The following is a 144,179-nucleotide window of genomic DNA, read 5'->3' as shown; positions in this document are numbered from 1 at the left end:
GTTATGATCGATTTGGTTTTGCGCGTGCGGGGCGGTGGGGGGGGGGGAGTGTGGTGGCGGTGTTGTTTTGGATGGCTGTTAGCGACGGGGTGTTTATGGTGGTTGGTTGGAAAGGATGCTGTAACGGTGGCTTTGGGGGGGTGGTTGGTGTTGTGGCGATGGTTTGGAAGGGCCGTTATTCACGGCTGCTTGCGAGGAAGGGCGTTTGGGACGGGTTTCAGCCGTCGGCGTTGGCTGTTTTTTTGGGCGGGGAGTTGTCCCGGTGTTTTGGGACTGTGATCGATGCAAGGGTCATCGGTTTTCTGCGGGGTTGAGTGGGACGGGTGGTAATCAGGTTCCGTCTACCCGCCCCGCCCCCCCCTCTCATTCAAAAGCATGACAAATAGGAACCGATATGTGTTCGCCCGTGTTTTCGGAATCATTTCCTGCAGTCATTGCCCACAGAAGCTGCGGATTAGTTGGATGGAGCGAGTTGACGGGGCCACTCCTTAAACGATGTAGGGATCACTTTGCGTGTTTGTGGGTTGTTTTTCTTATGCTACAGGTCACCCAGACTTATCTTTCGAGGTTTATTCCACCGCATTCCAAATGCTTCCACAGCTGCTTCAAAGCCGCCCAGTGAAATGCACTTTGAGCTCACGAATATATTTTGTGCGTGTTTTGTATTATTATTATTATCGGGATCATCGTCATCATGTCGTTAGCGATCGCAGCCGCGGCCCCCAACTCAGCCGAGCGTCGATCGCAAATCGAAATCGTGTGTGGCCGCGACTGCCAATGCCATTTGGCGCGACCATAAGGAGGGGGAGTCGAGGGCGATGTCCACCTGGGTGGGGGGGGGAGAGAAGCCCCAGTGTCTGCCAGCCGGTGTTGGGGGAGGCGAGGAGGCAGAGGTCGCAACCGGGTACCCGATTACCGGTACCCTACCCGATACCCGGCTACCCGTACCCGACTGGGTACGGGAACCCGTTTGCGACCCTGGTGCGGCCGGGTACGGGTAGACCGTGAGTCACTGGTGAGTAACTGTTTGCCACTCATTTCCCAACGTCTTGTCTCTTCTCACAATTCAAGTTCCTAGAATCAACCCACCCGCGCCTGCAACATGGCTTCATCCCAGAGGTCGCGTACGGGTACCCGTTTGCGACCCTGGTGCGGCCGGTTACGGGTACAGGTAAGGAATCAAAACCCGTTTGCGACCTTTGCTAGAAGGGCCTTGTGGTGGACGTTGCCGCCTCCCGCACGGCTGGCCATGGTGGTGTTGAAATACCGCCGCGTGGACGAATTTTCCTGCCCAACCTAAAGCCAAGTTTTTTTTGTAGTGGAAAATTGGTGCGGCGTGATAATTTACGGGAGAGATGGGGTGGGGGAGTGGAACCGCTTTCGTTCCACCGGGGGGGGGGGGGGAGCCGAATAGGCAGGCAACCACACACACACACAGACGCGTGTCGGCGTTATCCAACAACGATAGCGCAAAGAATCGTGTGCCTGTCGACCGATGTATAATGAGGCCCTCGCAGTGACGGGAGCGGCATGAGCGCCGCACTAAAACCCATGAGCGGCGTGCGCGCGTCCGGTCGGAAATATTCCCACGCTTGATTGCGATATAGTGCCCACGAAAATGCGTGCGGTGATGGATGACCGTCGTTTGTGTGGCCGCGTTGGTGAAGGGTGGGTGGGGGGACGGCCCATGGGCGCTCTCTCGGATACCCACCGTGCGATGCATCGGAAACGAGGCAGGTGACTGCAGAAGAATAATTGACCAGGAGTTGGGGTTACGAATACGTTTAGGGCTACCAATTTGGCTTGGGTGCCGTTTGTCATCCGTTGTTGTTGTTGTTGTTCTTGAGCGGCATCGTTTCCCGTCGCATCGTTCAAACCCGAAACCGTGCAAGCTCCAGCAGCAGCAGCAGCAGCTTTGCCACCGCACGTTGCTCTCCGCCCCGCGAGACTCGTACGGAGGCCAACGAGAGAGAGAGGGAGCGTGACGGGGTAGAGGCCGCGTTTGTGCCCCCCCCGCCCCGTTGTGTTTATAGAGAATCTCTGATGAAGCTGCTCCCATGGAGCACAGTGCTGGGAGGAGGAAAGATTTAAATTTGAAAATAAAATCTCGATGGCGTTTAACAGGGAACTAAGGGGGTGGGGGGGGGGGGTTGCATGCTGATGGGGGATGGGGGTGAGGGGGGGTAATCGTTGTAATTTTCACCCGTATTTATTTCAGCCGTCTGTGTGTTTTTGTGCGATTTAAAAAAGTGTTACGTTGAAGCATTTAGTATTTAATGTTTTGGTTGCGTAGGCGTCTGTATGGGACCATCATGATGTCAGCTGTAGCGTTACTATTGAAGCAATACTGATCAATGCAACCACCCTACAGCGCTACAAGCAGTGTTACTAATGAACTACATTTAAACTGCCGTTTTGCCGAGTCATGTTACGTTTGTTGTGTTTTTTTTTTTAAAGCATTTCCGTCTTTTGATGTTTCGTCTCCTGACCGTATTTTTTTTTTCATTCTCGACGACGACGCTGTTTGGGCGATTTGATTTTTGTATTTTTTATTTTTGAGAAGGGCAACGGAGCGGCGGTGGCATTCTTGCCGGGGCGACTGCGGTTCACGATGACGGCGACTGTAGTCACGGAGGTCTTCAGTTTTTGTTTTTTTTATCCGGTGGAGGAGGGGTCTGTCGGGCTCTCGCGTGCATTGTGGCGGTGGTTGTAGGGGTGGAAATGAAAACCGTGCATGTTACTGCGCCTGTTTTCCGAAACGCTTAAGTTTTCTTCAAGGGCTCCGTCTCACCGGATTGAAACGCCCGTCCGCTCCACCGTCCCTGGTTGGCGATTTTGGACACGGAGGAGTCCAAGCGTGTAGGATGCGAACTCGGATCGCCGTGGCAATTTTTGTTGTCGTCACCTAAGACGACAGATGGGTGCCGCATTTCATAAAAGACGCCGGGTGTTGCTCCAGCGATCTTGTTGTCGGCTGCTTGCCATCACGCAGCCGGCCACGGCCAAGTCGCTATAACGTCCGGCTTTTTCTCCGAGGGGAAGACGCAGCCCAAAAATAGTGAACGGCTCTTCTCTTGTAGGTGTGGTTTTTTGTAGGCTGATGAGAGGAAAACAAAATGCTGTTTTTGAAGATAAAGCCAAGCGAGTTGGTTTCACGCTGGTGATGTCACTGACACATCACACCCATACGGTTCATGGCACTGATGATGTGACTGACACATCACACCCATTCGGCTTATGGCACTGATGATGTCACTGACACATCACACCCATTCGGCTTATGGCACTGATGTCACTGACACATCACACCCATTCGGTTCATGGCACTGGTGATGTCACTGACACATCACACCCATATGGTTCATGGCACTGATGATGTCACTGACACATCACACCCATACGGTTCATGGCACTGGTGATGTCATTGACACATCACACCCATACGGCTTATGGCACTCTGATGATGTCACTGACACATCACACCCATATACGGCTTGATATTGTATCCATGTGTGGAGGTTACAAGAGCTTTGCCATAGCGGCTAACTGATATTTAGTTACATTTTTGCAACTTTAAGAAGAAGCCTAAAGCTCATGTTGGATAGCCCCGGGTCACGACCCAAGCGGGTTTATCGGGATGACAATTTGCTGCTCTTAATGCGGTTCAGAATCGATATTTTTTTGCATCATTTTCCCGCACCGTGTTGCATGTAGCGCCGCCTTGTGGCTGCGGGGTTTTTTTTCTTCTTCCTAGGCCAATAACACAAACGGTATGATCATGGATTCGTACGTAGGATTAAATTGCACGTATATCGAGTTTTTAGTCGTCGCTGTTGGCACACACGGTCACGCGGCGAGTAACGTGGCAGATGAACGTCAGTTTGGTGGGTTGCGTTTTGCTTTCGAGGCGGAATAACTTTGCTAAAAGAACGCCCATTCCATGATGCGGAATGTGGTCGTTTGAAGCCAAAACGTTTACCTTGCAGCGTGCAGCAATGGGAAGCACCCTTCGTGCCACAAATGCAACGTAATGTTCCCCGGTAAAAAAAAACACCCGAGCTCCGTTTGTAGCACCGGTGTTGTGATGCATTGTGGGGGGTGTGGGGGGGGGGCCGAAGACTACGGATGGTGGTGGCTATTGCGTGCTGCGTTTCCACATGTGACTACTTCCCAATAACATAATTTTTCTGGAGTTTTTTTTTTTAAACAAAGGTTCGACATTCACGCAATTTCAGATCGAGGTTCGTTTGCAGCAGGGGGCGGATCTCTGCACGCACCAAGTCCTCGTGACGCTGCGTTGGCGTCGGTCACCCTGTGGCACTTGACATCGGCACGGTGGCACGCACCAAACGCCTCTTCTGTCTTGGTGCGTTGGAATTCGCCAATCACTTTACCGCCACGGCGTCGTTTATGCCCGTCGGTTGTGATGGAAAGGGTGCCGGTGACACTCCAAGCTCGGATCGGTGCAGACGTAACATTTTGTGAAAATTAAGCTGACCCACGGGCATTGTTTTTTTGCCAGTTCCAAAAATATCGAGTGCTCATGTATGTATGTTGAACTTCTCTCGCGCCGTACGTAGCCAACGGTGGTAAAAGGCGGTGCGTGGGAAGTTCAACAAACTAAACACAAAGCGGTTCTAACGAAATGAGTTTTCAACGTAAATGTACAAGCGCACGGCTCTCCTCCCAGTGGCTTCCTGCTATCGGAAGGAAGAGCGTTCCAGACGGCAGCGGGTCTGAATCGCGCGATGCCGGTGACCACCGTTTTGTTCGATGAAGAGCCGAACGCCGCTGCTGCGAGGGATGACCACAGTCGCCAGAAGCGGTTGTAAAGGAAAAATAAGTTATTTAGAACGTCCGTACTCATCGATTTTAGTGCATCCGTTTCAAGTGGTCGCTCCCCCCCTATATGGTCATGGGCAGTAATGCAATTACATCACAAGCCCCGTGGGTCACCCCCCCCCCCCCCCCCCCCCGATCCGAAAGATTCTTGAACGTTTTGCGGTCTGGTCGCGTCTTCCTTTATAACGCGACTCTAAATAATAAATCGATTTTAAACCCCCCCCACGGCTTACCAAGGCGACCTGGTTGCTCTCCGCGCCACGCCCGGCGGTCCGGCCCAAGTCACGACGTGTGACCCCCGGTGACCCGGTTCGTGTTGTGGGTCACGCTTGGGCGGTGTTGAAGAGGTCATCCGCCCGTGACGATGGGGGGGGGGTGGGGGTGTACTGGGACCAGGCTCACTTCCAAGACACGCTTTGCACTCGCCGCTTCGGTCCGTGGAGGTAATGAAATGAGACGACACGTCCACAGTTTTGTTCGGCCTCTCTTTGTTTTGTTTTCTCCCTCACCCCCCGCGCGTGCGCCGACTTCCTGCTGTTCCCGATTTGTGTCTGTGTCTTCTTTAGGTTTGGCTCGAGAGGAGAGAGGGAGGGAGGGAGAGTGTGCACGCTTTCTTTCTCTGTTGCGAAAATCTGCTAAGCGGATCGAGTCTGTTCGTGTGTGTCCCGGTTGTTTTGTGTTTTTAACGTTAAGCTCGGGGGGAGGGGCGGGGGTCACGTTTTTTGACGGCAAAGTTATCGTTTTCTCACGTTGCTGTTACATTCGGGATATCGCTGTTACGTTTTTGCGTTTTTGACGTTTACCCGTACCGATCAAGTACTGTATTATTTGTCATCTTGTTTGTCCTTTTTGTTTTGAGAACAATTGACGATGAAAGAGGGGGGGGTCATATTCCTCGTGTCTCCATGAGTTCTTGCCTGTGCGAGTTTTTGACTTTGTAAAAAAAAAAATCACTTTTCCCGACGCGGGCACACGCACACACAAAGATAAAGATCCCCATGTAGCCTGTAACAGATTAGGGGCAAGTGCTGTTGGCGAGCAGCTCATGAAGGCCGGCACAGCACACGAGGGGGTGGGTAGCCAACACATGCGCGGTCCATCCGTCGGTCCCTCTCCTCCTCGGAGTCGACAGAGTTCCGAGGGTCGTCAATTGGTCCGGCTCCTACGGAGCTCAGACCGTGCAGGGGTTTTCATTTTTTTAAATCCTTTATATTAAGTTTGCTTGCTTGCTTGCGTGCTTGCTTGCGCGCTTACGACCGTGCAAATCTTTCGGTCGTTTTTTAACCCACTTCCCGTGATCCAATCGAGCTGACATTTTGCACACAGACTCGTTGGGCGAGACAATTAATGTTCGTGATTTTTTTTTCCAAAATTTTACACTGTTTAGGGAAAAAATAATAATAATTAATTACCAATTGCTTAATACTGCAATAATCTGACCCATAGGTGGCAGCCATCTCAAGCCAGTGGACGAGATGACTCTAGCCGCCACGCATATAAAGGATTTGGAGTGAAAAACTTTGTTTTTACGGGTTATACTTATTCACGGCTGTGCTGCTTCGCGTTGGGTTTACTGCTATTCGAATGGCGAGGAGTGAGGCGAGGGCGGGCAGGGCTTTGTTGACATGGAATAAACTTGGCAATTGAAAAGGGGCCAAGGAAAATTGTTCACGAACGCGGCGTTTGGTGCCACTTTAGCGCTGGCAGTGAAGTCTTAATCGGTGTGATTGAGGGGGAGGGGGGGACCACACTTTTTTCGATTTAAAGCTTTTGTGACTGCAGGGATTTATCTTCTTGGTTCTTTCGGCAAAGTCACGTAGAAGGGAAGTAATAAAATAATAAATAAATAACATAATAAAATGATTCTCACGACGTTTCGGCCACAACGCAAGCAGCCGTCCTCAGGTAAAGACCAGATCTGTCGGGGAGACAGCGTCTGAATGAAACACCACCAGGCTTGGAGCGTATATTTAATCTGGGTTGGAAGGGGGGAAGGGCGCCTTGACAAAATAATTTGCATATCAAGAGGAATTTTGCATATTTATGGGAAATGCAGGTATGTGATTAGTACTAGTGAAATGCGTAAGAGGTGGGTGGGGGGTTTCAAAGTCATTATGCAGGATTAGCAGCATCAAAGGGAGGGGATGTTAATAGTATGTAGCTTTTTTATTATTTTATTACTTCCCTTCTACGTGACTTTACCGAAAGAACCAAGAAGAGTGACCACATTTCTCACGATTTCTTTTCTGGAACGCAGCGAGGGGGATGCTTTCGAGTAGGGATTATGGACAATAAGGCACTGCCACTACAATACAGGGACTCCTCCGCTTGCGGACATTCTACTCGCAAACTTTCAGAGATACGAACACACCAGGTCCGTACGTCCAGTTGCCTGTTCAGACCGAGAGTCTTAAGTTCAACCGCCGTGCAATCGATGGGGGTGGTGGCATCTACATCTGCAGAACGTGAAGAACCAGTGGCATCTACATCTGCAAAACCAGTGGCATCTACATCTGCAGAACGTGAAGAACCAGTGGCATCTACATCTGCAGAACGTGAAGAACCAGTGGCATCTACATCTGCAGAACGTGAAGAACCAGTGGCATCTACATCTACAGGATATACAACTTTCGATTTAAAGCTTTCGTGGCTGCAGGGATTCATCTTCTTGGTTCTTTCGGTAAAGTCACGTAGAAGGGAAGTAACAAAATAATAAAAATTAAACAATATAATAATTCTCACGACGTTTCAGCCACAACGCAAGCAGCCGTCCTCAGGTGAAGAACAGGTCTGTCAGACACTGTCTTCTCGACAGACCTGTTCTTCACCTGAGGACGGCTGCTTGCGTTGTGGCCGAAACGTGAGAATTATTTTATTATGTTTTTATTATTTTATTACTTCCCTTCGACGTGACTTTACCGAAAGAACCAAGAATATATACAACTTTTCAAGCCATTCCCCGTGTTTAGGGGTTGGGGGGTGTAAACGTGCCAATGACTACTTGAGCTCACTGGAGTGTTCGAGAGTAAAGCCACAAGATTTACAATTTGAGTAGTACGACGTTTCGCTGCTAATTACATCAACCAGCATCATTGGAAAATTTGCCAAAATAGTGACGCAATCCACCTGCTTCCGGTCTTTAATAGCGCAGCAGCAGGATGACGTCATCACTGAACCCATCAGGTGCAGAGATCAGAGGGAGGCGGGGTTATTGTAATTCTATGATCGATTAGTAATCAGTTAATTAGCAAGTTTCCTCTATAAGGAATATTAGTGTTAAGGCGTATTACTGAATACGCTTCCAGGCCGCACTAAGCCTGTAGCTGTCAGAGCGGTTAAAATGACTTGCTTTCAATGGATTCTCGAATTAGTCTCGGCCAGTAATTTATTCTAGATTTGAAGCTTTCGTGACTGCAAGGATTCATACTCTGGTTTTTTCGGTGAAGTCACGTAGGTAAATCAAATAAATGAAAACTAAATTAAATCACGACATTTGGGGCGCTTGTGTTGCGCCCGAAACGTTATTTAATTTAGTTTTCATTTATTTTATGTTTTACCTACGTGACTTTACCGATAAAAACAAAGCAGTGGTAATTCGTTTTACACCACTTCAACGCTATCAAGAGCAATTGAGTATCCTTGTTGGCAAGCATGTTCTGCAACTGTCATCCAGCGGCACACAATGTGAACGGATAGATGTTGACATTCTTTTACAACAATTTTCGTGTGATATTCGTCCAGTCATCGCATCTCTATAATCGGAAATCGATCACTTAGAAAGCCTAGTTTCACCCCCCTCTCCATAACGCCCGATTTCCAGGGTCTTCGTCAAACGTAGGACCGAGGTTTTCCAAGATGTGCCTTGTGGGGCTGGCGTGGCCTGGCCAGGAGATCCTGTTCCTAAGATCTGCAGGTGATGCAGGTGAAGATTGTCAATGGTGGGCCCTTCTCAATCAGGTGGTCACAAGTCGTCGCAAGAGGCGATTGTGAGTGCAACATCACCTCCCGGGCAAGTTCAAGCGGACGGCATGAAGATAATCCCTCTGATGTGGCTTTTAAAAAAAAATTAATCGCTTGAGCACGTGGATTAAAACGTCGGACATAACGCCCAAAAAAAAACTTTCGGATTTCCACCCAAACAGTTTACAACATTCTTCCTTGAACCGTGGCTCCCATCTCCCCCTGATCCACCAACTCGCCCGGCCGACCTCCACACGAACGGATCGGAGCACCACGCTGCGTCACCGGGAGATGTGAACTTTGAAATGACAAAGTCACGCGATTGACGATAATTATGGTTACGCGACAAAAGCGTGCAAACTGCTTTAGACGGGGAGTTGAGCCGTTGGCTGCAGATGAATGAATAAGGCCACTCGCCGTTTCCATGCGTCTGGCACTTGTCAACATTATTTCCGACTATAATCACTCTCAAATGTCTGTCCGTCCCGCGCGTGACGTCACTCCACATGAGGCCCACCCCCCTAATTAATATTAATGAGTGGGTGGAGTTTTACACGAACGCAAAGGAAGGTCGAGCTGAATTAATTGAGTTATTACGCAAAGTCGCTTCAAATATGACGTCCCTTTACAGAAAGTGACGGTAAAAAATAAGTCTACGCAGCACATTGCTACATCCGTGCGTGACGTCACTGCAAAAGAGCCCCCCCCCCCCTCATTAATATTCATGCACGCGTGGAAATTTCCACTAACGCACCCCTCCCCAATAACCATGAGGGGGTGACGTCACTCCACCTGCCGCACCCCTCCCCAATAACCATGAGGGGGTGACGTCACTTCACATGCCGCACCCCTCCCCAATAACCATGAGGGGGTGACGTCACTCCACATGCCGCACCCCTCCACAATAACCATGAGGGGGTGACGTCACTCCACATGCTGCACCCCTCCCCAATAACCATGAGCGGGTGACGTCACTCCGCATGCCGCACCCCTCCACAATAACCATGAGGAGGTGACGTCACTCCGCATGCTGCACCCCTCCCCAATAACCATTAGCGGGTGACGTCACTCCGCATGCCGCACCCCTCTCCAATAACCATGAGGGGGTGACGTCACTCCTCCTGCCGCACCCCTCCCCAATAACCATTAGCGGGTGACGTCACTCCGCATGCCGCACCCCTCCACAATAACCATGAGGGGGATGACGTCACTTCACATGCCGCACCCCTCCACAATAACCATGAGCGGGTGACGTCACTCCACACGCCGCACCCCTCCCCAATAACCATTAACGGGTGACGTCACTCCACATGCTGCACCCCTCCCCAATAACCATTAACGGGTGACGTCACTCCACATGCCGCACCCCTCCCCAATAACCATTAACGGGTGACGTCACTCCGCATGCCGCACCCCTCCACAATAACCATTAGCGGGTGACGTCACTCCACAGAGGGCAACCTCCTCCATCTCATTAATAATCATGAGCTGACCAATTTTTCTGTTTAACATTTCAGATTTACTGCAATATACACCCGCGTCCTTGGGCGGGCAAAAAAAGCAAATTTTAATATTTTACAATTTCCAATCGTCTCCGCAGACTTCTGGCAGCGCCCGATGTCATAAGGCAGCGGTCGGGAACCTATGGCTCGCGAGCCATATATGGCTCTTCCGGTGACGGCATATGGCTCCCAGACAATTTTGAGTTGAAAAAAATAATAATAAAAAAATAATAATAAAATCAGTTTGGAACTGATTTTAAAATACTTGTGATATTGCTTAATAATACCGTGTCATTTTAAAGTAAACAGAAATTAGTTTTAAAGATAACATTTCTCGGGTCACGGGTCCCGTGACCAGGAGTCGCATTAAAAGTAAGACATTTAATTTATTATACGTTAAAAATACTATATGGCTCTCATTGAAATATATTTAGAAATATTTGGCTTTTATGGCTCTCCCAGTAAAAAAGGTTCCCGACCCCTGTGATAAGGATTTTGTTCAGCACGAGCCAACGCCAGAGCGGGTGAACACGTGGGCAGGCTTTCGCGACCAATACTATTCGTTATCAAGGTTTGCTGGGTTCGATCGCGTTATTTATAAATGTGTCCGTAACCCTCCCACCACCCGACACTGCCAATTAGTGAGGGATTTGGTGGAGGGGGGGGCTGGTGGAGGGGGATGGTGAGGGGGGGATGGTGGTGGTGGAGGGGGGGGGCTGGTGGAGGGGGGGGGCTGGTGGAGGGGGATGGTGAGGGGGGGATGGTGGTGGTGGAGGGGGGGGGCTGGTGGAGGGGGGGGCTGGTGGAGGGGGGGGGCTGGTGGAGGGGGATGGTGAGGGGGGGATGGTGCTGGTGGAGGGGGGGGGCTGGTGGAGGGGGGGGGCTGGTGGAGGGGGGGGGGGCTGGTGGAGGGGGGGGCTGGTGGAGGGGGATGGTGAGGGGGGGATGGTGGTGGTGGAGGGGGGGGCTGGTGGAGGGGGGGGGCTGGTGGAGGGGGGGGGGGCTGGTGGAGGGGGGATGGTGAGGGGGGGATGGGCTGTGGAGGGGGGCTGGTGGAGGGGGGGTGGTGGAGGGGGAGGGGGAAGGTGGAGGGAGGGGGGCTGTGGTGGGAGGGGCTGGTGGAGGGGGGGGGTGGTGGAGGGGGGGGGGCTGGGTGGGGGGGGGGGGGCTGGTGGAGGGGATGGGGGCTGGTGGGGGGGGGGGGGGCTGTGGAGGGGATGGGGGCTGGTGGAGGGGGGGGCTGGTGGAGGGGGGGGGCTGTGGAGGGGATGGGGGCTGGTGGAGGGGGGGGCTGGTGGAGGGGGGAGGGGAAGGTGGAGGGAGGGGGGCTGGTGGTGGGCGGGGCTGGTGGAGGGGGGGGCTGGTGGCGGGGATGGTGGCTGGTGGAGGGGGGGGGGGGGGCCTGGTGGAGGGGGGGGGGGCTGGGGAGGGGATGGGGGCTGGTGGAGGGGGGGGCTGGTGGAGGGGGGGGCTGGTGGGATGGGGGCTGGTGGAGGGGGGGCTGGTGGAGGGGGGGGTGGCTGGTGGAGGGGATGGGGGCTGGTGGAGGGGGGGGGGCTGGTGGAGGGGGGGGGGCTGGTGGAGGGGGAGGGGGAAGGTGGGAGGGAGGGGGGCTGGTGGAGGGGGGGGGCTGGTGGAGGGGATGGGGGCTGGTGGAGGGGGGGGGCTGGTGGAGGGGGGGGGCTGGTGGAGGGGATGGGGGCTGGGGAGGGGGGGGCTGGTGGAGGGGGAGGGGGAAGGTGGAGGGAGGGGGGCTGGTGGTGGGAGGGGCTGGTGGAGGGGGGGGGCTGGTGGAGGGATGGGGGCTGGTGGAGGGGGGGGGGGCTGGTGGAGGGGGGGGGGCTGGTGGAGGGGATGGGGGCTGGTGGAGGGGGGGGGGCTGGTGGAGGGGGGGGGGCTGGTGGAGGGGATGGGGGCTGGTGGAGGGGGGGGCTGGTGGAGGGGGGGGGGCTGGTGGAGGGGATGGGGCTGGTGGAGGGGGGGGGGCTGGTGGAGGGGGAGGGGGAAGGTGGAGGGGGGGCTGGTGGTGGGAGGGGCTGGTGGAGGGGGGGGGCTGGTGGAGGGGGGGGGGCTGGTGGAGGGGGAGGGGCTGGTGGAGGGGGGGGGGCTGGTGGAGGGGGGGGGCTGGTGGAGGGGGGGGGGCTGGTGGAGGGGGAGGGGCTGGTGGAGGGGGGGGGGCTGGTGGAGGGGGGGGGCTGGTGGAGGGGGGGGGGCTGGTGGAGGGGATGGGGGCTGGTGGAGGGGGGGGGGCTGGTGGAGGGGGAGGGGGAAGGTGGAGGGAGGGGGGGCTGGTGGAGGGGGGGGGGGGCTGGTGGAGGGGATGGGGGCTGGTGGAGGGGGGGGGGCTGGTGGAGGGGGGGGGCTGGTGGAGGGGATGGGGGCTGGTGGAGGGGGGGGGCTGGTGGAGGGGGGGGCTGGTGGAGGGGGAGGGGCTGGTGGAGGGGGGGGGGCTGGTGGAGGGGGCTGGTGGAGGGGGGGTGGGCTGGTGGAGGGGGAGGGGGAAGGTGGAGGGAGGGGGGCTGGTGGAGGGGATGGGGGCTGGTGGAGGGGGGGGGGGCTGGTGGAGGGGGGGGGGCTGGTGGAGGGGATGGGGGCTGGTGGAGGGGGGGGGGTTGGTGGAGGGGGGGGGCTGGTGGAGGGGGAGGGGGAAGGTGGAGGGAGGGGGCTGGTGGAGGGGATGGGGGCTGGTGGAGGGGGGGGGGGGCTGGTGGAGGGGGGGGGGGGCTGGTGGAGGGGATGGGGGCTGGTGGAGGGGGGGGGCTGGTGGAGGGGGGGGGCTGGTGGAGGGGATGGGGGCTGGTGGAGGGGGGGGGCTGGTGGAGGGGGGGGGGCTGGTGGAGGGGGGGGGCTGGTGGAGGGGGGGGGGCTGGTGGAGGGAGGGGGGCTGGTGGAGGGAGGGGGGCTGGTGGAGGGGGGGGGCTGGTGGAGGGGATGGGGGGCTGGTGGAGGGGGGGGGCTGGTGGAGGGAGGGGGGCTGGTGGAGGGGGGGGGCTGGTAGAGAGAGAGGCTGGTGGAGGGGAGGGGAAAGGTGGAGGGGGGGGCTGGTGGAGGGGGGGGCTGGTGGAGGGGAGGGGAAAGGTGGAGGGGGGGGGCTGGTGGAGGGGGGGGTGGTGGAGGGGGGGGCTGGTGGAGGGGGGGGGCTGGTGGAGGGGGGGGCTGGTGGAGGGGGGGGCTGGTGGAGGGGGGGGCTGGTGGAGGGGGGGGCTGGTGGAGGGGGAGGGGCTGGTGGAGGGGGGGGGGGCTGGTGGAGGGGGGGGAGGGGCTCTATCCGTCAACGTCTCGTGGCTTCAACACGTCGCGCGCGTGGTGATGACGTCACGGCGTTCCCAAGAAAAGCCGCGGGGGCAGCCTTCCTCACCCAAGATGGCGGCTCCCGCGCCTCCCCGTAGATCTCGCGAGAGTAGCCCCCCCCCCCTCCCCCCTCCCCCACCACTGCGTGCAGTCAAACGTCGCCTGCGCCCTTGCCCCGGCACTGCGCGAAGTCCACCCGGGGGATCTTTGTCTTTGTGCAGCCGAGGTTCGTAGGGCGGCTTGCTGCACTTCTTGGTCGCGCGCGCGCACGTGGTCCGGGCCGGGCCAGTCGACTCGTTATCGATTATGTACCGACTCGTTATCGATTATTGATCTTTGTCGGGGATGCTTTTGGCTATGAGCAGGTTGATCGCTGCACTTTTGTGTCTTGCGCGCGCGCGTGTGTGTGTGTTGTGTGTGTTGTGCGTGTGTGTTGTGTGTGTGTTGTGTGTGTGTGTGTGTGTGTGTGTTGTGTGCTGTGTGTGTGTTGTGTGTGTGTGGTGTGTGTGTGTGTGTTGTGTGTGTTGTGTGTGTGTTGTGTGTGTGTTGTGTGTGTTGTGTGTGTGTTGTGTGTGTGTTGTGTGCTGTGTGTGTGTTGTGTGCTGTGTGTGTGTTGTGTGCTGTGTGTGTGTGTTGTGTGTGTGTGTTGTGTGTGCTGTGAAGAAGGGCTCTGAGCCAAAACGTCGCCCACTAGTTACATCTCTCGCATTGAAGCGCGCCCGTTGTTGTTGACGAGTGCGTTGAGGTGTTTGTTGTTGTTGTTGTTCTCGTGTTGTGAACGCGAGTTTGTGCCCACAGACTCAACACTGCCCACAGACTCAACACTACCCATAGACTCAACACTACCCACAGACTCAACACTGCCCATAGACTCAACACTGCCCATAGACTCAACACTACCCATAGACTCAACACTGCACCATAGACTCAATACTACACCATAGACTCAATACTACACCATAGACTCAACACTGCTCATGGACTCAACACTGTCCATAGACTCAACACTGCCCATAGACTCAACACTGTCCATAGACTCAACACTGCTCATAGACTCAACACTGCCCATAGACTCAACACTCCCCATGGACTAACATTCCCCATAGACTCAACACTGCCCATAGACTCAACACTGCCCATAGACTCAACACTACCCATAGACTCATGCAGGGAAGGTGGATCTCCTCAGCCTTGGAAGGCCGTCTACCTAGGAGAAGGAAACTCTGATGTAAAACCTACGGCCCGAGGACCTCGCTGTCACCGTCCCAGCTTGCTAGGCCATGGTAGACGAACCCCGGGTTTAGAGGGTGGGGTCAGTTCTGCGCACACTGCACTCCACTTGAAAGCTCCTTTGCGCAGGCAAGAAGGAAATCTTCACGTCTACCCCCCCCCCCCCGGTCTCACTAAGTCCTGTAGCGATGGGAAAGGGGCGAACCCGGCAGGTGTAAGATGACACTGGCAGCCGCAGTCTCAATCCTGCATGCAGGCGGCTCAGACGCAAGTGGTCGTCTGATGATGACCTGGAAACGACATCATCACCCGGCAGCACCCTGAGCGACCAAGCAGCCTTTTCTAGGGACAGCACTGCTTGCTCCACACGGAGAGGGGCCTAGAAAAGGTGGCCTAAACAAAGCTTGTCTCCCCCTCCCTCAGTTGGCTTACCGCGGTCAACGGGCATCTTCATATGCGGTCGAATTACATCAAAGAATCGACGGCGCATCCCACTCGCCTTAAAAGGTGGGAAAGGACTCAAACTGGCATGCTGGAACATCAGAACCATGCTAGACTCAGCTGACAGCACTCGACCTGAGCGACGATCTGCTTTAATTGCACACGAACTCGCTCTGCTGGATGTTGACATCGCCGCCCTCAGCGAAATCCGCTTTTCAGAGGAAGGCAGTCTGAGGGAGCATGGCGCAGGCTACACTCTCTACTGGTCAGGTAAACCAGCGACAGAGAGACGCCGTTCAGGTGTCGGCTTCATGATCAGGGACTCTATCGCTATCAAGCTTGCAAGCCTGCCAACTGGTCACTCTGACCGCATCATCTCAATGCGTCTACCACTTCGTGACCAGCAACACGCAACGCTGCTCAGTGTGTACGCTCCAACTCTCCAGGCAGATCCCGCTGATAAAGACAAGTTTTACTCCGACCTACGCAGCCTTCTGCAGGATATCCCAGCTGACGACAAGATTGTCATCCTTGGCGACTTCAACGCCAGAGTGGGCAGAGACTCGGAAACCTGGAAAGGCGTACTTGGAAGGCACGGCGTGGGCAGCTGCAACGACAATGGACGCTTGTTACTTGAACTCTGTGCGGAACAGCAGCTTTCCATTACCAACACCATCTTCCAGCAGAAAGACAGTCTGAAAACAACCTGGATGCACCCTCGGTCAAAACATTGGCATCTCATAGACTACATCCTTGTGCGCCAGCGTGACCTAAAAGATGTCTTTCACACCAGGGTAATGCCCAGCGCCGAGTCCCACACAGACCACCGTCTTGTCCGCTGCAAACTCAGCTTTCACTTTAAACCCAGACCAAGAAACGGTGGCGCCCCGAGGAAGAAGCTCAAAGTCTGCAGCCTTCAGTCTGCCGCGGTCAAAGCAGCTTTCCAGAAAAGCCTACGATCTAGGCTAGAGGAACCGAGCTGCCTAGGAGACTGGCCTCCGATTCCTGAAGTGCTGTGGGACTGCATCAAAACTGTTGTTCTGCGAACATCTGAAGATACCCTCGGATTCTCCACGAAGAAAAACAGAGATTGGTTCGATGAGAACAACTTAGAAGTCCAGGAGCTGCTGTCAAAGAAGAGATCAGCACACCAGGCCCACCTGGCCCGACCATCCTGCCCGCACAAAAAAGCAGCCTTCCGCCTGGAATGCAGCACCATCCAGCGCAAGCTTCGAGAGATTCAGAACGAGTGGTGGACCAACCTCGCAGTAAAAACTCAGGTTTGCGCTGATACTGGCGACTACAGGGGATTCTACGAAGCCCTAAAAGCGGTATATGGCCCCTCGTACCAAATCCTGAGCCCCCTGTGGAGTGCAGACGGGAAAAAAACTGCTCACTGAAAAGGACTCAATCCTGAACCGCTGGTCTGAGCACTTCTACACGCTCTTCAATGCTAGCCGCTCAGTCCAAGAACCAGCGATTGACCGCATCCCACAACAACCAGTGAAAACCGAACTGGATGTGGCACCAACATTACAAGAGACTGAGGAAGCCATTAAACAGCTGAAGAGTGGTAAAGCTGCAGGAGTCGATGGCATCCCTCCTGAAGTATGGAAGAACGGAGGCCCAGCACTGCACACCAAACTCCATGAATTCTTCGTCTGCTGCTGGGAGCAGGGTAAACTCCCTCAAGATCTCAAAGATGCAGTCATCATCACCCTGTACAAGAACAAAGGGGAGAAATCAGACTGTTCCAATTATCGTGGCATAACACTTCTGTCCGTCGCCGGCAAAATCCTCGCAAGAGTACTGCTGAATAGATTGGTACCCGCAATAGCTGAAGATCACCTCCCAGAGACCCAGTGTGGCTTTAGAGCCAACCGGGGAACCACAGACATGGTGTTTGTCCTGAGGCAGATTCAGGAAAAGTGCCGGGAGCAAAACAAAGCACTGTACGTCACCTTTGTGGACCTGACAAAAGCGTTTGACACCGTGAGCAGGCAGGGACTTTGGAAAATCCTGGACGAGCTAGGCTGCCCACCGAAGTTCCTCACCATGATCGGCCAGCTTCATGAAGACCAGCTTGGACAAGTCAGACATAGCAACAATCTCTCGCAGCCCTTCCCTATTGCAAACGGCGTGAAACAGGGCTGTGTTCTTGCTCCCACGCTGTTCACCATTTTGTTCAGCATGATGCTCCAGCAGGTCACAGAGGACCTCGACGACGCTGATGGCGTATACATCCGTTTTCGTCTCGACGGGAGCGTGTTCAACCTGAGGCGTTTGCAGGCCCACACAAAGACCATGGAGCAACTGATCAGGGAGCTGCTTTTTGCTGACGATGCCACCCTCCTTGCTCATACAGAGGCAGCTGTGCGGCGAATTACGTCCTGTTTCGCGAAAACAGCTCAGATCTTCGGCCTTGAAGTCAGCCTGAGGAAGACTGAAGTTCTTCATCAGTCCGCACCCCATGAGGAGCACTTTCCACCAAGCATCTTCATTGAACAAACAGAACTGAAAGCTGTCCACCAGTTCAGCTACTTGGGGTGCGTCATCTCGTCTGACGCCAAGATCGACAACGAAGTCGACAACAGGCTGGCCAAGGCAAACAGTGCATTTGGCAGACTATACAAACGTGTCTGGAACAATAGAAACCTTTAAAGAGCCACAAAGGTCAACGTCTACAAAGCTGTTGTGCTGACCACTCTCCTGTATGGCGCTGAGTCCTGGGTCACGTACCGTCGTCACCTGAGTCTCCTCGAGCGTTTCCATCAGCGCTGCCTCCGCACAATCTTCAATATTCACTGGAGTGACTTCGTCGCCAACACTGAAGTCCTCAAGTCAGCGAAGGTCATCAGCATCGAGGCCATGGTCCTCAAGACACAGCTTCGTTGGGCAGGGCACATCGCCAGGATGGAGAACCACCGCTTGCCTAAGATCGTGCTGTATGGGGAACTGTCCTCTGGCCATCGCGACATAGGGGCACCACGAAAGCGATACAAAGACTCCCTGAAGAAGTCCCTCACTGCTTGCTGCATCGATCACCGTCAGTGGGCAACACAAGCAGCTGATCGCAACTCCTGGCGGCACACAGTCCACCAGGCCACCTCCTTCTTCGAAGATACCCGCAGGGCCCGTATGGAGGACAAAAGGAAAAGGAGGAAGAACCATGATCCCTCAGCACCCATCCCAGATGAGACCTATACTTGCAGCAGCTGTTGTGGCAGGACCTGTTTGTCCCGCATAGGCCTCTTCAGCCACCAGCGTGCCTGCAGAAGACATGGATGTCCTTCCTAGATCTTCGTTCGCGAAGCCAAGCCATGATGGTGATGACCCATAGACTCAACACTACCCATAGACTCAACACTACCCATAGACTCAACACTGCACCATAGACTCAACACTACCCATACACTCAACACTGCCCATAAACTCAACACTGTCCATAGACTCAACACTGCCCATACACTCAACACTACCCATAGACTCAACACTACCCATAGACTACCATTACCAATAGACTCTACACTACCCATAGACTCAACACTACCCATAGACTCAACACTACCCATAGACTCAACACTACCCATAGACTCAACACTGCACCATAGACTCAACACTACCCATAGACTCAACACTGCACCATAGACTCAATACTACACCATAGACTCAACACTGCTCATAGACACTATAATGTGCACTGTCCAGGACAGTGCACATTATCAGAGTTATGTTCTTTTGTTTGTATTATGACTGCAGGTATTGCGGTCTATGCAAACATGACTCCTTGTAAAAAGGTGTCAGTTTTGTTGCCAGATAGAAGGGTAAAGAACCAATTATCACTACCCATAGACTCAACACTGCCCATACACTCAACACTACCCATAGACTCAACACGACCCATAGACTTAACACTGCCCATACACTCAACACTGCCCATAGACTCAACACTGTCCATAGACTCAACACTGCCCAAAGACTCAATACTACCCATAGACTCAACACTGCCCATAGACTCAACACTGCCCATACACTCAACACTACCCATATACTCAACACTGCCCATACACTCAACACTGCCCATAGACTCAACACTACCCATAGACTCAACACTGCCCATACATTTCGATTTAAAGCTTTCGTGACTGCAGGGATTCATCTTCTTGGTTCTTTCGGTAAAGTCACGTAGAAGGGAAGTAATAAAATAATAAAACATAATAAAACAATTCTCACGACGTTTCGGCCACAACGCAAGCAGCCGTCCTCAGGTGAAAACCAGGTCCGTCGAGGCGACAGAGTCTGAATGAAACAGCACACGAGCTTGGAGCATATATATATGCACACGAGCTTGGAGCATATATATATGCTCCAAGCTCGTGTGCTGTTTCATTCAGACTCTGTCGCCTCGACGGACCTGGTTTTCACCTGAGGACGGCTGCTTGCGTTGTGGCCGAAACGTCGTGAGAATTGTTTTATTATGTTTTATTATTTTATTACTTCCCTTCTACGTGACTTTACCGAAAGAACCAAGAAGATGAACTGCCCATACACTCAACACTGCCCATAGATTCAACACTGTCCATAGACTCAACACTGCCCAAAGACTCAATACTACCCATAGACTCAACACTGCCCATAGACTAACACTACCCATAGACTCAGCACTGCCCATAGACTCAACACTACCCATAGACTCAACACTGCCCATAGACTCAATACTACCCATAGACTCAACACAATTCATAGACTCAACGCCACCCATAGATTGAACACTGCCCATAAACTCAACATTATACATACATACGTGGTGGCCAGCAGAGGGCAGTGTTGTACGGCCTGCTTCATGCATGGGTTGTGTATCGTTTGCGAGGTGTATGGGATCTGTGCGAGTGTCAGTGAGGTATTCCCTCGCTATTCGCGAACTTGATATCCGCGATGTTTGGCCTATCCGCCAGCCACATCTGTAACTCTGCACGACTGCTGCGTCGAGACATTGAAGTGATGAGGTCAAGTGACGAGATAATGTTACGAGAAATCACATTGATGAGAGACATAGACTCACAGAGAGACCCACAGACTCACATAGAGACCCACAGACTCCCATAGAGACCTAGACTCACATAGACTCATAGACTCACATAGAGACATAGACTCTACGTACGTAGATACCTACAGACTCCCATAGAGACCCACAGACTCCCATAGAGACATAGACTCACATAGAGACAGACTCACATAGACCCATAGACTCACATAGAGAAATAGACTCGCGTAGAGACCCACAGATTCCCATAGAGACTCACAGACTCCCATAGAGACCCACAGACTCCCATAGAGACCCATAGACTCACATAGAGACCCATAGACTCACACAGATACCCACAGACTCACATAGAGACCCACAGACTCACAGAGAGACCCACAGACTCCCATAGAGACCCACAGACTCCCATAGAGACATAGACTCACATAGAGACATAGACTCTACGTACGTAGAGACCCACAGACTCACATAGAGACTCATAGACTCACATAGAGACAGACTCACATAGACCCATAGACTCGCGTAGAGACCCACAGATTCCCATAGAGACCTATACTCCCATAGAGAAGTAGACTTACATAGGGGCCCATAGAGACCTAGACTCCCATAGAGACCCACAGACTCACGTAGATACCCACAGACTCCCATAGAGATCTTTGGCTGAACATTTAGACGCCAAATGAATGTAACCCGTTGCTGCTGTTGTTGTTGTTTTTGTTGTTTGTGGTAGTCACGAAGGAGCTTCTGCCGCTCAAAGTTGCGGCGTGGCAGGGCGCGTGTTTCCCCGCGCGACGTTGCCATGGCGAGGCCGTGTCCCTTCTCGGAGGACAACTTCACGCGGCTCGCCTCGCAGAGCAACGTCTACGGGCTGGCCGCCTTCCGCACGCCGGCCGCGGGCCCAGAGGCCCTCGTGGCGGCCCTCAAGGGCAAGCTGCTGTCCCTGCGGTACGAGAGGGTCGGCACGCCGGGCCGCCTGCGTGCCGTGGCCAGGGAGGTGCACTTCACCTACATACCCGGTACGAGCCCGGGGGGAGGCACGGGATCTGCCTGGGGGGATGAGAGGGGTCTCTAAGGGGTCTCGGGGTCAGGGTCAGAGGGTCAGGGTGGTGGGTTGTGAGGGAGGTGCACTTCACCTACATACCCGGTACGAGCCCGGGGGCAGGCGGGGGTCTGCCTGGGGGGATGAGAGGGGTCTCTAAGGGGTCTCGGGGTCAGGGTCAGAGGGTCAGGGTGGTGGGTTGTGAGGGAGGTGCACTTCACCTACATACCCGGTACGAGCCCGGGGGGAGGCGGGGGTCTGCCTGGGGGGATGAGAGGGGTCCCTGAGGGGTCTCGGGGTCAGGGTCAGAGGGTCAGGGTGGTGGGTTGTGAGGGAGGTGCACTTCACCTACATACCCGGTACGAGCCCGGGGGAGGCGGGGGTCTGCCTGGGGGGATGAGAGGGGTCTCTGAGGGGTCTCTAAGGAGTCTCGGGGTCAGGGTCAGAGGGTCAGGGTGGAGGGGTCTGAGGGAGGTGCCCTGCACCTCCATACCCGGTACGAGCTAAGTGGAGGCCGGATTGAGACTATTTTTAAACAATAGATTTTTTTCTTGTACCACGCTGATCACATTTGCAGTTTTCCCTCCAGAGACCGGCCCTCGGAACGGACTGACCCCCACCGGGCATTTGCCCCCTAGACGGCACCTTTGGCCAGTCCAGGGCCTGCTAGCTACTGACGATGTTGACGGTTCAACTGGACGACGACGGTCACGGGTAGCGTCAACCTGCCTTGTTCCCCCAGTGGACGCTGAGATCGTGTCGATCGACGCGTTCTGCAAACCCGCGCCCAGGAGTGGCCTCGTCATCGGAATCACCTTCATCAAGGTGTCTGCTCCCCCCGCACGCTCCCTCCAGGGTTAACCTAAAGCGGGAGGGTGGGGGGGCGGGGGGCGGAGGGGAACCTACGGAGACCCGTGGGACGAGATGGGCCCGCGAGATTATTTCGTACCGTGACGAAAGCGTCCTCAAATTTGGACGTCAAGTTACGATATTTATCTACGTTTGTTGCCAGGAATAGCCTCCATGGGGTTCCAAGACTCGTTTTCGAGGGACCCTCAAAGGGGTATTGATGGGTGTATTGTTGACCCATGGAATCAACGAGGGGTTCATGGGTTCCTTTGAATGCAAGGGGAAAACACAGCCCAAGCAGGGCAGATGAGGGAACCCCCTTCCCAACAAAACCCGGGTTTTTAAATCCGTGCCTTACACGACCATTGCGCCACATGAGGCCTACCGCTTGGGCGCCACGGTGGCTAGGAGATGTTAACTACCTCGCCTGGTTTACAGGAGGTCGTGGGTTTTATCCCGATCCTGACGCCGGCTGCTGCTGTATATTTGGATTTGTGTTGGTATACAGGGTGTTTAAAAAAACTGTTAATACTTCTTAGAATTTGCAACGATGCCACAAGACATATGGCTCCAGGCTCTGGAGACCACCTGGAGAAGATTCCAGGCACGCGTTGACAATGATGGCGAACAAGTGGAGACTTTTTGAAGCTATTGACATTACATTTGTAATCATGTTACACTGTATGTTACATTAAAAACGATAGTCCCATGTAAGTGTTAACATTTTTTTTAAACTGCCCTGTATATTTCCATTATGATATGCCACTTCATTGAGCTATCAATTGTGTACTCTTAGTTTTTTCGGTAAAGTCACGTAGGTAAAAAAATGAAATTAAAATTAACAAAATAAAATAATAAAAATCACGACGTTTCGGAGGCAACACAAGTCTCCGTCATCAGGTGGGACCGTCACAGCCAGATTTGCTGTATCACTTGATTTGCTGTATCACTTGATACAGCAAATCTGGCTGTGACGGTCCCACCTGATGACGGAGACTTGTGTTGCCTCCGAAACGTCGTGATTTTTTATTATTTTATTTTATTAATTTAAATTTCATTTTTTTACCTACGTAACTTTACCGAAAAAACTAAGAGTATGAATCCTTGCAGTCACGAAAGCTTCAAATCTAGAACTATCAATTGTGGCCAGGTCGCTTCTAAATTAAGCGCTACATAGCTCAGAGGGCCTTACATACATACCTAATACTGGTAGAAACCTCCTGGTTACACCAGCCCACAGGGGATTATTGTGTCCGTCCGTCGTGCATCCAAAAATGGGAGGGTGGGGTTGGGTGGGGTGGGGAGGGGCTGGGTGGAGAGGGGAGGGTGAGGAGGGGCTGGGTGGGGAGGGTAGGAAGGGGCTGGGTGGGGAGGGTGGGGAGGGGCTGGGTGAGGCTGGGTGGGGTGGGGCTGGGTGGGGAGGGGCTGGTCACCCCGTGGTGCCCTTATAAAACTCAATGTTTAACCTACTCACGCCGGCTTGTGCCCGCCCTCACAGTCGGCCATATTTGCGGAATACACCACGCCGCCATTGACCCTGCAGGCCATTGACCGAGCAACCCAACGTTCCTACCAGCTCCCTCCGCAGGGCAACGTGTTGATTCAGAGTCTAATTGTCTTCTTGCTCAAAGTAAGCAATGGGAAACTGCCCGCAGACGATATTCGTCCGTCACTTCAAGCGCCTTGGCCGCACTAATCGTGTTGGACCCGTGTCTCTGTCCCCTCCCGCAGGACTCGGGAGACAAGGCGAGTCCCTTCCTCAACATCTACTGTGACTACGAGCCGGGCTCCGAGTACAATCTCGACTCCATTGCCCGTGAGTCCAGCACTGACCGGCACGGGGAAGGCGGTGACCCCCACCCCCCCGTCCAACAGAGACACCTAGCGCGTCGTCGTGTGTAGTGGCATAGCGCTGGCTGCTGGCGACAAAGGGGATCTGCGACGTACGGCAGCCCTGACGTCATCAGGCCAGGATAGGCACGAGAGGGGAAAGGTCACAGAAGGGGCCCAGCAGGAACCCGCTGGTAGGTTCCAGAAAGGGGGCCTGACCGGGGGCGGAGCCAGACCACGCTGGGAGTATAAGAGGGGCCCATGTGGGGGACCTCTGGGCTGTCGTTGGAGTGGCATCCCAGTCCACTCTCCGCCTGTCCCCCGTGTCTCCCCGTGAACCCGCAGAGAGCTGCCTCAACCTGGAGCTGCAGTTCATCCCTTTCCAGCTGTGCCACACCGAGTGAGTGACACCACCACGCGTACACACACACAGACACACGCACACACACACACAGACACGCACACACACGCACACACACACACTCTCACACACACTCACACACACACTCACCTTGTCGCATCCCACTCTCACCACCAGCCAACCAACTCGCCCTCACCCGTCACCCCTCACACTTTCTCCGCCACACCAAACTATCTCACCAACTCCACGTCACCCCACCAACTTCACTCACTCACTCACCTCTTGTTCATGTGTGTTTGCGTGTTTGCTTTCATATATATATATAAATACGTGTGTGTTCTTCTGTGGGTAGCGGTTTGCGACGAGCACACTCACCTGGAAACGCGAGTTGGAATCCCGCTCACGGCCAACACCGTTTCTGGGCCTCCCCTCGGTCGATTCAGCCTCAAATGAGTACCTGGTGCGGTGTGTAAACCTTAGCATTGGGGAGACAAAGGCAGCCGGGCGTGGTGTTGGCCACCCACCCCCTCGTGTGCCGTGCCGGCCTTCATAGGTGCTCGCTAACAGCACTTGCCCCAACAGTCTGTTAAGGCTGTACGGGGGATATTTCTCTTTGTTTGTTTGTTGTGCGTGTTTGTGTTCACACAGGGTTCAGGATGGGCCCACGAGCGAGACCGTGTTCCTGCTGAGTGGACACGACATGTGCGTCCACGTCTACAAAGAGGTACGGGGATGTCACCTGGATCAACCCCAACAAATGTTGGGCAGACAGGCCGAATGATCGGCACGAGGCTAAAAGAACACCACAGGAATATAAAATACTCCCAAATACAACTGGCGGCAGTGGCAGAACACGCGTGCCAACAAGGACACTCAATTGATTTTGATAATGTTGAAGTGCTGTGCAAAACTAGTTACTACTTGTCCAAGACTACAGTAAAACCTTGGATTGCAAGACGAGCAAAATTTTTTTATAAATTTTTAATTTGATAAACAATCGAGGTCTTGCAATACGAGTAGCACGTGCATACGCTTTGCCTGCAGAGCGTCACGTGATCACAACTGATTTCCAAGTGCTTTGGAATACAAACACGTTTCCGGAAAGAATTATGTCTCGCAATCCGAGGTTTTACTGTAATTATAAATTGAGAGAAATAAATGTTTTTGTTACCTTTTGGATAGCTACAGCCTTAGTGCTTCTTGGAAGCCAATCATCAAAAAATACATTCATCTTCTTGGTTCTTTCGGTAAAGTCACGTAGAAGGGAATAATAAATAAAAAATACAACATAATAAAATACAATTCTCACGACGTTTCGGCCACAACGCAAGCAGCCGTCCTCAAACAAGACATTGTTTAAATGCATGCCTATACAGGCCACCATACTTCAATAGGGATTGCCGTTTTCACGGCTATTTTGGTGCACACAATCGACAGGAAATTCAAGAACAATGGGCTCGTGTAATGCGCGTGCCTAATTAATCCCCCTACAACTACGCCTCTATTTAAGGAACGAAACACGTGGACTTCTCCACAAATCTGGTTGTCGCCTGATATAATTACTGTCGAAACGTCGTACTCAGATTGTGAATGTCGTGGCTTGGCTCTTAAACACGCCGGTGAGTGCTGTGCTGGTAACGGATTGGCCACGTTCTGTTTACGAGATAGACCTTAAAGCTTTCGTGACTGCAGGGATTCATATTGTTGGTTCTTTTGGTAAAGTCACGTAGAAGAGAAATAATAAAATAATAAAAATAAAACCTAATAAAATTTCGATTTAAAGCTTTCGTGACTGCAGGGATTCATATTGTTGGTTCTTTTGGTAAAGTCACGTAGAAGGGAAATAATAAAATAATAAAAATGAAACGTAATAAAATTTTCACGACGTTTCGGCCACAACGCAAGCAGCCGTCCTCAGGTGAAGTAACAGAGCTGTCGGAAAGACGGCGTCATTCGGACGCATCTTTATCGCATCATTCGGACGCTGTCTTTCCGACAGCCCAGTTCTTCACCTGAGGACGGCTGCTTGCGTTGTGGCCGAAACGTCGTGAGAATTGTATTTTATTCAGTTTAATTTTTATTATTTTATTATTTCCCTTCTACGTGACTTTACCGAAAGAACCAAGAAGATGAGAAAAACCTTACTGATTGGCCGTGTCCGCGGGTTTAACGACACATTTATACATTTGCTGCGATCCAACCCAAAAAAATCCGATTTCAAGTGAAACTACGGACACGCACGGGTGTCCACGGTGGCGGCTGACGCACGCGTAAAAAAAAAAAAAATAAACCCTTGGTGACATACGGGCACGGGTCTCAAATCTACGACCGTGCGGTTTTAAGAAGGAAACCGAATGTGCCCCGGTCTTTTGCCAACGCGGCGAGGAGACGTTCTGCTGGTCTTTTCGGTTGCGTCCGTGGCTGCGGCGGCGTCTTGGCAAACGCTGCTCACCCCCCGATTTGCTTCCTGTGACGTCAGAGCGGTACCCAGCATCAGTTTGAGGAGGTTGCCGTGGAGACGTTCTTCCCGGAGCTCACTCAGCTCAGCGGCAAGTGAGTGACGGCGAGGGGGGGGGGGCTGGGGGGGGGGGACACAGGAGGCCAGGGCAGAGGTCGCAACCGGGTACCCGATACCCGTACCCTACCCGATACCCGTACCCTACCCGACACCCGTATCCTACCCGATACCCGTGCCCTACCCGATACCCGTGCCCTACCCGATACCCGTGCCCTACCCGATACCCGTGCCCTACCCGATACCCGTGCCCTACCCGATACCCGTACCCTACCCGATACCCGTGCCCTACCCGATACCCGTGCCCTACCCGATACCCGTGCCCTACCCGATACCCGTGCCCTACCCGATACCCGTGCCCTACCCGATACCCGTGCCCTACCCGATACCCGTGCCCTACCCGATACCCGTGCCCTACCCGATACCCGTGCCCTACCCGATACCCGTACCCTACCCGGTACCCTACCCGATACCCGTACCCTACCCGATACCCGCACCCTACCCGATACCCGTACCCTACCCGATACCCGTACCCTACCCGATACCCGTACCCTACCCGATACCCGTACCCTACCCCATACCCGTACCCTACCCGATACCCGTACCCTACCCGATACCCGTACCCTACCCGATACCCGTACCCTACCCGATACCCGTACCCTACCCGATACCCGTACCCTACCCGATACCCGTACCCTACCCGATACCTGTACCCTACCCGATACCCGTACCCTACCCGATACCCGGCTACCCGTACCCGGCCGGGTACGGGTACCCGTTTGCGACCCTGGTGCGGCCGGGTACGGGTAGGCCGTGAGTCACTGGTGAGTAGCCGTTTGTCACTTATTTCCCAACGTCTTGTCTCTTCTCACAATTCAAGTTCCTAGAATCAACCCACCCGCGCCTGCAACATGGCCGGGTTCGGGTAGCCGGATATCGGGTAGGGTACGGGTACCCGTATGCGACCCTGGTGCGGCCGGGTACGGGTAAGGAATCAAAACCCGTTTGCGACCTCTGGGCCAGGGACTCGGGGTTTTTCTAATGGCAGTGTCAGAGACACTGAGTAAGTACAACTGATGTCCTGGGTTTGAACCACGCTGGGAGCATCACAGGCGCCAGCTTGAACAATCTGGTGCGTGTGCCTGTGTGTGTGCGATGGTGTCGCGGTTAGCGCTACGCTGCGCTACGAACCCGGCGACCCGAGTTGGATTCCCGCTCACGGCCAACACCGGTGGCGATTATCTGAACCGGTCCTGGGCCTCCCCTAGGTCGGGTCGGCCTCAAATGAGTACCTGGTGCGGTGTGTAGTAAACATCGCCACTGGGGAGACAAAGGCGGTCGGGCGTGGTGCTGGCCACCCACCCCCTCGTGTACCATCCTGCTCATTAACGGCACCTGCCCCAATCGTCTGTTGAAGGCTAAACTAAACTAATCTATTTTTATTTTACCAGGTACGGCCTACTGAGCTACAGAGCTTTTTTCAGAAGCGACCTGGCCACAAGTGATATCCCAACGAAGTGGCTCGTCGGGTTGAAATGTATAGCAGCCAAATACACTAAGAAGCACGTTGATTCTAAATGTGGAGGGGAAAAAACGGACGGCCCGGATAAAAATCCCCGCGCGACCACGGGAAGAACATGCGAACTCCAAATATGCAACCGACGACCTCCTTGCACACCAGGCGAGGCAGTTAACATCTCGCCACGGCGGCGCCCCTGGGCTTGACATGGGGGGTGGGTCCTTGTCTCCGCAGCGTGCAGTGGCTGCAGGTGCTGGCGCTGCCGTGTGGGAAGCGGAGGCTCACGGCCGTCGGGAGTCAGAACGGAGCCGTGTCCCTCGCTCTCGTGCAGCTGAGCTCTCGGAGTGCGTCCCGGGGAGACACGTGGGATGCCATTCGGGAGACGGCGGGGGAGGGGGGGTGTAGACACACGGGCAAGAGATGGAATATTGACAGGGAGGCAGGGCGAGACGGAGAAAGACACGGGGAGACGCGCAGGGACACACGGGGGGAGGTGTAGACACACGGACACACAGGATGGACACGGACATACGGGCAGACACACACGGAGACACACACACGGAGAGACACACACGGACACACACGGAGAGACACACGGAGAGACACACACGGAGAGACACACGGAGACACACGGAGACACACACGGAGAGACACACACGGAGAGACACACACGGAGAGACACACGGAGACACACACGGAGAGACACACACGGAGAGACACACGGAGACACACACGGAGACACACACGGAGAGACACACACGGAGAGACACACGGAGAGACACACGGAGACACACGGAGAGTCACATGGGGAGACACACACGGAGAGACACACACGGAGAGACACACGGAGAGACACACACGGAGAGTCACACGGAGAGACACACACGGAGAGACACACGGAGACACACACGGAGACACACACGGAGAGTCACACACGGAGAGACACACACGGAGAGACACACGGAGACACACACACAGAGACACACGGAGAGACACACGGAGAGACACACGGAGACACACACGGAGAGTCACACACGGAGAGACACACGGAGACACACACGGAGACACACGCGGAGACACACGCGGAGACACACGCGGAGACACACGCGGAGACACACGCGGAGACACACGCGGAGACACACGCGGAGAGACACGCGGAGACACACGCGGAGACACACGCGGAGACACACGCGGAGACACACACGGAGAGACACACGGAGAGACACACGGAGACACACACGGAGACACACACGGAGACACACGCGGAGACACGCGCGGAGACACGCGGAGAGTCACACACGGAGAGTCACACACGGAGAGTCACACGGGGAGACACACGGGGAGACACGCACGGAGACACGCGCAGAGACACATGCGCGCCACCACCACCAGCAACCTCTTGTGTGTGCGTGCCGTGTGCAGCCGTGCTGCAGCGGTGGAGCGTGCAGCAGGACGGGCCCGTGACCCACGTGCAGATCTTTCCCACAGGTAAACGAGCGCACGCAACCGCACGCAACCGCACGCAACCGCACGCAACTGCTTGCAACCGCACGCAACTGCTTGCAACCGCACGCAACTACACGCAACTGCACGCAATCGCACGCAATCGTATGCAATCGCACGCAACCGCACGCAACCGCACGCAACTGCTTGCAACCGCACGCAACTGCACGCAACTGCTTGCAACCGCACGCAACTGCACGCAACTGCTTGCAACCGCACGCAACCGCACGCAACCGCTTGCAACCACACGCAACCGCTTGCAACCGCACGCAACTGCTTGCAACCGCACGCAACTGCACGCAATCGCACGCAACCGCACGCAACCGCACGCAATCGCACGCAACCGCATGCAACTGCACGCAATCGCATGCAACTTCTTGCAACCGCACGCAAACGCACGCAACCACAGCCCACCGTACGCACGGCTCACCCTGAACAAGTATTCGCGTGTATTCGTAATGGATGATGATGAACGATCTCTTACACTTCGTGCCGTGCGTATAGTGCGGGGCCGAACGCAGACACGTGACGTCTCGCAGACGGGTGTGCGGTGGTGCCGGTGGGGAGCCGATGATGCGACGTGTAAATCCCCGTTGAGCAAGTTTGGTCAATTTTGTACCGTGACGCAGGCACTCGATGGCCTCCTCGTGTCGGATGACCGCCGCGGGATCTTTAACGTCCTCCGTGAAGCCGGACACCGCCGCGTCTCGTTGTTGGCACGCCCGCAGTGTTAACCGGGGCGGCCTGTTGACCTCGAACCTCCCCCCACGCCGCACCTCCGATTAGCGCGGTTGGCTACGTACGGTGCGAAATACGTTCTACATACGTACAAAAGTGCGAACGCGCTCCCGCTGGGCCATGCTGACGCACTGGTCTCTGCGTGTGTGTGTGTGTCCGTGTGTCCCCGCGTGTGTGTGTCCGCGTATGTGTCCCCGCGTGTATGTGTCCCCGCGTGTATGTGTCCGCGTGTGTGTGTGTCCGCGTGCGTGTGTGTCCGTGTGTCCCCGCGTGTGTGTGTCCGCGTGTGTGTGTCCGCGTGTGTGTCCCCGCGTGTGTGTCCCCGCGTGTATGTGTGTCCGCGTGTGTGTGTGTCTGCGTGCGTGTGTCCGCGTGTGTGTGTGTCCGCGTGCGTGTGTGTCCGTGTGTCCCCGCGTGTGTGTGTCCGCGTGTGTGTGTCCGCGTGTGTGTCCCCGCGTGTATGTGTCCCCGCGTGTATGTGTCTGCGTGTGTGTATCCGCGTGTGTCCCCGCGTGTGTGTCTGCGTGTGTGTCCGTGTGTGTGTCTGCGTGTTTGTGTGTCCGTGTGTCTCTGTGTGTGTGTATCCGTGTGTGTGTGTGCGTGTGTCCGTGTGTGTGTGTGTCTCTGTGTGTGTGTGTGTCTGCGTGTGTCCGTGTGTGCGTAGATCCGCACGGCCAGGCCGCCGATGAGCTTCCTTCATTCCACCTGCTGGTCGCGAGCGCCATCGAGACGAGCGTCGTGTACAGGTGTGTGTACAGTGTGTACAGGTGTGTACAGGTGTGTGTACGGGTGTGTACAGGTGTGTGTACAGTGTGTACAGGTGTGTGTACAGTGTGTACAGGTGTGTGTACAGTGTGTACAGGTGTGTACAGTGTGTACAGGTGTGTGTACAGGTGTGTGTACAGGTGTGCACAGGTGTGCGTCCGCCACCACCACCCCCCCCCCACCTCCTCGTGTCTCTCTACCGCCCGCCTCGCGTGTACACTCCGTCGTCTAGCTTCTCGTCACATCTCGCTTGTACAGCTCTGCGCCCTCTCTGTTTTTCTTGTTACCGTCTGTACTCATTGGCCCTTTCGGTAAAGTGACGCGTGTAGAAGTAAAATGAAAAATTGAATTGGAACAAATCACGACGTTTCGAACGCAACCCAAGCGCTCGTCCTCAGGTGAAAATGGCGTAAAGCCCCCAGCGGGGGAACACGCAGAGAGACATCGCACGCAGAGGGACATCGCACGCAGAGCACACGGCAAACTGCACGGAGATGTTACCGTCTGGTTCGTTTGATTTGTCTCGTCTCCATCGGTTTGTCTCCCTGTCATTCGTTACGTCTGGCTATCATTGCCGTCTGCCACGTGTGTACTGTCTCAACTGTACTGTCTGCCACGTGTGTACTGTCTTGGCTGTAATGTCTGCCACGTGTGTACTATCTCGGCTGTACTGTCTGCCACGTGTGTACTATCTCGGCTGTACTGTCTGCCACGTGTGTACTGTCTCAACTGTACTGTCCGCCACGTGTGTACTGTCTCGGCTGTACTGTCTGCCACGTGTGTACTGTCTTGGCTGTACTGTCTGCCACGTGTGTACTGTCTTGGCTGTACTGTCTGCCACGTGTGTATTGTCTCAACTGTACTGTCTGCCACGTGTGTACTGTCTTGGCTGTAATGTCTGCCACGTGTGTATTGTCTCAACTGTACTGTCTGCCACGTGTGTACTGTCTTGGCTGTACTGTCTGCCACGTGTGTACTATCTCGGCTGTACTGTCTGCCACGTGTGTACTGTCTTGGCTGTAATGTCTGCCTCGTGTGTATTGTCTCAATTGTACTGTCTGCCACGTGTGTACTGTCTTGGCTGTACTGTCTGCCACGTGTGTACTGTCTTGGCTGTACTGTCTGCCACGTGTGTACTGCCTTGGCTGTACTGTCTGCCACGTGTGTACTGTCCAGCTGTTGCCATCTCTACTCAGTCTCGTCTGTGCTGTTTCATTTGCATCGTCCATCTCATCCATATTTCCCCGTTGGGCTCCGCCGTCAAAAATCTTGTGGCTGGGGCGGTGTGCTGTCGCTGCTGCTGTGGTTGTGCTACTGCTGCTGCTGCTGTGGTGATGTGGTGCTGCTGTGGTATGGTGGTGGTGGTGTGCTGCTGCTGCTGTGGTGATGTGGTGCTGCTGTGGTATGGTGGTGGTGGTGTGCTGCTGCTGCGGTGTGCTGCTGCTGCTACTGCTGCTGCTGCTGTGGTTGTGCTGCTGCTGCTGCGGTGTGCTGCTGCTGCTGCTGTGGTTGTGCTGCTGCTGCGGTGGTGCTGCTGCTGTTGCTGCGGTGTGCTGCTGCTGCTGCTGCTGTGGTTGTGCTGCTGCTGCTGCGGTGGTGCTGCTGCTGTTGCTGCGGTGTGCTGCTGCTGCTGTGGTTGTGCTGCTGCTGCTGCGGTGTGCTGCTGCTGCTGTGGTTGTGCTGCTGCTGCGGTGGTGCTGCTGCTGTTGCTGCGGTGTGCTGCTGCTACTGCTGCTGCTGCTGTGGTTGTGCTGCTGCTGCTGCGGTGTGCTGCTGCTGCTGCTGTGGTTGTGCTGCTGCTGCGGTGTGCTGCTGCTGTCGCTGCGGTGGCGCTGCCAGGGACGTGCTGGTGCGGGGACTGAGCGACCAGGTGGTGCTGCCGGGCAGCGACCGCTACGACAGCGTGCTGTGCGCACTCGTGTGCGACGTGGACTGTGACGGCCACGACGAGATCCTGCTGGGCACCTACGGGCAGGTGGGGGGTGGGGGGGGTGGGGGGTGGGGTGTGTGGGGGGGGGTGGTGGGGTGTGTGGGGGGTGTGTGTGGGGGGGTGCGTGGGTAGGTGTGTGTGGGGGGGTGGGGGGGGTGTGTGTGGGGTGTGTGGTGGGTGTGTGTGTGGGGGGTGTGTTTGGGCGGTGTGTTTGGGGGGTGTGTGTGGGGGTGTGTGTGGGGGGTGTGTGTGGGGGGTGTGTGTGGGGGGTGTGTGTGGGGGGGTGTGTGTGTGGGGGGTGTGTGTGTGGGGGGTGTGTGTGGGGGCGGTGTGTGGGGGGTGTGTGTGGGGGGTGTGTGTGGGGGGTGTGTGTGGGGGGTGTGTGTGGGGGGTGTGTGTGGGGGGTGTGTGTGGGGGGTGTGTGTGGGGGGGGTGTGTGGGGGTGTGTGTGGAGGGGTGCGTGGGTAGGTGTGTGTGGGGGTGTGTGTGTGTGGGGGGTGCGTGGGGGGGGGTGCGTGGGGGGTGTGCGTGGGGAGGGGTGCGTGGGTAGGTGTGTGTGGGGGGGTGTGTGTGGGGGGGGTGCGTGGGTAGGTGTGTGTGTGTGGGGGGGTGTGTGGGGGGGGTCGCGTGGGTGGGCACGTGTGTGGGTAGGTGCGTGTGCGAACGTGCGCGTGTGTGTGTGTGTGTGGGGAGCGGTAGTGTAGCGGTCAGCGCTACGAACCTGGCGACCCGGTTTCGATTCCCGCTCACGGCCAATACCGGTGACGATTATCTGAACCGGTCCTCTCCGTCTCGCCGTCCACAGGAGCTCCTCTGCTTCAAGGAGAGCGGCGGCAAGGCCGGCGTCAGCGGGGCGGGCGGGCGCGAGTGGAGCCTGGCCTGGCGCCGATGGTTCCCGGGGCCTCTGCTGGCGCTGGCCCTGGTGGACGTGACGCGCGACGGACTGCGTGACCTCCTCGCAGTCACCATCAAGGGGCTGCACGTGCTGCAGGTGGTGCCCCCCCCCTTCCCCCCCGGTCTCTCTCTGTTTGACACGGAGGCTTTCGTGAAGCAAGCAGGAGGATGCCTCCACAACTCTCAGGCTATAGTAATAGGTTTTTACCCTTTCGACTGGTACAAAAACTGATACCTTTATACAAGGGGTCATGTTTGCAATAACCACAACACAAGCAGTCAAAATGCAAAAAAAAGAAACAACTCTGATGATGATGATGATGATTTGCACTGTCCTTGAAGTTGATTGGTCCACACCCGAGACAGCTTTTCTTAGAGCCTAGTCTCCATTGGTGTTGGACCAGATGACGCCAAAAGGCGTACAACTCAAAGACAGCGCACTATCAGAGTATTGAGAGCTCGGGGTAAGCATTTACACTGAGACGTCCTTTACCAGTGGCAAAATATAGTCATAGGTTTTTACCCTTTCGACTGGTACAAAAATTGATACCTTTATACAAGGGGTCATGTTTGCAATAACCACAACACAAGCAGTCAAAATGCAAACAAAAAGAAACAACTCTGATAATGATATGCACTGTTCTTGAAGTTGATGCACTGTTTTTGAGTTGTACGCCTTTTGGCGTCATCTGGTCCAACACCATGTGAGACTAGGCTCTAAGAAAAGCTGTCTCGGGTGTGGACCAATCAACTTCAAGGACAGTGCATATCATTATCAGAGTTGTTTCTTTTTGTTTGCATTTTGACTGCTTGTGTTGTGGTTATTGCAAACATGATGCCTTGTATAAAGGTATCAGTTTTTGTACCAGTTGAAAGGGTAAAAACCTATTACTATATTTTGCCACTGGTAAAGAAGGTGTCTCATAGTGAACTCTCTGGCTGTGTCCGCCTGATGCTGCTGCTGCTGCTGCTCGTTGTTGTAATTACCAGCGGCGAAATCGTCACGGCTTCTCGAAGTGTAAATGTTGTCGTGGGTTTACTTTCCAACACACAACCGGCGTGCTGAACTAGTAACGAATTGGCACGTTCTGTTTACGTGACAAACCTTGCCAGTTGGCTGTGTTGGGTGGGTGGCGAGTTTACAGACACATGTAGATATTTACGCGATCGAACCCAAAAGCCTCTACAGTGATCCCTCGTTTATCGCGGTTAATGGGGACCGGAACCCCTCGCGATAGGTGAAAATCCGCGAAGTAGGATTGGCCCCCTAGGAATTTCCGTATATGTGTGTGTGGGTACCAGAATGTTTAAAATATGTATATTTATACTTTATATATATATTTTACTTAAATCTATTTAATTATAAAACCTTAATATTATACATTCACTCTCTCTCTCTCTCATACGATACGTATTATGGTGTTCTACACTCACCAATGACAGTAGTATCTTGAGACTTGACTCCAGTAATGACGACGACGACGATGACAATGACGACGATGACAATGACGACGATTACAGACCTGTGCAGTTCGATGAATGTGATGATGAATGATGATGATGGTGGTGTTACTGCACAGGTATAATGAGGCCTTTAAATCAGCTCGAAAAATCCGCGATGCACTGAGGCCGCGAAACTTGAACCACGAAGTGGCGAGGGATTACTGTATTATGGACCTCCACTCGCTCTCTCGCTCACACGCCCGGCAAGCCAGAGATGACTGCGCCGAGCGCGGATTCGGCGCGAAGTTGTAACTCTGCCTCTCCACTGCTCTGGAGCGCTTGCGGAATTGCTCGTTCGAGCAGTCGGGGTGACTCTTTCATTCTTTCTCTCTCTCTCTCTCGTACGGCCGCCCGCGATGTTAGACGCAGAGCCGCAGCGACGACGACAACGACCGCTGCAGTTTCACTTCCAGGTGGTCAGGGCCTGATGAGCGCGTGGGGAGCGGCGGAGTGGCGTCGCCGTTGGCGTCTCCCGATTCGTGTTTGTGGATCGGGGCGATCGGTGATCCAGGACCAGAGGTCGCAAACGGGTTTTGATTCCTTACCCGTACCCGGCCGCACTAGGGTCGCAAATGGGTAGGGAACGGGTACCCGTTCCCTACCCGTACCCTACCCGAAATGAGTGACAAACGGTTACTCACCAGTGACTCACGGCCTACCCGTACCCGTACCCGGCCGCACCAGGGTCGCAAACGGCTACCTGTACCGGGTATCGGGTATCGGGTACCCGGTTGCGACCTCTGTCCAGGACCTGGCGCTTCGCTCCAGCCGCTCGCTGGCGGTCGTTCTCGGTCAATTCATTAAAATATTTTGTGCTTTCGCCCAAGGGAGGGGCCCAGTTACTGATGGGGGGTGTGGGATGGTGGGGGTGGGGGTGGGAGCGACATGAACCCTGATCCAGCAGTGACTGAGTGCGTGGACGCGAGAGAATATCCCCCCTCTAGTGGATCGGCCAATCTTCATTTTCACGCGCCAATATCGCCGTCAAGAAAGCAGGCGCACCGGTGCACGTTTACAGCAGAACGGGAACGGTGCAGGGTGGGGGGGGGCGGTAGAGCAACGGTACCTGGTTTCGATGCGGCTGAAGATGCTTGCCGCGGATGGATAAATATCGTGATGGGGTCCCGCGCGGCTGGCCCGGTGCGATCCGTGCAGCCGTGACCGGGCCACGTGGCCGTGTGAAGGTGAAGAAGTCGCGAGCCCGGTGTGACCCGTGCATACCTGGTTATACATTCTTATTTTTTAAAAACAGTTTGGTGTAGCTTTCCCGTGACCCCCCCCCCCTCCTCCCCCCCAGTTTGACCTGGAGAAGGCCGCCGACATCCTGCTGAGCCGCCTGCAGGCGTTGGGGTCGGCGGAGGAGGCCGCGACGATCGGAGGTCGCGGGCCGCGCGACGAAGGGCGCTGTGAAGACGCGGCCGCCGAGACGTCGCCGTGAGGAGGAGCCACGCGGTAACGCCGGCGGAGTCGGCTTGACACCTTGCAGGGAGGGGGCTTTCGCGACCAATGTCATCCATGATAGAGGGACCCGCTCTTGCAACTTCCTTCGTCTTTGGGCGCGATTCATTCTGCGGTCAGAACTCTTCTCGAAGACCCAAGCGGGAGGACGACTTCTTCGCAAGTCGCCCCGATGGTGCCCCGGCTGTGGTAATCGCCAGCGAATCGTCACGCTGGAATTGTGAAAGTCGTGCGTTTGAACTCTCCAACGCACAACCGGTGTGCCGCAGTAAGCTCATTGGCAAAGTTTTGTCTCCGTGATGGGCCTCGGGTAATGGGCTTTGTCGGGTGGGGTGGTGGGTTTAACGGCACATTCATATTTACGCGATCTCACCCGAAAAAAACCTTGAACGGTAAAAGTCTTCTCTGCGAGATGCTAAACTCCACCCCACACCCGTGAATGACGGGACTCCGAGCGTAACGCGCACAGAGCCCTCGTGTGTCTCTCCACTGCTGAATGAGGTCCTCCGCATGCCTAAAGCAACCCTGTTGCACATGCTGGGAGCACCATCATCATCCTCTATCCAGACCCCACTTCGCTTCCGGGATCTTGACGGCGACGAATTCGGGGGCGATTTTAGGCTTAGGGGGCCCCCCTAATATCCGTGCACGAACACCGATAAATTTGATACTTTTGGTGCATCTTGGGGAGACCGCCTCGCCAAGGTGTCTCGTGGCCTAGAAATAAATGTGCACAATCGGTGGATGAATTCACTTCCCGCTCCGTGGTCATTCCTGTTGTCCGTGTGAAAGTTTACAAAAGGAGTTGTAGGTCTGCGGATGATGAAAGGAATTTTCGTAGCCGGATGAGGCCGCCGGATAACCGGAGGGGGGGGGTAGATCTGGCAGTCTCGCGCGGCTGCAGCGTACAGAGGACACGGAGAGAAACGTTCACGGTCCGTCACGGCCAGCGCGGCCGCCACCTTTTATTCACCACAATCACAGTCCACTCCACCACCACCCACCTCCGCCCCCCACCCCACTCGCCACATCACGTGGCTCAGCACCACACGCCGCTAACCACACAGCCACTCAAGTGGCTGACCACAAATCACACCCCCCTCACTAACCACACCACCAACCGCCGCCACTCTACAATAGCCGGCGCCAAAAACCGTGCCACGCGCCCTCCCGTGCGGCCTTGCTTGGAGCCTCGGTGCCGATGGTTTATTTTATACTTTACGGAACGTAACTGGAAGAAAAACTGATGGTCCCCAGCAGCTTTTCTTTGGAACTCGTCGCTCATTTGTTGCTGCCGCTTCCGCCATCTGGCGACACGTCCAGAAAACCGATTGTCGAGCTTTCCACTCCCGCACCCACCACGCCACGGATTGTCACGATTCGCTTGCACACCGGTTCTGGGCCTCCCCTAGGTCGACTCGGCCTCAAATGATTTTCAATTCAGGAATCGATAATAATTTTTTCTCTCCCTCTTCTCGTTTGTGTACGACGGCCTGTAACACACGATTATCATTTGATTTGATTTGACTCGAAGCCACGGCCAGCATCGGAGGACGAGTGATATCCGAACTAGTCCCGCCGGGCCCCGCCCTCACCAGCAAGGTGAAGTATGGTCAAACCATCCCGCCCCCGTGACCGACACGACGCAGGGAGGACTTCACCCAGCAGTGGATTGACAACTGGAGCTGTAAATTAATAATTCGAAGTACGTTTCCGCACGTACCGGAATCGATTGAGCCGGTGTGAATCATTCCACGCTTAACATACCCACACACACACACACCCCCCCCACGCGCACCCCAAAACACATCGTCCCTCAACCCAACACCCCCAGCACGGAGCAGGCACCACGGCCGAGCGCGGCCATGACCCTGGCGGCCATGTTGCTGCCCCCCTTTTCGTCCTCCGCTGGCCGACGAGGCCCGCCGATCAGGCGTACATGGTCAGCTGCAGCCACTGTGGGGCGGGGCGGGGTGGGGAGGGCGACACGACGGGCGACTTAAAGGGGTGAACACGTCCACTCCCCCGACGACCGCAGCACAACAACACCGCTCGCTCGCTGTGTGCGTGTGCGTGTGTGTGTGCGTGCATGTGTATGTGTGTGTGCGTGCGAGTGTGTGTGTGAGTGCGTGCATGTGTGCGTGCGTGTGTGTGTGCGTGTGTGCGTGCGTGTGTATGTGTGTGTGCGAGTGTGCGTGCGTGTGTATGCGAGTGTGCGTGTGTGCGAGCGAGCGTGTGTGCGAGCGAGCGTGTGTGCGTGCGTGCGTGGGTTTGTCCGGCGCTCGCCTCTCGTCTCACCTCGAGCACGTTCAGCTTGATGGTGCCGTCCCCGTCCCGGTTGTAGGCTTGGAAGGCGCCTGCGGCACAAACACGTGGCGGCGGTGGGGGAGGTGGGGGGGGGAGGTGAGAGCCAGGGTCCGCGAGTTTGTCTGATGCACCCGGACCGGGTGAAGCGCCGTGGTGACGTCACAGCATGCATGCTATGGGGCAGTGTTGAGTCTATGGGTAGTGCTGAGTCTATGGGTAGTGTTGAGTCTGTGGGCAGTGTTGAGTCTGTGGGCAGTGTTGAGTCTATGGGCAGTGTTGAGTCTATGGGCAGTGTTGAGTCTATGGGCAGTGTTGAGTCTATGGGCAGTGTTGAGTCTACGGGCAGTGTTGAGTCTATGGGCAGTGTTAAGTCTATGGGCAGTGTTAAGTCTGGGTAGTGTTGAGTCTATGGGAAGTGTTAGTCTATGGGAAGTACAGTATGTATAATCTGTATGTTGAACTTCTTTCGCACCGTATGTAGCCAACCGAACGCAAGGTCTTCGTGCGCACACACACACACACACACGTACGTGCCGGCCTTCACGTGCCGGCCTTCACGTGCCGGCCTTCACGTGCCGGTCTTCACGTGCCGGCCTTCACGTGCCGGTCTTCACGTGCGCCCGTTATCGTCCCTCGCCCCAACAACAGTGTGTCGAGGCTTATGACGTGGGGGGAGAGGGGGTCCGGCTCCTTCCGTGTCTGTGCGCGTACGTACGGAACATGCCCTCCAGGCGCACGAGGCAGCAGATGAAGTTGTCGAAGTCGACGGTGCCATCGTCGTCCGCGTAGCGGAGCGTGACGACGCGCAGCAGCTGCTCGTTCAGCTTGAAGCCTGGGGAACAGTCACACATAGTCACACAGTCACACACAGTCACACACAGTCACACACAGTCACACACAGTCACACACAGTCACACATACACAGTCACACATACACAGTCACACATACACAGTCACACATACACAGTCACACACACAGTCACACACACACACAGTCACACACACACACAGTCACACACACACACAGTCACACACACACACACAGTCACACACACACACAGTCACACACACACACAGTCACACACACAGTCACACACACAGTCACACACACACACAGTCACACATACACACAGTCACACACACACAGTCACACACACACAGTCACACACACACACAGTCACACACACACACAGTCACACACACACAGTCACACACACACACAGTCACACACACACAGTCACAGACAGTCACACACACACACAGTCACACACAGTCACACACACACACAGTCACACACAGTCACACATACACAAAGTCACACACAGTCACACACACACAGTCACACACAGTCACACACAGTCACAGTCACACACAGTCACACACACACACAGTCACACACACAGTCACACACACAGTCACACACACACAGTCACACACACACAGTCACACACACACAGTCACACACACACAGTCACACACACACAGTCACACAGTCACACATAGTCACACAGTCACACAGTCACACACAGAGTCACACACAGTCACACACACACACAGTCACACACACACACAGTCACACACACACACAGTCACACACACACACAGTCACACACAGTCACACACAGTCACACACACAGTCACACACACACACACAGTCACACACAGTCACACACAGTCACACAGTCACACACAGTCATACACACACACACAGTCACAGCGTGACGACGCGCAGCAGCTGCTCGTTCAGCTTGAAGCCTGAGGAACACGACGGCCGCGTCGGACATCACGGTTGGCTGTGTGTGTGGCTGTGTGTGTGTGTCTGTGTGTGTGTCTGTGTGTGCGTGTCTGTGCATGTGTGTGCGTGTCTGTGCATGTGTGTGTCTGTGTGTGTCTGTGTGTGCGTGTCTGTGCATGTGTGTGCGTGTCTGTGCATGTGTGTGCGTGTCTGTGCATGTGTGTGTGTGTGTGTCTGTGTGTGCGTGTCTGTGCATGTGTGTGTCTGTGTGTGTGTGTGTCTGTGCATGTGTGTGTCTGTGTGTGTGTCTGTGTGTGCGTGTCTGTGTGTGCGTGTCTGTGCGTGTGTGTGCGTGTCTGTGCATGTGTGTGTGTGTCTGTGTGTGTGTGTCTGTGTGTGCGTGTCTGTGCATGTGTGTGTCTGTGCGTGTGTGTGTCTGTGTATGTGTGTGTCTGTGTGTGTGTCTGTGTGTGCGTGTCTGTGTGTGTGTCTGTGTGTGCGTGTCTGTGCATGTGTGTGCGTGCATGTGTGTGTCTGTGTGTGCGTGCGTGCATGTGTGTGTCTGTCTGTGTGCATGCGTGTGTGTGTGTGCGTGTCTTGTGTGTGCGTGCGTGTGCGTGCATGTGTGTGTCTGTGTGTGCATGCGTGTGTGTGCGTGCGTGTCTTGTGTGTGCGTGCGTGTGCGTGCATGTGTGTGTCTGTGTGTGTGTGCGTGCGTGTGTTCGTGTGTGTGCGTGTGTTCGTGTGTGTGCGTGTGTGTGTGTGTGGTTACCTGTGTAGGTGTGTGTGGTTACCTGTGTGTGTGTGTGGTTACCTCTGTAGCTGCTGCTGTGTGTGTGGTTACCTGTGTAGGTGTGTGTGGTTACCTGTGTGCGTGGTTACCTGTGTGTGGTTACCTTGTAGGTGTGTGTGGTAACCTGTGTAGGTGTGTGGTAACCTGTGTAGGTGTGTGTGTTACCTGTGTAGCTGTGTGTGTGGTTACCTGTGTAGCTGCTGCTGTGTATGTGGTTACCTGTGTAGGTGTGTGTGGTTACCTGTGTGTGTGTGGTAACCTGTGTAGGTGTGTGTGGTTACCTGCACTTTCCAGTGCTGGTCCCAGCTCAGAGGAGGACATTGAGCCACTGCGATCTGCGTCGTACTGCTTGTAGATGTTCTGCAAAGACAAAGATTCACCGTACAGACTGTAGGGGCAAGTGCTGTTAGCGAGTAGCAACTATGAAGGCCGGAACGGCACACGCCCGGCCGCCTTTGTCTCCCCAGTGGCGATGTTTACACAGCGCTTCAGGTACTCATTTGAGGCTGAGTCGACCTAGGGGAGGCCCAGGATCAGTTAAGATAATCGTCACTGGTGTGGGCAGTGAGTAGTGCAGTGCAATAACCACTGTACCACCGCTCCCGAAGGGGTATGTACACACACACGCACATTCACACACACAGTCACACACACACACATTCACACACACAGTCACACACACACATTCACACACACACACACGTTCACACACACATTCACATACACACATTCACACATTCACGCACACACAGTCACACATTCACACGCACATTCACACACACGCACACAGTCACACACACACAGTCACACACACACTCACACACATTCACACACACATAGTCACACACACTCACACACATTCACACACACAGTCACACAGACACACACATTCACACACACACTCACACACATTCACACACACACACAGTCTCACACACACAGTCTCACACACACAGTCTCACACACACACAGTCACACACACAGTCACACACACACACAGTCACACATTCTCTCGCTCTTCCCCGAGGCGGTGCCGCGCCTTGCCGGGCGTGAGTGGCCGGCTGAGCCGGTTGAGATTCCGAGCTCTTTCCCCACCCAACCCACCGGAGACTCATCGGCAGGGGCACCACGCTGGCTAAGAGATGTTAACTACCTCGCCTGGTGTACAGGAGGTCGTGGGTTCAATCCCGACCCTGACGCCTGCTGCTGTATATTTGGAGTTTGCGTGTCTCTCTCATCATCATCAACACGGTGGCTATGAGATGTTAACTACCTCGCCTGGTGTGCAAGGAGGTCGTGGGTTCGATCCAGAGCCTGACAATGCCTGCTGCTGTATATTTGGAGTTTGCGTGTCTCTCTCATCATCATCAACACGGTGGCTAGGAGATGTTAACTGCCTCGCCTGGTGTGCAGGAGGTCGTGGGTTCGATCCAGAGCCTGACAATGCCTGCTGCTGTATATTTGAGTTTGCGTGTCTCTCTCATCATCATCAACACGGTGGCTATGAGATGTTAACTACCTCGCCTGGTGTGCAGGAGGTCGTGGGTTCGATCCAGAGCCTGACAATGCCTGCTGCTGTATATTTGGAGTTTGTGTGTCTCTCTTATCATCATCAAGGTGGCTATGAGATGTTAACTCCGTGCGTCCGCTCAAAAAGCCGGACACACGCTGCACCGGATACCCGTTTAAGGCTGAGTCGACCTAGAGGAGGCCCAGGACCGGGTTGTAATATTTCCCTGACATCGGCCTTGTGTGGCAAGAACTCGGGCGGCCGGGTTCGTAGCGCAGCGCACTAACCGCTGCTCTACCGCTCCCCACACACACACACATCTCGCTCACTCTCACACACACGCTCACTCTCACACACACACGCTCACACACACGCACACACACATTCACACACTCACACATTCACACACACTCACACACACACGCTCACTCTCACACACACGCTCACTCTCACACACACACGCTCACACACACGCACACACACATTCACACACTCACACACACACGCTCACTCTCACACACACACGCTCACACACACGCACACACACATTCACACACTCACACATTCACACACACTCACACACACACGCTCACTCTCACACACACGCTCACTCTCACACACACACACATCACGCTCACTCTTACACACACACGCTCACACACACGCACACTCATTCACACACACATCACGCTCACACACACGCTCACACACACGCTCACATACACACAGCACACACACACTCGCACACATCACGCTTACTCTCACACACAGCACACACGCACACACTCTCACACACACACAGCACACACTCTCACACACACACGCACACACGCGCACACACGCGCACACACGCACACACACACACACTCGCACACAGCACGCACTCGCACACACTCACACGCACTCACACACACTCTCACACACACACACACATCACTCTCACACGCACACACTCACACACCACACACACTCTCACACACACACTCACACACTCTCACACACACACTCACACACTCACTCTCACACGCACTCATATACTCTCACACACACATCACGCTCACTCTCACACGCACACACTCACACACCACACACACTCTCACACACACACTCACACACTCACTCTCACACGCACTCATATACTCTCACACACACATCACACTCACTCTCACGCACACCACGCTCACTCTCACACACACTCACACACACTCACACTCACTCACACACACATCACGCTCACTCTCACACACACTCACACACACACGCACACATCACGCTCACTCTCACACACACTCACTCACACACACACACATCACGCTCACTCTCACACACACACACGCACACACCACGCTCACTCTCACACATACGCACACACTCTCACACCACGCTCACTCTCACACACACTCACACACTCACTCTCACACGTACGGCCTCACCTGCCAGGACTTGACCTTGTTCCACAGGATCTTGAACTCCTCGTATCCCAGCTTCCCCGTGCCGTCCGACTGCGCTCGAAGGTCAAGGGTCATCGGCTTCACGACCGCCGTGTCGGGGACACGCAGAGGGAGACGCCCCTGCCGAGGGCCACGGATCGTGTGTACGTGTGTACGTGTGTACACGTGTGTACACGTGTGTACGTGTGTACATGTGTGTACACGTGTGTACACGTGTGTACACGTGTGTTCACGTGTGTACGTGTGTTCACATGTGTACGTGTGTTCACGTGTACGTGTGTTCATGTGTTCGTGTATACGTGTTGGTGTGTACACATGTGTACGTGTGTTCACGTGTACGTGTGTTCATGTGTTCGTGTATACGTGTTGGTGTGTACGTGTGTACGTGTATTGGTGTGGTCATGTGTTCGTGTGTTCGTGTGTACGTGTATTGGTGTGGTCGTGTGTTCGTGTGTACGTATGTACGTATGTTGGTGTGTTGGTGTGTTCGTGTGTATGTTTGTTGGTGTGTTCGTGTGTGTTCGTGGGTACGTGTGTACGTGTGTTGGTGTGTTCGTGTGTACGTGTGTATGTTTGTTGGTGTGTTCGTGTGTGTGTGTTCGTGGGTACGTGTGTGTACGTGTGTACGTGTTGGTGTGTTCGTGTGTACGTGTGTATGTTTGTTGGTGTGTTCGTGTGTGTGTGTGTGTGTTCGTGGGTACGTGTGTACGTGTGTCACATGCCGTGTTGCTGCGTTGTCATGTCCTGTATTGTCACGTGTTGTTGTGTCGTGTTGTTGTTTCGCGTCACGTGTTGTGTTGTATTGTGATGTCGTGTTGTATCATGTTGTGTTGTGTCATCGTGTCGTGTTGTGTTGTCGTGTTGTTGTGCCGTGTTGTTGTGTTGTTGTCATTGTGTTGTTGTGTCGTGTTGTTGTGTTGTGTTGTTGTGTTGTTGTCGTGTTGTTGTGTCGTGTTGTTGTGTCGTGTTGTTGTGTCGTGTTGTTGTGTTGTTGTGTCGTGTTGTTGTGTCGTGTTGTTGTGTCGTGTTGTTGTGTTGTTGTTGTGTTGTTGTTGTGTTGTCGTGTTGTCGTGTTGTTGTTGTGTTGTCGTGTTGTCGTGTTGTTGTGTTGTGTCCCCGCTGCGCCAGGATACGTCCATGAGCGCCACCATGCTGCGGCACGACTCCACGCTGAACCCGTCCGTCTTGAGGTCGCGGTCTGAACATGAACACACAAAGACAAAGGTCCCCCGCATATCCTTCACCACACAGGGCAAGTGCTGTTAGCGAGCACCTATGAAGGCCGACACGGCACAGCAGGGAGCGAGTGGCCAGCACCACGCCCGGCCGCCTTTGTCTCCCCAGTGACGCCGTTTACACGCCGTAACCAGGTGCTCGTTTGAGGCCGAGTCCACCTAGGGGAGGCCCAGGACCGGTTCAGATAATCGTCACTGCCGTTGTTGGCCGCGAGCGGGAATTGAACTCGGGTCGCCGGGTTCGTAGCGCAGCGTAGCGCTGACCGCTGCACCACCGCTCCCCCCCCCCACTACCGAACACACACAGCTACACACATTTACCGTTGCCACGTGTACGTCTACACACAAGGGGGTCTGTGTGTGCGGTCACTCACGTTTGGTGACCACCTTGTTCAGGACTCCCTGCAGCTCCACAGGGCTGATCTCCATGTCCTAGGGAACCACGATCGTCCCGCCATCAGGAAACAAGATCCCGATAACCGCAACCATCGCACTCCCGCCATCAGCAATAACATCCCGATAACCGGAACCATCGCACTCCCGCCATCAGCAATAACATCCCGATAACCGGAACCACGTCATTCCCACCAATATCAACAACATCCCGATAACTGGAACCATCGCACTCCCGCCATCAGCAATAACATCCCGATAACCGGAACCACGTCATTCCCACCAATATCAACAACGTCCCGATAACCGGAACCACGGCATTCCCATTACAACTGTGTGTGTCTACTGCGTGTGCACTGCGTACTGTGTGTACTCTGTGTAGCGTGTGTAGTAGGGTGCGTGTACTGCGTATGAACTATGGGTACTGTGTGTGTACTGTGTGCGTTCACTGTGTGTACACCGTGTGTGTACACCGTGTGTGTACACCGTGTGTGTATACCGTGTGTGTACTGTGTTTACTGTGTGTGTACTGTGTGTGTACTGTGTGTGTACTGTGTGCGTTCACTGTGTGTACACCGTGTATACTGTGTGTGTACTGTGTGTACTGTGTGTGTACTGCACCTCCCCGGCGAGCTGGTTGAACACGCGGCGGAACTGGGTGTCCTCATCGCTCTGCAGGTGCGCCTGCACCTTGGGAGGCTGCGAGGCAAAACACAAAAACACAATTACACAAAGACACAAACACACACATACACACAAAACACAGACACACAAAGACACAAACACACAAATACACAAATATACAAAGACACAAATACACGAAGACAAAAAGACACAGACACACAAAGACACAAAGACACAACCACACAAATACACAAAGACACAAAGACACGCGTCACGGGAGCTGGGGGCCACCAGCGGGAATCGAACTCGGGTCGCCGGTTTAATAGCGCAGCGTGCCGCTAACCGCTACACTACCGCTCCTCAAAGACGCACAGACACACACACAGACACATAGACACACACACACACAGACACAAGAGTATACTCCAGTTGTGGTCTCTCTGCATGTCGCATCAACAAGACGAAGACATTTCCATCCGGAAGCAGCCCGTGGAAGGTGCCCCTTGCCAACGCGAGGTGGTGGTGGTGGTGGAGGTGGTGGAGGTGGTGGAGGTGGTGGTGGTGGAGGTGGTGGAGGTGGTGGAGGTGGTGGAGGTGGTGGTGGAGGTGGTGGTGGTGGTGGTGGTGGAGGTGGTGGTGGAGGTGGTGGAGGTGGTGGAGGTGGTGAAGGTGGTGGTGGAGGTGGTGGAGGTTGGTGGAGGTGGTGGAGGAGGTGGTGGTGGAGGTGGTGGAGGTGGTGGTGGAGGTGGTGGAGGTGGTGGTGGTGGTGGAGGTGGTGGAGGTGGTGGAGGTGGTGGTGGAGGTGGTGGAGGTGGTGGAGGTGGTGGTGGTGGAGGTGGTGGAGGTGGTGGAGGTGGTGGTGGAGGTGGTGGTGGAGGTGGTGGAGGTGGAGGTGGTGGAGGTGGTGGTGGAGGTGGTGGAGGTGGTGGTGGAGGTGGTGGTGGAGGTGGTGGAGGTGGTGGTGGTGGAGGTGTTCGTGTGGCCTTCGCACACCTGTGGAGGTGTTCGTCCCGTGACAGTCGTGCGTATTCTTTTGTACATTTCTAGCAGCTGGAACTTGAGCAAGCCAAGTAACGGGTCAGATTCGACGCATGCTTCGTGCGCAGCCATGAACGTGCGTACGTTCAACTTCTCCCGCCACCGTACACAGCCGACCGTGCTAATCGCAGGCAACGACGGAGGTGGGAGTGGGGGGGAGACTCTTCGATCGCTGGAAAAACCCATCTCATTCTGGGGAGAGCGCACGGTGAGAGCGGAGGGGAGAGCGAAGAGGAAGCCGGGAGACGCGGAGGGAGGGGTCACCCACCCACGAGTCTTGAGCGGTGGCGTCTGCCATCATCTGCTCACCAGCGATGGCAGCAGAGCAGAGGGGAAAGGGGAGACGGGAGGAGAGGGCAGACAGCAGGAGAGGGGAGACGCGGGGAGAGGCGGGGAGACGCGGGGAGACGCGGGGAGACGCGGGGAGACACGGGGAAACGCGGGGAGACGCGGGGAGACACCGGGAGACACCGGGAGACACCGGGAGACACGGGGAGACGCGGGGAAACGCGGGGAGACGCGGGGAGACGCGGGGAGACGCGGGGAGACACGGGGAGACACGAGGAGACTCGGGGAGATACCAGGAGACACGGGGAGACACAGGGAGAGGGGAGACGCGGGGAGACACGGGGAGACGCGGGGAGATGCGGGGAGGTGCCGAGAGGAGACACAGGGAGAGGATGACATGGGGAGACAGGAAGACAGGGAAAGAGAGGAGACATTGGCAGGACGAGGGCAGACGTAGGAGCAGTAATGGGGGATATGTTGGTGAAAGGAAGACAAAGAGAGAGACAGAGACACAGAAAACAGCACTCCCGTAAGACACCAAGCAGCAACATTCGTCAAAGATCAGAGCAGGCCGAGACCCAGGGCATGCAGACACCCGCAGAACAGATCTCCCTGGGAAGAATGAGACCCATCATCATCATCATCGCCATCACCGCCACCAGGGAGCGTTGCCGCACAACCCGTCCCTACGGCAGCCGATAACAACCGGTTGTGCAATGCGGTCGCCGTTCCAAGCGTTGCACCAGGCTCAAACCTGCTTAGCTTCTGAGATTGTACGAGGAGACTTGGGGCACAGGCTTGCGACAGACGTGAGTGGGGGAAAAAAAACCTAAAATACCGATTCTTCCACACGCGGTTTTTACGCGGGTTACCGTGGGATCGATAATCTACCCATCTGTGCGGAACCTTGCATCTGCTCCGCAAGAAACGCCGACGATCAATTTGTTTCGTAATCGATTTCTGGGGTCGGATCGCCGCGTTGAGTAAAATGCCGGTTCGTGCACCCTACGCCACCCGACACAGCCAATTAACCATCTCCCGTGCCGATGACGTACATTGTGCACGTCATGGGAACGGGATCGGAGGGAAATGTTCAAATAAAATAACTTTTATCGGTACCGAGGCTCCCACAAGGCCGTGCGGGACGGCGTGTGGCACGGCCTGGCGCCGGCTACCGTCGGGCGTGGCTGAGTCGTTACGGTTCACTGCGGTGAGCAACAACGTCTAGGGGAACAGCGGCGATGCCGCGTCTCTCTAAATAACATCTAAGGCCCAGCCGCTCGCGCGCTCCGAGCTTCAGAGGTGAAGGGGACGACCCCCACCCCACCCCAACAACTTGCAGGGAGCCTCGGAATGGGGAAGGGGGTTACCAGAGTTGCCACGCGATGAACAAACGCGACCGGCGGTCGGTGACGGGCAGCGGTTGCTGGACGTTTCGCTGGCGGTTGCAGCAAGCGTCATGGCACGGTTTGCCAGACACCTGGAATGAAGCTATGAATGTGTGCGCGTGAGAGTGAGCGTGTGTGTCCGAGTACGTGTTCACGCGTGCCGCGGCGAGTGTGCGGGGGTTTGTGGGTGAGTGATTGAGGGTGTGTGTGTGAGTGATTGAGGGTGTGTGCGTGAGCGATTGAGGGTGTGTGTGTGAGCGATTGAGGGTGTGTGTGTGAGCGATTGAGGGTGTGTGTGTGAGCGATTGAGGGTGTGTGTGTGAGCGATTGAGGGTGTGTGTGTGAGCGATTGAGGGTGTGTGCGTGAGCGATTGAGGGTGTGTGCGTGAGTGATTGAGGGTGTGTGCGTGAGTGATTGAGGGTGTGTGTGTGAGCGATTGAGGGTGTGTGCGTGAGCGATTGAGGGTGTGTGCGTGAGCGATTGAGGGTGTGTGTGTGAGTGATTGAGGGTGTGTGCGTGAGCGATTGAGGGTGTGTGCGTGAGTGATTGAGGGTGTGTGCGTGAGTGATTGAGGGTGTGTGCGTGAGCGATTGAGGGTGTGTGCGTGAGCGATTGAGGGTGTGTGCGTGAGTGATTGAGGGTGTGTGCGTGAGTGATTGAGGGTGTGTGTGTGAGCGATTGAGGGTGTGTGCGTGAGCGATTGAGGCTGTGTGCGTGAGTGATTGAGGGTGTGTGCGTGAGTGATTGAGGGTGTGTGTGTGAGCGATTGCGGGTGTGTGTGCGTGAGTGATTGAGGGTGTGTGTGTGAGTGATTGAGGGTGTGTGTGTGAGTGATTGAGGGTTGTGTGTGTGAGCGATTGAGGGTGTGTGTGTGAGTGATTGAGGGTGTGTGTGTGAGTGATTGAGGGTGTGTGTGTGAGTGATTGAGGGTGTGTGTGTGAGTGATTGAGGGTGTGTGCGTGAGTGATTGAGGGTGTGTGCGTGAGCGATTGCGGGTGTGTGTGCGTGAGTGATTGAGGGTGTGTGTGTGAGCGATTGAGGGTGTGTGTGTGAGCGATTGAGGGTGTGTGCGTGAGTGATTGAGGGTGTGTGCGTGAGCGATTGAGGGTGTGTGTGTGAGCGATTGCGGGTGTGTGTGCGTGAGTGATTGAGGGTGTGTGCGTGAGCGATTGAGGGTGTGTGTGTGAGTGATTGAGGGTGTGTGCGTGAGCGATTGAGGCTGTGTGCGTGAGCGATTGAGGGTGTGTGTGTGAGTGATTGAGGGTTGTGTGTGTGAGCGATTGAGGGTGTGTGTGTGAGTGATTGAGGGTGTGTGCGTGAGCGATTGAGGGTGTGTGCGTGAGCGATTGAGGCTGTGTGCGTGAGCGATTGAGGGTGTGTGTGTGAGCGATTGAGGGTGTGTGTGTGAGCGATTGAGGGTGTGTGCGTGAGCGATTGAGGGTGTGTGTGTGAGTGATTGAGGGTGTGTGTGTGAGTGATTGAGGGTGTGTGTGTGAGTGATTGAGGGTGTGTGTGTTGAGCGATTGAGGGTGTGTGTGTGAGTGATTGAGGGTGTGTGTGTGAGCGATTGAGGGTGTGTGCGTGAGCGATTGAGGGTGTGTGTGTGAGTGATTGAGGGTGTGTGTGTGAGCGATTGAGGGTGTGTGTGTGAGTGATTGAGGGTGTGTGTGTGAGCGATTGAGGGTGTGTGTGTGAGTGATTGAGGGTGTGTGTGTGAGCGATTGAGGGTGTGTGTGTGAGCGATTGAGGGTGTGTGTGTGAGCGATTGAGGGTGTGTGTGTGAGTGATTGAGGGTGTGTGTGTGAGCGATTGAGGGTGTGTGCGTGAGCGATTGAGGGTGTGTGTGTGAGTGATTGAGGGTGTGTGTGTGAGCGATTGAGGGTGTGTGTGTGAGTGATTGAGGGTGTGTGTGTGAGTGATTGAGGGTGTGTGTGTGAGTGATTGAGGGTGTGTGTGTGAGTGATTGAGGGTGTGTGTGTGAGTGATTGAGGGTGTGTGCGTGAGTGATTGAGGGTGTGTGCGTGAGCGATTGAGGGTGTGTGCGTGGTGAAGTATGGTAAAAAAAACCCCCATGATCCGGGGCGTGGTTGCAGGCCCCCGTCCGCGTGCGCCGTGCCGGCCTGCACAGGTACCGCTCGCTAACAGCACTTGCCCCCGCAGGCTATGGTGGGCCACACGGGGAGGGGGGTCCTTTGTCTTTGTGCACGTGAATCAGCGTGGTGGATGTGTTGATTGGGTGTGCACACGTGGAACTTGACCCAACAATCTGCAAGGCTGTACAAGGCACCTTTGTCTTTGGTGCGCTGTTAACGAGCACCAATTAAGAGGCCGGCACGGCACACGAGGGGGTGGGTGGTCATCAGCACGTCCGGCCGCCTTTGTCTCCCTACAGAGGCGATGTTTATACATCGCACCAGGTACTCTTTTGAGGCTGAGTCGACCTAGGGGAGGCCCCACTGTTATTGGTAATGAGCTGGAAGCGTAGCACAATGCGCTAACCACTGCACCACCCCTCCCCTAATATACACACACACATGCATACACGTGTACACATGATGACATGTGTACACTCGGGACGTGTGTGTGTGTTCAATGCATGTCATCATGTGTACACGTGTACACGTGTGTGTGTTCAATGCACGTGTACACGTGTACACATGATGACATGCATTGAACACACACAGGTCTACACGTGTACACAGCAGAGAGCACAGTGAATATAATCTGCGGTGTAACTCTGGAACACAACACCCACGCACAGACAGACAAAGGTGCCCTGTACAGCCTTGCAGATTGTTGGGTCAAGTTCCACGCCGTGCACACCCAATCAGCACATCCACCACCACGCTGCTTCACGCGCACAGAGACGAAGAACCCCTACGAAGGCCGGCACGGCGCCGGTGCCGCCTTTATCTCCCCGGTGGGGCGATGTTCACGACTCATTTGAGGCCGAGCCGACCTAGGGGAGACCCAGGAACGGTTCGGCACACACACACACACCCAAGACCCTTCTCACGCTCCGCAACGCCCTTTGAATCACCCCCCGCCCCGCACGTCATCGGAAACCAAATTCCACGATTCTGGGACTCGAACCAAAGTGGAAGCCACGGGGCAGGAAACCAGTGGAGCCAGGTGGTCACGTGACACCAGCTGGTCCAGCAGCCACCGCCCTGACATCCACCAGCTGCTGCTGCCCCCCCTGCCCCCCCCATGCCCCTCCCCTCTGCACCTCTCCCCCCCTCCCCCCTCTGCCTCTACCCATAGACTCAGCACTGCCCATAGACTCAACACTGCCCATAGACTCAACACTACCCATAGACTCAACACTGCCCATAGACTCAACACTACCCATACATTCAACACTACCCATAGACTCAACACTGCCCATAGACTCAACACTGCCCAGACTCAACACTGCCCATAGACTCAACACTACCCATAGACTCAACACTGCCCATAGACTCAACACTGCCCATAGACTCAACACTGCCCATAGACTCAACACTACCCATACTCAACACTACCCATAGACTCAACACTGCCCATAGACTCAACACTGCCCATAGACTCAACACTGCCCATAGACTCAACACTACCCATAGACTCAACACTACCCATAGACTCAACACTGCCCATAGACTCAGCACTGCCCATAGACTCAGCACTGCCCATAGACTCAGCACTGCCCATAGACTCAACACTACCCATAGACTCAACACTGCCCAAAGACTCAACACTACCCATAGACTCAACACTACCCATAGACTCAACACTGCCCATAGACTCAACACTACCCATAGACTCAACACTGCCCATAGACTCAACACTACCCATAGACTCAACACTGCCCATAGACTCAACACTGCCCATAGACTCAACACTGCCCATAGACTCAACACTGCCCATAGACTCAACACTGCCCATAGACTCAACACTGCCCATAGACTCAAACACTGCCCATAGACTCAACACTGCCCATAGACTCAACACTGCCCATAGACTCAACACTACCCATAGACTCAACACTACCCATAGACTCAACACTGCCCATAGACTCAACACTGCCCATAGACTCAACACTGCCCATAGACTCAACACTGCCCATAGACTCAACACTGCCCATAGACTCAACACTGCCCAAAGACTCAACACTACCCATAGACTCAACACTACCCATAGACTCAACACTGCCCATAGACTCAACACTACCCATAGACTCAACACTGCCCATAGACTCAACACTGCCCATAGACTCAACACTGCCCATAGACTCAACACTGCCCATAGACTCAACACTGCCCATAGACTCAACACTGCCCATAGACTCCACACTGCCCATAGACTCAACACTGCCCATAGACTCAACACTGCCCATAGACTCAACACTGCCCATAGACTCAACACTGCCTATAGACTCAACACTACCCATAGACTCAACACTGCCCATAGACTCAACACTGCCCATAGACTCAACACTGCCCATAGACTCAACACTGCCCATAGACTCAACACTGCCCATAGACTCAACACTGCCCATAGACTCAACACTACCCATAGACTCAACACTATCCATAGACTCAACCCCCCCGCCCCCCCCCCAACAAGTCATGGTGAGAGTGAGTGGTGAGAGTGAGTGGTGAGTGAGTGGTGAGAGTGAGCGGTGAGTCTGTGGTGAGTGAGTGGTGAGAGTGAGTAGTGAGAGTGAGTGGTGAGTGAGTGGTGAGAGTGAGTGGTGAGTCTGTGGTGAGGGTGAGTGGAGAGTGAGCGGTGAGTCTGTGGTGGGTCTGTGGTGAGAGTGAGTGGTGAGTCTGTGGTGAGGGTGAGTGGTGAGTGAGTGGTGAGAGTGAGTGGTGAGAGTAAGTGGTGAGTCTGTGGTGAGTGTGAGTGGTGAGTGAGTGGTGAGTCTGTGGTGAGTCTGTGGTGAGAGTGAGTGGTGAGGGTGAGTGGTGAGTATGTGGTGAGTCTGTGGTGAGGGTGAGTGGAGAGTGAGTGGTGAGTGAGTGGTGAGTCTGTGGTGAGTCTGTGGTGAGAGTGAGTAGTGAGTCTGTGGTGAGAGTGAGTGGTGAATGAGTGGTGAGAGTGAGTGGTGAGTCTGTGGTGAGTGTGAGTGGTGAGTGAGTGGTGAGTGAGTGGTGAGTCTGTGGTGAGAGTGAGTGGTGAGTAAGTGGTGAGGGTGAGTGGTGAGTCTGTGGTGAGGGTGAGTGGAGAGTGAGCGGTGAGTCTGTGGTGGGTCTGTGGTGAGAGTGAGTGGTGAGTGAGTGGTGAAGTTGTGGTGATTCTGCGGTGAAGTTGTGAGTCTGTGGTGAAGTTGTGGTGAGTGTGAGTGGTGAGGGGCCACCGTGATGCACAGGTGAAACTCACCTGGAAAAACTCCTGGCCAATGTTCCCTCCCATCTCCCTGCACAACCACGGCAGAGGAGAGAGAGGGGGGGGGGTAGGAAGTGGTGGGGGGGGTGAGACACGGGGCGATCAGGGCGACCATTCGCATGGTTGTCTACGTAGGGTGCGAAAGAAGTTCAACGTCGTACGTGCAAAGGATTCGTTGCCCGCGCATGTGGGGGGGGGGGGGGGGGGGCTGGCTTGCGAGTAGAAATTAATTACCGGCGTAAGGCACTACCACTACGATACGAGGTTACGGTCATCCATAATGTATCCAAAATAAATCACCTGGTGACGCTTGCTGCTACAGCTGTGTTAGCAGTGGTGCACGGATTCACGCAACAAACATTCGTCAATGAAAGGAAACGTGTATAATAGGCGACGTTTCAGGCAATGATGCCCCTTCTTCATAAAAAAAGGGCCATTGCTGTGAACGAAGGTCCTCGTGTATTGCCCACATCGCTGCCAACACGCAGTCAGAACATCCCCATGGCACCACCCGCAGTACCATTCGCTTGTCACGCAGTTCTATTTGGTTCATTTAACACGTCGGCTTTTGGCCCACTCAGAACGCTTCACAGCGGACTTCTGAAGTCACCTGGATGGGCCTCAACACGGAACTAAACACCACCACCACCACCAACCACCTCTTCTTCTTCCTACGTGCCCTGCGAAGAGCCCTCTATCTCGTCCATTCAACACAAGTGCCTCGTCCATTCAATCCCGGGGGAGGAGGGGTTCTTGAATTCTCGGAGCTGACAATCGCAGACTGATTAGCTGAGTGCGGCGTTCTTCACGAACTTTCAGAGGGGGGGGGGAGGGGTTGGTGGGGTGTGGGTGCCACTTTCGCCGATAAGGCATCGTCGGTGTGTTGAGGGGCCGCCACACCATTTCAAACCATTGGGAGTTTGTGACAGCAGCACAGTGATGATGATGATGGGGCACCAGGGGCCATGCTAAAGGCCACCGGGGGGCCACACTAAAGGCCACCAGGGGCCGCATTAAAGGCCACCGGGGGCTGCGCTAAAGGCCACCAGGGGCCACACTAAAGGCCACCAGGGGCCGCACTAAAGGCCACCAGGGGCCACACTAAAGGCCACCAGGGGCCACACTAAAGGCCACCAGGGGCCACACTAAAGGCCACCAGGGGCCGCACTAAAGGCCACCAGGGGCCGCACTAAAGGCCACCAGGGGCCACACTAAAGGCCACCAGGGGCCACACTAAAGGCCACCAGGGGCCACACTAAAGGCCACCAGGGGCCACACTAAAGGCCACCAGGGGCCACACTAAAGGCCACCAGGGGCCACACTAAAGGCCACCAGGGGCCACACTAAAGGCCACCAGGGGCCACACTAAAGGCCACCAGGGGCCACACTAAAGGCCACCAGGGGCCGCATTAAAAGCCACCGGGGGCTGCGCTAAAGGCCACCAGGGGCCGCCGGTGGCCCCCGGGTGGCCTTGCGGCCACGACTGGCGACCAAACCCAGCAGCATCATCGACTCCCTCCAGCCGAGCGGCGCCAGTGTAGCCACAGACTCCAACCTGTCCCTCGGGAGCCCATCGTGCAACATCAACCCACCACCACCACCACGCTCCCCTTGGCTGTCACTCCAATTCCCGTCTTGGTAAAGCGGCCCTCTCATCCGCCCTGCACACCACCACGTGACCCACCCAGTGCCGGACTAAGCTAGTGCGGGGACTGTAGCACATGTTATAAAGGGGCCCTAAATTAAAAAAAACATCAATATTAAAACACAAATATTTTACTTGCATAGTAAAGTAATTGTATATTTTTCATTTGCTATACAGCCAGATAATACGACAAATCGCTAACCTTAAACACCCGGTCGTTTGTAAAAGTTCAAGGCGGTATAGTACTATAGTAATCGAGCAAGTGCAGAATCACTGAACCGGAATGGATAGCTTGAAAGCATTTAGCGCGGGGCCCTTGAAAGTGCGGGGCCCGTAGCTACTACATGTGTAGCTACTACATGTGTAGCAACATGTGTAGCTACTGCATGTGTAGCTACTACATGTGTAGCTACTGCATGTGTAGCTACTGCATGTGTAGCTACTACATGTGTAGCTACTACATGTGTAGCAACATGTGTAGCTACTGCATGTGTAGCTACTACATGTGTAGCTACTGCATGTGTAGCTACTGCATGTGTAGCTACTACATGTGTAGCTACTGCATGTGTAGCTACTGCATGTGTAGCTACTACATGTGTAGCTACTGCATGTGTAGCTACTGCATGTGTAGCTACTACATGTGTAGCTACTACATGTGTAGCTACTACATGTGTAGCTACTACATGTGTAGCTACTACATGTGTAGCTACTACATGTGTAGTAGATACTACATGTGTAGCTACTGCATGTGTAGCTACTACATGTGTAGCTACTGCATGTGTAGCTACTACATGTGTAGCTACTACATGTAGTAGCTACTACATGTGCAGCTACTACATGTGTAGTAGCTACTTGTACTACGAGGATAATCCGACATTGGTACCACCCATCACTAACTACCTCCTCCGATTCGTGGCAGGTATAAACCACGATATCATCCTCCACGTTCTCCTCTGAACCTCCAAGTTGCTTGCCCCCCACGTGGCCAAGATAATCCCTCGATAGAAGCTGCGTGCCTCTATAAAGTACTGAAAGACCAATGACCCCCCCCCCCCACCATCACTTACACAGCAGCCTGATGATTGATGAGTGTTGGAGGTAATTATGACAGTGATTTCAGATAAAACGGTAATAATTACCAGGTTCACACCTTTATTGAGTAATGATTATGAAGATGAGTGATGATCGTGATCACACCACTATCAATGAGCATACTAATTGATCAGTGAGGATTGGCAGTTAAAATAAGTGACGATTACGATGATGACGTATGATGATCATCATAATCAGTGAAGGTCATAACAGTGATCATGATCATAAGTGATCATAACGGTGATTATGATCATGACCGTGATTATATAATTATGATCATAACCAGTGATGACGATTACGTCACTGACGAGGATGGTGGTGGTAGTAGTGATGGTGGTGGTAGTGGTGATGGTGGTGGTAGTGGTGGTGGTAGTGGTGATGGTGGTGGTGATGGTGGTAGTGATGGTGGTAGTGGTGGTGGTAGTGGTGGTGATGATGGTAGTGGTGGTGGTGATAGTGGTGGTGGTGATGGTGGTGGTGATGGTAGTAGTAGTGGTAATGGTGGTAGTAGTGGTGATGGTGGTAGTGGTGTTAGTGGTGATGATGGTGGTGGTTGTAGTGTTAGTGGTGGTGATGGTGGTGGTGGTAGTGGTGATGGTGGTAGTGATGGTAGTGGTGGTGATGATGGTGGTAGTGGTGGTGATGGTGGTAGTGGTGGTGATGATGGTGGTAGTGGTGGTGATGATGGTGGTAGTGGTGGTAGTGGTGGTGATGATGGTGTTAGTGGTGATGGTGGTAGTGATGGTGATGGTAGTAGTAGTGGTAATGGTGGTAGTAGTGGTGATGGTGGTAGTGGTGGTGGTGGCAGTGGTGGTGATGGTTGTAGTGGTGGTGATGGTGGTAGTAGTGGTGATGGTGGTAGTTGTGGTGGTGGCAGTGGTGGTGATGGTAGTAGCAGTGGTAATGGTGGTAGTAGTGGTGATGGTGGTAGTGGTGTTAGTGGTGGTGGTGATAGTGGTGGTGATGGTGGTAGTGGTGTTAGTGGTGGTGGTGATGGTAGTGGTGATGGTGGTAGTGATGGTGTTTGTGGTGGTGGTAGTGGTGATGGTGGTAGTGGTGATGGTGGTAGTGGTGATGGTGATGGTGGTTGCTGTGGCGCAGTTATTTCCACTGCACTCCCCACCCCATCCCGGGCCCCCTTCCATCGCTGCTGCCCCCCACTACCTCCCCCCCACTACCACCCCCCACTACCACCCCCCACTACCACCCCCCCACTACCACCCCCCCACTACCACCCCCCCACTTACCCGACCACTTGGAGGAAGCCCCCCGCGAGACGGTTGAACATGAACATGGTGGCTCAGAGTGGGGAGAGAGCGCGAGGCGTCAGCGAGCTACAGAGTTGGTGGTCGTGGTGGTGGCCGTGGTGGTCGTCGTGGTGGTGGTGCAATAGGCCGTAGTGGGTTGACACTGGGAGTGGCGGGGGGAGGGGCCAGGGGGAGATGGGAGGGGCCAGGAGAGATGGGAGGGGCCAGGGGGAGATGGGAGGGGGGAGATGGGAGGGGCCAGGGGGAGATGGGAGGGGCCAGGGGGGAGATGGGAGGGGGGAGATGGGAGGGGGGAGATGGGAGGGGCCAGGGGGAGATGGGAGGGGGGAGATGGGAGGGGCCAGGGGGAGATGGGAGGGGCCAGGGTTCCGATCCCTCCCCCTTACCCCCTAACCCCTCCCCCTCGCCCCCCCTCCCCCTTACTCCCCATTCACTCGTCACCGCATGATGTGTGTACACGTGTTTGTGTTGCGTGTTGGGGGAGCGGTGGCGCACTGGTTAGCGCGCCGTGCTGCGCTGCAGGAGCAGACGGTGGCTATGAGATGTTAACTACCTCGCCTGGTGTACAGGAGGTCGTGGGTTCGATCCCGACCCTCACGCCTGCTGCTGCTGTGTATTTGGAGTTTGCGTGTCTCTCTCATCATCATCATCACGGTGGCTAGGAGATGTTGACTACCTCGCCTGGTGTACAGGAGGTCGTGGGTTCGATCCTGACCCTCACGCCTGCTGCTGTATATTTGGAGTTTGCGTGTCTCTCTCATCATCATCATCACGGTGGCTAGGAGATGTTAACTACCTCGCCTGGTGTGCAGGAGGTGGTGGGTTCGATCCCGACCCTGATGCCTGCTGCTGTATATTTGGAGTTTGCGTGTCTCTCTCTCTCCCTGTGATCGCGTAGATTTTTCTCCGGGTCCTCCGGTTTTCCCCCTCCACATTTAGAATCAACACCACGCGTTTTAGATTAGTTGGCTACTGCATTAAATATCCACGTGATAAGCCACCACTCCGTTGAGCTATCTTTTGTGACGGGGCCTTGCCTGGTCAAATTTAATTTTTTTAAACATTTTTGTTACATTTTATTTTGAACAGTTACAGCGAATATCCAAACCGGTCCTCTGGGCTTCCCCTAGGTCGACTCAGCCCTAGCAACGACGGTCACTGCATCATCGTGCGCTTTCAAATGCGCTTTTGCGGCCGTCTGGAACGCTCTTCCTTACGATATTAGGCAATCACTGAGAACGATGCACATTGAAACCATCAACATTTAGATTTAAACTTGATTTGGAGCTTTCGTGACTGCAGGAATTATTATTTGGTTCTTTCGGTAAAGTCACGTATAAAGATAAAATAATAAATAAAATACTAGCATACGACGTTTCGATTGCAACACAAGCAATCATCATCAGGTATAAATGAAATAGAAACACAAATCTAGTATACTTAGAAATGTAATGTTAGTAGTAGTATACTTAGAAATGTAATGTAACACAGGGTGTTGACTGTTATGTTATCCGACTCTCTGTTGTATTACATTACATTTCTAAGTATACTAGATTTGTGTTTCTATTTCATTTATACCTGATGATGATTGCTTGTGTTGCAATCGAAACGTCGTATGGTAGTATTTTATTTATTCTTTTTTTCTTTATACGTGACTTTACCGAAAGAACCAAAGAGTATTTCGATTTAAAACTAATTTCTTTAGAGCAGTGTGCAGTGACCATCAGCACTGGGGAGACAAAGGCGGCCGAGCGTGGTGCTGGGTCATCCACACCATCCTGCGCTGTGCCGGCCCCTGTAATTCGCAAAGCGCAACAGTCTGTGGCGGGCCACACGGGGGGGGGGGGGGGGGGAGCTTTGTGTGGGTGACAGGGAACGAGACCACACCCTTGCCATGACTCATGCCCAGTGATGAGAGCCTTTGTGTATGCGCATGGCTGTGTGTGTGTGTGGTTGTGTGTGGGCTGTGTGTGTCTCTGTGTGTGTGTGGCTGTGTGTGTGTGGCTGTGTGTGTGTGTGGCTGTGTGTGTGTGGCTGTGTGTGTGTGGCTGTGTGTGTGTGTGTGGCTGTGTGTGTGTGTCTGTGTGTGTGTGGCTGTGTGTGGGTGTGGCTGTGTGTGTGTGTGTCTGTGTGGGTGTGGCTGTGTGTGTGTGACTGTGTGTGTCTCTGTGGCTAGGTGCTCGCTAACAGCACTTGCCCCTACAGTCTGTTAAGGCTAAACGGGGGATCTTTGTCTCTGTGGCTGAACACTGAGCCGGCACGCGGCCGACCACCTGGGTTCGAATCCACGTTGCAGCAGTGGCGTTGCGGCGAACTTATCAGCTTCGGGCACGGTGGGGGGCACGGGGGGGGGGGGCACGGGGGGGGGGGCACGGGGGGGGCACGGGGGGGGCACGGGGGAAGGCACGGTGGGGGGGAATCTGGGGACCCCCCCCCCCCGCCCATTATTTTATATGCGCAATTTTCGGAAGCCAAATTAAATGAATTTTTTTTTAAAAAGTGGAATGGTAAATGATAGCATTTTCGTGAACGTAATTTAAACCGCGTTATAAATAGGTGTTTGTTTTCTTAGGTTTTTTGGGTAAAGTCACGTAGGTAAAAAAATTCAATTAATAAAAGTAAAATAAAAATAAAATAAAAATCACGACGTTTCGGAGGCAACACAAGCTTCCGTCTTCAGGTGGAACCGTCACAGCACGGTAGCTGTATCAAGCAAGGTAGCTGTATCAAGTAAGAGAAATTCCAAGAAAACAGTCCTTTCTTGGAATTTATCTCACTTGATACAGCTATCGTGCTGTGACGGTTCCACCTGAAGACGGAAGCTTGTGTTGCCTCCGAAACGTCGTGATTTTTATTTTATTTTATTTTATTAATTTAATTTTTTTACCTACGTGACTTTACCGAAAAAAACCTAAGAATATGAATCCTTGCAGTCACGAAAGCTTCGAATCTAGAATTAGGTGTTTGTTGTTGTTCTTTGAACGCAACCTGTTTGTTGAACAGGAATCTCACCAAGGTGATTGTAAAGAGGGGGGGGGGAGGGGGGTCCCGACTTGTAGCTTTGGCCACCAGGGGAGAGGGGGGAGGGGCAAGGCACCCGCCCTGCCCCCCACACTCGTCACTGCCGTGTCAGACAAGGCCTGGGATGGCATCAGGCTCTCAAGCGCGGCCCGGTCTCCAATGAACAATAGAAACCCCATAGACACAGACACCCCATAGACATATAGACCCCACAGATATCGAGACCCCATAGAGACCCCATAGACATAGAGACCCCATAGACATAGACACCCCATAGACATATAGACCCCACAGATATCGAGACCCCATAGAGACCCCATAGACATAGAGACCCCATAGACATAGAGACCCCATAGACATAGACACCCCATAGACATAGAAACCCCATAGACATAGAGACCCCATAGACATAGAGACCCCATAGACATAGAGACCCCATAGACGTAGAGACCCATAGAGACCCCATAGACATAGAAACCCCATAGACATAGAGACCCCATAGACATAGACACCCCATAGACATAGAGACCCCATAGACGTAGAGACCCATAGAGACCCCATAGACATAGAAACCCCATAGACATAGACACCCCATAGACATAGACACCCCATAGACATAGAGACCCCATAGAGACCCCATAGACATATAGACCCCACAGATATCGAGACCCCATAGAGACCCCATAGACATAGAGACCCCATAGACATAGACACCCCATAGACATAGAGACCCCATAGACGTAGAGACCCATAGACATAGAAACCCCATAGACATAGAGACCCCATAGACATAGACACCCCATAGACATAGAGACCCCATAGACGTAGAGACCCATAGAGACCCCATATACATAGAAACCCCATAGACATAGAGACCCCATAGACATAGACACCCCATAAACATAGAGACCCCATAGACGTAGAGACCCATAGAGACCCCATAGACATAGAAACCCCATAGACATAGAGACCCCATAGACATAGACACCCCATAGACATAGAGACCCCATAGACGTAGAGACCCATAGAGACCCCATAGACATAGAAACCCCATAGACATAGAGACCCCATAGACATAGACACCCCATAGAGACCCCAAAGACATAGAAACCCCATAGACATAGAGACCCCATAGACATAGACACCCCATAGACGTAGAGACCCCATAGACGTAGAGACCCATAGAGACCCCATAGACATAGAAACCCCATAGACATAGAGACCCCATAGACATAGACACCCCATAGACATAGAGACCCCATAGAGACCCCATAAACATATAGACCCCACATATATCGAGACCCCATAGAGACCCCATAGACATAGAGACCCCATACACAGAGACCCCATAGAGACCCCATAGACATAGAAACCCCATAGACATAGAGACCCCATAGACATAGACACCCCATAGACGTAGAGACCCCATAGACATAGACACCCCATAGACATAGACACCCCATAGACAGAGACCCCATAGAGACCCCAATAGACATATAGACCCCACAGATATCGAGACCCCATAGAGACCCCATACACATAGAGACCTCATAGAGACCCCATAGACATAGAGACCCCATAGAGACCCCATAGACATAGAGACCCCATAGACAAACGTAGACGGGGTTGTGACTAAACCGGTTTCTCAAGTCTGACGAGTCGCTGGTGTCAGCTCTGTGAACTCTGCCTGCCATGCTGCCTCGAGTGACGTGTCACTTGACAGCTGTAAAAATAGTTTTTAAAAAGAGCTTCATAGCTCATCGGATTTCTCCAGGATGAAAATTCTGATTCTGAGTAAATTGTTGTCGTTGTTGTTGTTGTCACCCCCCCCCCCCCCCCCCGCCACCTTCGACTATCACGGTTGGTACACAAAAAATGTAACATACACACTAGACATAGACTCAACACTGCCCATAGACTCAACACTGCCCATAGACTCAACACTACCCATAGACTCAACACTGCCCATAGACTCAACACTACCCATAGACTAAACACTGCCCATAGACTCAACACTGCCCATAGACTCAACACTACCCATAGACTCAACACTGCCCATAGACTCAACACTACCCATAGACTAAACACTGCCCATAGACTCAACACTGCCCATAGACTCAACACTACCCATAGACTCAACACTACCCATAGACTCAACACTACCCATAGACTCAACACTACCCATAGACTCAACACTGCCCATAGACTCAACACTACCCATAGACTCAACACTACCCATAGACTCAACACTACCCATAGACTCAACACTGCCCATAGACTCAGCACTGCCCATAGACTCAACACTGCCCATAGACTCCACACTGCCCATAGACTCAACACTGCCCATAGACTCAACACTACCCATAGACTCAGCACTACCCATAGACTCAACACTACCCATAGACTCAACACTAACCATAGACTCAACACTAACCATAGACTCAACACTGCCCATAGACTCAACACTACCCATAGACTCAACACTACCCATAGACTCAACACTGCCCATAGACTCAACACTGCCCATAGACTCAACACTACCCATAGACTCAACACTGCGATACAAAAGCAAAGTAAATAATCCACTCCATTAATAACACTGTGTAAAAAATATAATATTATTTTTGTTCCTGGGCAGTAAAAGTTTTATTTCCTAATTGCTTATGCCTCAGAAGTACAGGAAGTGGTAATTATTCCCCACAGACTTTGCTTTTGTGACCAGGACAGTGATATTTAGAAATTTACCTATTTTCAATGAGAAAACGCGGTGTGCATTTGCGTCTTTCGTTCACGTAAAGTCCTGGTCACAAAAGCAACGTTTGTGGGGAATAACAGCCATTTTCTATACTTTTTAGGCATAAGCAATTAAAAAAAATAACACTTTGTACCCAGGATCAAAAATTGTGTTACATAGTGTGATGATGACGACGTTGATGATGACTGATCATGACGATGATTTGATGGTATTCGAACTTTCTGTTTTTGCTCATTCAAGTAAACCACCATCATCATCATCATCATCGTCGTCGTTATCATCGTCGACCGCAGTTCGCTACGTACTTGGCACTTGTGCCAGGCTAGGTGCACCTGTGAGGTGACGTTCGCACTGGACTGTAATATGTATAACCATCACCGATTAGCACGATTGGCTACGTACGGTGCGAAAGAAGCTCAACATACATGATGTAATCAGAATCATCACATCGTATTATCACATTCATCATCACCATCACCATGCATCGTAGTAATACTGTAATTACAATCGTCACATCATCCCATACACCACAACGACAACCACTTACCCCACATAGTTAAAGAAGCCAGACGCAACCTTGTTAATCATGAACATGATGATGCTGCTGCTGGAGACGATGTCGCTGCTGATGATGATGGCGGTGGTGATGGTGATGAAAGGTTTTGTGAGGGCAGGGAACGCCTGCTAGGGGAATGAGACCCGTCCCACGCAGACACACCCACACACACCCACGCTCACACGCACACTGACACACACACACACTCACACACAGACACACACGCACGCACACACTGACACACCCACACTCACACACACACTGACACACACACTCACACAGACACACCCACACACACTGACACACACACTCACACACACCCACACTCACACACACTCACACACTGACACACCCACACGCACCCACACACTGACACACACACTCACACACACACTGACACACACATTCACACAGACACACCCACACACACGCACACACTGACACACACCCCCACACAGAAACACCCACACGCACGCACACACTGACACACACACTCACACGCCCAGACACACACACTCACACACTGACACACACACTCACACCCACACAGACACACACACACGCACACTGACACACCCACACACACCCACGCTCACACGCACACTGACACCCACACAGACACACCCACACGCACACACTGACACACACACACACTGACACACACACACTCACACACACCCACACTCACTCACACACACACTGACACACGCACACACACTCACACACTCACTGACACACACTCACACATTCACACACCCACACACACACTCACACACCCACATAGACACACACAGACACACACTCACACACACACTGACACACACACACTCACACACTGACACACACACTCACACACGCACACACAGACGCACCCCCACCTCCACACACCACACACACTGACACACACTCACACACTCACACACCCAATTACATCATGTAATCGTGCAAGCAATACAGACACACTGGAACAACAAAGACACCGCCTTTGTGTTGCGCGTGTCGAGTTTCTTGTCCTTCCACGGCACCTCTGATTAGCACGGTTGGCTAGGTACGGCGCGAAAGAAGTCCTACATACACACAATACAGTACATACATCAACATACAGGTGCTGTTCGCGAGCACCTATGAAGGCCGGCACGGCACAGGAGGGGGTGGGTGGACATCAACACCACTCCCGGCCGCCTTTGTCTCTCCAGTGGCGATATTTACACACAGCACCAGATACTCATTCGAGGCCGAGTCGACCTAGGGAAGGCCCAGGACCGGTTCAGATTAATCGCCATTGACGGTGTTGGTGGCCGTGAGCGGGAATCGAACCCGGGTCTGCCGGGTTTGCAGGCGCAGAGTTGCGCTAACCGCTGCGCCACCGCTCCCCACTCGCACACAGACACACGCACACACACACATAGACACGCACACAGATACACACACAGACACACACAGAGACACACGCACACAGATACACACACACAGACACACACACAGATACACACGCACAGACACACACAGACACACGCACAGACACACACAGACACACACACACAGATACACACACAGACACACACACAGACACACGCACACAGACACACGCACACAGACACACACAGACACACACACAGACGTATATACAGACACACACACAGACACACACAGACACACGCACACAGACACACGCACACACTCACACAGACACACACAGACACATACACAGACACACGCAGTCAATGTCAGCACGTGCTGTGTGATATAACCACGCAAGCGGTAAACACACACTGGAACAACAAAGACAAAGATCCCCCGTATAGCCTCGCCAGGCTGTTGCGGCAAGTGCTGTTAGCGTGCACCCTTGAAGGCCCCAAACACACAATCTGAACATCTCGATCTTACATAATGCATTCATCACAAAGTGTACACAAAGATAAAAGTTCCCCATATAGCCTCAACATACGTTTGGGGCAAGTGCGGTTAGCGTGCACCTATGCAGGCCACACACACACACACAATCTGAACATCTCGATCTTACATAATACCGTACAGTAATCACAAGGTGTGCACAAAGATAAAGGTTACCCAGCCTCGCCAGGCTGTTGGGGCAAGTGCTGTTAGCAAAGCGCCTTGTGAAGGCCGGCACGCAAAGCTGTCAATCCCGTACGGTCTACCCCGTATTCTTGTGCAGGGGAATTGAGTTTTCAGGTCCATACGGTGTACAGCCGTTTCAATACGGGCACACAACAAATATATTGTGTCTATTTGTTTGTGTTTCTCCCTTGTGATGGGAACTTTGTAGGATGAACGTTGAGATGTATAAGGGACCACGGGGTGACCACTAAGGTCTGTATAATTGGTGTGTAAGAGAGGGCACTGATAAGGGGTTGACAGGTGTTGACACACCACTCCCGGCCGCCTTTGTCTCCCGAGTGGTGATGCTGACGCACCGCGTAACGCGACCACGATGCTGACAGCCTCAGCCGGGGACACGCGGTGCAAGGCAGATGTCACCCCCTCGCCAAGGTACCCAGGTTGGGAGCGTGGGTTCGATCCCGAACCCTGACGATGCCTCTCCAAATATACGAGATGTCACTGGTTCTTCACATTATGCAGATGTAGATGCCACTGGTTCTTCACGTTCTGTAGATGCCACTGGTTCTTCACGTTCTGCAGATGTAGATGCCACTGGTTCTTCACGTTTTACAGATGTAGATGCCACTGGTTCTTCACGTTCTGCAGATGTAGATGCCACTGGTTCTTCGCGTTCTGCAGATGTAGATGCCACTGGTTCTTCACGTTTTACAGATGTAGATGCCACTGGTTCTTCACGTTCTGCAGATGTAGATGCCACTGGTTCTTCGCGTTCTGCAGATGTAGATGCCACTGGTTCTTCACGTTCTGTAGATGTAGATGCCACTGGTTCTTCACGTTCTGCAGTTATAGATGCCACTGGTTCTTCACGTTTTACAGATGTAGATGCCACTGGTTCTTCACGTTCTGCAGATGTAGATGCCACTGGTTCTTCGCGTTCTGCAGATGTAGATGGCACTGGTTCTTCACGTTCTACAGATGTAGATGCCACTGGTTCTTCACGTTCTGCAGATGTAGACGGCACTGGTTCTTCACGTTCTGCAGATGTAGATGCCACTGGTTCTTCACGTTCTGTCGATGTCACTGGTTCTTCACGTTCTGCAGATGTAGATGCCACTGGTTCTTCACGTTCTGCAGATGTAGATGCCACTGGTTCTTCACGTTCTGCAGATGTAGATGCCACTGGTTCACGTTCTGCAGATGTCGATGCCACTGGTTCTTCACGTTCTGCAGATGTAGATGCCACTGGTTCTTCACGTTCTGTAGATGCCACTGGTTCTTCACGTGCTGCAGATGCCACTGGTTCTTCACGTTCTGCAGATGTAGATGCCACTGGTTCTTCACGTTCTGCAGATGTAGATGCCACTGGTTGTTCAGAAAAGCTGTCTCGGGTGTGGACCAATCAACTTCAAGGACGGTGCATATCATTATCATCATCAGAGTTGTTTCTTTTTGTTTGCATTTTGACTGCTTGTGTTGTGGTTATTGCAAACATGTTACCTTGTATAAAGGTGTCAGTTTTTGTACCAGTTGAAAGGGTAAAAACCTACTACTATATTGTGCCACTGGTAAAGGAGATGTCTCACAGTGGTAAAGGAGATGTCTCATAGTGGTAAAGGAGATGTCTCATAGTGGTAAAGGAGATGTCTCATAGTGGTAAAGGAGATGTCTCATAGTGGTAAAGGAGATGTCTCATAGTGGTAAAGGAGATGTCTCAGTGGTAAAGGAGATGTCTCATAGTGGTAAAGGAGATGTCTCAGTGGTAAAGGAGATGTCTCATAGTGGTAAAGGAGATGTCTCATAGTGGTAAAGGAGATGTCTCAGTGGTAAAGGAGATGTCTCATAGTGGTAAAGGAGATGTCTCATAGTGGTAAAGGAGATGTCTCATAGTGGTAAAGGAGATGTCTCATAGTGGTAAAGGAGATGTCTCAGTGGTAAAGGAGATGTCTCAGTGGTAAAGGAGATGTCTCATAGTGGTAAAGGAGATGTCTCATAGTGGTAAAGGAGATGTCTCATAGTGGTAAAGGAGATGTCTCAGTGGTAAAGGAGATGTCTCATAGTGGTAAAGGAGATGTCTCATAGCGGTAAAGGAGATGTCTCACAGTGGTAAAGGAGATGTCTCAGTGGTAAAGGAGATGTCTCATAGTGGTAAAGGAGATGTCTCATAGCGGTAAAGGAGATGTCTCATAGTGGTAAAGGAGATGTCTCATAGTGGTAAAGGAGATGTCTCACAGTGGTAAAGGAGATGTCTCATAGTGGTAAAGGAGATGTCTCATAGTGGTAAAGGAGATGTCTCATAGTGGTAAAGGAGATGTCTCATAGTGGTAAAGGAGATGTCTCAGTGGTAAAGGAGATGTCTCATAGTGGTAAAGGAGATGTCTCATAGTGGTAAAGGAGATGTCTCATAGTGGTAAAGGAGATGTCTCAGTGGTAAAGGAGATGTCTCATAGTGGTAAAGGAGATGTCTCATAGTGGTAAAGGAGATGTCTCAGTGGTAAAGGAGATGTCTCATAGTGGTAAAGGAGATGTCTCAGTGGTAAAGGAGATGTCTCATAGTGGTAAAGGAGATGTCTCACAGCGGTAAAGGAGACGTCTCACAGTGGTAAAGGAGATGTCTCATAGCGGTAAAGGAGATGTCTTATAGTGGTAAAGGAGATGTCTCAGTGGTAAAGGAGATGTCTCATAGCAGTAAAGGAGATGTCTCATAGTGGTAAAGGAGATGTCTCATAGTGGTAAAGGAGATGTCTCATAGTGGTAAAGGAGATGTCTCATAGTGGTAAAGGAGATGTCTCATAGTGGTAAAAGAGATGTCTCATAGCGGTAAAGGAGATGTCTCATAGCGGTAAAGGAGATGTCTCATAGTGGTAAAGGAGATGTCTCATAGTGGTAAAGGAGATGTCTCATAGTGGTAAAGGAGATGTCTCATAGTGGTAAAGGAGATGTCTCATAGTGGTAAAGGAGATGTCTCATAGTGGTAAAGGAGATGTCTCATAGCGGTAAAGGAGATGTCTCATAGTGGTAAAGGAGATGTCTCACAGTGGTAAAGGAGATGTCTCATAGCGGTAAAGGAGATGTCTCATAGTGGTAAAGGAGATGTCTCATAGTGGTAAAGGAGATGTCTCATAGCGGTAAAGGAGATGTCTCATAGTGGTAAAGGAGATGTCTCATAGTGGTAAAGGAGATGTCTCATAGTGGTAAAGGAGATGTCTCATAGCGGTAAAGGAGATGTCTCATAGTGGTAAAGGAGATGTCTCATAGTGGTAAAGGAGATGTCTCATAGTGGTAAAGGAGATGTCTCATAGCGGTAAAGGAGATGTCTCATAGTGGTAAAGGAGATGTCTCATAGTGGTAAAGGAGATGTCTCATAGCGGTAAAGGAGATGTCTCATAGTGGTAAAGGAGATGTCTCATAGTGGTAAAGGAGATGTCTCATAGCGGTAAAGGAGATGTCTCATAGTGGTAAAGGAGATGTCTCATAGCGGTAAAGGAGATGTCTCATAGTGGTAAAGGAGATGTCTCATAGCGGTAAAGGAGATGTCTCATAGTGGTAAAGGAGATGTCTCATAGCGGTAAAGGAGATGTCTCATAGTGGTAAAGGAGATGTCTCATAGTGGTAAAGGAGATGTCTCACAGTGGTAAAGGAGATGTCTCATAGTGGTAAAGGAGATGTCTCATAGTGGTAAAGGAGATGTCTCAGTGGTAAAGGAGATGTCTCATAGTGGTAAAGGAGATGTCTCACAGTGGTAAAGGAGATGTCTCATAGTGGTAAAGGAGATGTCTCATAGTGGTAAAAGAGATGTCTCATAGTGGTAAAGGAGATGTCTCATAGCGGTAAAGGAGATGTCTCATAGTGGTAAAGGAGATGTCTCATAGCGGTAAAGGAGATGTCTCATAGTGGTAAAGGAGATGTCTCATAGTGGTAAAGGAGATGTCTCATAGTGGTAAAGGAGATGTCTCATAGTGGTAAAGGAGATGTCTCATAGTGGTAAAGGAGATGTCTCATAGTGGTAAAGGAGATGTCTCATAGTGGTAAAGGAGATGTCTCATAGTGGTAAAGGAGATTCTCACAGTGGTAAAGGAGATGTCTCATAGTGGTAAAGGAGATGTCTCATAGTGGTAAAGGAGATGTCTCATAGTGGTAAAGGAGATGTCTCAGTGGTAAAGGAGATGTCTCATAGTGGTAAAAGAGATGTCTTATAGCGGTAAAGCAGATGTCTCATAGTGGTAAAGGAGATGTCTCATAGCGGTAAAGGAGATGTCTCAGTGGTAAAGGAGATGTCTCATAGTGGTAAAGGAGATGTCTCACAGTGGTAAAGGAGATGTCTCATAGTGAGGCTTCTAATGTCTCTGGGGAAGGAGACCGATGGTTCGACCGGGGCCGGCGAGCGGCAGCTTGCGTCCCAACGCCGACCGCGGCAAAACCGCCGGGACGGTTGTCAACCACCGCACTCTCGCGCCGCCCGTGCCGGTGCTCGCCGGTGCTCGCCGGAGACCCTTGGCTTTCCCCGCCCGGTGGAACCGGCGGCCACCTGTGCACAGCTGCAGCGGCCGCACTGCGTCGCAACTCAAACCGCGGCGACACGGGCAGTCACCCGACCGGTGGAGGGGGACGGAAAACCAAAAGTGGCAAGAAGAGACGTTTATTGGGGGCTCGATAAACACGACAAACTTTCAAGAGCCGCACGGATAGATCCTCCAGTCACGTGACTCGTCACACACACACACAAGAGATGCTCCGGTCACGTGACTGTGGGAGGCCAATCGGGTAGAGCTCGTGACATCACTTGGCTGGCACCTCAAACAGGAATGACATTTGTTGTGATGCTGCTGCTGCTGCTGTTGGCAGTGGTGCACAAATTAACAACTCAACCACATTTTGAATAACCCAACCGGTAATGGATATACATTTGTAATTTATATGCATACATCAACCCTCGCTCACCCCTCTTCTGGCATTTGCACTCGATGGGCTCACAAGCGACGACATCACATGCATCCCAGCCCGTGTCTATTTGAGACCTCAACAGCAGAGAGGATTTCTCCACATCTCTCTGGCTCTCACCCAATGATGCTGCTGCTGCTGCTGCTGCTCGTCATTGTACTGGTAGGAACCTCCTGGTTACACCAGCCCACAGGGGATCATTGTGTCCGTCAGTTCGTCGTGCATCCAAAAATGGGAGGAGTGGGGCTGGGTGGGGGTGGGAGGGGTGGGGCTGAGTGGGGAGGGGCTGGTCACCCCGTGGTGCCCTTATAAAACTCAAGGTTTAACCTACTCACGCCGGCTTGTGCCCGCCCTCAGTCGGCCATATTTGTGGAATACACCACGCCGCCGTTGACCCTGGCCATTGACCGAGCAACCCAACGTTCCTACCAGCTCCCTCCGCAGGAGGAATGTGTTAATTTCCGGCAAAACGTCACGGCTACCCGAATTGTAAATGTTGTAGCGGCTTCACTCTCCAACACGCAACGGGTGAGTGCTGAACGAGTAACGAATTGGCACGCTTCGTTTTGTTTACGTGACAAAGCTTTCTAATTGGCTGTGTGTCGGGTCTGACGACACATTCATATTTACCTGATCTAACCTACAAACCTACGATGGATCAATCACATCCGAGGGAACAAAATATCTCAGGCAAAAAAAAAGGTTTCAGGAATCTCTTCTTGACAGCAGTAATAAAAAAGCCATCGCCGCATATTTTTGCGTCGGCTGTTGCCATTGCCCGACACGTCGCTCAAACAGTTCTGGTTTTTGTTGTTGTTGTTGTTTACCTTTAACGACAAAGTCACCGAGGTGCTATCGACGAAACGCGTTGAGTTTGCGCCCGGGGCAAAGCAGCCGGGGAGGGGAGTCACGATTGAGGGAGCAGCAGCAGCAGCAGTCACTGCTGAGTCACCTCGTCTGCCCCGAGGGCGAGTGACACGTGGCGTCGGGGTGAGGCCGTAGCCTGGCGATAACGCGATGGTAACGTGGCCGTAGCCTGGCGATAACGCGATGGTAACGTGGCCGTAGCCTGGCGATAACGCGACGGTAACACGGCGGTAGCACGGCAGTCGCGGGGTGAGGCAATGGCAACTCTCTCGACGTTTGGCACTTGCTCAGTTTGACTCTTGCTGTCGGAAAAACGCCGGCCGCCCCCCCCCCCCCTCGCCCCCCTCACCCATCCCACTACCGAAATTCTCTCCGAGACGTCTCTTAATATTTACAATGGTGGTCAACGACTCTTGACGCACGCCTCCTCGCTTCAAACGAAGAGCGCTAGCCCGCACGTCGGTGCGGTCTCAGTGCTCGCCGTGTCCCTCCAGTCACCACCATCGACCCCTCGCCTCTCTCCCTCTCTCTCGTCTCTCCCCCTCTCTCGTCTCTCCCTCTCTCTCGACCTTTAAAATCCCATTTAACCAGAGGCGGCTGAAACTCACGACCTCGGTAATGGCCGCGGTGGTCACGTGACCATCGCGGTGGTCACGTGACCATCGCGGTGGTCACGTGACCCGGCGAATGACGTGTAAGCTTACGAGCACGAATGATGAGAGCGTGCGGAGTGTACGTGTTTGTGCGCGCGCGAGAGCGTTTTTCCGCACTGCATTAGGCGCATGCAACTGACTGCGTGCGTCTGTAAGCATTTAGCTGCACGTGTGAATGTGTGCGTGTGTAACGGTGTGTGTCCGTGTGTCCCTTCAAAGATGCTCGCTAACAGCACTAGCCCCAACAGCCCGTTAAGGCTATACGGGGGATTTTTGTCTTGGTCTTTGTCCGTGCACACGCACTCACAGAACAGTGGCGCAGTGGTTAGCGCACTGCACTATGAACTCGGTAACCCGAGCTCAGAACAATAGCAATTATCCAAACCTGTCCTGAGCCTTAAATTAGTAACCTGGGGATACAAAGACGGCCAGGCGTGGTGTTGACCACCCACCCCGTCGAGTGCCATGCCGGCCTTAATAGGTGCTCGCTCACAGCTCTTTCCCTGACTATACGGGGGATATTTTCTTGGTTCTTTCGGTAAAGTCACGTAGAAGGGAAATAATACAATAAAATAAACATATTAAAATACAATTTTACTTTCATTCTTTTATTATTTTCCTTCTACGTGACTTTACCGAAAGAACCAAGAAGATGAATCCTTGCAGTCACGAAAGCTTTAAATCGACATTTACGCGGGGGATGTTTGTCTTTGCGTGTGCCTGCATACAATATGTACGTGCGTGGGGATATCTTTGCCTGTCTGCGTCTTAACGCGTGTACGTATCCGTGCGTGTCCGTCGCCGTGCATGTGTGTGTGTACGTGTGTGCACGCGTACGTGTGTATGTGCGTGCGTGTGTATGCGCGTGCGTGCAAGCATGTAGCTGTGTGTGCGTGTGTGTGTACGTGTGTGTGCGCATGTGTACGTGTGTACACGCGTACGTGTGTATGTGCGTGCGTGTGTATGCGCGCGCGTGCGTGCGTGCATGTAGCTGTGCGTGCGTGCAGATGGCGGACCTCCTGGCCACTTGCTCCGGGGCGGCCATGGTGCCGCCCCCCTCTCCCCTGCCCCCCCCCCTCTCCCCGTGCCTCCTCCTCTTCAGCGGCCCTCAGGCGTACATGGTGAGCTGCAGCCACTGTCGACGACACACGGGAGTCCACGTCAGCACTTGGGCGTTTTCAGCCACAGACAAAACGTTTGTCGCAGGGCACAATGACGACACCGGTGAAGATGGCGATGAGACGCTGACGATGATGACACCGGCTGTGATGGTGTGCACGTGTGTGTGTGTTGAACTTCTTTGGTGCCGTACGTAGCCAACCGTTCTAATCGGAGGTGCGGCGGGGGGTTGGGGGGGAAGGACAACAAACTAAACACCAAAAGCGTTTCTAAAGAAATGAGTTTGTCAATCTCGATGATTTAACACATTCCTGCGGAGGGAGCTGCTGGTAGGAACGTTGGGTTGCTCGGTCAATGGCCTGCAGGGTCAACGGCGGCGTGGTGTATTCCGAAAATATGCCCGACTGTGAGGGCGGGCACAAGCCGGCGTGAGTAGTTTAAACGTTGAGTTTCACAAGGGCACCACGGGGTGACCAGCCCCTCCCCACCCAGCCCCACCCCTCCCACCCCCAACCCTCCCCACCCAGCCCCTCCCCACCCGGCCCCTCCCCATCCAGCCCCACCCTCCCCACCCAGCCCCTCCCTGCACGACGGACGGACGGACACAATAATCCCCTGTGGGCTGGTGTGACCAGGAGGTTCCTACCAGTACAATTTCCATAGCCCGCAGTGGCTTCCCAATATCGCGAGGAAGAGCGTTCCAGACGGCCGAAAAAAGGGCATCTGAAAGCGCCGTGCGTCGCGGTGACCACCGTCTTTGCTCGACGGTGAGCCCAAAGCCGCTACGAGGATGGCCGGAGTTTGCGTGATGATTTAAGCTCCTTGACGAGCTGATGATGATGATGGTAATCATGACGGTAATGATAGTGAAATGCTGATGATGATGAGACATAGATTATAATGATGATGAGGCATTGATGGTGATGATGATGAGACACCGATGGTGATGATGATGAGAGAGATTATGATAATGACGATGCTGATGATGATGGATACACTGACGATGGGTCGCTGATGATGCTGATGAGAAACAAACAAGCGGATCCCCTCCCCCCCCTCCCTCCCCCCCCCTGTCCCTCACCTCCAGCACGTTCAGCTTGATGGTGCCGTCCCCATCCCGGTTGTGAGCTTGGAAGGCGCCTGCGGCACAAACACGCGGTCACACGGGACGACGTCGCCACGCTGGCGCCACGGTCCGCAACTCTAGTCCCGAACTATCAGGAACTCTGTCAGGAACTCTGTCAGGAACTCTGTCAGGGACTCTATCAGGAACTCTATCAGGAACTCTATCAGGAACTCTGTCAGGAACTCTGTCAGGAACTCTATCAGGAACTCTGTCAGGAACTCTGTCAGGAATTCTGTCAGGAACTCCATCAGGAACTCTGTCAGGAACTCTGTCAAGAACTCCATCAAGGACTCTATCAGGAACTCCATCAGGAACTCTGTCAGGAACTCTGTCAGGAACTCTATCAGGAACTCTGTCAGGAACTCTGTCAGGAATTCTGTCAGGAATTCTGTCAGGAACTCCATCAGGAACTCTGTCAGGAACTCTGTCAGGAACTCCATCAGGAACTCTGTCAGGAACTCTGTCAGGAATTCTGTCAGGAACTCCATCAGGAACTCTGTCAGGAACTCTGTCAGGAATTCTGTCAGGAACTCCATCAGGAACTCTGTCAGGAACTCTGTCAGGAACTCCGTCAGGAATTCTGTCAGGAACTCTGTCAGGAACTCTGTCAGGGACTCTGTCAGGAACTCTATCAGGAACTCTGTCAGGAACTCTGTCAGGAATTCTGTCAGGAATTCTGTCAGGAACTCCATCAGGAACTCTGTCAGGAACTCTGTCAGGAACTCTGTCAGGAACTCCATCAGGAACTCTGTCAGGAACTCTGTCAGGAACTCTGTCAGGAACTCTATCAGGAACTCCATCAGGAACTCTATCAGGAACTCCATCAGGAACTGTCAGGAACTGTCAGGAACTCTGTCAGAGACTATCAGGAACTCTGTCAGAGACTCTGTCCGGCACCGGGCCGCTTCTCTAATAACGATCGCGTTATCTTTCGCGATCGTTATTGGGACGAGCCTGCATGCGATCGTCCACCCGGGGGCTGCCCGGGTGGACGCTCTCGGTAAGCAGACGGGTTCCCCAACCAACCTCGACCCCAGACACCACCTGCTCAGCAGGCCCAAAGCAATCCACTGCTACAACATCGGTGCTCACGCTCGCGACGCACGCAAGCGGGGTGGGGAGCGGTGCCGTAGCTGCCCTACGGACATCTCTCACGGCCAACACCGGTGACGATTATCTGAACCAGTCCCGGGGCCTCCCCTAGGTCGACTCAGCCTCAAACGAGTACCCGGTGCGGCGTGTAGTAAACATCGCCACTGGGGAGACAAAGGCGGCCTCAAGTTTCAAGTTCATGTATTAGGTGTAGCCCTGTGAGCCATTCGGCTCTTGAATCGGGTGCAACCGCAACAAACAGAAAACAAAAACATGAACAAGAAAACATCTTAAAGTGACTATGTGCAAACAGAAAATCCAAGAAAAGACAGCAAAATATTGCAGAAAAATCACCGTACACCAACACCGTGTGCAAAAATCCCAGTGGATTGCAAGTCAAGCAACAATAACAACTACAAGACAGCTTAGATTAAGGCCATCAGTCTAACTCTGTACTACAACAAACAAACATGGCCAAACCAAAACACTTTTCGGCGTTGTGCCGGCCACCGATCCCCTCGCGTGCCACGGTGCCGGCCTTCACAGGCGCTGCTACTCGCTAACAGCACTTGCCCCGACAGTCTGTGTGAGGCCGCACGGGGGGTCTTTGTCTGTGCGCGTACGTACGGAACATGCCGTGCCGGCCTTCACAAGCGCTGCTACTCGCTAACAGCACTTGCCCCGACAGTCTGTGTGAGGCCGCACGGGGGGTCTTTGTCTGTGCGCGTACGTACGGAACATGCCGTGCCGGCCTTCACAAGCGCTGCTACTCGCTAACAGCACTTGCCCCGACAGTCTGTGTGAGGCCGCACGGGGGGTCTTTGTCTGTGCGCGTACGTACGGAACATGCCGTGCCAGCCTTCACAGGCGCTGCTACTCGCTAACAGCACTTGCCCCGACAGTCTGTGTGAGGCCGCACGGGGGGTCTTTGTCTGTGCGCGTACGTACGGAACATGCCGTGCCAGCCTTCACAGGCGCTGCTACTCGCTAACAGCACTTGCCCCGACAGTCTGTGTGAGGCCGCACGGGGGGTCTTTGTCTGTGCGCGTACGTACGGAACATGCCGTGCCAGCCTTCACAGGCGCTGCTACTCGCTAACAGCACTTGCCCCGACAGTCTGTGTGAGGCCGCACGGGGGATCTTTGTCTGTGCGCGTACGTACAGAACATGCCGTGCCAGCCTTCACAGGCGCTGCTACTCGCTAACAGCACTTGCCCCGACAGTCTGTGTGAGGCCGCACGGGGGGGGTCTTTGTCTGTGCGCGTACGTACGGAACATGCCGTGCCAGCCTTCACAGGCGCTGCTACTCGCTAACAGCACTTGCCCCGACAGTCTGTGTGAGGCCGCACGGGGGGTCTTTGTCTGTGCGCGTACGTACGGAACATGCCGTGCCAGCCCTCACAGGCGCTGCTACTCGCTAACAGCACTTGCCCCGACAGTCTGTGTGAGGCCGCACGGGGGGTCTTTGTCTGTGCGCGTACGTACGGAACATGCCGTGCCAGCCCTCACAGGCGCTGCTACTCGCTAACAGCACTTGCCCCGACAGTCTGTGTGAGGCCGCACGGGGGGTCTTTGTCTGTGCGCGTACGTACGGAACATGCCGTGCCAGCCCTCACAGGCGCTGCTACTCGCTAACAGCACTTGCCCCGACAGTCTGTGTGAGGCCGCACGGGGGGGTCTTTGTCTGTGCGCGTACGTACGGAACATGCCGTGCCGGCCTTCACAAGCGCTGCTACTCGCTAACAGCACTTGCCCCGACAGTCTGTGTGAGGCCGCACGGGGGGGTCTTTGTCTGTGCGCGTACGTACAGAACATGCCGTGCCAGCCTTCACAGGCGCTGCTACTCGCTAACAGCACTTGCCCCGACAGTCTGTGTGAGGCCGCACGGGGGGTCTTTGTCTGTGCGCGTACGTACGGAACATGCCGTGCCGGCCTTCACAAGCGCTGCTACTCGCTAACAGCACTTGCCCCGACAGTCTGTGTGAGGCCGCACGGGGGGGTCTTTGTCTGTGCGCGTACGTACAGAACATGCCGTGCCAGCCTTCACAGGCGCTGCTACTCGCTAACAGCACTTGCCCCGACAGTCTGTGTGAGGCCGCACGGGGGGTCTTTGTCTGTGCGCGTACGTACGGAACATGCCGTGCCGGCCTTCACAAGCGCTGCTACTCGCTAACAGCACTTGCCCCGACAGTCTGTGTGAGGCCGCACGGGGGATCTTTGTCTGTGCGCGTACGTACGGAACATGGCCTCCAGGCGGACGAGGCAGCAGATGAAGTTGTCGAAGTCGACGTTGCCGTCCTCCTCCGCGTAGCGGAGCGTGATGACGCGCAACAGCTGATCGTTCAGCCTGAAGCCTGGGCAACAGTCACACACACACACAGTCACACATACACACACAGTCACATACACAGAGTCACACACACACACAGTTACATACACAGAGTCACACACACACACAGTCACAGAGTCACACACACACACACACAGTCACAGCGTGATGACGCGTAGCAGCTGATCATTCAGCCTGAAGCCTGGGCACAAACATAAAGACGCAGAGTCACACACACACACAGTCACACACATACAGTCACACAGAGTCACACACACAACAACCGCCATTCGCCACTTAGTGGCGAATGGCGGTTGTTGTTGTTGTTGCGTGCGTGCGTGTCTGCATATATACGTGCGTGCGTATGCTTGTGCGTGCGTGTACATGCGTGTGTGTACGTGTGTGCGTGTAAGTGTGTGCGTGCGTGTCTGCATGTGTGCGTGCCATCCCGTACCGGCGGCTGCCAGGGCGGGTCCCAGCTCCGATGCCGACATGGCACCACTGCGGTCTGCGTCGTACTGCTTGTACAGAGTCTGCAAAGACAAAGATCCCCCGTATAGCCTCGACATACCGTTGGGGCAAGTGCTGTTAGCACCTATGAAGGCCGGCACGGCACACGAGGGGGTGGGTGGTCAGCACCACGCCCGGTCGCCTTTGTCTCCCCAGTGCCGATGTCTACAACACACCGCTCCAGGTACTCGTTTGAGGCCGAGTCGACCTAGGGGGAGGCCCACGACCGGTTCAGATAATCGTCACCGGTATTGGCCGTGAGCGGGTCGACAGTGCAGCTGCGGCACCGCTCCCCACACGCGCGACGCGCTCCCCGAGTGCGTCGCGCAAGTGGATCGCGTTCGGCCTGCCGACCAGATTGCCTGCGGGAATCCGACTCGGGCCGCCGGGAACGTAGCGCGGCGCGCCAACCGCTGCGCCACCACTCCCCGCGACATTCGCACGCACGAACGCACGCACGCACGCACGGCCTCACCTGCCAGCCCTTGATCTTGTTCCACAGGATCTTGAACTCCTCGTAGCCCAGCTTCCCCGTGCCGTCCGACTGCGCTCGAAGGTCAAGGGTCAATCGGCTTCACGACGGCAGGGAGCCGCCACCGCCACTCGGGGCTCTCCCATCGAGCTGTGCCGCCGCGTCGCGCGTCACGCCGATTTATCCGCCCCTCGCTGTCGCGTCGTTCGCGTTACTCAGCGCGCGCGCACGCTCTGTGTCGCGACGAGTCTTGGCAACGTCACGCGTCGTTGAGTTGTTTTGTGTAGCGTTGTGTCACGTGGTGCCGTGCCGTGCCATTTTGTGCCGTGGCATTTTGTTAGGGTGAGGGTTGTGGGCATGTCATTGCGTCACGTCGTGTTGTGTCGTGTCGTTATGTCATGCCGTGTCGTTGTGCCATGGTGTTGTCGTGTTGTTGTCGTGTTGTTGTGTCGTGTTGTTGCGTCATGCCATGTCGTTATGTCATGCCGTATTGTTGTGTTGTCGTGTTGTATCGTTGCCGTGTCGTTGTGTCGTGTTGTTGTGTCATGCCGTGTCGTTGTGCCGTGTTGTTGTCGTGTTATTGTGCCGTGTTGTGTTGTTGTCATTGTGTCGTGTTGTTGTGTCATGCCGTGTCGTTGTGCCGTGTTGTCGTGTTGTGTCGTTGCCGTGTCGTTGTGCCGTGTTGTTGTCGTGTTGTTGTGCCGTGTTGTGTTGTTGTCATTGTGTCGTGTTGTTGTTGTGTTATCGTGTGTTGTCGTGTTGTGTCGTGTCATCATGTGTTGTGCCGTGTTGCCGTGTCGTTGTCGTATTGTTGTCGCGTTGTTGTTGTGTTGTGCCGTGTTGTGTTGTTGTTGTTGTGTTGTCGTGTTGTTGTTGTGTTGTTGTGTCCCCGCTGAGTCAGGATACGTCCATGAGCGCCACCATGCTGCGGCACGACTCGATGCTGAACCCGTCCGTCTTGAGGTCGCGGTCTGAATGAACACGAAGACGACCGCACGGTGACATCGAACACCCCTGGACTCAGCCAGAGCGATCAACTTTAGCGCTCCGGCACCGTCACTTTGCTCCTCAGCAAGTCACCGTTGAGCCTCATCTTTTCCAAAAAAATTGTTATTATATCTTTTTCATTTTTTTATGCAATTTGTTTTTGATACGTTGAATACGCACGCATGTCCGTACGTTGAACTTTATAAGTGCTCGTGAACCGCACCTGTCTGTTGATGTATGTATCGTGTGTATGTGGGACTTCTTTCGTGCCGTACGTAGCCAAACCGTGCTAATCGGAGGTGCGGGGGAAGGACAACAAACTATGGGTGGTGAGTCTGTGGGTCTCTGTGCGATGAGTCTGTGGGTCTCTGTGTGATGAGTCTATGGGTCTCTGTGTGGTGAGTCTGTGGGTCTCTGTGTGATGAGTCTGTGGGTCTCTGTGTGATGAGTCAATGGGTCTCTGTGTGGTGAGTCTGTGGGTCTCTGTGTGGTGAGTCTATGGGTCTCTGTGTGGTGAGTCTGTGGGTCTCTGTGTGATGAGTCAATGGGTCTCTGTGTGGTGAGTCTGTGGGTCTCTGTGTGGTGAGTCTATGGGTCTCTGTGTGGTGAGTCTATGGGTCTCTGTGTGATGAGTCAATGGGTCTCTGTGCGATGAGTCTATGAGTCTCTGTGCGATGAGTCTATGGGTCTCTGTGTGGTGAGTCTGTGGGTCTCTGTGCGATGAGTCTATGGGTCTCTGTGTGATGAGTCTATGGGTCTCTGTGCGATGAGTCTGTGGGTCTCTGTGCGATGAGTCTGTGGGTCTCTGTGTGATGAGTCTATGGGTCTCTGTGTGATGAGTCTGTGGGTCTCTGTGTGATGAGTCAATGGGTCTCTGTGTGGTGAGTCTGTGGGTCTCTGTGTGGTGAGTCTATGGGTCTCTGTGCAATGAGTCAATGGGTCTCTGTGTGATGAGTCTATGGGTCTCTGTGCGATGAGTCTATGGGTCTCTGTGCGATGAGTCTATGGGTCTCTGTGCGGTGAGTCTGTGGGTCTCTGTGCGATGAGTCTATGGGTCTCTGTGCGATGAGTCTATGGGTCTCTGTGCGATGAGTCTATGGGTCTCTGTGTGGTGAGTCTGTGGGTCTCTGTGCGATGAGTCTATGGGTCTCTGTGCGATGAGTCTATGGGTCTCTGTGCGATGAGTCTATGGGTCTCTGTGCGATGAGTCTATGGGTCTCTGTGCGGTGAGTCTATGGGTCTCTGTGCGGTGAGTCTATGAGTCTCTGTCCGAGGAGTCTATGGGTCTCTGTGCGATGAGTCTATGGGTCTCTGTGCGATGAGTCTGTGGGTCTCTGTGCGATGAGTCTATGGGTCTCTGTGCGATGAGTCTATGGGTCTCTGTGTAATGAGTCAATGGGTCTCTGTGTGGTGAGTCTGTGGGTCTCTGTGCGATGAGTCTATGGGTCTCTGTGCGATGAGTCTATGGGTCTCTGTGCGATGAGTCTATGGGTCTCTGTGCAATGAGTCTATGGGTCTCTGTGCGATGAGTCTATGGGTCTCTGTGCGATGAGTCTATGGTTCTCTGTGTGATGAGTCTATGGGTCTCTGTGCGATGAGTCTGTGGGTCTCTGTGCGATGAGTCTGTGGGTCTCTGTGCGATGAGTCTGTGGGTCTCTGTGCGATGAGTCTATGGGTCTCTGTGCGATGAGTCTATGGGTCTCTGTGTGATGAGTCAATGGGTCTCTGTGCGATGAGTCTGTGGGTCTCTGTGCGAGGAGTCTATGGGTCTCTGTGCGAGTGAGTCTATGGGTCTCTGTGTGAGGAGTCTATGGGTCTCTGTGCGAGGAGTCTATGGGTCTCTGTGCGATGAGTCTATGGGTCTCTGTGCGAGGAGTCTATGGGTCTCTGTGCGATGAGTCTGTGGGTCTCTGTGCGATGAGTCTGTGGGTCTCTGTGCGATGAGTCTATGGGTCTCTGTGCGATGAGTCTGTGGGTCTCTGTGCGATGAGTCTGTGGGTCTCTGTGCGATGAGTCTGTGGGTCTCTGTGCGATGAGTCTATGGTTCTCTGTGTGATGAGTCTATGGGTCTCTGTGCGATGAGTCTGTGGGTCTCTGTGCGATGAGTCTGTGGGTCTCTGTGCGATGAGTCTGTGGGTCTCTGTGCGATGAGTCTATGGGTCTCTGTGCGATGAGTCTATGGTTCTCTGTGTGATGAGTCTATGGGTCTCTGTGCGATGAGTCTGTGGGTCTCTGTGCGATGAGTCTGTGGGTCTCTGTGCGATGAGTCTGTGGGTCTCTGTGCGATGAGTCTATGGGTCTCTGTGCGATGAGTCTATGGGTCTCTGTGTGATGAGTCAATGGGTCTCTGTGCGATGAGTCTGTGGGTCTCTGTGCGATGAGTCTATGGTTCTCTGTGTGATGAGTCTATGGGTCTCTGTGCGATGAGTCTGTGGGTCTCTGTGCGATGAGTCTGTGGGTCTCTGTGCGATGAGTCTGTGGGTCTCTGTGCGATGAGTCTATGGGTCTCTGTGCGATGAGTCTATGGGTCTCTGTGCGATGAGTCTATGGGTCTCTGTGTGAGTGAGTCTATGGGTCTCTGTGCGAGAAGTCTATGGGTCTCTGTGCGAGGAGTCTATGGGTCTCTGTGCGAGGAGTCTATGGGTCTCTGTGTGAGGAGTCTATGGGTCTCTGTGCGAGGAGTCTATGGGTCTCTGTGCGATGAGTCTATGGGTCTCTGTGCGAGGAGTCTATGGGTCTCTGTGCGAGGAGTCTATGGGTCTCTGTGTGATGAGTCTATGGGTCTCTGTGTGATGAGTCTATGTGTCTCTGTGCGAGGAGTCTATGGGTCTCTGTGTGAGGAGTCTATGGGTCTCTGTGTGAGGAGTCTATGGGTCTCTGTGCGATGAGTCTATGGGTCTCTGTGCGATGAGTCTATGGGTCTCTGTGTGATGAGTCAATGGGTCTCTGTGCGATGAGTCTGTGGGTCTCTGTGCGATGAGTCTATGGTTCTCTGTGTGATGAGTCAATGGGTCTCTGTGCGATGAGTCTGTGGGTCTCTGTGCGATGAGTCTATGGGTCTCTGTGCGATGAGTCTATGGGTCTCTGTGCGATGAGTCTACGGGTCTCTGTATGGTGAGTCTGTGGGTCTCTGTGCGATGAGTCTATGGGTCTCTGTGCGATGAGTCTATGGGTCTCTGTGTGAGTGAGTCTATGGGTCTCTGTGCGAGAAGTCTATGGGTCTCTGTGCGAGGAGTCTATGGGTCTCTGTGCGAGGAGTCTATGGGTCTCTGTGTGAGGAGTCTATGGGTCTCTGTGCGAGGAGTCTATGGGTCTCTGTGCGATGAGTCTATGGGTCTCTGTGCGAGGAGTCTATGGGTCTCTGTGTGATGAGTCTATGGGTCTCTGTGTGATGAGTCTATGTGTCTCTGTGCGAGGAGTCTATGGGTCTCTGTGTGAGGAGTCTATGGGTCTCTGTGTGAGGAGTCTATGGGTCTCTGTGCGAGGAGTCTGTGTGTAAGTTTATGTATGTTATGTTCAACTTCTTTCGGTGGCATATTGGTTAGCGCGCTGCACTACGATCCCTCGCCATGGCCAGCATCATCCGTGAATATTTGAACTGGTTCTGGGCCTCCCCTAGGTAGACTCGGCCCTAAACGAGTAGCTGGTGCCGCGCGTAATCTTCAGCACTGGGGAGACAAAGGCGGCCGGGCGTGGCGCTGGTCACACCAACCCCCCGTGTGCCACGGCGCCGGCCTTCACAGGTGCCGCTCGCTAACAGCACTTGCCCCAACAGTCTGTTGAGGCTACGCGGGGGACCTTTGTCTGCGTGTGTGCGGTCACTCACGTTTGGTGACCACCTTGTTCAGGACTCCCTGCAGCTCCCCAGGGCTGATCTCCATGTCCTAGGGGATGCCCAGGAGATGGACACAGCAGGTCGTTACGCAGACCAAATCAAATCGATGAGTATGGACAGTCCCCGACTTGCAAACATCCACGCTTACGAAAGAGCGTCCAGAAGATATTTATTTTTAACAATCCGTGTGTGTGCACTGCATGTGTGTACCGTGTGTGTGTGCACTGCATGTGTGTACGTACCGTGTATGTGTGTACCGGGTGTGTGTGTGTACCGTGTGTGTGTGTACCGTGTATGTGTACCGTGTGTGTACCGTGTGTGTGTAACGTGTGTGTGTGTAACGTGTGTGTGTGTACCGTGTGTGTGTGTACCGTGTGTGTGTGTACCGTGTGTGTGTGCACTGCATGTGTGTACGTACCGTGTATGTGTGTACCGGGTGTGTGTGTGTACCGTATGTGTGTGTACCGTGTATTTGTACCGTGTGTGTACCGTGTGTGTGTGTACCGTGTGTGTGTGTACCGTGTGTGTGCGTACCGTGTGTGTGTAACGTGTGTACCGTGTGTGTACCGTGTGTGTGTGTACCGTGTGTGTACCGTGTGTGTGTAACGTGTGTGTGTACCGTGTATGTGTGTACCGTGTGTGTGTGTAACGTGTGTGTGTGTACCGTGTGTGCGTGTACCGTGTGTGTACTGCGTGTGTGTACTGTACCTCCCCGGCGAGCTGGGTGAACACGCGACGAAACTGAGCGTCTTCATCGCTCTGCAGGGTCGGCTGAACCTTCGGGGGCTGCAACAATGTAAACGACAGACATTGACACAAAGACAAAGATCCCCCGTGTAGCCATCACAGACTCTCGGGGCAAGTGCTGTTAGCGAGTAGCACCTATGAAGGCCGGCACGGCACACGAGGGGGTGGGTGTTCAGAACCACTCCCGGCTCCCCAGTATGTGTACCGTGTATGTATTTACCGTGTGTGTGTGTAACGTGTGTATGTGTGTACCGTGTGTGATTCTGTCACTCCGCCACGGATGGCCGAGCCACCTAGAGCTGCCACGGGCTCTCGAAGTTGAAGTGACCGTGGCGCCCTCTGGCGGCAGCCGTTACTCTCACCTGACGATGCTGAATTGCAATCTCCAGCAGAGGTCGCAAACGGGTTTTGATTCCTTACCCGTACTCGGCCGCACCAGGGTCGCAAACGGGTACCCGTTTCCTACCCGTACCCGTACCCTACCCGAAATGAGTGACAAACGGTAACTCGCCGGTGACTCACAGCCTACCCGTACCCGGCCGCACCAGGGTCGCAAACGGGTACCCGTACCCGTCACGGGTATCGGGTAGGGTACGGGTATCGGGTACCCGGTTGCGACCTCTGATCTCTAGCAAAACGTCGTCCATGAGTACAACTGTCAAACATTTTGCTGGGATTCATCTTCTTGGTTCTTTCGGTAAAGTCACGTGACTTTACCGAAAGAACCAAGAAGATGAATCCCTGCAGTCACGAAAGCTTTAAATCGAAATTTTGCTGGGGCTTTTGCACGCCCCTCCTGTGCGTACGTACGTTGACCGTCTTACCCACCGTACGTAGCCGATGAACCGCATCAACGGACGCGCTGCATTTGCCCCATCAGGCGGCAACTTGATTAGATTGGCTCTGTCGGCTGGTGGAGGTTTATCGCTATAAATTAATCCGTAAAAACAAAGTTTTTCACTATAAATCCTTTATATGCGTGGCGGCTAGAGTCCTCTCGTCCTCTGGCTTGAGATGGCTGCCACCTATGGGTCAGATGATTGCCTGCCACCATTAAGCAATTGGTAATTAAATATTTTAAAAAATTTCCTAAAAGGTCTAACATTTTGGAAAAGAATGTTCACGAAAATAAATTGTCACGCACAACGAGTCTGTGTGCAAAATGTCAGCTCGATTGGATCACGGGAAGTGGGTTAAAAAACGACCGAAAGATTTGCACGGTCGTAAGCGCGCAAGCAAGCAAGTGAACTTAATATAAAGGATTTAAAAAAAACAGTCAAGATACATACACTACGATCCAACACAAAAGGGTCAAATTGTTCAATCGTCACTGCCATCATTTGCAGTACGTCAATAAACCCATTCTAACACTCTTGAGATGAGACGCATTAGACAGACAGTGCGTGCAGTCTGCAAGCAAATACGAGTAATATTAAAGCAAAATTATTGCAACTATTGTGTGTGGGTCATTCCTTCATTTTAATAGGATATTGTCGGCACTACGATAGCTACAGCACCAAGCGCAGTGCATTGTGGGACGCGACATTATAGCTCCATCACACACACTGCATTGTGGGAGGCGGCACTACAGCTACATCACCAAGCGCTGTGCATTGTGGGAGGCGGCACTACAGCTACATCACCAAGCGCTGGGCATTGTGGGAGGCAGCACTACAGCTCCATCACACACACTGCATTATGGGAGGTGGCACGACAGCGACATCACCAAGCGTGGTGCATTGTGTAAATAACCAAGCTCGGTGCATTGTGGGAGGCAGCACTACAGCTCCATCACACACACTGCATTATGGGAGGTGGCACGACAGCGACATCACCAAGCGTGGTGCATTGTGTAAATAACTAAGCTCGGTGCATTGTGGGAGGCAGCACTACAGCTCCATCACACACACTGCATTATGGGAGGTGGCACGACAGCGACATCACCAAGCGCGGTGCATTGTGTAAATAACCAAGCTCGGTGCATTGTGGGAGGCAGCACTACAGCGACATCACCACACACAGTGCATTGTGAGAGGCGGCACTACAGCGATATTATCACACGCACTGCATTATGGGAGGCGCACATGTCAAGCCAACAGCGGGCAGCGAGCGCCAGGGAATTTCGGAAATGTTAACTACCTCGCCTGGTATACAGGCGGTCGTGGGTTCGATCTCAATCCTGACGACTGCTGCTGTATATTTGGAGTCTGCGTCTCGATCTCATCATCATCACGCTGGCTAGGAAATGTTAACTACCTCGCCTGGTCTACAGGAGGTCGTGGGTTCGATCTCAATCCTGACGCCTGCTGCTGTATATTTGGAGTCTGCGTCTCGATCTCATCATCATCACGCTGGCTAGGAGATGTTAACTACCTCGCCTGGTATACAGGAGGTCGTGGGTTCGATTTCAACCCTGACGACTGCTGCTGTATATTTGGAGTCTGCGTTTCGATCTCATCATCATCATCACGGTGGCTAGGAAATGTTAACTACCTCGCCTGGTATACAGGAGGTCGTGGGTTCGATCTCAATCCTGACGCCTGCTGCTGTATATTTGGAGTCTGCGTCTCGATCTCATCATCATCACGCTGGCTAGGAAATGTTAACTACCTCGCCTGGTATACAGGAGGTCGTGGGTTCGATTTCAACCCTGACGACTGCTGCTGTATATTTGAAGTCTGCGTTTCGATCTCATCATCATCATCACGGTGGCTAGGAAATGTTAACTACCTCGCCTGGTATACAGGAGGTCGTGGGTTCGATCTCAATCCTGACGCCTGCTGCTGTATATTTGGAGTTTGCGTGTCTCTCTCATCATCATCATCACGGTGGCTAGGAGATGTTAACTACCTCGCCTGGTATGCAGGAGGTCGTGGGTTCCAGGTGACTAGGAGATGTTAACTACCTCGCCTGGTATTCAGGAGGTCGTGGGTTCCAGGTGACTAGGAGATGTTAACTACCTCGCCTGGTATTTAGGAGGTCGTGGGTTCGATCCCGACCCTGACGCCTGCTGCTGTATATTTTGAGTTTGCGTGTCTCTCTCACCATGGTCGTGTGGATTTTTCTTTGGCTCCTCTGGGTTTTCCCTCCACATTTAGAATCAACGTGCGCTCCAAGGGTATTTGGCTGCTTTAAGTTTCGCTGAGCTATCGTTTGCGATGGCCAGGTCACTTCCGAAATGCCTGTATAGCTCAGCGGAGCCTTACCTGGTGAAAATAATTTGTGATATGCACTACATTTCGATTTAAAGCTTTCGTGACTGCAGGGATTCATATTCTTGGTTCTTTCGGTAAAGTCACGTAGAAAGGAAACAATAAAATAATATAAATATAACATTTTCTTGCTGTGGATTTCACACCTGATGACGATTGCTTGTGTTGCAGTCGGAACGTCGTGAGAATTTTTATTGTTTTATATCAATATCATTTTATTATTTCCCTTCTACGTGATGACTTTACCGAAAGAACAAAAAATATATATGCGCTACAGTTAAACCCCGCGGCGTAGTGTAATCGGCGTGGGCTCCGGTGCATTCCCCGGCACCTGAACCCCTCCGGCCCGTGGGCCCTGGTGCAGTTGCACCGCCTGCACCCTCGCCGGCTACGACGCCGCTAGGGGAGGGAGCCGGGCAAGGAGGGAGCTTCACGTACCCAGCTGTCTTGATTGGAGGAGTCGGCAATCATCTGCTCGTTGGTGGAGGTGGCGACAGGCGACAGGCGGAGAAGAGAGGCAGAGGGAGAGGGGGAAGTAGGGGGGGAGTGGGGGGAGCACAGTGTCGAGAGACAGAGACATGCACAGACAGCCATGCAGACAAAGATCCCCCTTATAGCTCACACAGACTGTTGGGGCAAGTGGTGTTAGCGAGTAGCAGCGCCTATGAAGGCAGGCACGGCGCACGAGGGGGTGGGTGGCCAGCGCCACGCCCGGCCGCCTTTGTCTCCCCGGCGACGATGTTTACTACACACCGCCCCGGGTACTCATTTGAGGCTGAGTCGACCTCGGGGGGGGGGAGGGAGCCCAGGACCGGTTCAGATAATCGTCGCCGCTGTCGGCCGTGAGCGAGAATCGAACTCGGGTCGCCGGGTTCGTAGCGCTAACCGCTGCGCCGCCGCTCCTATACAGACACACACACAGACGCCCGCCCACCAACGGAGAAAGGATACAGCAGAAACCAACATCAAGAACCTCCAGCAAAACCAAAAAGCCAAACAGCAACGAGAGTAGGAACCAGATCCCAAGCTCAGCTCAGCAAGCAGCAGCTGCTCCACCAGGGCGGGCGATGAGGCGGGCGGCCAGGGACCCAAAGCTGCACGGAGCGCCGCCGAAAGTTCGTCACGAGTTCCGTTGAACGCGTCAACAAATCATGCGAGTCATCAAATCATCATCAGCATCAGCCGGCCAGCCTCGATCGATCATCCACCGATTGATCTCTTCGACGGCAGACGATCCAGCGGGCAACTGCGCACGGGCGGATTTCACCGCTCCGTCTCCGGCGATGGGACGTCCTCCGGGGCACGCCCCGTCGCCTCGGCTGCCACTCCCCTCGTCAGCAGTCGTCACCCACGGCAACAGTTCCCCCTCTCGCCCCCTTCTACCCGCCGTGTGTGCGGCATTCTCACAAAGCTTGACGCGATCCTCCTATCCGCCGGAGCCTCCAAAGCGCCGGATCACCAGCATCCCCGATCGATACGCCCGGGTTTAGATGCTCAGTTGTGCCGGACGTGTCAGTTGTGCTGGCCGTGTCATGTCAGTTGTACCGGCTGTGTCAGTTGTACTGGCCGTGTCAGTTGTACTGGCCGTGTCAGTTGTACTGGCCGTGTCAGTTGTACTGGCTGTGTCAGTTGTGTCGGCCGTGTCAGTTGTACTGGCCGTGTCAGTTGTACTGGCCGTGTCAGTTGTACTGGCCGTGTCAGTTGTAACCAGCCATGTCATGTCAGTTGTAACGGCCGTGTCAGTTTTACCTGCTGCATGGCCTACATCAACTACATCAGTTGCGTGTGCGCGTCGACTTTGCTATATCGGCTGTTGTGGCTTTATCGGCCGTGTCACCTCTCGTTGGCTCCATCAGCCGCATGAGGAGCTGCACTTGAGTGAGTTGGCCGTGTCGGCTGCGTTCGCCGTCAGCTACGTCGGCTGTGCGAACTCGCACGCGCGATTCACCTACGTCGGCCCTGCTCGCCTGCGAGAGCCAAGCCAGGCTGACGTGCGGCGTCTCGCACAGACTGCTGCGACGATATTAGTCTCCGTGCGAAGGTCTGACCGCTCACCTGAAAGAACTGCTGCCCGATGTTCCCTCCAATCTCCCTGCGTGGAGAGGGAAAAAGGTGGGAGGGGTGGGCACAGCGGTGTGGGAGAGAATGCATGAATTATGGTACGACGTCGCGCATCCGACCGTGACCGATTAACCGACCGCACGGAGTGGGGGCTTTGTACGTGATAGTGTCAGCGCCCATTTCTACAGACGCTCATGAATCCATAAAACCGAAAATATTCTCACGCCAGGGCCGTATTAGCCAATTATAATGATCAAATAGGCACAGTAGGTATGAAAACTGAAGGGCCTACGAAAAAAGTGACCATGTTTTTTGTTTGTTTTATAAGAAATGTAACCAAGATACCTTCCTCGAATAAATATATTTATAAATAGCAAGGACAGGCACAGTGTTTACACAAAGAGGCAGAGTCATGTCAATCGCTGGTTTTTTTCGTAAGGCGAGAGAGAAATTAAACACCGGAGGATGAAGTTTGAGAAAGAAAAAAATTCCGTTCCAAAATCAGCAAAATAAACATCTCGAAGTGCTGTTTTTTTGCACAATCAAGCGGAGTAACAGTCGTGATTCTACAGAGTTGCCATCGTCAAAACAAAAGTGCCCAAGCCCCTACAACAGGAGTGGGGGACCTTATTTCTGCCAAGGGCCATTTGGATATTAATAACATCATTCGCGGGCCATACTAAATTATCAACTTAAAAATTTGCCGGTTATATTTGGCCAAACATTTAAACACATTCCTGCGGAGGGAGCTGGTAGGAACGTTGGGTTGCTCGGTCAATGGCCAGGGTCAACGGCGGCGTGGTGTATTCCGCAAATATGGCCGACTGTGAGGGCGGGCACAAGCCGGCGTGATTAGGTTAAACGTTGAGTTTTATAAGAGCACCACCGGGTGACCAGCCCCTCCCCACCCTCCCCTCCCCACCCAGCCCCTCCCCACCCTCCCCACCCATTTTTGGATGCACGACGGACGGACACAATAATCCCCTGTGGGCTGGTGGAACCAGGTGGTTCCTACCAGTATTAACTCATCCCTAATGTGATGGCTGGAACTGCTTCTCTTTGGCGAGGCGTGTGATGATGTTAGCTGGTGTTGATGATGTTGCTGCTACTCGCAACTGCTTTTCCAGGTTTGCTCCTAGATTTATTGAATTTCGAGTCCTGCCTGTGGTTGCCTTGGCAGGGCCAGACCAGACCAGATGATTTCGCGGGCCTCGTACGGCCCGCGGGCCAGACGTTCCCCACCCCTGCCCTGCAAGAACTTTAATCCCACCCTGGTCTCACCCAGCCACGGATTTGCGTTTGTCTGTGTGGGATGGGATCATCCCCCACTCCCCCCGTGTCTAGTTTTGATTCGTGTTTTGCCTTCTCCAATGACTCATGAGTCAGCCACGGCTGCCTCGTCGCCTGCTGTCATTGGCAAGAGCTTTGTGGTTTGCTTTGGTTTGCTTGCGATACAGTTTAAGGCACGTGACGACGCATCCATCCGAAGACGAGATAGAAAACAGCAACAATGTTCGGCTCACACAACTGCGTTCGTGCGTTGCGTCAAGCGGAGACGCTGCACAGGTTTAAAATGTAGCGATCAGCCAGCGCAGGTTTGGTGAAACAAAGCATCACAACAGTTTACAACTTTGGATACGTTATGGGTAACTAACATTACATGCTGTGAGAAAAATAAGAATAGTTTTCTACCCTTTCTGGCAATAAAACAGGATGGTGTTAAGGTGTTCAAACCACATGGTACTTTTATGGTGAACAACGCAAACCAACAAGGCTCTAAATTTCGATTTAAAGCTTTCGCGACTGCAGGGATTCATATTCTTGGTTCTTTCGGTAAAGTCACGTAAAAGGGAAATAATAAAATAATAAAAATATAAATGTGTAGTGTATAGTGGTGTAGTGTATAGTAGTGTAGTGTATAGTAGTGTATAGTGTAGTGTGTATAGTGTAGTGTATAGTAGTGTATAGTGCAGTGTATAGTGTAGTGTGTAGTGTATAGTGTAGTGTATAGTGTAGTGTATAGTAGTGTAGTGTATAGTAGTGTATAGTCTAGTGTATAGTGTAGTGTACAGTGTAGTATAGTAGTGTAGTGTATAGTGTAGTATATAGTGTAGTATACTAGTACAGCACTAACCGGTGTGTTGGAGAGCCAAGCCACAACATTCACAATCGGAGCACGACGTTTCGCCAATAATTACAACCAGCTTCATCAGGCGACAGCCAGATATGTGGAGAAGTCCACCTGTTTCCTTCCTTATATAGAGGCGTGGATGTGCCGAGTTTAACGACACGTTCATATATTTACGCGATCCAACCCCACAATTATGGATGATATTGGTCGCGAACACACACGCACACACGCGTGTGCGTCCACATGCAAAGTGCACTTACAATTCTAGATTTGAAGCTTTCGTGACTGCAAGGATTCATATTCTTAGGTTTTTTTCGGTAAAGTCACGTAGGTAAAAAATGTAAATTAATCAAAGTAATTTTTTTTTTCATTTAACTTTTATTAATTTAATTTTTTTACCTACGCGACTTTATCGAAAAAACCTAAGAATATGCACTTACAATGCCTGCGTAATTGTGTGGATTGTTTTGAGTTGAGGGTGGGCGTGGGGGCATTGCTGTATAAAGCAATGCCCTGGGCTATGAACGCCAGGTTCTCTTGACAAGCCCAGCAGGACTTACGATGCTAAACACGTAGCCACAAAGACAAAGCTCCCCCATATAGCCTCTAACAGACTGTAGGGGCAAGTGCTGTTAGCGAGTAGCAGCACCTATGAAGGCCGGCACGGCACACGAGGGGGGGGGTGGGTGGCCAGCACCACGCCCGGCCGCCTTTGTCTCCCCAGTGGCGATAGTTACTACACACCGCACCAGGTACTCGTTTGAGGCCGAGTCGACCTAGGGGAGGACCAGGACGGGTTCAGAGATAATCGTCGGTGATTTTGGCCGTGAGCGGGAATGGAACTCGGGTCGCCAGGTTCGTAGTGTAACACTAACCGTTGCACCACCGCTCCCCACACACACACACAAAGATCCCCCGTATAGCCTTAACAGACTGTAGGGGCAAGTGCTGTTAGCGAGCACCTATTAAGGCCGGAACGGAATACGAGGGGGGTGGGTGGCCAGCACCACGCCCGGCCGCCTTTGTCTCTCCCCCAGTGGCGATGTTTACTACACACCGCCACCAGGTACTCATTTGAGGCCGAGTCAACCTAGGGGGGAGGCCCAGGACCGGTCCAGAGATAATCGTCGCTGTTGGTGGCGAGACGTGGCGAGCTAACCACTGCGCCACCGCTCCCCGCGTTTGCCAATGTCTATTAATGCCACACACGTACACACACACACACACGCATGTTACAGTACAGTACACATGTTACAGTACAGTACACACACAGCAACCCACGAGTTTGCGAGATCCTATTAAGGTGACACGCACACACGCACACGCGTTACAGCACGGCACGACCAACACCGTTAGCGAGCTCCTATTAAGGTCGCGTCAATGGCACAGAGACGCAAACTCACCCCGCCACCGCCTGGATCAAGTTCCCAGCGAAGCGCCCCAGACCGAACATCTTGGCGGCTGAAGGAGGAGGAGGAAGAGGCGATAACGACGAAGATGAAGACGCACGGCGGGTCACTGAACTGGGTATGAGCACGCCCCCACCAACAGCACAAACACCCCCCCCCCAGGGCGCAAGCAAATGGATTCGTCCATGGGCTATGAGTCTTAGCACAAACACCCCCCCCCCCCCAGGGCGCAAGCAAATGGATTCGTCCATGGGCTATGAGTCTTAGCACAAACACCCCCCCCCCCCCCCCCCAGGGCGCACGCAAATGGATTCGTCCATGGGCTATGAGTCTTAGCACAAACAACCCCCCCCCCCCCAGGGCGCACGCAAATGGATTCGTCCATGGGCTATGAGTCTTAGCACAAACAACCCCTCCCCCCAGGGCGCACGCAAATGGATTCGTCCATGGGCTATGAGTCTTAGCACAAACACCCCCCCCCCCCCCCCAGGGCGCAAGCAAATGGATTCGTCCATGGGCTATGAGTCTTAGCACAAACACCCCCCCCCCAGGGCGCACGCAAATGGATTCGTCCATGGGCTATGCATCTTAGCGCAAACACCCCCCCCCCCCCCCAGGGCGCAAGCAAATGGATTCGTCCGTGGGCTATGCGTCTTAGCACAAACACCCCCCTTCCCCCAGGGCGCACGCAAATGGATTCGTCCATGGGCTATGAATCTTAGCACAAACAACCCCCCCCCCCCCCCCAGGGCGCACGCAAATGGATTCGTCCATGGGCTATGAGTCTTAGCACAAACACCCCCCCCCAGGCCGCACGCAAATGGATTCGTCCATGAGCTATGCGTCTTAGCACAAACACCCCCCCCCCCCCCAGGGCGCACGCAAATGGATTCGTCCATGGGCTATGCATCTTAGCACAAACACCCCCCCCCCCCAGGGCGCAAGCAAATGGATTCGTCCATGGGCTATGAGTCTTAGCACAAACACCCCCCCCAGGGCGCACGCAAATGGAATCGCCCGGCACGATAAGATGACCACAACAACTATGTGCTGCAAGAACCCCCCTAAGAAGGGAAATGGACTCTTCCATGGGCTATGCATCTTAGCACAAACACCCCCCCCAGGACGCACGCAAATGGACTCGCCCCCACTATAACGATCACAACAACTATGTGGGTGGCGCCTGATGTGCTACGAACACCCCCCCCCCTCCCTAAGAAGGGAAATGGACTCGTCCGTTGGCCGTTGATCTTAGATGCTTGTTCATAATTATTCAACGACAATAATGGTTTGCGAAAGACGCCTCTCCATCAAAAAAAAAAACACGCGCTCCATGCTCGCGGGGAAAATGAACTCGCCCTACGAACGAGTCAACATTTTGGTATGCGAACGACTAAGAAACACCCCCGCGGGAGTAATGAACTCGCCCTAGTGCCGTACTGACTATGGCTCTGAACGACTAAGAAACACCCCCGCGGAAGTAATGAACTCGCCCTTGGGCCGTACTGATTATGGCTGCGAACGACTAAGAAACACCACCGCGGGATGAATGAACTCGCCCTAGGGCCGTACTGACTATGGCTGTGAACGACTAAGAAACACCCCCGCGGGAGGAATAAACTCGCCCTTGGGCCGTGCTGATTATGGCTGTGAACGACTAAGAAACACCCCCGCGGAAGTAATGAACTCGCCCTTGGGCCGTACTGATTATGGCTGCGAACGACTAAGAAACACCCCCGCGGGATGAATGAACTCGCCCTAGGGCCGTACTGACTATGGCTGTGAACGACTAAGAAACACCCCCGCGGGAGGAATGAACTCGCCCTTGGGCCGTGCTGATTATGGCTGTGAACGACTAAGAAACACCCCCGCGGGAGTAATGAACTCGCCCTTGGGCCGTACTGATTATGGCTGTGAACGACTAAGAAACACCCCCGCGGGAGGAATGAACTCGTCCTAGTGCCGTACTGATTATGGATGTGAACGACTAAGAAACACCCCCGCGGGAGGAATGAACTCGCCCTTGGGCCGTACTAAGTACGACTACGGGGGGGGGGTGTGTGACCAGAATGCTTTTTGGTGAGCGGTGGCGCAGTGGTTAGCGCTACCCGACGACCCAAATTCCATTCCCGCTAATGCCCAACACCGGTCACGATTATCTGAACGGGTACTGGGCCTCCCCGAGGTCGACTCAGCCTCAAATGACTACTTGGTGCGGTGTGTAGTAAATATCGTCACCGGGGAGACAAAGGCGGCCGGGCGTGGTGGTGGTGCTGTCCACCCACCCCCTCGTGTGTGCCGTGTCGGCCTTTATAGGCGCTACTCGCTAACAGCACTTGCCCCTACAGTCTTGTATAGGCTGTACGGGGGATCTTTGTCTTTTGTGTGAATGTTTAAGAACACCCCTGCGAGAGGAATGGTCTCGCCCGCGCCGTGCGTGTTTATAATTAGAGGAACATATCGTGACTCTGCAGTGTTTCGACTTAGCGTGGGTAAATAAATTATGCAAACTATATTTTTAAAAACCGGTGACACATTGCGTCGCTACCATTCGAACGATCCTGTACAAGTAATGGAGTTATATTCGGTATAGTACAGCGTGGTCCAGATGTCTTGTGACCTCCCCCCCCCCCCCCCCCATTGAGATTCAATTATTTGAAACGTGATACTTTATGGTTTATTTCAAACAGTGGCGGCTCCTGCAAAATCTCTCAGGGGGGGCAAATGTCTGGATGATTGATAAGGATAAGGTCCACCCATGCAATGAATAAATTAACAGCTTAAGCATGTAAAGGCAACTTCACTTCTTTAATATTAATGAAAAATAAAGTGACTCTTACAATACATCTTGTTTGTTTCTATACTCAGTATTAATACAATCCACTCAAGTTTCTTTTATTAAAGATTCCACTAGGTGGCGACAAATTATATTGTTGGATGAAACGTGCTTACGTATGATGACGTTAGCACGTATGATGACGTAAGCACGTTAGTGCATGCCCTCCCGGAAGCCATAGAGAATGCATTGGAGCGCCTCCGTTCGAAAAAAAACATCTTTCAATGTAAGTCTATGGGGCCACTCGGGGCGATTCTCAGCCGTAGTGAAATCGCCCAAAAAGAGGCGGTACTCCACAGAACGTGACATGACGCTGATTGGACTATATCCAGAGGCTGACAGTGACGGCTAGCGTAACTCTGTGGTTGAATGACATTGGTGGTGCGTCGCCCAATTGCCCTAATGAAGAAACCGCCCCTGATCTCAAACATAAATTTATATTCAAAGGGGAAACATGTTACGCGTCGATTTACAATCTGAGTTCGACGTTTCGCCAGTAATTACAACTAGCATCATCAGGCGACAGCCGGATTGTAAATGTTGTGGATATACTCTCCAACACACCGGTGTGCTGTACTAGTATACTACACTATACACTACACTATACTCTACACTATACACTACACTATACACTACACTATACACTACACTATACACTACACTATACACTACACGACACACTACACTATACACTACACTATACACTACATTATACTATACACTATACACTACACTATACACTACACTATACACTACACAACACACTACACTATAATTGTAAAGGTTGTGGCTTGGCTCTCCAACACACCGGGTAGTGCTGTACTAGTACCGAATTGGCCACGTTCTGTTTACGTGACAAACCTCACTGATTGGCCGTGTTGGGTGGTGGCGGGTTTAACGACACATGTATATATTTACGCGATCTAACCCCCCAAAAAAGCACCTGTATTATGACTACAAAACGAGTTTAGTTTGTAGGTTGAACTTCTTTCGCACCGTACGTAGTCAACCGTGCCCATCGGAGGCGCTGCTGGAGGGGATGGACACGGAACTGAACAGCTTGGACCACGGCTCTCTGCGCTTAAACAAACGCTGATTGGCTTCAAAAGTTGAGCCAAGAACGCGGACAGGGGAGGGGAGTCTGATGCTCGGGGGAGTCGATAGGATTCATACTGGTAGGAACCTCCTGGTTACACCAGCCCACAGGGGATTATTGTGTCCGTCGTGCAGGGAGGGGCTGGGTGGGGAGGGTTGGGTGGGGCTGGGTGGGAAGGGGCTGGGTGGGGAGGGTGGGGCTGGGTGAGGAGGGTGGGGCTGGGTGGGGCTGGGTGGGGAGGGGCTGAGTGGGAAGGGGCTGAGTGGGGAGGAAGGGGCTGGGTGGGGAGGGTGGAGGGGAGCTGGATGGGGAAGGGAGGGTGGGGAGGGGCTGGGTGAGGAGGGTGGGGCTGGGTGGGGCTGGGTGGGGAGGGGCTGAGTGGGAAGGGGCTGAGTGGGGAGGAAGGGGCTGGGTGGGGAGGGGCTGGGCGGGGAGGGTGGGGCTGGGTGGGGAGGGCTGGGTGGGGTGGGGAGGGGTGGGGCTGGGTGGGGAGAGGCTGATCACCCCGTGGTGCCCTTATAAAACTCAACGTTTAAACTACTCACGCCGGCTTGTGCCCGCCCTCACAGTCGGCCATATTTGCGGAATACACCACGCCGCCGTTGACCCTGCAGGCCATTGACCGAGCAACCCAACGTTCCTACCAGCTCCCTCCGCAGGACAATGTGTTTGGTTTTAGACTGTGTTGCGTGCAACTCTTGTTTTGTGTCCAGGGAGTGGTGGCGCAGTAGTCAGCGCACTGCGTAACCATACCCCGACCACCAGTTCACGACCAAGAGCAGTGGAGAATGTTTGAACAAGGTCTGTGGGTCTCCCCCTGGGTTGACTCAGCCATAAGTGAGTTTACCTGGTACGGCGTGGAAACATCAGCACTGGGGGGGCGGGGGTTGGAGGGGAAGATCGATTATAATTATCAGGCATTGTCCTGACAGAACCAGATGTACGCGACAAGATTGCAGAGTTCAGAATATCAGAATATGTATTCGTGCCGGAGGAATCCGATGATCTATGAAGCTCTTTGATCCACACATTGTCCACTAGTTTTCAGAGATGTCGCATTTCCCGATGAAGAGGAGGCCTCCAAAATAGCCACGTGGCTCTGTTGTGACGTGTCCAGGCAAACGACAGCCGAGTCGAGCGACTCCTCGACTTACGGACGAGTTAGGTTACGGAGGTCTGTTCGTAAGTCGATTTGTTTGTAAACTTTACTCCTGTCGATTCAAAGCGTGTTGTACGGCGTGTACACTAAACACGGGGAATGGCTTTAAAAGTTGTATAATCTCCTGTAGATGTAGATGCCACTGGTTCTTCACGTTCTGCAGATGTAGATGCCACTGGTTCTTCACGTTCTGCAGATGTAGATGTCACTGGTTTTTCACACTCTGCAGATACAGATGCCACTGGTTCTTCACGTTCCACAGATGCAGATGCCACTGGTTCTTCACGTTCGACAGATGTAGATGCCACTGGTTCTTCACGTTCTGTAGATGTAGATGCCACTGGTTCTTCACGTTCTGCAGATGTAGATGCCACTGGTTCTTCACGTTCTGCAGTTGTAGATGCCACTGGATTTTCACGTTCTCCAGATGTAAATGTCACTGGTTCTTCACGTTGTGCAGATGTAGATGCCACTGGTTCTTCACGTTCTGCAGATGTAGATGCCACTGGTTTTGCAGATGTAGATGCCACTGGTTCTTCACGTTCTGCAGATGTAGATGCCACTGGTTCTTCACGTTCTGCAGATGTAGATGCCACTGGTTCTTCACGTTCTGCAGATGTAGATGCCACTGGTTTTGCAGATGTAGATGCCACTGGTTCTTCACGTTCTGCAGATGTAGATGCCACTGGTTCTTCACGTTCTGCAGATGTAGATGCCACTGGTTTTGCAGATGTAGATGCCACTGGTTCTTCACGTTCTGCAGATGTAGATGCCACTGGTTCTTCACGTTCTGCAGATGTAGATGCCACTGGTTCTTCACGTTCTGCAGATGTAGATGCCACTGGTTCTTCACGTTCTGCAGATGTAGATGCCACCACCGCCGTCTATTGCGCGGCGGTTGAACTTACGACTCTCGGTCTGAACAGGAATCTGGACATACGGACCGGGTTTGTTCGTATCTCTGAAAGTTCGTAATCCGAGTGTTCGTGGATGTGAGTCGTGTTGGTGCGAGGCGTGAGCAAACCAAGCCCAAGTTTTAAGGGGACCCAAACAACCCAAGGGGCTCCAGGTTCGTTAGCAAACAGGGGAGTGGTAAACCAAATATCGTTAGCAAACAGGGGAGTGGTGAACCAAATATCGGCTCCACTTCAAATCCTGACAAGCAACGCGTCAATCAACACGAATCGAACAAAGATGGACAGTGCGTCGCGCGCTTTCAGATACGCTTCTGCGGCCGTCTGGAACGCTCTTCCTTCCGAGATTTGGAAGCTACTGGGAGCTACGGACTTTTAAATCATCATCATCTATAGTTTTTTAGGTCAGATCGCATTATTTATAAATGTGTCGTAACCCTCCACCACCCGACACGGCCAAATAGTAAAAAAATATGTCACGTTTTTCAAAGGACAAAATAATTCACTTCTTTAGCCCACCGGTGTGCTGAAGAGAGAATCAACAGCATTTTAAATTTGAGTAGCACGACGTTTCGCTGATAGTTACAATCAGCTTCATCGGGCAAGAATGGTGAAGCTCTCCTGTTGCTTCCGGTCTTAAATAGAGCAGCATCAGGGTGGTGGAGGGTTACGACACATTTATAAATAACGCGATCTGACCCAAAAACCTATATTATGAATAATATTGGTCGCGAAAGCCTGCGTGTTAAATTCATCATCATCTAGATTGATGAAAAAAAACTCATTTCTTTAGAACTGCTTTTTACGTCTATAGTTTGTAGTCCTTCCCCACCCCGCACATCCGATTAGCACGGTTGGCTACGTACGGTGCGAAAGAAATTCAACGCATATCCACACAAACACGTCAGTCAATATTCTTAGGTTTTTTTCGGTAAAGTCACGTAGGTAAAAAAATTAAATTGAAATTAATAAAAGTAAAATAAAAATAAAATTAAAATCACGACGTTTCGGAGGCAACACAAGCTTCCGTCTTCAGGAGGAACCGTCACAGCACGATAGCTGTATCAAGTAAGATAAATTCCAAGAAAACAGTCCTCTCTCATTTACTTGATGCAGCAGTCGTGCTGTGACGGTTCCACCTGAAGACGGAAGCTTGTGTTGCCTCCGAAACGTCGTGATTTTTATTTTATTTAACTTTTATTAATTTCAATTTAAATTTTTTACCTACGTGACTTTACCGAAAAAACCCAAAAATATGAATCCTTGCAGTCACGAAAGCTTCAAATCTAGATCGTTAGTCAATCTCTGTCGTCTCTGTCTCTTCCACACCACTCTCCTCTCACCTCACCGCATCTCTCTTCGTGTCTTGCTCTCTCGTTTCCACTCACTAACATCTCTTGCCTCTCTCCACTCTTGTCATCTCACGACAGAGATTGATTAACTCTGTGTCTATTTTATTTTACTTGGACCCAGTGCCGGATTAAGCTAGTGCGGGGCCTGTAGCACATGTTAGAAATGGGCCCTAAATAAAAAAAAAACACGTAAATATTAAAACACAATTTTTTACTTGCATTGTAAAGTAATTGCATTTTTCAATTTGCTATACAGCCAGATAATACGACAAAGCGCTAACCATAAACACCCGGTCGTTCATAAAAGTTGAAGGCGGTATAGTACTATAGTAATAGAGCAAGTGCAGAATCACTGAACCGGAATTGATAGCTCTAAAGCATTTAGCTCGGGGCCTTTAAAAGTGCGGGGCCCGTAGCTACATGTGTAGCTACTGGTGCTACTAGGATATAACCTGGCACTGCTTGGACCCCAGCCCACCCCACACCTAATGGACCTGTCACCGTGGTGGTGAGCTGCCAACCCCAAGAAGCATCCCGGGACCCCCCCCCCGCCCCAGACCTCGGGGCCCGGGTCACGCCGACACCCAAATCCAGTGGCACGGAGAGTGTGGAACAACACCAATAAGCGACTGGGATGGGGGTGGTGGTGGTGTCATGCTCCGTGTTCTACACTGACACATTGCATAGATGCTGCTGCTACCTGTGTGATGGTGGTGGTGGTGTCATCCACCGTGTTCTACACTGACACATTGCATAGCTGCTGCTGCTGCTATCTGTGTGATGGTGGTGGTGTCATGCTCCGTGTTCTACACTGACACATTGCATAGCTGCTGCTGCTGCGGCTACCTGTGTGATGGTGGTGGTGTCATGCTCCGTGTTCTACACTGACACATTGCATAGATGCTGCTGCTACCTGTGTGATGGTGGTGGTGTCATCCACCGTGTTCTACACTGACACATTGCATAGCTGCTGCTGCTGCTGCCTGTGTGATGGTGGTGGTGTCATGCTCCGTGTTCTACACTGACACATTGCATAGATGCTGCTGCTGCTACCTGTGTGATGGTGGTGGCACGCAACCTGTTGCTCAGTCTACTCCACTGAAACATTTAATAGCTGCTGCTGCTGCTACTACTACCTGTGTGCCTACCCTATATGCCAGTGGTTCTTCTTCTTAACCTGAGGTCCACGCTGCATCCCCTGGGGGTGGGAGACGCCATTTCTGGGGGTGCCAGACCCGGTCACGTTTCGTTTTAAAAGGAAACACAAATTGAGCGTGAGCACGTAAGAACACCTTTGTTTTGATCAAACCTGTTTATTTATTAATTAACATTTTACTTTGTTTAATGATTGAGAACCAAAAGGAGTGCAAGGCTCCAGTAAAGATTAAGAACCACTGCGACATAGCTGCCATTGGTGGCTAGGAGATGTTAACTACCTCGCCTGGTATACAGGAGGTCGTGGGTTCGATCTCGACCCTGACGGCTGCTGCTGTATATTTGGAGTTTGCGTCTCGATCTCATCATCATCATCACGGTGGCTAGGAGATGTTAACTACCTCGCCTGGTATACAGGAGCGCGTGGGTTCGATCCCAACCTGCTGTATATTTGCCACGGAAGCTCTCTCTCCTATTTCAGCAACAAAAACAAATCTTGCTGTGGTTTTCCCACCTGATGATGATTGCTTGTGTTGCAATCGAAACGGCGTGATTTGTTTTACTTTATTTTATTTCTAACTACGTGACTTTACCGAAAGAACCAAAGAGTATATATATTTAGAGTTTTGCGTGTCTCTCTCTCGCTGTGGTCGTGTGGATTTTTTCTCCGGGACCTCCGGCTTTTCCCTCCACATGGCAGCTCTAAATTCCCACGTGATGATGATGATGATAAGCCACTTCATTGTGGCCAACCAAGTTGCGTGCAACTGATCGCTCAGGTGTTGTTCCCACAAATCAATATAAATGTCCACACGATGATAGTCCACTTTGTTGAGCGATCATTTTTGATAGCCAGGCCGATTCTGAGAAAAAACAAGTGAAACATCGGTGGGCTTTACCGGCGAAGATAACATATAGTTTAGTTGTATATGTATATTTTAAAGTGATTTGTTTACCTTTGCTATACTTTGCTACTCCTAACACATTCCTGCGGAGGGAGCTGGTAGGAACGTTGGGTTGCTCGGTCAATGGCCAGGGTCAACGGCGGCGTGGTGTATTCCGCAAATATGGCCGACTGTGAGGGCGGGCACAAGCTGGCGTGAGTAGGTTAAACGTTGAGTTTTATAAGGGCACCACGGGGTGACCAGCCCCTACCCACCCAGCCCCATCCCTCCCACCCCCCACCCATCCCTACGTTCCCCACCCAGCCCCTCCCCACCCTCCCAACCCAGCCCCACCCCTCCCATTTTTGGATGCACGACGGACGGACGGACACAATAATCCCCTGTGGGCTGGTGGAACCAGGTGGTTCCTACCAGTATTATGTGTTTGTATTGTTTGTTGTTGCGATGTTCCGACTCTCGTGTCTCTACTCGACATCTGTGAGGGAGGGGGTGGAAGAGCTTCATAGCTCATCGGATTCCTCCTGCAGTATAAATACAGATTCTGACTTCTCAACAGAGACGGCCTGAGTGGTTAGAATCTATTTGAAGTCCACACAGATACGCGCCGTTGCGTGCCCAGGCAGGGCGTTTAAACAACACATCGTCACGATTGTGTGAGGTTGATAAAAATACATTCTGACTATCACCCCCATGAGTAACGCAAGCCGCCTTGGGGGGGGATTGCATACATTCTAGATGTGAAGCTTTCGTGACTGCAAGGATTCATTCTCACTATACACTACACTATACACTACACTATACACTACTATACACTATTATACACTACTATACACTACGCTATACACTACTATACACTACGCTATACACTACTATACACTATACACTACACTATACACTACTATACACTATTATACACTACTATACACTACGCTATACACTACTATACACTACGCTATACACTACTACACTATACACTACTATACACTATTATACACTACTATACACTACGCTATACACTACTATACACTACGCTATACACTACTATACACTATACACTACACTATACACTACTATACACTACGCTATACACTATACATTACACTATACACTACACTATACACTACGCTATATACTATACACTACTATACACTAGACAATACTCTGATGTGCACAACTTCAGCATATTGTCACTATAAGAGAGAGAGGAAAATGGAAATAAATGACTAAATCTGCGGTGGCTGATGATGGTGAAAAATCAGCAATCAAAATAACAACAATAGCACGCTCGTGGCCAGCTTTACAAAGTAAACATTGTAAACATGTCTGCACCCATTTATATTTTGTCAAATAAAAATACAATTGTGGGATTGGAGTGGTGGTGCAAGTGATTAGGGCACTTGCGTTATGGACTCAGAATCCCGACTTTTGTTGATATTCCGGCCACAGCTGGTCACAGGCACTGTACCACATCTATGTACAGTACGCTGAACTTCTTTCGCACCGTACGTCTGCCAACATCAGCACCGTACCACAGATTCACTCCGCTGTTGATCCTACAGATTTACTCCAAGCAGCTTCGGGGCTGCTGGACCGTAAATCTTCAGCTGTTGAGCACGCGGAATCTTGCCCAGGGGGGTGGGGAGGGTGGATGATTGATGTGAGGGGGGTGTGTTTGGTGGTCTGTGAATGAATGAATGATAACTGGACCATCCGGATTCTAGTCGCTGTCACACAACCACGTGCTGGGTAGGAACGAAGCCCCCTCCTCACCCCGCCCCTCCCACTCTCCCCACTCGCCCCCCCCCCTCACACCCACTCCCCCCACTCGCCCCCCCTCACCCCGCCCCTCCCACTCCCCCCACTCGCCCCCCCCCCTCACACCCACTCCCCCCACTCTCCCCCCCTCACCCCGCCCCTCCCACTCCCCCCCCCTCCCCCAACGCTACCCCGCCCCTCCCTTCGCCCCCTCCTCACCCCTACCCCTCCCCCCACTCGGCCCCCCTCACCCCGCCCCCCCCCCCCCCCCCCCCCACTCGCCCCCCCTCGCCCCCCACTCCCCCCCCCCACTCGCCCCCCCCCTCACCCCTACCCTCCCCCCTCGCCCCCCCCCTCATCCCTACCCTCCCCTCCCACTCCCCCCCTCGCCCCTCCCCCCCCACTCCACCCCTCGCCCCCCTCACCCCGCCCCCCCCCACTCCCCCCACTCGCCCCCCTCGCCCCGCCCCACTTCCCCCACTCGCCCCCCTCCCCCCCACCAACCGCCCCGACCACAACGATTCCATGAATCTGAGAATCGTTTTTTCACCTTTTTTTTTCTGGCAACAAAATCGGTATTGAGATGTTGATTTTAAGCTTTCGGTAAAGTCACGTAGAAGGGAAATAATAAAATAATATAAATATAAAACAATAAAAAATCCTCACGACGTTTCGACTGCAACACAAGCAATCATCATCAGGTGTGAAATCCACAGCAAGAAAATTTCAATTTTTTTGGTTTTATATTTTTATTAATTTATTATTTCCCTTCTACGTGACTTTACCGAATGAACCAAGAATATGAGCAGGTGTTGAGATGTTAAAACACCATGAATCCGTCACGATGCCGGGTCGAGATTCTGTTGGAGCGAGACTTAACGTCAGCTGTGCTGCCCCTGTAAGCGTGCCAACGTTTGGAGAGCGTTGGGGGACGTCCATAAATGACGTCACGCACCTAGGGGGGGTCAGAAATTTGTGACGATGTGTGACGAGGGGGGGGAGGTGTTTGAGAAATATGACCCCCCCCTCAAATATGACGTCACAAAGCTCTGCCCCCCCCCCCAAAATAAAACATGCTTCAAATCGCTTTAAACTATTGTCATTGTAGTGCGTATTGAATGTGGCGCTGCACTCTGATGCTGTAGGAGAACACATTTATCCAAAAATAGATTTAATTAGGTAGAACGTGTTGTCTATATTTATTTTATGTGACGTCACATTTCTCAAACCCCATCCCCTCGTCACACATAGTCACAAATGTCTGACCCCACCCGCCACCCCCCTAGGTGCGTGACGTCATTTATGGGCGGCCCCTTACCGATGTCTAACAGAGATAGGGGCTTCGTTTACCTCTGGAGGTTCACCAGCACTTGATCAAACAGCGTGCCACTCTGTCTAAGAAACCCTGAAGGTCAAAACCCGGTGCAGATCTTCTTGGTTCTTTCGGTAAAGTCACGTAGAAGGGAAGTAATAAAATAAAAAAAACATAATAAAATAATAATTATTTTATTATGTTTTATTTTTATTATTTTATACACTACACTATACACTACACTATACAGTCCAGAGGTGGGACAAAGTCATTGTTATGCAAGTCCAAGTCGAGTCTGAAGTCATCAAATTCATGACTCGAGTCTGACTCGAGTCCAAGTCACATGACTCGAGTCCACACCTCTGCTATACACTACTATACACTACACACTACACTACTATACACTACTACACTATACTACACACTACGCTATACACTACACTATACACTACACTATACACTACACCATCCACTACACTATACACTACTATACACTACACACTACACTACTATACACTACACTACTATACACTATTACTCTATACACTACGCTACACACGACGCTATACACTACACTATACACTACACTATACACTACACTATACACAATAAAATAAAATAATTATTATTTTATTATGTTTTATTTTTATTATTGTATTACTTCCCTTCTACGTGACTTTACCGAAAGAACCAAGAAGATGAATCCCTGCAGTCACGAAAGCTTTCAATCGAAATTTACCCGGTGCAGAGTTTTTATTTTAAATGTGCACAACTCCCAGAAGATGAATCTTGATTTGAAGCTTTCGTGACTGCAGGAATCCACACGAAAAGCTGCTGATGGCAGTACAGCAAGTGGGTCCGTGCAGGGGCAGCACTGCCTTCAGTATTACTACATGCCACGGGGCGCGTTTGATATGTTTTCATACGTGTACAATCCTCCGTAAATAATCTTTTTTTTCATTTATTTCAGATACTTTTCATATAATAATGGAAACTTATTTCCATCATCATCATCAGCAGCATCAACAGCAGCAGCCCCTCCTCCTCAACCTCATCCCGTTCCTCTCTTGAAGCTTCACCCCTCCTCTCAGTCACTTTAGGATGTTTTTTGTTCATGTTTTTTGTTTGTTGCGGTTGCACCCGATTCAAGAGCCGAATGGCTCACAGGGCTATACTTAATACATGAACTTGAAAAACTTGATATGTTCACAGAGCTCAGCAAAGGCAGAAGAAGTCTTTTATATGATGGGACCTCCTTTGCCAGAACCAAAATATGCTAATAGGGGTTTTCAACTTTTTTCTGGCAACAAAAACTGACACCTTTTGCAAGGAATCATGCTTACATTAATCACAATACTTGCAGTCAAATGCAAACAAAAAACAACTCTGATCATGTATGCATTGTCCGTGAAACTGATTGGTCCACACCAGAGACAGCTTTCTTTAGAGCCTAGTCTCATACGGTGTTCGACCAGATGACGCCAAAAGGCGCACGTCAGTTTTTGTTGCCAGAAAAAAGGGGAAAAACCCTATTAGTAAGTACTTTATATTTGTTTAAAGGGGGGGAACTTAAATGACACGCCACCCAACCCACCCCCGGTACGCACAACAGAGGGCGCACTTGGACCACGGCTAAGTGGCGTGTTCGCGATTTCGAGGACAGACACAAAAGATCTCCACGTGGATCTCTAAGAGAGGTCATCGGAGCCAGGCGCTGTTGTTATAGCGAGCACCACGCCCGGCCGCCTTTGTCTCCCCATGGGGCGACGTTTATACCAGAGGTCGCAACCGGGTACCCGATACCCGGGTAGGCCGTGAGTCATTGGTGAGTCACCGTTTGTCACTCATTTCGGGTAGGGTACGGGTAGGGAATGGGTACCCGTACCCGGCCGGGTACCCATTTGCGACCCTGGTGCGGCCGGGTACGGGTAAGGAATCAAAACCCGTTCGCGACCTCTGGTTTATACCCCGTAAACCGGTTCACTCGTTTGAGGCCGAGCCGACCTAGGCGTACACGCCCACAACACGTGCACGATCCACTGCTAGATGAGGCGCCTTACCCCCCAAAGCGGTGCAGGCCACGTTGTGTGTGTGTGTTGGGGGGGGGTGGATGACCATACTTCACCACGCTGGATCCTAGCGCGGGTCTGCGATGCGCGTAGACGCGGCTGCGCGCACGGAGTTCGGCTCACTTAAGGCCGAGGCGACCTAGGGGAGCGCCAGTTCGAATAATCTCCAGTTGCATTGGACCTGAACGAGGAATCGATCCGGGGTGCGTCGGGGTCCACGGCGCGCTAACCGCTGCGCCACCGCTCCCCCCAAGACCCTCCAACAACACCAGCCAGGACACACAGATAAAGGTCCCACCCCGGCCCGGGTAGCCTCAACAGACTGTTGGGGCAAGTGCTGCAAGCGATGGCACGGCACACGAGGGGTGGCAAGCACCACGTCCGGCCGCCTTTGTCTTCCCAGTGGCGATGTTTAAACACGCTCGCATGCACCGGGTAATCATTTGAGGCTGAGTCGACCTAGGGGAGACCCTGGACCGATTCGGGTAAATCGTCGTCACTGGGGCATCTTGCCCTGGCGTCCGGGGCTCGCTTAACCACTGCGCCACCGCTCCCCCTTGATAGCCTGCCAACAACAACAGCTGGGACACACACACACCAACACACAGTGTACACACACATCCCATGTACACACACATCCCATGTACACACAGTGTAAACACAGTACACACACATGCCCTACGCCCTACACACACACAGTGCACACACACACAGTGTACACACACACACAGTATATACACACACACACAGTATATACACACACACACAGTGTACACTACACACACATTGTACACAGTGTGTGTAGTGTACACACACAGTGTTTGTGTACACACACAGTGTTTGTGTACACACACAACACACTGTGTACACACTGTACACACACACAGAGTACACACACACAGTGTATACACACAGTACACACAGTGTATGTACACACACACTGTCTACACACACTCAGTGTACACACACACGCAGTGTACACAAACACACAGTGTACACACACTGTGTACACACACACACACACAGTGCACACACACGCCGTGTACACATACACAGTGCACACACACACAGTGTACAGTGTACACACTGTGTACACACGCACTGTGTACACACACACACACCGTACACACACACAGTGTACACACAGTACACACACAGTGTACACACACGCACCGTACACACACACAGTGTACACACAGTACACACACTGTGTACACACACACAGTGTACACACAGCACACACAGTGTACACACACACCGTACACACACACAGTGTACACACAGCACACACACACAGTGTACACACACAGTGTACACACCGTACACACACACAGTGTACACACACACAGTGTACACACAGCACACACACAGTGTACACACAGCACACACACAGTGTACACACACACCGTACACACACACAGTGTACACACAGTACACACAGTGTACACACGCACAGTACACACACACAGTGTACACACAGTACACACCGTACACACACACAGCGTACACACACGCAGTGTACACACCGTACACACACAGTGTACACACACACACCGTACACACAGTACACACACAGTGTACACACACGCAACGTACACACACAAAGTGTACACACAGTACACACACTGTGTACACACAGTACACACACTGTGTACACACACACAGTACACACACAGTGTACACACACTGTGTACACACGCACTGTGTACACACACAGTGTACACACAGTACACACACAGTGTACACACACACACACCGTACACACACACAGTGTACACACAGTACACACAGTGTACACACACGCAGTGTACAGTGTACACACTGTGTACACACGCACTGTGTACACACACACACCGTACACACACACAGTGTACACACACACACCGTACACACACAGTGTACACAGGCACTGTGTACACACACCGTACACACAGTGTACACACAGTACACACACAGTGTACACACACACCGTACACACACACACCGTACACACACACAGTGTACACACACACGCAAGCTCTGCTCTCCCCCTGGACCCCTGCAACACCCACGAGGCTACTACAGTCGCCAGCCTCTCCCCGTGTCGCTCACACGACGTCTCTCGTCTCCTCGTGCATCGAAACCAGTCCCTTGGTCTCTTTCTCCCGTGTCTAGAACGTGTCTCTGTGCGTGTCTGCGCCTTCGTGTGTCTCTGTTGGTGGGTCTGTGGATGTCTGCTATCAGCTGTTTCTCTTCTGTCTCTCTGTCCACGTGTCTGCCCCCCCACCGTCTCCACACGTCTCTCTGTGTGGCTACTTCTGTGATGTCTGTGTACATCTGATCGTCTCTTTGGATATCTATGCCCGTATCCCACCGATTCTGCACTTTGTCTCACGCACACACGAGGCTGACACACGTGTTGCCGTGCGGTGAACCGTGGTGGATCGTTGGACTGAACTTCTATGCTTCCCCGCTGTACCCAACCCGCACTGAAGTGCGTTGAGATCTGGCCCAACTGTTGATCATCATCATCATCATCTGGACGAGGCTTCCACACCCCTCCCCCTCTCACCCACTCTGCCCAGGGTGGTGAAGTATGGTCAAACAACTCCGACGAGAACTAACAACGCGCACGCACAGAGGGTGGCGAGGCTTTCATTCTGCGGTGGATTTGCACGCGCGCTGGAAATTATTTTAAAATAAAATAAAAAAATACAATTACAATGTAGCCGCTTCTCTTCCAAACGTTTGCTGAACAAGACTGTGGACGAATCCATTTGGAACGGAAAGGGGGTGACGAGGTAGGAGATTGTTCCAGAAAAAAAAAACACGTGTCGCCGTGTACTGTACGTACAGTACGTCACGTGGCGTGTCACGGTTGTTCGTCCCCACCCCTCACGACGCGGGTCACGTGAGCTCAGGGGTCGGGAGGCTCGCGAAGGAATCGATTCCTCTTGGACACGATTAGAAAAACAGCGGAGCATGGATCGATTCCTCTATTGTGTTATTGTCGATAATTCTAGATTTGAAGCTTTCGTGACTGCAAGGATTCATACTGCTAGGTTTTTTCGGTAAAGTCACGTAGGGAAAAATAAATAATAAAAATAATAGAAATAATAATAGAAATAAAATATTAAATCATTTCTATTATTCCTATTATTTTTATTATTTATTGTCGATAAAAAAATCTATTTTCAGGCACCTTGCACTATCATACTAACTCTGCACTATCCATACTAACTACTATCCATACTAACTCTGTACTATCCATACTAACTCTGTACTATCCATACTAACCCTACTAGCCATACTAACTCTACTATCCATACTAACTCTGTACTATCCATACTAACTCTGTACTATCCATACTAACTCTGTACTATCCATACTAACTCTGTACTATCCATACTAACTCTGTACTATCCATACTAACTCTGTACTATCCATACTAACTCTGCACTATCCATACTAACTCTGTACTATCCATACTAACTCTACTATCCATACTAACTCTACACTATCCATACTAACTCTACTATCCATACTAACTCTACACTATCCATACTAACTCTGCACTATCCATACTAACTCTGTACTATCCATACTAACTCTACTATCCATACTAACTCTACACTATCCATACTAACTCTACTATCCATACTAACTCTGCACTATCCATACTAACTCTACTATCCATACTAACTCTGCACTATCCATACTAACTCTGCACTATCCATACTAACTCTGCACTATCCATACTAACTCTACACTATCCATACTAACTCTGCTATCCATACTAACTCTGCACTATCCATACTAACTCTGCACTATCCATACTAACTCTACTATCCATACTAACTCTGCACTATCCATACTAACTCTGCACTATCCATACTAACTCTACACTATCCATACTAACTCTGCTATCCATACTAACTCTGCACTATCCATACTAACTCTGTACTATCCATACTAACTCTGTACTATCCATACTAACTCTGTACTATCCATACTAACTCTGCACTATCCATACTAACTCTGCACTATCCATACTAACTCTACTATCCATACTAACTCTGCACTATCCATACTAACTCTGTACTATCCATACTAACTCTGTACTATCCATACTAACTCTGCACTATCCATACTAACTCTACTATCCATACTAACTCTGTACTATCCATACTAACTCTGTACTATCCATACTAACTCTGTACTATCCATACTAACTCTGTACTATCCATACTAACTCTGCACTATCCATACTAACTCTGTACTATCCATACTAACTCTGCACTATCCATACTAACTCTGTACTATCCATACTAACTCTGTACTATCCATACTAACTCTGTACTATCCATACTAACTCTACTATCCATACTAACTCTGCACTATCCATACTAACTCTGTACTATCCATACTAACTCTGTACTATCCATACTAACTCTGTACTATCCATACTAACTCTACTATCCATACTAACTCTGTACTATCCATACTAACTCTGTACTATCCATACTAACTCTGTACTATCCATACTAACTCTGTACTATCCATACTAACTCTGTACTATCCATACTAACTCTACTATCCATACTAACTCTGTACTATCCATACTAACTCTACTATCCATACTAACTCTGTACTATCCATACTAACTCTACTATCCATACTAACTCTGCACTATCCATACTAACTCTACTATCCATACTAACTCTGCACTATCCATACTAACTCTGTACTATCCATACTAACTCTGTACTATCCATACTAACTCTGTACTATCCATACTAACTCTGCACTATCCATACTAACTCTGCACTATCCATAACTCTGCACTATCCATACTAACTCTGCACTATCCATACTAACTCTGCACTATCCATACTAACTCTGCACTATCCATACTAACTCTGCACTATCCATACTAACTCTGCACTATCCATACTAACTCTGCACTATCCATACTAACTCTGCACTATCCATACTAACTCTGCACTATCCATACTAACTCTGTACTATCCATACTAACTCTGTACTATCCATACTAACTCTGCACTATCCATACTAACTCTACACTATCCATACTAACTCTGCACTATCCATACTAACTCTACTATCCATACTAACTCTGCTATCCATACTAACTCTGTACTATCCATACTAACTCTACCATTCATACTAACTCTGTACTATCCATACTAACTCTACTATCCATACTAACTCTGTACTATCCATACTAACTCTACCATTCATACTAACTCTGTACTATCCATACTAACTCTGCACTATCCATACTAACTCTCTACTATCCATACTAACTCTGTACTATCCATACTAACTCTGCACTATCCATACTAACTCTACTATCCATACTAACTCTGTACTATCCATACTAACTCTGCACTATCCATACTAACTCTACTATCCATACTAACTCTGTACTATCCATACTAACTCTGCTATCCATACTAACTCTGCACTATCCATACTAACTCTGCACTATCCATACTAACTCTGCACTATCCATACTAACTCTACTATCCATACTAACTCTGTACTATCCATACTAACTCTGCTATCCATACTAACTCTGCACTATCCATACTAACTCTGCACTATCCATACTAACTCTGCACTATCCATACTAACTCTACTATCCATACTAACTCTGTACTATCCATACTAACTCTGTACTATCCATACTAACTCTGCTATCCATACTAACTCTGCACTATCCATACTAACTCTGCACTATCCATACTAACTCTACTATCCATACTAACTCTGCACTATCCATACTAACTCTGTACTATCCATACTAACTCTGCACTATCAGAATTGAAATTATTTTATCACTTCGTGTGACCGGAGTTTGATTCACGGCCATTTGGGTAGCTGGGGGAGGTGGAGAGAATGATGGTCTTCATTCTCTCCATCAAGACCGATGAGATGGAGGTGTAAGATAGAGGTAGTCGAGATTGAAGGTTAATGGTGGTTGAGGAGGTGGTTACGTTGGAGGTGCAGGTGGTGTCATTGAAGGTGGTAAAAGCGAGGAAATATGAGGAGAGTGGTTCTCGAAGTGGTAGTTCTGGTCCAGAGGTGAAGACCGATACAGTGGTTATGGTGCGGAGATTCAGCAAAGAAAAAGTGGTTGAGGTGGTGATAAAGAGGTTAAGAGAAAGTATTTGAGGTGGTGGTGGTGATGCTAGAGGTGGTTGTGGTGTAGAGGTGCAGGAAGTGAATGTGATTCATGATGTAAACACATTCCTGCGGAGGGAGCTGGTAGGCACGTTGGGTTGCTCGGTCAATGGCCAGGGTCAACGGCGGCGTGGTGTATTCCGCAAATATGGCCGACTGTGAGGGCGGGCACAAGCCGGCGTGAGTAGGTTAAACGTTGAGTTTTATAAGGGCACCACGGGGTGATCAGCCCCTCCCTACCCAGCCCCTCCCACCCAAAACTCAGCACCACCCAGCCCCTCCCCACCCTCTCCTCCCTACCCTCTCCACCCAGCCCCACCCCTCCCATTTGTGGATGCACGACGGACGGACACAATAATCCCCTGTGGGCTGGTGGAACCAGGAGGTTCCTACCAGTATTAACACGTCTGCTGTAACGTCACCCGAGGTGACAGCTGAAGCCCCCTCCAAAGCGGTTGTAGGCAAAAACAAGAGACACAGGCCAATAGCAGAACCTATACACACGGCAAATACAGCAACAGGCTTTTGGCGTGTGTTAAGAGCTTTACAACTCGTCGGATTTCTCCAGTATACATATTCTGGGAAATTAATATTGATTACAACTCAGCAGTTGCATTCAAAACGTGAAAAATAAAGTTTAATTTTAAATGGGCACGCACACCTAGGCTGGTTATGTGTGTCCCACGCGTGTGAACGGATTAAAAATGGGATTTTGTTTTTTAATCTTACGAATGAACAAAGGGCTGAGAATATGAAGGGATCGTAGGCAGAGTGTGAACTCGGTGTTTGATAATCACAGCTCAGTTGCGTAAAATGCCCCGAGTGAAATTATCCAATTAGTTCACCGATTTACACTGCAAAACTAAAGGAAATATCCCTTCAGAGACGATTTGTTGTTTTAGCCGACCAGAATACACTGACAAAGCGGGCGAAACTCCGTTTGTTTAACACGGAGGCTTTCGCGACCAATATTATTCATAATCAACGTTTTTGGGTTTAGATCGCGTTATTTAAATTGTAAATGTTGTGGTTTCACGCTTCAACACACCGGTGGGCTAAAGCAGTGAACTATTTGTCTTTTGTCAACGTGACACTTTTTTTACTGATTGGCCGTGTCGGGTGGTGGAGGGTTACGACACATTTATAAATAACGCGATCTAAACCCAAAAACGTTGATTATGAAACTCCGTTTAACACGGAGGCTTTCGCGACCAATATTATCCATAAGATGTTTTGGGGTATTTATATGCATCCATTAACCAACCTCCCCCCTCTGGCCTTCGCACCTGATTGAATCTTAAGTGACGACATCCCATTCATCCCAGCCCGTGTTTATTTATTTGTATTTTTGTATTTTAAGATTGTTTAATACGGCTATTTAACATTTTACATTTCGTATTTTATAAGGTCTACTTATTCATAATTTTAAAGATTTTAGCCCTTTAGTATTACTTATACTTTGTAACGTTAGTATAGTTAGAGTGTATACCTTTTATATAAGTTAAGATTCCTACTTGTTCAATGTATGCACCGTCCCGCCATAGTGAATTCCGTGTCTGTGCAAACTTACATGGCGATTAAAACCGTTTCTGATTTCTGATCTGATTCTGATTTAAGACTGAAACACGAGAATTTCGCCACAAGTCCTCTCTGGCTGTCGCCTGATGATGCTGCTGCTTGGTGTTGTTGTAATTACTGGTGAAATGTCACGGGACTCGAATTCTCCAACACACCGGTGCGCTGTACGAATAACGAATTGGCACATTTCGTCTACGTGACCAACCTTACGAATTGGCTGTGTCGGGTGGTGGCGGGTTTAACGACACGTTTATATTTGCGCGGTCTCACCACAGAAACTCATACATCGCGTTGAAAATTTGCCCCAATGTTGATGGAATTTTTTTTTAGCAAACATTTGGGACAGAAAGAGACATTCCTGAGAAGCAGAATATTTTATTTATTCTGGAGAAATCCGATGAGCTATGCAGTTCTTTTTCACAGATGAATCGGGCTGTTGTATAACGCACCTAATAACTTAAGTGTATAAGCCCTCTTCTTCTAAACCCACTGCTGAATGAAACCCTTCCCATACCTGAAGCAGTCGTGGAGAATATCTGACCATACTTCACCACACTGGTCAGTGCAGGTTGTGTACGTGTGGGAGTAGCAGGGCACCGCTCCCCCTAACACGCTCCTGTATTACACAATTGGTCAACGCTTTGCCAAAATAGGCGACCTAAGCCCCTGTTCGCGTGACTCGAAGCGCCGTGTTTTTTGTAAAAACTTGAAATCACTTTCGCCAACCGGGGAACTTAAAAAAACTGCATTAAAACCTAGAGTAGCTCATGGTAGGCACGCTACTTTTATCTCTAAAGTAACATACATTACTAAATTTTGTGTTTTATGTTAAGTAATGTGACGCATTGGATTGCAAACAATGCCCATCCCGTTTTTTGCACTCCACTACTGGATGAGGGTCTCTGCCTGTGTGGATCACGGGAGCTGTGACCATACTTTACCGCGCCGATCAGTGAGGGATGGTTGAAAGGAGGGGGCAGTCGAATTATTGTAGAATCACAGTACAATAAACACATTCCTGCGGAGGGAGCTGGTAGGAACGTTGGGTTGCTCGGTCAATGGCCAGGGTCAACGGCGGCGTGGTGTATTCTGCAAATATGCCCGACTGAGAGCGGGCACAAGCCGGCGTGAGTAGGTTAAACGTTGAGTTGTATAAGGGCACCACGGGGTGACGTAGGTAAAAACATTAAAAAGTTAAATTAAATAAAATAAAAATCACGACGTTTCGGAGGCAACACAAGCTTCCGTCTTCAGGTGGTACCGTCACAGCCACGACAGCTGTATCAAGTAAATGAGGGATTACAGGAGCTACCACTCCGTTTATATAATGGTTGGAGTGGTAGCTCCTGCAATCTCTCATTTACTTGATACAGCTGTCGTGGCTGTGACGGTACCACCTGAAGACGGAAGCTTGTGTTGCCTCCGAAACGTCGTGATTTTTATTTTACCTTTTTAATGTTTTTACCTACGTGACTTTACCGAAAAAACCTAAGAATATGAATCATTGCAGTCACGAAAGCTTCAAATCTAGAACTAGAAAATTTACTTTTCAGGCAATGATCCTTCTGAAAAGCAGAGAAAGTCCAATGCCCAAACTAAGCTTACCATTTAAGGCAGTATTATATTGTCAAATGCTTCAACGGCGGCGATGATCACTAACGAACATGCGTTGCAAGCAATAGGACAGAGCAATGATGGGAGGCTTTGAAGTCTAACGTTAAGTTGGAAGAACCTTTTAAACATCTCGTATTATTAGTGGCCATCGATTGCTTTTGTACAGCAGTTCACGTTCGTATTAAAGATCCCCCGTTTTTATAGTTTATGCCAAAAACTAACACAAGTAGTCTACAAGGAAGGCTTTAAATAAAATTAATAAGTAACTACTTACACCCACGCTTGCTATAGGAGCAGACAGGAATGCAGCCCGGTCAGACCCAAAACTCCCCCAACCCACACAGCCCCTCACTCCCAAGCGCTCAGTCACCCAACACTGAGCGCATACCCGACACGCAAACACACACGGCGGCATAGCCACCACCACGGGAACACTGCTCCACGACCGCAGAGATTCATTACGGGGGGGGGGTGTGTGTGGAAGTTTTAAAAGGAACAAACCCACTTTGGCAGCGGACGAAATCCGAGACGGGGTCCGAGCGAGCGAGGCAGAGTCGTGATGTGCGGTTACCTACGGGACTTGGGACTTGCGCACAGTGGAGCCGTTCTTAGATGATTTAACCGACCAGGTTAACCCAAAGGTTGACCCCAACCTGCACACAGGTGACTGAGGCTCCAAGGTTGACCCACACCGCTGCATTGACTCGAGAAAGACCTAGGCTGCTTGGTTGACAAAGACTGCCAGGCTGACACGCTGACTACAGCTGCCACGTGAACCGAAAGGCTGACCCTGGAATGCTGGGTTGACGTAGGTTGTTGGTTTCATCCAGGCGACTGGGCTGGCCAGAGTTTGGCCCAGGTTGAAAAGTTCACCGATGCTAAGGGGTTGAGTCCATACTGACCTCCACTTCCAAACTTTCTTCAGCTACCAAAACTGAGTCAAAGTTACAAGATTGACCAAAGGCTGATCTTCGCTGCCAGGCTGACTGGAAGTCACACAAGCTACGGCAATTATTTTTTGAAGCTGTGGTGAGTGAGTCTGCTTGCTCGCCTACAAAGATTACATCACAAGAGAGACATTCATCACGCTGGGAAGCCGAGTGTGGTCCACAGGACAGCCAGTTACCGTGCGGTTCTGTTAGGGCATGTGTTGCGTTTTATTGTTTGTTTGCAAACACAGTACAAGACAGCCCCCCCCCCACCCCTCACAAGCCACCCGCCTCCAATCACACTCGAAAAGCGCGAAGGGATCTGGGAGCTGGAACAAAAAAAACCTCATTTCTCCGAAAAATACGAGACCCGGTGTGGAATTTCAATTGGAAGTGGTGGGAGAATTAAGACTGTAGCGTGTAAAGCTTGAATCAGACTCGTGTGGAATTCCGATGAGATTGGTGCGAGACTCAAAGCCAGACTGAGACTCTGGTAAGAAGAGTTGTGGTCGGAACACCATCACTACAATGAGGTTAAACTCACACGCGATTACCGCAACTCAAATTGTTAAAAACAGAGTCCACGTGCGATGACTGCGTTCCATGCGGCGGTTAACCACGACCCCGGCAGTCTCTTTTTTACGGATAGTGAGGTTTCCTTGCATTACAGCACCATAGTACGTAGTGATCACACCAACTTTACAACCTACCACTGTTCACCTTTAAAAGCACGAAACGAAAAAGATCAACACTCGAAATGCTGCCCAAGGTCTCATTACGCCGCCGATCGTGCGATCGCGTAGCCAACCGCAGAGTTCCAACTATCGCGGGAGTGCAAATCTACAACTAAATGCACTTTAGACGCAAACACACGCACAACGACTGCATTCTTCAATCCCACCCCCCTCCCCCTCGGGGCCTGTGCCAATTACCTTTCTCTGTTGGATTTGTTGAAACTTTTTCCTAAACATGCATTTCCTCCTCCTCTTTTAAGCAAACCCTCGGAAACGAAAAAAAGAAAAACAGAAATGTACAAAGTTCGCGCAGCGCGGTGCGGCGTGACCTCCGCCACCCTCGACATCGCCGAGTTTGTTGCCTGGCGCTTCCTGCTCGCGAGACCACCCCCCTCAAGTACCTAGACACTGCCAAACAGCGCTCTCTAAAAACCGTACAAACGAGTTTCATCTCTCCAAGCCGAGTATACGTACAAAAACAAAACTCAAGAATACGTGGGCAAAAAAAGATCATCGACGATTATACAGGTGGACGAGCTAAAACAACATTAATAACCCTAAGACCCGGATAGATCCGTGTAAACCCTACATCACACCCGTGAGGTTTCTTTTCGCGCTTGACGTTGCCGTGTTTCACCGGGGTAGAGAGCCAGTCCATTCCTCCCCGTGTGTCACAGCCGCGGGACGTCGAGCGACGCGGGCCACCCCGGGACGGGCGTTACTGAAAGGGAAAATTCTTCTTTTCAAGTAAAAAAAAAAAATCATGGTGACGACGACGGTGGAACGTGCACGGGCATTGGGGGCAAAGTATGCAGCAGGGGGGCTCTGTCGAGGCAGGCGGGTGAAACCGGAGCGGCTGGTTTCCGTGCCCCTTGTCACCGCCTTTTCGGCCACCGGCTGTCGTGCATGGAAGCGTGTGCGCGGTTAGTGTTACAGCATGCGCACGTCGGCAGCGGCACGACACGGTCTTGCCTCACAAAGGGGACAATGGCATTCGCGTCCTGGCGTCCTCGCCCCCCTCTCTTGGCCGACCGTTCAGACTGCCCCCCCCCCACCGCCCCCCTCGGCAACGTCCCAATGGACCAAGGCCTGCTGGCAGCCGCTCCCCAGGACAACGCAGGCGATCTGCGATGCCGGCGCCGCCGCACGCTCCTCCTTGCTCTCCTGCAGGGCCTGGTTCACTCGAGAGGAAAGCCTCACTCTGCCGCGGTTTCCTCAAGCGCACGCGCGGCACGGCTTATCTGATAGGGCCGTGAAGCGTCTACACGTTTCTGGAATTTGCCAGGGGGTGTTGCCTAGGCGACGGTGGAGGGCGGGTGAATTTGTCTGATGGCGGTGCTGTCGAGTTGCGTCGTACTGGTGCGGCGTGGGGGGGGGGGGCCTCGCGAGTGCAGATGGGACAACCACTTTCGTCGTCTCAGGCGGAGGGGGGCCCCCCCCCCCCCCCCGCAAGGCGACGACAGAACACGAGGCCACCCCGTGCCGTCAATTTGCCCCCCCCCCCCGCGCTTTGTCAATTGGCACCAATTTGGAACTTTCGTTCTTTAAAAAATTTTAAAAACGAAAAATATATGTGTTTATGTACAGCATAGATATATATTTATTTTTTCATACTTTATAAAAACGTTCCACTTACGGGCTTAGTGGGCGGCTCAGTAGAATTATCATCAATGGAGAGGTTTTCTTCTTCGAAACGGTGCCCCCCTGCGTACTCGGGTAAAACTCGGTCATCTCCCACAGGGCTCCTCCTTTACGCTGCCGCCAATCCGTGAACCAAGAGGCAGAAGGGACGGCATACTAGAAGCACACTAGACCTGCTCTAAATGTGATGTTGGCATAAACAATAATACACACACGTAGTTTAAAAAGGAGCAACAAATTAAAGACACGTGACGGGCAGAACAGCAAACTTAACCACCAATGTTTTTTTCTCTCCTCTCGACGGCGAACGCGTTCCACCGTCGTCGCCATCACGGGTCGCGCTCCTTTTTGACGCGAACGTCGCCGGCCAGGATGGTGCCGATCTCCCCTTGCATGAAGGCCCACGGCACGGTCGAGCCCACCAGGGGACACTTCTCCCCGCTGGGGCAGTACACCTCGCCGCCCGCGCCCTGCGCCTTGATGCTCTCAGCGCGAGCACGGGAAGCAGAAGCGGTGCGACGCCACCGAGGGGCACTGCACAAAGTGCGTGTCCTCCAGCCGCTCGCGACACAGCGTGCAGCACAGGGGCGACGCCGCGCCAGCCCCCGCCAGCGCCACACTCATGCCCACGCCCGCCTGCGAGTCCGGGATCTGCTGCCCGCCGGAGTTCAGCAAGCCCTGGTCGCCGCCGCCGCCGCTGCTGCGCACGCGCAGCTCGCTCGGCGAGCCGCTCCCACCGCCGCCGCCGCCGTCGTGGTGGCCGTTGCTGTTGCGGCGCGAGCTGGTCGAGTGCACCTGCGGGATGCCGTTGTCTTTCGGCGATTGCGTTCCGCCGCCGCCGCTGTTGGCGTGGCCGGCGTTGGTGCTGCTGCTGGCGAGGTTGTCGGTGGCCGAGATGAGGGCCGCCATTGGGGAGGGCCCCGAGGGTGGCGGGTAGGCCACGGTGAGCCGCATGCCGTGGTCGGGCGGCGCGTGGAGCCAGTGCGCGTGCTGCGCCGACAGGCGGAGGCCGCCGCCGCCGCTGCCCGACTCGTCGTGCTTCGAGGGGTCCGGCGTTGGGTCCGGGGACACGCGCCGCTTACGGGAGAGGCGCGACCCTGCGGGCAACGACACACACACGACACGCGGGGCGACGAGTGTCAGAGGGCGAGCACGGCACGTGGGCGCCAGCGGCACAGCATGGCTCAATGGGCATTTGGCACAGTTGCACAGACAGAAGCGTGCATAAAACAACACGCACACAATAGTATAGTTGTCACGACAGCCAGTAATAGAATGCACCAGTGAACAGTACACGTGTGAAATGACCGTAATTATAATCTTTCCATTTGGAGCGCAAGACAACAATGAACCACCGAGTCATCAATCATCTCTCGGAGGTTTACAGAATGTTGAAGGCAATAGCCCACCAAATATTTGTACCCTTGCTTATTCGAGATCGGTTTCCCTGCCCCCCTCCCCCAGGGGACACGACTGAGAAAAGAAAATCTAAAATGTATTTTATTTCTAGTTCAACAGCCGCTAAAATGAGACCTTCCCCACCCGCATTGCAGCCTGCCCCAGAGCCCTGTGCTTTAGTGACCGACGATGCAGCCTGCCCAGCATCTGAGACGTGACCGGCGAGCGAATCATTCACGTCGTGGGGCAACGCGCCCGCAAGCCGCCGCCGCCACTGACAGACACATCCCCCCCCCACCCACCACGTCACGATTAGCATGCCAACAAACGCACAACCCTTGTGTGCAAGCCCAGGTTTTGTGTTTCCCCTTTTCAGCCCAACGAGCTCTCTTTGCTCCGCGTCTACGCACTCGTGCAACTGCAACGGAACGACTGCCGTCAACACGACCACTTAGACAACCGCTACGCTAATTTATAATGCAGCCAGTAAAATTCAAAACGAGCTGTGAAATAATTCATCGCCGAAGTGGCTTCAATTCACTCTTGCTATTCGGAGTCGCGATTCATCGCAGGAATACAATTATTTTTTTGTCCCGTTTTTAGGGTCTTGTGTAAGTCTCTCATTTCTCGTCAAGCTAGTCCAGTTCAATTGCGCTACTACCCTTTATGCAACCTCAGCATTTAATATCCTAATAACTTGCATGAATCGCACCATTCCAACGCATTACTCATGAATGTGGAAATCGTGTTAAACGATCGTGCCTATTTAAAGCAAGGTAAACACATTTCCTAATGAACACAGAAACTGCAAGCCCGCTCTTACACCGATAATGTTTTAAACAGAATGACAATACAAGTTTAACACAGTGGTTGTACAGTGCAATGGTCTTTCACACCCACCATTTTTGCCTCTCGATTTCACCTGATCTACATTAACTACAAGGTGCACAATGTCGCCAGGAATTGGAACACGTGAATAATACAATTCGGCTGTTTGTAGCACCATCTTCTGCAAACTTGAGGTCCCTTGACCGAGACTCGCATGGCTGCGTTCACTTTTGAGCGACTCGTTAAAAGACGCAGGTCACACGCCACATGCAAATGGAGATAACCCCCCTCGGCCTTGCTGGATGCCACTCAAAATATTCTGATCACTCGGCAAGTTTCAATCCGAGCCTTCCTCTGTTCTGAGTTAAAAGTCCCCCCCCCCACCCCCCGTTTGTTATTTAAAATAACACTTCTTCGAGAAAAAAAACCTGCAGTCTGATAATTAAAAAAACATTTATATTCACTGCCGATTAGTAAGCATTTGACGTAATCCAGCCACCTCCACAATTAGATGAAATGCCACCATTTGTTATTACGATTAATTTCTATTAAATTATTCTCTTTTGCCAGGATGAAGCATGCAGTTACCGTAAACTTTCAATAAACTTTGGGGGTATCCGTGAACCAGTCACACAGAGTGTAAATATATATTGTAAATAAAGCAAAACTTAACTCACGTACACACGTATTGTGAGCATAAAAATAATATTGAGTACCCGTAATTGAACTGTTACACTCATTAGTAAAGTCACGTGACTGATTTTCAAAATATACTTCACAAACTAATCTTTGGCCTCCAAAAAATACGTGTAAAAATACATAATTTTTACTCCTGAAAGTGACAAAGCCATGGCGCAGTGTTTAGCACATGAACTCGGCAATCCGAGATCGATAATAACCAGACGAGGCCAATCAGTGACAAGTGATATCTAAACAGATCCTAGTCTCCCCTACCCCTTGACCAGGGGCCGGCAACCAAAATAACAAGAAGAGCCATTTCTTTCCAATTCGGTACAAAATTCAGTATTTCAAGAGCCGCAATGCATCTGAGTACATACTGTACATACGTACATATCGTCAAGAAGCAGCCCGTAAAGAGCCGCATGCGGCTCCGGAGCCGTAGGTTGCCGACCCCTGCCCTTGACTAATCCTCACCGACCTGTTGGGTGAAGTATGGTCAAACTATCTCCATGACCGACATGTGTGAAGGCCTTCATCCAGCAGTCTGCGTTATAGTAACGGATGTATATTTCACAGTGAAACACTAACTCAGGCCTAAGGGGTGTGCGGATTGTAGGAATCTGTAGCTGAAATTAACAGCTCTGTACTATGGACTGGGATTCAAAGAAAGGATAATTAATATTTTAAAAAGCATCAGCAGAGATTAAAATGTTCTGGTAAGCCCCGCGAGACTGCCAATGGACCTTAACCTTTGCCTCGAGGCTGCAAAATACAGCAGGCGGTTAGTGCACGTCAATTATTCACAGGAGCGTAAACATATATCTGTGGAATCAGAGCAGAGCAGGAACTGCCCATTTATTGCTTTGTGTCGTTAAGTACCACAGTCCAAAGCGGGCAATGAGACGCACGCAAAAGTGGACAAAATCGAACATAAACAGATTAAATGTGGACATATATACAGAAACGTAAGGCCAATGTATAAATAACAATAGTTTTGGAGAATGTTCATACAAAAAAATTCCTCTCCACGTAAACCTATTTTGTTTTACGAAATCCATTAGACGCATGTTCTTTCGGGAGTGCATCTTATCAGCAACATGTACACATTTACATTTAAAGGAGCTGCACAAGCCCTTGAAACGTAATTTATTTCCACCTCAATGTTATTGACGTAACATCCAACACAGCCGACGAGATCATTGTCTGTCTCCACATGTGGACCTCAAGGTGAGATGGCGTCAAAGAAATCAGGTGGCGGCCGCATGGTTTGGGTCGCGGGGGGGGGGGAAGTGGACATCTTGCATCACCCGGTACAGTGACCATGACGTCAAACAGACCTCCGTGACATCACCGCCCACCCCCCACGGCCACGCCGCTGCACTTTAGCCTACTGTAGTAGCCCCCATTCGCAACATCGCTCGCTTCTTTTCCCTCCCCGCCACCGACGCTGGGCGTTATGAAACTCCAACCCAACCGGCCATGCGTGTAAAATGGTGCCAAGTCTGCACACGCACGCGCACACACACGCGGCATTGTGTTTATTCACCTCTGCCACACACACGAAGACTGCAAAAACTGTACACACAAGAGAAAACGAGCAAGGAAGCCTCCATTTTGGAACGGGTTTTTTTTGCTAAATCGTGGCTCACAAACAAGACACGGTCGGATCTTTGTCGGTGTCAAAGGACATTTTTTTTCAAGACACACGGACGTAAATGCTACAACAGCCTAAAAAAACTTATTTCCGAACCCTAGTCTGTATATTTCCATTACCTTTTAAAAGTCTAAAGTGTGACCAACTTCCTGTATACAAGATGCGGGAGACTACCTGTCCAAATAACGCAGATTTTTACATAGATCTCTAGAAAGGAAATACAGTATACACTAAGAGACCTCCTTTACCAGTGGCAAAATATAGTAATAGGTTTTTACCCTTTCAACTGGTACAAAAACTGACACCTTTATACAAATACAGTATGTTGCGAGTACTCGTGGGCTGTACAGCATAGTTTTTTAACCATCATTAACAACCGCATTGGAGAGAGTTCACATGTTTTGGGCACAAAAAAAGCCCCGTTCTCACAAAGGGGGCGACGAGACAACTGCGGCGGCGTTCATCCTTGGGAAGAAAAAAAACTCCACGATGCAGCAGTAGCAGCAGCAAGCAACGCTGGCAATAATGGCTTCAGCATGCTGCTGCTGCTGCTATCGTCTGTCCCATCAGCTTAAAGCGCGCGCTTTCACAATCCTCCTTCCTTCCTTCCCCCCGTGATTAAATGCCCCCAATAAGCCTCGCGCTATTACTGTACGTGCTGCTGTGTGCATTTTTGCGGGCAGCTCACATGGGTGGTGGTTGGTTGGTTGGTGGTTGCTTGCACATCGCCGTGTGGGTGATGGGCACAACAAACGCCACCCTGGCGGCGCTTCTACGCGATCACTCGCGACGAGTTGTAACCCACCGCATTCGATGCATTACAGCACCTAATCCATTATCGAGGACGTTCACATTTCTCGCATAAAATATAAATATACGGCACACGAGGGCTCTTTCCATTCCGGCATTCAGCTGTGCCAGCATCCTTTTTGAAGAAAGAAAAACCGGCAGTCGCGTGAAATATTTATAGAAGCCTACGTCACTCCGGCGCTGCCACATATCCTGGGTTTTATAATGGAAAAGCAACCCCAGGGAGAAGCGGGGGGGGGGGGGGTAGAATACTCGGCATTGAAGGACGATGTCACGTCGACAGAGAAACTGTCCAGGATTCACAAACAGCGCGCACACACACACAAGACAAAGCGACTACTCTCACGGTATAGCCGACACAGATTGTAGGGGCAAGTGCCGTTGGCGAGCACCTATTAGGGTCGTCACGGTGCATACAATAGGGTGGTAACCAAGAGCCGGCCGCCCTCAGTGCCGATGTCTACACGCCACACAAAGTACTCATTTTAGGGTTGGTGGTTAGTGCACTAACCACTGGTGCCTACCACTCAAATATCACAGGCACCGCATGCATGACAGGCGATGGCGGGCACCACCCCATTAAACACATCGTTGGCACTAAAAGGAATCATGGCCAAAGAGCTGCACATATCATGGCCAACAAGTGATACAGAACAGGAGTTATATATATCATGGGGAACAAGCGATACAGAACGGGGGTTCTGTTTCACATGGGATACCAAACCACATCACAAGACACCACACACATCACAGGCACCACAGCAGCATCAGAAGCACCATCATCATAATTCACCACACAAGTGTTTTGGCACACTACACACACAAAAAAAAATGCTCACCATTGCCACACAATGCATAACACTGCAAACCACATGAATCCCCCTGAACTGAAAACATTACCACTCCGAACGAAACACCACTTTACACACCAGCCGCATTTATGGGTACACCAACTATCAAACTATTTGCAGGATCTCGTGTCATCATGGCCAAAGCTGTCGATGCCATCACACCTAGGCAATGCTCAATACCCTCTCTGCCAAGAACCTGGATCTGTGTTATCCTGTAGGCCACGTGACTTGTCCAACATCTGCCCTAACAGTATCCCACGCAACACTTGGTGGTTTAAGGTCTTTCCCTAGGTCGCCTGACCCGCGGAGACCATTACAATTCCTGCCTCCAGCCTCTGCACACGTCTCATCGTATCTCTCACAGGAACGAACACAACATTCGGTCCATGTAATACCTAACTAGACATTTTTAAAAGGCATATGTCTTAATACATCACTTGGGAGAAAATATACATGCACAAGAGACGAGGAAGACTGAAACAAAAAACATCTCTGATCTTGTAGATACGAGTTTGAAAAAGTAAGGAGAAATAAAGACTCTAACGTTATGTTGAAGCCCGCCATAACATTGGTTGTGATGTCACTTCAGTGGCACTGCAATCTATTCTATTCTGGTTCAGGAGCTACACATTCTTGTTCAGGAGCTAAGTGCCAATGTGTCGGTCCTGCTATTGCCACGAGACAGCTTCAGGACAGAGTTTTGTTATTCCTCCTCCTCCATTAAAGCAAAGACGACAGTGGTTTGCTACATGGTCCATAATTTGTGTTGCATGGCCACCGCACTGTGGATTTCCATAAATTGTCCAGCAGATGTACGCATCGCTCCGTTGATGTTCTGATGCATTCGATGGTTACACACCAGTGGCTCGAGGAATGTCAAAGACAGGAGGTGCGATGTTTGGGTCTCGAATGTTTTTGTTTGGGGTACGTCCGCCTCGTTCCAGCATCCTTCCGCATCGGAGCGAAATTCTAGGATGGTGACGGGCAGCGCGATCCCCACGTAGGGGATGGGGGACTTGAGTCTACGCCGAGGGACGCTGTCGAGATGTACTGGTTAATGGGTAGGCAGGCGCTGTCGAGATGTACTGGTTAATGGGTAGGCAGGCTGTCGTTGGCAAGAAGCTGTGTAAACGTCCTTTCATGTCTCCGTGGTAATTTGGTGACAGAATGTTCGCCCAAACGCAGAGCCAGGAGATTGGTGTCGGTTTCAGTCTTCCGGATATGATGTGCATTGCATTAACACGTACGGCGTTCCAGTGCAGTGACATCACCAGAGCGCTATAATGGAACTCTTGAAGCATAACTTTCAAGTATTTCCTTCTGATGAGCAATGCTGTAAACTTGTATCGGACGGCCCAGGACACGCAGCATTTGCAAGGCGATAGCTTACTACATACAAAATGATATTTGTGTCTTTCTTTATCATATATATACTTCTGCAACACTTTAGAGACGACAACTACAGTACCTAGAAGGAGCAGGTGACATGGTACCACCTTGAATTCTTATCAAGTGGCGGAGACTACCGTGCCTAATAGATGTGTGATAAAGGTCTAAGGTACGACCATTGCTACACCAAACACCCGAAACAAAAACCCTTTCCTAAGCGTGAGCTGCAAATCTTGAACCTGAAGTGTTAACTCCGAACCCTAGACGAAACTCAAGGAACGTCGTCCATTACCATTTCATCAACTAAAAACACACGACCCACGAACGGACGAAAATCTGGTCTATTATTGTAGAAAGATCTGCAGGAACAAGTGCCAGGCACTGTGTTTATTTACCCGCCTACTGTCACTTCCTCGTGCACCTTATAGGGGCCTCTCACACAAATACAAAGATCCCCCAGATAGCCATTGATAGACTGTTGGGGCAAGAGCTGTTAGCGAGTGGCACCTATTAAGGCCCGAACGGCACACGAGGGGGTGGGTGGCCAGAACCACGCCCAGCCGCCTTTGTTTCCCCAGTACAATGTTTACACATCGCACTAAGTACTAATTTGAGGCTGAGTCGACCTAGGAGAGGCCGCACTAGATACTCATTTGAGGCTGCGTCGACGTAGGGGATGGCCCTGGACCGGTTCGAATAATTGCCAGTGGTACTGCGAGCGCGAATCAAACTCGGCTAGCAGGGTTCGAAGCGAACCGTGACACTACCACTCCCCACAAACACATCGACACGCACACCTACACCTCACCAATACCCGGCCATTCCCCACTAAGTGACGGTGACGTCAACACGGCGCCTGTGCCAGGCCTGGTGCACTTTGAGGACACGTGAAGTGTCTCACACACAGTACAATACACACACACACCTTGCAATGGTATGTAATCCCCTGCCACAACACACACCTTGTGGGAAACCATGGCACCAGCATAGACAAAACAATACACTGTACACAATTTGCGCTGCAGGGGATGCCTCAAACACGCCTTGCACGGCCATGTGACATTCAAAGACAAACACCCCCGTACAGCCTCAACAAACTGTTGCGGCAAGTGCTGTTAGCGAGTAGCACCTATGAAGACCGGCACGGCAACGAGGGGGTGGGTGGCCAACACCACGCCCGGCCGCCTTTGTCTCCCGAGTGACGATGTTTACACACCAAACCAGGTACTTATTTGAGGCTTAGTCGACCTTGGGGAGGCCCAGGACCGGTTCAGATAATCGTCACTGGTGTTGGCCGTGAGCGGGAATCGAACTCGCATGGCCGTGAGCAGGAATCGAACTCGGGTCGCCGGGTTCGTAGCGCAGCGCGCTAACCGCTGCACTACCACTCCCCGTGTGACATACACCTCACAAACACCCCACAATGCAGTGGGGGGGGGGGGACGCACACCCGGCCAAAGGATTTACAGAGGGCAAAACGCATTCTTGCACTCAAACCTTTTGAAGGCAAACAACACTCAAACCCTACACACACACATGCATTTTCAAAAGCATGTCTATAGAAAAAATGGAAACACATCTTGTAGGAGGAGCATGTAACGCACCATACACAACCTTCAAAACAACACATACTTCACACACTTCGTAAGAATATGGAACACAACCTAAACACTGTGACACATCATCATAGGGGGCATATGTTAACATAACCTAGCAGTGTGACACAATCCAGTAACATCCTCGACATATATAGCTAGTAGGAGCGTGTGATATATGTAATACATACCCTCCCCCACACCCTATATGTAATACAAACGGAACACACCTTGACATCAGCACGTAACAGAGACAGATGCCCCGTGTAGCCATAACAGACTGTTTGGTCAAGTGCTGTCAGCTAGCACCGATGAAGGCCAGCACCTCGCCCGGCCGCCTTTGTCTCCCCACACATTACACACGCACTTGAACAAGTCACACAAACTCTCCACACCTTGCACGAACTTCTAACACACACGCATCTTTAGAAAACAGAACACTGCACACGTGACACATTGGGGCATATAACACGCACTCTTATACAACCTTGCAGGATCGTCTGACACACACGCGCACAACACAACACCCGACGCAGTCCGCACCTTGCAAGAGCGAGCTGCCCGCGTGTCCCACGGTGCCCGCGCCGACCCCGGCCGCCCGCCCGCGCTGCTGCTTGCCCCAGCGTGGGGCTGTGCCGGCTCAGCTCGGGCGCTCGTCCTTGCCGTGCGCGCCGCCGTGGCCCCCGTGGCCTCCGTGGCCGTTGCCGAAGAAAATCCTCGCCGCCGCCGCGCCGCCTCGGCGGCCGAATGAGGCGAGGCCGCGCCGACCCCGGGAGGCCCGCCGCCCGATCCGCCGACCGACCCCGACCCGCCCCCGCCGGGCCCGTAGCCACCGCCGCCACGCCGCCGCCGTCCTTGGGCTGCTTGTTGTGAGCGGAGGCGGCCGCCGAGGGCCCGTTGGCCCCGCGTTTCATGGCGCGGGTGGCCTCGATGACCAGCTCGATGCGGTCGGCGCCCTCGTAGTTGACGCAGCCGCGGCACACGGCCTCCGAGAAGTCCCACAGCATGGCCCACGGCATGCGCGGCAGGTCGCACAGGTAGCACGATTGGCGACGTGACTGCGCCGACATCTTCCCTGCCCGCCTTCCCACCCCCCCCTTCCTCCTCCTCTTCCTCTTTCTCCTCCTCTTCCTCGTCTCCTCTCGCCTGCGCACGCAGTCGCAAACACGCGGCGGTGGTGACCCCGAGGGGATGGCCTCGCGACAGAAGCAGTCGTGCGCGGTTTCACAAAACACCGCGTGGCACTCGCAAAGGCCTTGCGTTTTGTGTGTGGTGTTATACGGCGGTCGCTCGCGGAAGTGTCTGCAGACGCTCTTACACTTTAGACTTTAAAGAGAGCCCCCGTTTAAATGTTCGTCGTACGTCGTCTCGTTTGACTGAGGAAGAGGCGTCGTAGTCCGCACGTCTTTATCGAGCGCTCGGTCAGTGGGGGGGGGGGGGGGGGGAGGTTCAGATATGTTGGCGACTACTGCTGCTGTGCAATATACTGTACCGTGATTTGCAGTCGTACTGTATAACACAAAAGACACAGATCCCACCCCCCCGTATATAGCCTTAACCGATTGTAAGGGAAAGTGCTGACACCGATGAAGGCCGGCACGGCACACGAGGGGGTGGGTGGCCAGCACCACGCCCGGCCGCCTGGCCACCTTCGTCTCCCCAGGTGCGATGTTTACACACCACACCGGGTACTCATTTGAGGCTGAGTCGACCTAGCGGAGGCCCAGGACCGGTTCAGATAATCGTCACCGGTGTTGGCCGTGAGCGGGATTCGAACTCGGGTCGCTGGGTTCGTAGCACAGCGTAGCGCTAACCGCTACACTACCGCTCCCCACAATATTTACACAGAAATGGAATAACACACACACACACATTGCATAGATCGCATACCCTACAGACATTGACCACGCCACGCTGGTTTACGCCCTGCCATGAACTCGGCAGCCCGAGTTAGAATTCCGGCCACGGCTAACATCAGTAGCAAGTGACGAAACATGAACAGGTTTTGTTTCTCGCCGTGCACCAAACCAGCATGAACCATTGTCGGTACAGGACGGTTCAAACGACCTATGACCGATACGGCACGGGGGAGGGTAAGATGTCTACATTCAGCAGCGGACTGGTGACAATGACAATAAACGATCTATCTAAACCCGCAATGAACATCGAGGTGAAGTATGGTCAAAGACACCCCCACGGGCGTGTACCACAGCGATGTGGAATGTAATACTTACTATAATCACCCAGGAATGTCTGCCCTTAACGCTCGTGACGTCACCCCACATAGACCAGCCCCCCTCATTAATATTCATGAGCAAGTGACGTCCTCCAAATTGACACCCCCCCCCCCCCCCATTCATAATCATTAGCGGCTGACACATTGGGGGGCCGAGGTGCCTCCTCCCCCCCTCCTCGGCGTCAACTTACAACCCTCAATAAAAAAAATTACCTACGCGACTTAACCGAAAAAATCCTTGCAGTCACGAAAACTTCAAGTCTAGAATCACAACCCTCACTACAAAGGCAGAACCCTCACGTCACGCGATCTCCGTCACGCTGTTGAGACATTGAAGTAAAAAGGACGTCACGATGAACGAGGGATTATAACCTTAAAATGAAATAGGTCTGTGTCACCGCGCCCTTACAAACTGCACACGAATTGATGCAATGATTTACTGCAATACACCCGATCCTGGACGGACTAAAAGGTTAGTTCTATATAAATGCAACGTAATCACCCGAACAATACACTCCAATGATATACTCTAGTGCACACCATACTATAGACTGGATTTGAATACGGTAGCGTGCAACGCAAACGTAATTATATACTCTAGTATAGAAGGGTATGTAGAGTTTTCAGCCTGACATAATACAATTAAATATTATCAATGATATTTAGCAGCAGTACTGTATGATACACACATACACATTAAAGGAATTGTCAAGAATACCATGCAATACGATGCATGCAATAGCTGTACTATTTAATATTGTACAATGCAACCCCATACGCAGACATTTATATAATGGGATATGGATATGCAAGACATACAAACGCAGCATTCCAAGCAATACAATACACAGCAACGTATTACAACATGAAAACACAGCAATGCAATACTTACGATACTATGTAATAAGTATTAAATGCAACGTACTGTATTGCAATACAACGTGCTGTATTGCAATGCAACGTACTGTATTGCAACGTACTGTATTACAACGTACTGTATTGCAACCTATTGCATTGCAACCTACCGCATTGCAACGTACTGTGTTGCTAATGCACCTCCGATTAGCACGGTTGACTACGTACGGTGCGAAAGAGTTCCATACTTTACGCAGAATTTCGGAATAACAAAGAATGTCTTCCAGGAATGTAATAAAATGTTACAGGGTGCTAATACGCAGCTGTTTTATTCCAATAAAACACTGTGACAGCATAACATAAACACACACAATGTAATGCCATGGAATATACCGTAGTTATAGAATGTCGTTCTATAGAAACTATACAATACGCACAGTACAACGCCTATGCATTAGCATGCAACACAATACACAGCCTTGCGTTTTAGCAACATTAATCATACGCAGTATAATGCACAATACAATATTATACAAGGGATACAAATGTACATCAATGCAATAATAGAAGACTGCATCGCATTTATGTTTTAAACAGTATTCATTGCAATACGTAGTAGACCTTACAAGGCACGATGGAACAAAAACACAACACAATTGTGGACGTGGAAACGGTATCAATGATTGATATCGACTTACATTAATTGTAGTAAATGGTTCCAACACAAACTTACAATCGCGTCAAACTTCTCGGCCATAAACATCTTTGATGTTAACCTTATTTAATGTAAACTCTCAAGGTGTAAATGATCACTCCTCCTTAGTTAAACATTATCGTTGTTTCACACGGCTTACAAAGTAGGGCGAGCAATTATTTTATTTTCCTCTCCCTTCATTAAGAATTAACAAGTTAAAACAATACGAATCGTTTCGCTGAAATGGAACAACCAACCTATTGTTAACGTTGCATTATTATTCCGAATTTTACCACGATTTGTTTAAAACAAACCAACCACTGTACTGTTTATTCCCGTTATATTCACCGCACGACATAATTTGTGCGCTATTCGCGCCAGAAAAACCCCGTTAAACATTTAAAAATTAACGATTGATGTTTAAACGACTTTGTATACATCAAGACGTACAAAACGGTGGAACGTCGTTTTTTTATCTTCAAAAAGACACAAAAGTCAACACAAAACAGCTGCCAAGTTACGTTTACACACGAAGGAGACGTAATGTTGTACGATACTGAACACAAAGTAGATGTAACACGTAATGTTGTACGAAACTAAACAAAGTAGACACGTAATATTGTACGATACTGAACACAAAGACGACGTAATACGTAATGCTGTATGATACTAAACAAAAAAGCAGTACAGTTGTACGATACTAAACACAAAGACTTAATGTTGTTGTACGATACTAAACACAAAATAGACCCGTAATGTTGTACGATACTAAACACAAAGAAGACGTAACGTTGTACGATACTAAACACAACACTAAGTGTATATTACACTACCTCACATACTTTTGACACCACTTAAACAACAACATTTGTCGCTTAATCGCTGTCGATGTCACCTGATAAAAGTTGCACGCAACATTTTCCGTTAACTTTCGTTAGAACGCAACAAAGGTACGGTGCGAAAGAAGTTCCACACACGCGATTAGCGCACAAAGTCGCCCGAGTTACTCATTTAATCGGTTAAAATTGCCATGAATTCTTCTCCCCACACTCTATAGCTTAGATAACCGGTAATCATTCATAAATCATGTTTCCTGTACACGTTGTTGTTGTTTTTGTGGTGGTGCTTGTGACACGGGCCTACTCAATAAAGTCGTCGTCAAAAGCCGCCAAGGTCGACTTACACAAAAGGCGTTATAATTGCAATTAACTTACGATGGATGCATCGTGTGACGAACACAAGTTACACATCGTGTGACGAACACAAGCTACAACATCGCATGCCGCCCGTAGCCTTTTGACGGGCGGCAAACACAAAAATGTCGTCGAAATTTTACCTCAGAAAACGACGGCGTCCACACCACAAAGTCGCACCCGTGGCTCGTTACAACAACAGCGATGGACACGCGAACCCACAAGAACAACCACCACCAACAACCACCTCCTCTTCCTATACGAAGACGACGACTCCTCGTTGTCGTGTCCACCACGACCACCACGAGCCTCGCGTTGTGAGCAGCGCACGACACGAACTGTGACGCGCAACGGATCCACGAACCCCCCTCCCCCCGCTCGCCCCCACCTCCTCACCCCCCGCTCGCCCCCCCCACCTCCTCACCCCCCGCTCGCCCCCCCACCTCCTCACCCCCCGCTCGCCCCCCCACCTCCTCACCCCCCCCACCTCCTCACCCCCCGCTCGCCCCCCCCACCTCCTCACCCCCCCTCGCCCCCACCTCCTCACCCCCGCTCGCCCCCCCACCTCCTCGCCCCCCCACCTCCTCACCCACCGCTCGCCCCCACCTCCTCACCCCCCGCTCGCCCCCCCACTCCTCACCCCCCACCTCCTCACCCCCCGCTCGCCCCCCCCACCTCCTCACCCCCCGCTCGCCCCCACCCCCTCACCCCCCGCTCGCCCCCCCCACCTCCTCACCCCCCGCTCGCCCCCCCCCACCTCCTCACCCCCCGCTCGCCCCCCCCACCTCCTCACCCCCCGCTCGCCCCCACCCCCTCACCCCCCGCTCGCCCCCACCCCCTCACCCCCCGCTCGCCCCCACCCCCTCACCCCCCCGCTCGTCCCCACCTCCTCACCCCCCGCTCGCCCCCCCCACCTCCTCACCCCCCGCTCGCACCCCCTCCTCCTCACCCCCCCCGCTCGCCCCCCCCCACCTCCTCACCCCCCGCTCGCCCCCCCCCACCTCCTCACCCCCCGCTCGCCCCCACCTCCTCACCCCCCGCTCGCCCCCACCTCCTCACCCCCCGCTCGCCCCCCCCACCTCCTCACCCCCCGCTCGCCCCCCCCCACCCTCCTCACCCCCCCGCTCGCCCCCCCCACCTCCTCACCCCCCGCTCGCACCCTCCTCCTCACCCCCCCGCTCGCCCCCCCCACCATCCTCACCCCCCGCTCGCCCCCACCTCCTCACCCCCCGCTCGCCCCCACCTCCTCACCCCCCGCTCGCCCCCACCTCCTCAACCCCCCGCTCGCCCCCTCCTCCTCACCCCCCCCTCGCCCCCCACCTCCTCAACCCCCGCTCGCCCCCTCCTCCTCACCCCCCGCTCGCCCCCCCACCTCCTCACCCCCCCGCTCGCCCCCACCTCCTCACCCCCCGCTCGCCCCCCCACCTCCTCACCCCCCGCTCGCCCCCTCCTCCTCACCCCCCCGCTCGCCCCCCCACCTCCTCACCCCCCGCTCGCCCCCCCCCCCATCCTCCTCCGCCCGTCTCGCGCTTCCCGCCTTTTTTGCTGTTGGTTGCTGTGGGGGTCGCCGCGTCGAGGTCGTCTCGACCCCCCCCCCCCGGTAACCCCCGCGTCAACCCCCCGGGGGTAACCCCCCCCACCCCCCCGCGTCAACCCCCCGCGGTAACCCCCCCCCCCACCCCCCGCGGCATCCCCCCCACCCCCCCGCGGCATCCCCCCCCACCCCCCCCGCGGCATCCCCCCCACCCCCCCGCGGCATCCCCCCCCCACTCACCCGCGTCAACTCCCCCCACCCCCCCACCCACCCCCCCGCTGCAACCCCCCCCACCCCCCGCGGCAACCCCCCCCACCCACCCACCCCCCCGCGTCAACCCCCCCCACCCCCCCACCCACCCCCCCGCGGCATCCCCCCCCCACTCACCCGCGTCAACTCCCCCCACCCCCCCACCCACCCCCCCGCGGCAACCCCCCCACCCCCCGCGGCAACCCCCCCCCACCCACCCACCCCCCCGCGTCAACTCCCCCCACCCCCCCACCCACCCCCCCGCGGCAACCCCCCCCCACCCCCCCGCGGCAACCCCCCCCACCCACCCACCCCCCCGCGTCAACCCCCCCCACCCCCCCGCGGCAACCCCCCCCACCCACCCACCCCCCCGCGTCAACCCCCCACCCCCCCCCCGTCAAACCGCCGCCCTCGTGGAGGCGAGGGAAGCCCAACGTCGACAGATCCTCGTCAACCCGGGGCCCCGCTGGCGGCCCCGGGTCACTCTTCATCAACCACTCCATCTACTCACCCTCAACCACTCCATCTACTCACCCTCAACCACTCTACCTCCCTACCTCAACCACTCCATCTCTCACCCCAACCACTCTACCTCCACTACCTCAACCACTCCATCTACTCACCCTCAACCACTCTACCTCCACTACCTCAACCACTCCATCTACTCACCCTCAACCACTCTACCTCCACTACCTCAACCACTCAACCACTCTACCTCCACTACCTCAAACCACTCTACCTCCTCCTCAACCACTCCTCCCTACCTCAACCACTCTACCTCCACTACCTCAACCACTCCATCTACTCACCCTCAACCACTCTACCTCCTCTTCAACCTCTCTACCTCCTCCTCAACCACTCCACTACCTCAACCACTCCTCTACCTCCTCAACCACCTCCTCTACCACTCTACCCTCAACCACTCCTACTACCTCCTCAACCACTCCTCTACCACTCTAACACCTCACCACTCTACCTCAACCACTCCTCTACCTCCTCAACCACTCCACCACTCTAACCTCAACCACTCCTCCACCACTCTACCTCAACCACTCTACCGCAACCACTCCTCTACCCTCCTCAACCACTCCCTCCACCACTCTACCTCCACCACTCTACCTCAACCACTCCTCTAACCACCTCTACCTCTACCACTCTAACCTCCTCCATCGCTCTACCTCCCCACACGCTCTCGTCCCGAGTCGCTCGCCCTTCTTGTTCTCGGCTCACTCGAGACTTCCCCACCACCACCACCGCGAGGCTCTTCCTCCTCTTCTCCCCACACCACCATCATCACCACCACCACCACCATCATTATTATTATTAAACATCCATCGTCGTCATTATTATTAACATCCATCGTCGTCATTATTATTAAACATCCATCGCCGTTTCCTCCCCGCGTGCTAATGAAGCTTCGGCGGCCTCGTCGTAGCGGCCTCTGTCCCCAGGCGCAATCAGATTCCCCTCTCACAGGTACGCAGCGGCCGCCTCTTAAAATAACAACAAATATTAACCACGCAAGACGTGTGCACCGACGCAGCCGGACAAACACAACAACAACAACAAGATGTCCCTCTACCAGCAGACACACAACAATGGACTTCACCTCAACAAGCACTATTGCTGCTGCTGCTGTTGATGCTGCTGTTGATGATAATCCTGCAGTCGTAGACGGTGACCGCGTGGGGATGAAGTCGCTTGTGGCAATGTGGTCACGGAGCGGCGTGAGAGGGGGGCGGGGGGGGTCCCACGTGACGGTGAGGGGGGGGGGCGAGCAGGAGGGAGTCCGACGTGACGGTGAGGGGGGGCGAGCGGGGGGAGGGGGCAAGCGTGGGGGGGGGGCAAGCGGGGGGGGGTCCCTTGTAACGGTGAGGAAGGGGCGAGCGGGGGTCCCACGTGACGGTGAGGGGGGGGGGCAAGCAGGGGGTGGGTCCCTTGTAAAGGTGAGGGGGGGCGAGCGGGGGGCGGGGTCCCCGTGACGGTGAGGGGGGGGGGGCGAGCGGGGGGGAGTCCCACGTGACGGTGAGGGGGGGGGGGCGAGCGGGGGGAGGGGTCCCACGTGACGGTGAGGGGGGGGGGCAAGCGTGGGGGGGGGCAAGCGTGGGGGGGGGGAAGCGGGGGGGGGGTCCCTTGTAACGGTGAGGGGGGGGCGAGCGGGGAGGGGGGTCCCACGTGACGGTGAGGGGGGGGGCGAGCGGGGGGGGGGTTCCGCGTGACGGTGAGGGAGGGCGAGCGGGGGGAGGGGTCCCACGTGACGGTGAGGGGGGGGGCGAGCGGGAGGGGGGTCCCACGTGACGGTGAGGGGGGGGCGAGCGGGGGGGGGGGTCCCACGTGACGGTGAGGGGGGGGCGAGCGGGGGGGGTTCCGCGTGACTTGCTTCAGCAGTCACCGTCGTGTTGGAGCCGCTATTGGCCGCGCATGCGCAGTCGGCGCAGCCGTATTTATTTATTTCTTACCCCCCCTCCCCCCGTGAATATTTTTTAGGGGTGGGGGGGGAAGCGACCAGAAAACCCCTCCATAGCAACCGGCCATAGCAACGGCGATGTGATTGGCCCCAGGAGCGTCACGTGGTGATGTGAGAGAGAAAAAAAAGAGTTCGGTGCTCTGTGTTTACAAAGCGTTCCCCCGCCGCCCCCACCGCATCCTCCTCCTCCTCCTATTGGTCGATTCCGTCAATGGAATTTGAATGACTTTTCATAATAAAATGGAATTTTAATTCAATGTGCATATCCTTTGTGGTTGTTGTTATACATTTTGTCCGTGGTAATTGTGCTTATGTTGTCGTTTGCGCGGTGAAATATTTAACGTTTTTAATTTATCTTCTTGGTTCTTTCGGTAAAGTCACGTAGAAGGGAAGTAATAAAATAATAAAAATAAAACATAATAAAATAATATTATATTATTATATTATATTATTTTATTATTTTATTTTATTATGTTTTATTTTTATTATGTTATTACTTCCCTTCTACGTGACTTTACCGAAAGAACCAAGAAGATGAATCCCTGCAGTCACGAAAGCTTTAAATCGAAACTTTTTAATGTATTTAGTTAAAAAATTTTGGGCCCTAAATATTGCAATATTTAACAATATATTTATCGGGAAATGATTGAGTAACATTTATTTCAGAGTAATTTTCCGGTTTAATTGAGCGAAACTTTGCTGTAACAGCAACCTTGGCATTGTACAAACTTGCAACGGTCCGTCATGTTCAATAATTCTCTTGATAAGGAGAAATATCTCACTCATCAAATTCCTGCAGTATCAATATTCTGATATTGGTTAAAGTGATTTGAAAAAAAAATCCAATTCTAGACGTAACTTCTTCATCGCATGAATTTGTGGACACTCGTGACAACACATTGAATAGGACCCCTTTCTTAAAATGTGATTTCCAACTTTAGCAAAGGGCATTTATCGAATACAAGTTGGAGATAAAATCATGCACACACATGGGTTCCTAGAGTACGTGAACCCCGTATTCCGGTACAGGGAAAATTGAGTTTTCAGATTCAATAGAGGCACAAACAAGTATCTATGTTTGTGTTTCTCCCTTGTGATGGGACTTTGTAGGAAGAACTTTGAGATTTATAAGGGATACGAGCTGACCAATAAGGTCTGAGTTGGTCCTTGACAAGTTAGGGGGCATTGATAAGGGGTTGACAGGTATAGCGTAATGATTTCCAACGCTAGTTTTGTCTTTGGAAATCGATTAATATAATTAGCAGCAAGGACGGAAATTCGACCGATCGTTTGCTGCTGCTAGATGAGAATGTAGATTTGAAGCTTTCGTGACTGCAAGGATTCATACTCTTAGTTATTTCGGTAAAGTCACGTAGGTAAAAAATTTAATTAAAATTAATAAAAAAATAAAAACAATAAAATCACGACGTTTCGGAGGCAACACAAGCTTCTGTCTTCAGGTGAAACTGTCACAGCAAAAAAAAAAATCAGAATATTGATACTTGATACAGATTTTTTGCTGTGACAGTTTCACCTGAAGACGGAAGCTTGTGTTGCCTCCGAAACGTCGTGATTTCTTATTTTTATTTTTTATTAATTTTAATTTCATTTTTTACCTACATGGTGACTTTACCGAAAGAACTAAGAGTATAGATGAGAATGTGTTTGCAGAATTGAGATGAATTTTCCGCTATAAATGTCCAAATGATGGGGCCACTTTGTTGAGCGGCTATCAGTTTTGATGGCCAGGTGGCTTTTGAAAAGTGAGTACCTCGGTGGGCTGGTTTAGTTTTATTTGTTTGTGTTTGGGTGATTTGTTTACCTTTCTTGTACTTTGCACTGCTGTTGTGTTATTGTACTGTTTGTTGTTGGAAATGTACGAAATATGGGCAGTGTTGAGTCTTTGGGCAGTCTTGAGTCTATGGGCAGTGTTGAGTCTATGGGCAATGTTGAGTCTATGGGTAGTGTTGAGTCTATGGGCAGTGTTGAGTCTATGGGTAGTGTTGAGTCTATGGGCAGTGTTGAGTCTATGGGTAGTGCTGAGTCTATGAGTAGTGTTGAGTCTTTGGGTAGTGTTGAGTCTATGGGCAGTGTTGAGTCTATGGGTAGTGTTGAGTCTTTGAGTAGTGTTGAGTCTATGGGCAGTGTTGAGTCTATGGGTAGTGTTGAGTCTATGGGTAGTGTTGATTCTATGGGTAGTGTTGAGTCTATGGGCAGTGTTGAGTCTATGGGTAGTGCTGAGTCTATGAGTAGTGTTGAGTCTTTGGGTAGTGTTGAGTCTATGGGCAGTGTTGAGTCTATGGGCAGTGTTGAGTCTATGGGTAGTGTTGAGTCTATGGGCAGTGTTGAGTCTATGGGTAGTGTTGAGTCTCTGGGTAGTGTTGAGTTTATGAGTAGTGTTGAGTCTATGGGTAGTGTTGAGTCTATGAGTAGTGTTGAGTCTATGGGTAGTGCTGAGTCTATGAGTAGTGTTGAGTCTATGGGTAGTGCTGAGTCTATGAGTAGTGTTGAGTCTTTGGGTAATGTTGAGTCTATGGGTAGTGTTGAGTCTATGGGCAGTGTTGAGTATATGGGTAGTGTTGAGTCTATGGGTAGTGTTGAGTCTATGGGTAGTGTTGAGTCTATGAGTAGTGTTGAGTCTATGGGTAGTGCTGAGTCTATGAGTAGTGTTGAGTCTTTGGGTAATGTTGAGTCTATGGGTAGTGTTGAGTCTATGGGCAGTGTTGAGTCTATGGGTAGTCTTGAGTCTATGGGCAGTGTTGAGTCTATGGGTAGTGTTGAGTCTATGAGTAGTGTTGAGTCTATGGGTAGTGCTGAGTCTATGAGTATTGTTGAGTCTATGGGTAGTGTTGAGTCTATGGGCAGTGTTGAGTCTATGGATAGTGCTGAGTGTATGAGTAGTGTTGAGTCTATGGGTAGTGTTGAGTCTATGGGCAGTGTTGAGTCTATGGGTAGTGCTGAGTCTATGAGTATTGTTGAGTCTATGGGTAGTGTTGAGTCTATGGGCAGTGTTGAGTCTATGGGTAGTGCTGAGTGTATGAGTAGTGTTGAGTCTATGGGCAGTGTTGAGTCTATGGGTAGTGTTGAGTCTATGGGTAGTGTTGAGTCTATGAGTAGTGTTGAGTCTATCGGTATTGTTAGTCTATGGGCAGTGTTAGTCTATGGATAGTATGTATCCATAATAAAGGGTGGTGGAGGGTTAACGACACATCAATACTTACGCCATCTAACCCAAAAATCCTACGTGTTAAACTGGATA

The 144,179-nt window shown here is 52.2% G+C and overlaps 4 protein-coding genes across 8 annotated transcripts; 1 reads left to right on the top strand and 3 right to left on the bottom strand.

Annotated features, from left to right (window-relative positions):
• The first annotated feature begins 13,711 nt into the window (after positions 1-13,711).
• On the top strand, positions 13,712-37,951 carry KPTN (kaptin, actin binding protein). Its single transcript, XM_061573765.1, has 13 exons — positions 13,712-13,821; positions 21,041-21,326; positions 22,092-22,174; positions 23,930-24,014; positions 24,374-24,428; positions 25,038-25,113; positions 26,869-26,942; positions 28,658-28,767; positions 29,846-29,911; positions 31,329-31,410; positions 33,269-33,404; positions 34,165-34,350; positions 37,054-37,951. Exons 2-13 carry the CDS (start codon positions 21,110-21,112, stop codon positions 37,192-37,194), a joined length of 1,311 nt encoding a protein of 436 aa, XP_061429749.1. The 5' UTR covers positions 13,712-13,821; positions 21,041-21,109; the 3' UTR covers positions 37,195-37,951.
• A 283-nt stretch (positions 37,952-38,234) lies between these two features.
• Positions 38,235-65,828, bottom strand: LOC133356337 (calpain small subunit 1-like). 4 transcript variants are annotated; one of them, XM_061573808.1, is made up of 11 exons: positions 65,673-65,828; positions 55,339-55,375; positions 48,569-48,601; positions 47,260-47,337; positions 46,620-46,677; positions 46,144-46,208; positions 44,993-45,061; positions 42,331-42,409; positions 40,237-40,353; positions 39,513-39,571; positions 38,235-39,170 (listed from the first exon to the last, which is right to left on the bottom strand). In XM_061573808.1, the coding sequence occupies exons 1-11, from the start codon at positions 65,717-65,719 to the stop codon at positions 39,144-39,146; spliced, it is 669 nt and encodes a 222-aa protein (XP_061429792.1). In that variant the 5' UTR covers positions 65,720-65,828; the 3' UTR covers positions 38,235-39,143. The 4 variants fall into 4 exon arrangements, with proteins under 4 accessions (XP_061429792.1, XP_061429791.1, XP_061429793.1 ...); XM_061573807.1 differs by lacking the exon at positions 65,673-65,828 and adding an exon at positions 59,329-59,493 and having other exon boundaries at positions 38,236-39,170; XM_061573809.1 differs by lacking the exon at positions 48,569-48,601 and having other exon boundaries at positions 38,236-39,170; positions 65,673-65,827.
• A 6,555-nt stretch (positions 65,829-72,383) lies between these two features.
• LOC133356336 (calpain small subunit 1-like) lies at positions 72,384-95,398 on the bottom strand. 2 transcript variants are annotated; one of them, XM_061573805.1, is made up of 11 exons: positions 95,246-95,398; positions 91,706-91,742; positions 90,089-90,121; positions 86,400-86,477; positions 85,683-85,740; positions 81,776-81,840; positions 80,873-80,941; positions 80,342-80,420; positions 79,796-79,912; positions 76,422-76,480; positions 72,384-75,356 (listed from the first exon to the last, which is right to left on the bottom strand). In XM_061573805.1, the coding sequence occupies exons 1-11, from the start codon at positions 95,293-95,295 to the stop codon at positions 75,330-75,332; spliced, it is 672 nt and encodes a 223-aa protein (XP_061429789.1). In that variant the 5' UTR covers positions 95,296-95,398; the 3' UTR covers positions 72,384-75,329. The 2 variants fall into 2 exon arrangements, with proteins under 2 accessions (XP_061429789.1, XP_061429790.1); XM_061573806.1 differs by lacking the exon at positions 90,089-90,121 and having other exon boundaries at positions 95,246-95,396.
• Positions 95,399-120,335: 24,937 nt separating this feature from the next.
• LOC133356211 (probable E3 ubiquitin-protein ligase IRF2BPL) lies at positions 120,336-137,031 on the bottom strand. The gene is given in 6 exon segments (XM_061573587.1): positions 120,336-122,974; positions 122,976-123,583; positions 124,029-124,080; positions 129,637-129,730; positions 132,236-132,838; positions 136,814-137,031. Coding segments are annotated over 5 exon segments (1,440 nt in total). The 5' UTR covers positions 132,763-132,838; positions 136,814-137,031; the 3' UTR covers positions 120,336-122,815.
• Positions 137,032-144,179: the final 7,148 nt, after the last annotated feature.

The sequence above is a fragment of the Lethenteron reissneri genome, chromosome 53, assembly GCF_015708825.2.
Source record: "Lethenteron reissneri isolate LAM-NWPU_2019-01 chromosome 53, ASM1570882v1, whole genome shotgun sequence".
Classification (NCBI taxonomy): Eukaryota; Metazoa; Chordata; class Hyperoartia; order Petromyzontiformes; family Petromyzontidae; genus Lethenteron; species Lethenteron reissneri.
The sequence above is the reverse complement of the archived record's forward strand: the minus strand, read 5'-3'. Positions and strand labels throughout refer to the sequence as shown.

Coding starts and splice junctions, on each gene's coding strand:
- KPTN (XM_061573765.1), top strand. CDS start 21,110: ATGGCGAGGCCGTGTCCCTTCTCGGAGGACAACTTCACGCGGCTCGCC. Junction 31,411..33,268: donor GAGACGAGCGTCGTGTACAG/GTGTGTGTACAG, acceptor TGGCGCTGCCAG/GGACGTGCTGGTGCGGGGAC. Junction 33,405..34,164: donor TGCTGGGCACCTACGGGCAG/GTGGGGGGTGGG, acceptor CGCCGTCCACAG/GAGCTCCTCTGCTTCAAGGA.
- LOC133356337 (XM_061573808.1), bottom strand. CDS start 65,719: ATGTTCATGATTAACAAGGTTGCGTCTGGCTTCTTTAACTATGTGGG. Junction 55,376..65,672: donor GGCTTCTTTAACTATGTGGG/GTAAGTGGTTGT, acceptor GTGGTTGTGCAG/GGAGATGGGAGGGAACATTG. Junction 40,354..42,330: donor ACCAGCACTGGAAAGTGCAG/GTAACCACACAC, acceptor ACTGTTCCCCAG/GCTTCAAGCTGAACGAGCAG.
- LOC133356336 (XM_061573805.1), bottom strand. CDS start 95,295: ATGTTCGGTCTGGGGCGCTTCGCTGGGAACTTGATCCAGGCGGTGGCG. Junction 91,743..95,245: donor TTGATCCAGGCGGTGGCGGG/GTGAGTTTGCGT, acceptor CTCTCCACGCAG/GGAGATTGGAGGGAACATCG. Junction 85,741..86,399: donor TCACCCAGCTCGCCGGGGAG/GTACAGTACACA, acceptor GGCATCCCCTAG/GACATGGAGATCAGCCCTGG.